Below are 144,179 nucleotides of genomic sequence, written 5' to 3' on the forward strand. Positions count from 1 at the left end.
AACTAACTAGTGTTCAATGTGACATCACTCATGAGAACATATCTATGCTATTATGCACAGTAGTTACCGGACACGAATCTAAATGATTAAACTCACCTTTTAACATTTACACACAACAACAAACGTGGTTAAACACGGGCAATCTGCAACTACTGAGTTTGCTGGCACGAACAAACTACGAGCTGTGTCGAAGGAGGAAAAAGGAAAAAAAAAGTCACTTGCTATCAACACTTAGCGCTCGAGGAGAGTTAAATGCCTGCTCACAGTGTGGGACATCTCAGTACTACATCGAAACTCAATGAATTTATCAAATGCCAACAATTACTAATAGTAAAACAACGGGAGCTTTCTAACATGAAGTATTTCTTAATAAAGCGTGTTTCACTCCGAATAACCTTTCACCACAATCCGATTCTGAAAGCCACGAAACGCGTGTAATGCCCTGCTTTCTGGCCTCCCGAAAAAGAGCATTTCACCACTGCAACTACTGCAGAATTCAGCCGCTCGGGTGCTGACGAGAACCAGAGGGCAGGAGCACATTACGCCAGTTTTGAAATTGCTGCATTGGCTCCCTGTGTGTTTCAGGATCGATTTTAAGGTACTTTAATTAGTTTATAAATGTGTCAATGGTCTTGGGCCATCTTATTTATCTGATTTGCTTTTATCATACCAACCCTCGCGGATCCTGAGGTCCTCTGGCGCCAGCCTTTTATTTATTCCAAGGGTGAGGACCAAAATGCATGGCGAGGCTGCATTCAGCCATTTTGGTCCTCACCTTTGGAATAGCCTGCCAGAGGACGTCAGGTCTGCAGAGGCTGTTGATATTTTTAAGAGGCTCAAGACACACCTTTTTAGTTTGGCTTTCAACAACTTTTAAATAATTTATCTTTTCTTTTGATTGAAGATTATTTTTTATCTTATCTTACTGATTTTAGTTCTTAGACTATACTACTGTTCTGTCTATTAGTTTTGTTGCTCTCTGCCGTTGTCAGCTTTTAGCTCCAGTGTTTCCTCATGGGGGGGGCCTCCGCTTTGAGGGAGGGGTGGCTGCCCTTCCCGCGGGGGCTGTCATCGCAGGGACTCCTTGGGTTTGGGCGGCCGGCGGCCTCTACACTTTGTGTGGGGTCCGCCTGTCTAATCCGGGCCTCTATGGTGGTGGCGCCCCCGTGGCCGTGGGCTGTCATTCCCCTCGGCGCGGAGCGCTCCCCTTGGGTACCCTTTCCTCATATGGTTTCTCTGTGCCTTGTCATGTCTTTTTAACACATTTTATCAGGTTGTGCACTTTGTGTGGGTGTGTGTGAATGATTGCTGATGTACTAATGGATATCTGTCTTGGGTTTGTTGGGAGGGAGGGCATGAACGGATTTTTTCTTTTTTTCTTTTTCTAATCTATTTATTTTTTATTATAATTTTATTTTTGTTTTTTTAAATATTTTGCTTTGAATGTTTTAAAGCACTTTGAGTTGCATTTTTATGTATGAAAAGTGCTATATAAATAAAATGTGATTGATTGATTGATTGATTGAAACAGTGACGGCTTTAGTCAGCACGTAGACAACCGAAGGGCGATCCTTACAAAAGTAGCGGTAATGTTCGTTATTTTATTTCATATTTAGCAAACACAACAGCCAGGGGGTGGCAAACATAGATGGAATGAAATATATTACAGAAATAGTGTAACGAATTGGGTTATCTGTGTTGTGGTCGAATTTGTGTTTTGCCTGGTTGTGTTTCCGAGGTTCGTGAATGCATCGCGCAGCTCGCTGGATGGGAGGGGATGGAAGCGAGAAGAGAAGGAGAAGGAGAGCCGTTGCACTTTTATGACTGAACGGTTGTCGTACTGTATTGGCGTCGGCTGCGGCCCACAGTAGTACTAATAAAAACGTGGTAATTAAACTACGTCTGTGTTGTTGGAAGACGCTACGATATATTTTAAAGCGTGACGTCATCGGACTTCGTGAAGGACCCAATCACATCTAATACCCACACCAGCTTGCTGCGGTCTGCGGGCCGGATCTAATAATAAAGCAATATCATCTCAGGGGCCGTAGAAAACCTTCTTGCGGGCCGGATGTGGCCCGCGGGCCTTGACTTGCAGCGTGGCTTAGATCAAAGGGTTTTGACTGTTACTGCCTAATATAGTTTTTTACCATTTAATTCCATTGGCAGATTTAACTTTTCGCATTTACACCATTCCAATTTCCACAAATTCAAGTCATTCAACTCATTCAGCTCCACATTCAGCTTTTCAACACCCCCAAAATTCCTACTTATGACACATTCAAATCATTCACACTTAAAAAACCCACAGAAATTCAATTATTCACCATTCATTTGCATTGGAACATTCAACTTTTCACATTTACACCTTCCCAATTTCCACAAATTCAAGTCATTCAACTCACATCCAGCTTTTCAACACCCCCACAATTCCTATTTCCCACACATTCAACTCATTCACCCTTAAAAAAACCACAAAAAAAAACAATTATTCACCATTCATTTCCATTGGCACATTTAACTTTTCACATTTACACCATTCCAATTTCCACAAATTCAAGTCATTCAACTCATTCAACTTACATTCAGCTTTTCAACACCCCCAAAATTCCTACTTCCCACACATTCAACTCATTCACACTTAAAAAAAACCACAAAAAGTCAACTATTCACCATTCATTTCCATTGTAACATTCAACTTTTCACATTTACACCTTCCCTATTCCCACAAATTCAAGTCATTCAACTCACATTCAGCTTTTCAACACCCCCCAAATTCCTACTTTCTCATTCACACTTAAAAACACACAATTTCACCATTCATTTCCAGTGGACCAGTGTTATTGCCCCTTGGTCTCCACAGTGCGGCCGACATCTTGGACAGGAACATTAGCTAGACTGGAGATACTCAGGGGAAATGAACCGGAAGTGACCCAAATGACCCGGAAATGAACCGGAAGTGACCCAAATGACCCGGAAATGAACCAGAAGTGATCCAAATGACCTGGAAATGAACCGGAAGTGACCCAAATGACCCGGAAATGAACCGGAAGTGACCCAAATGACCCGGAAATGAACCCAAGGTGACCCAAATGACCCGAAAATGAACAGGAATTGACCTAAAATGACCCGGAAATCAACCGGAAGTGACCCAAATGACCTGGAAGTGACCCGGAAGTTACGTTTTTCCATACTTCCTCTTTTCTTTCTCCCCTTCTGTTTTTTATGTCCTCAGTCCAGGCCATTGTACATCATTCGAGATCATTAAACTTCCAAAACATTCCACAATTTTTCATAGAGTTCATTAAACTTCATCCCACTTTATTCAGTATCATTCAACTTTATTACACTTTATTCAACTTCATTCCAACGCATTCTGCAGTTTCTTTTCAGCTTCCTTCGCCTTCACACGCAATTTCTCCAGAAATTGCATTCTCTAGTTGTGTGAAGGCGAAGGCCTTCACACATATGTTATTGTACACCTTCAACTTTATTATTTTTATGGATTCTATTTTATTCCTCACTTTTTTGGCGTGCTTCTACTTCCAGTTTTCACCCGATTCTCGCCATTCCAACTTTAATGGATTACAAAGATTCACGGCTTCCGGGGGTACGTTTGTTTTCCCCCTAACTTTTATGGTTCCCCCAAAATTCCCTGTTTTTCACCCCAAAAAAACATTCATTTTCAATGGCAAATCAAAGTTCTAATACTTCCACATACTTCATCCGATTCACCCCATTCGAATTTCAAATTATTCGAAAAATTCATGCCATCAGAATTTCCATTTTTTTTGCCCCTAACATTTACGGTTCCCCTAAAATTCAAAATTTTTCACCGCAAAAAAAAAAAACCATTCATTTCCAATGGGACATTTAACACTTCCCCATCTGCCGCGGTGGTTCGATTCCTGCTCATGGGGGCCATTCAACTTCATTCAGCTCATTCAACTCACATTACACATCACACACAATTCCTACTTCCCCAAAATTCAAATTATTCAACCTTAAAAAAACAATTACAAAATTCAGCATTCATTCCCAATGGCACATTTAACACTTGACATTCAAACCATTCCAATTTCAAATTCACAACATTCAGCTCATTCAACTCACATTCCACATGACCCACAATTCCTCCTTCCAAAAAATTCAAATTCTTCAACCTTTAAACAAACTTAAAAAAAAAAATCCCAATGGCACATCCCTTCAGCCCATTTAACTCACATTCTAATCATTCGATTTTATTCCACTTTATTCAACTTCATTCAGTATCATTCAACTTCATTCCAATGCATTGCAGTTTCTTTTCAGCTTCCTTCGCCTTCACACGCAATTTCTCCAGAAATTGCATTCTCTAGTTGTGTGAAGAGGAAGGCCTTGACATGTTATTCCTATAGTTTATTATTTCTATAGTTTATTATTGTGTGAAGGCGAAGGCCTTCACACATATGTTATTCCTATTCTTTATTGTGTGAAGGCGAAGACCTTAACACATATGTTATTCGTACAGTTTATTATTATTATTCCAGTCCATTTTTTTGGCGTGCGACTCCTTCCACATTTTTCACCCGATTCACTTCATTCAAATTTCAAAACATTTAGAAAATTCATGCCTTCCGGGGTAGTATTTTTTACGTTCCCCAAATTTACCGTTTCCCCAATATTTCCCATTTTTCACCCCCCAAAAAAAACATTCATTTCCAATGGCACTTTCAACATTTCCCATTTCCACCATTCCACTTTCAAATTCACAACATTCAACTCATTCAACTCACATTGGAAAAGCTATTCAACACACCCACAATTCCTACTTCCTAAAAATTCAACTTATTCACCCATAAAAAAACCACAAAATTACACCATTCATTCCCATTGCCATATTCCAACAATTCACATTTACATCATTCCAATTTGAAATTCACAACATTTATCTCATTCGACTCATATTGGTCAAGCTTTTCAACACACCTCAAATTCCTATTTCACACACATTCAACTCATTCACTTAAAAAAACACAAAAATTCACCATTCATTTCCAGTGAACCAGTGTTGTTGACCCTTGGTCTCCCCGGTGCGGCGGCCATCTTGGACAGGGACATTAGCTAGACTGGGGATACTCTCCCTGAGGTCTCCACAGTGCGGCGGCCATCTTGGGCAATGACGTTAGCTAGACTGGGGATACTCACCCCGAGGTCTCCCCAGTGCGGCGGCCATCTTGGACAGGGACATTAGCTAGACTGGGGATACTCACCCTGAGGTCTCCCCAGTGCGGCAGCCATCTTGGACAGGGACATTAGCTAGACTGGGCATACTCACCCCGAGGTCTCCCCAGTGCGGCGGCCATCTTGGGCAGGGTCATTAGCTAGACTGGGGATACTCACCCCGAGTTTTTCCCAATGCAGCGGCGATCTTGGGGAGGACCCAAAATCAACAGGAAGTGACCCAAATGACCCGGAAATGGACCAGAAGTGACCCAAATGACCCGGAAATGAACCGGAAGTGACCCAACTGACCCGGAAATGAACCCAAGGTGACCCAAATGACCCGAAAATGAACAGGAATTGACCTAAAATGACCCGGAAATCAACCGGAAGTGACCCAGAAGTGACCCAAATGACCTGGAAGTGACCCAGAATTTAAGTGTTTCCTTACTTCCTCTTTTCTTGCTCCCCTTCTGTTTTTTATGTCCTCAGTCCAAGCCATTGTACATCATTCGAGATCTTTCAACTTCATTCAACTACATTCCACTTCATTCAGTATTATTAAACTTCATTCATCTTCATTCATCTTCATTCAACTCATGTTGGTTCAGCTTTTCAACACGCCTGTTATTCATACTTTCCCAAAATTCTAATTATTCAACCTTAAAAAAAAAACATTACATTCGCCATTCAGTCCCACTTTCACATTCAACATTTCAGTTTTACAGCCTTCCAGTTAGGTCTTTGATGGTCTTGTGGTACACACGCGGAGTTGTGTGCAGGCACCGTTGGATCGATTCCCCCTCATTCCAAAACATTCCACAATTTTTCATCGAGTTCATTCCACTGTATTCAACTTCATTCAGTATCATTCAACTTTATTCCACTTTATTCAACTTCATTCCAACGCATTCCGCAGTTTCTTTTCAGCTTCCTTCGCCTTCACACGCAATTTTTCCAGAAATTGCATTCTCTAGTTTACAGAACGTGTTTTTTGAATTATGACATGTCATTTGAATATTTAATTAATCCTGTAATGTTTCTTACAAAGTTTTAAGTTCACGAATGTAAAATTTCAAAAACAAAACCCATCTTATCTACTTACGTTCTATATTTCGTTGTACAAATAAGCTGTTCAAACTTTGAAATTGTGTTCATTTCAATGTTTTCAATGTGTCTTAGTTTTTATTTAGGATGCCTGGCATTTATTTATTTAAATTTAAATAAAAAAATTTCACTCTGTTAAATTTGCTGTCTGTTGTGTAGTATTTCTCTTCCGTGTGAAGTAATGTTATGTGACGTACAATTTGTTAATTAAAAAAAATGTGTTAACATAAAAAAAAAAAAAAAAAAAAGTGGGTTTGGTAATCGGATTGGGGTTTATGGTTATTCGGAGGGAAAACAAGTTTTATTAAGAAATACTTCAAATTATCTTGTAGCCCGATTCAACCACGAAATTGTTGCCAGTTCGACAAGAGAAACGCAAACGTTCCGCTGCTGTTCCACAAGACAGGCAGCGGTTTCTTCACAAACGGCACAAACGGAAGTGACGTGTGAGCTGCCTCGCCAATGTGGCACGAAAACACCTTTTTAATTTAGTAACTCTGAATATAAAAATACAACAGCCAGGGGTAACAAACATGGTGGCAAAGAAATATATTACAGATGTATTTTATAAAGAGTGACGTCATTAGAAGGCGCGAATGCCACCGGAGGACCCAGATTACAATCTTTTACCCCCCTAAAGGTGTAGTGTGGGTATTGGGATTGGACCTGAAATAACTGCAATTATTTGCTACGTAATTAACTCAATTACGTTTTACGTCATAACCACAGAGTCCATGACTCTGCTGAACTGTGCTGACTGTACAAGGATATCGTAGATATTTAACAAATTTCACATTTACGACTTTTGGCCTCGCTTAACGTAAACGACATTCATTTAGGCTTAATTAACTTTCGTGTGACGCATGTGAGAATACTTTTACCTGTTGTTTGGTAGTCAGGACTTCTTCAGCTGCCTCCTCAACCTCTTTCAAATACTCCACTACGTGGTGAGATTCAGACTCCATGGCAGTTTCCCAATTCTGGATCGACATTCTTCGAGGTACTCAACGGCCGCGGTCTACGGAGGCCACACCATGAGGCACATTCAAAGCCTCCGCCAATCCTTGTAAAACATGCCAAATCTCGTTTCTTTATTGCAACTTCCTTGGTGATCGCCCCTCTGTTAACACGTTAGCGCCGTTTTCCACTGATGTCAAATCAGCCGACCCTAATTTCATTCATACTAGGAATTACGGTAATAAACGGCCGACTAGCGACAAAAGCCACCTTCAAAATAAAAGCATCCCACTAGGTTGACCTGGACGTCCACGCTTCGGGTTAGAAATCCATATGTTAAATGAGCGCTCTGTTATAACGCTTCTGAGAGAATGTACACAGGTTAATTTGAATGTTGATGTGCATTAAAAGAAATATGCACGTATGACTAAATGTACTTTAGTTCAAATATCCTAGCTGTCATGTGAAAAACACGTATGTCCAGTTTTTGAAAAAAACAACTAATTGTCATGTTAATGCGATGTCTGTAACACGGAAACATCATTCACGTAAAAAAATGTAAATAAAAAATGGACATAAGTGTTTTTCACATGACAGCGACGATATTCAAAATAGTCCAATTGGTATCAACACCAGACTAGTCGTGGAGGACACTAGATCACTGCAGGTCTTCACCAAAAGAGGTACCCAAATCTGATGCTACATGTCAAAATAAAATTCCCCTGAAATATACATAGTTTACTGTCAACACCGTATTGTAATACCAGACCAGACCTGGGGTCCATTTAACACACGCAGTTAACAGCTGATGATATATAAAAATATTGTTCAAACAATTAAGACCTTGGCATAATCTCATGGGGATACATTGAAAAAAATTATGGTTGAATTTACTCAATTATATTTTGTCAGGTGGTTGCACAACATAATACACATTGCACATCATAACAGCTAGAGCTGTAACAAAGCACTTTACAAACAATACAATGAATAGAACAAAAACAATAAAAGGCTGTGATACATGTATTAATAAATACAGACATAAATAATAAATAAATATAAGGAATAACTCTGGTACCTGCTGAAAGCTAAGGCCTATTACATGTCAAATGTGTTTTCTAAAATAATGTTTATATTGCTAGATTACTCTGGTGGAAATAGATACACAAGCAAAATTTTAAAATGTTATTTCCGCCTATGCAAAATTTTAAAAAATAAGGCTGCAACAGCCTCTGATTTTATCTGGGTATGTAATAATACCAATATTTCAGTTCTCTAATGTTTTCAGAATATATAATACTGATTTAGGCAGCCAGAGTAGTCAGCAAGTAGTCAACAAGCCCCATAGTACCAAACAGGCACCATACACAACTCTCGTATTTCTGCTGTAGTGGTCCAGATATAAAATGCATGATAACCAACAATATGCTGCTAGTCAACAACGCTGCCTTAGTTAATCAAAACGTAACTTTCACTGACCAAGGTAACAATATCTCCACAGGTACTGCCATCCTGCTGGGTAGGATGTGACGTATGCATTCCTCTCCACTTGTCCACCACTCTGACTTCCCATGGCAAGTTCTCCTCATTCTAAGGTATGCACTGTGTTTGATAAAGGGGGAAAAGTAGATCAACTTTAACACTGCAGTTTTATTCATAATAATTTGTACTATTTAGCATTACTCAAGGACATCTTATGATGACAAGGAAATATTAACATCAGTGCAAAGTTGCGAAGAGGGATTAAATGTAGATCAGACTGGTTATGTTAGCACCACCGCTTCACAGAATTGAAGTGGAGAATTCATATAACTACTGTATAGATACAGTACCTTAATCTTTGGGATGCCATGTTAAAATCAGTGTAGGGTTTGGTTGAGGGCATTGATGTACCAGTACTTGTAATGATGTACAAGGAATTCAAAGGTTGCACATATACCGGTACATTTTTTTTTTTTTTTAGATATCTCCAATTTCAGGCATATTTTATTTTGACATGCAACATCAGATTTGGATGTGACCTCTTTTGAAGGAGAGCTAGGGTGGTCTAGTATTACAATACGTAAAGGAATATTTGTAATGATTTTTTTTTTTTTTAATCAAGTGTGAATACAGTGAAATGTTGACGGACAAAATGCAAATCCTCCTATCTGACAGGTGTCAAATCCAGTTCCGGAATATAAACCCTGCCACAGTTTGTCTTTAGCCACAGGTGCTTCTACTAAAGACCTCTTTTACCTGACGGTTCAGTAGAATGAACACGATCATTATCAGCCTTGTGTAAAGCTTGCTGATGAGCTGATCATTTGAATCAGGTGTGTTGCAGGCTAGGAAAGATGGAAAACAGGCTGGATAGAGGCTCTTGAGGACTGGACTTGGGAACCCCTGGTTTAATTTCTGGACCTGGATTTGACATCTTTGTCAGATAGGAGGATTTGCATGTTGGCCGCCAATATGCATATTTAGAAGGACAGATTTGGATGGGACATTTTTGGTAGAGACCTGGGGCGGTCTAGTATCCTCCAGGACTGGTCTGGTGTTATGATACCTAAAGGATTTTTTTGAAATGATTTTTTTTTTAAATCAGGGATGATGAGACGGGCGAGGTGGTGGTCGACTGGTTAGCACGTCCATCTCACAGTTCAGAGGTCGTGGGTTCGATCCCGGCCCCGGCCTCCCTGTGTGGAGTTTGCATGTTCTTCCTGTGCCTGCGTGGATTTTCTCTGGGTACTCCAGTTTCCTCCCACATTCCAAACACATGCTTAGTAGGTTAATTGGACACTCTAAATTGCCCCTAGGTGTGATTGTGAGTGCGGGTGTCTGTCTCTGTGTGCCCTGCGATTGGCTGGCAACCAATTCAGGGTGTCACCCGCCTACTGCCCGAAGATAGCTGGGATAGGCTCCAGCACGCCCCGTGACCCTTGTGAGAATAAGGGGTATCGATAATGGATGGATGGATCGATGATGAGACAGTGAAATCCGCATATTTCAGGGGATGTTTATTTTGAAATGCAACATCAGATTTGGATGGGATGTCTTTTAGTGGAGACCTGGGGGTGGTCTAGTGACATCTAGTGGTCTTTGTATATTACTACAACTCTAAACCAATATAAGATAAGATAAGAAGGCCTTTATTGATCCCACAGTGGGGAAATTTTCAGTGTTACAGCAGCAAAGATATAGGCAACACAGGGACAGCGGCATAATGTAGCCATTAATGTATAACATTAACGGCAAACATTCAGGATCAAACCTATGTAAATATAAGCAGTAACATGTCTATATACACATGTATATACACACCAACATACATCTACATAAAAAGTATGAGAAACACTCATTTTAGCCTGTACATAGTACAGAGGAAAAATACTCTGAGTAAGTGACAGTGCTGCAGTGCTGCAGTGAAATGTAAGGAACAACATTGGATAAAAATAAAAATAGACTAACAGTAGTGGGGAATGTTGAGTATTGCACAGTATTACAGTAGTGGGGAATGTTGGGTATTGCACGATATAAGCTCAGGTGCAGGACTGCACAATTGCACAAATGTCCGCCAGCTTGTAGAGACTACACAATGTTCTTGTTAAAGAGTCTGACAGCAGCAGGCAAGAAAGAGCGGCGGAATCTCTCCTTTGCACAGCGAGGGTGTAACAGTCTGTCACTGAAGGAGTTTTGGAGTGCTGTTAGGGTGTCCTGGAGGGGGTGGTCCGGGTTGTCCAGCATTGATGATAGCTTGGCCAACATCCTCCTGTCCCCCACCGAGTCCACAGGGTCCAGGGAGCAGCCCAGGACAGAGCCAGCCCTCCTGACCAGTTTGTCCAGCCGCTTTTTGTCCCGGGCTGAGACGCCGCCTGCCCCGGTGACCACTCCCTGGAAATGACCAAAACCAAGTGGAAGAAGTTTAAAGGGACGGTGGGGCCCGGGATGGCCATGTATTCACTAACAAGTTCATTTTGTATTTTTTTGATCAGGAAAATGAAAAGAGTTGCCATTTTCTCTTTTATCCATTCATATTGGAGAAATTAGTAAATAAGTAACTCCATGAATAAAGCCCCTTTTAATGAGGAGAATGGCCGCGGCCCCTAGCGTTCTATCCATGTTCGGCCGGAGTCACGTGAGGAACCGATTCCAAACTCTCCATTGGAAATCATTGTACTTTTATTGCTTATAACGTCCAAAAACGGCCATCAATTGGCAGCAAAATTAATGTGGAAATCTCTACTAATGCCCACTTCAACATATCAAAAGGATTAACCTCTCCGTGGCTGATTTATATGAGGATGAGGAAATGTGGAAGTCAGCAGAGCTACATAGATTTAGGCTGGGACGAGCGCACACTGCTTCTTTGCTTAAAAAAAAACAAAAAAAAAACACTGCTTCTTTGCTGATCACGGTTAGGACGGGCGAGGCATTAAGCACCAGTCAGGTTATTTACAGAGACTGAAGTGGGAATAAGTAGACGTGCACATTTATTTGGATGAGGAATGGATGTTTTTCGACTTAGAACGCGCCGTCCAATTTGGAAGGTAACAGCCGAAATGGCACGTTCCAAAGCGGCCACACTCGTCTGTGCAGTCAGCCTCTCCGAAACTTTTTTTCGCTGTTCGATGAGGGCTTTCATCACTCTCACGCCGCTTCACACAGGCAGGTCGCGGCTGCAAGCAAGCAAGCCGCACGCGACTGCTTGCGAGGAGACATGAAGACACAGGCTCATCTTCACTTCTACACGCTGGGCGGACAATAAGGAGCTAATGTTGTTGTGCTAACGCCTTTTGTTTTAACGGCCTGAAGCTAGTTGCTGCTATTAGCCGCCCCAATCCTACCTTTAGCCGGGGAGGGAAGCGGGGGCCTCCAATCTGCCTGCTGCTGCTGCAAGCCGCCATCTCTCTCCCTCCTGAGACACGAGTTTAGCATCGCTAAATGTCAGAAATAAAACTAGTCGGGGTTTGTGTGCGCATTCATGCTCTTGTCCGCTTCAGCTTGTGAAAGTCGAGGAGCAATTGCCACGGTATTTTTGATTTTGTGGAGGTGATCATGATGAGATCACGTTTTAAGTCAATAAATCCAAACTATTGTGCAGAACACTTTTATACTTTCACAGGTTGAAGTGGACAAGAGTAGTAATGTGCATTTGCATTTTGGTGGCAATCGGTCACCGTTTTAGTCAACAGAACTGACAAAGCGAGCAATATTACCAAGCATGCCTTCCTCGCATGATGTAGACCGCTGAGACCGAAAACATAACATAAGCCAATGTTAAGCTCACCCAAGTGTCCCTTTAAAAAGCTTTAAGTAGGGGCGTTCAGTCAGGGGATGTTGCACCTCAGCTGCACCGTGGAGTATAAATTAAATGAAATTTAAAAAAATATATATTGGTTCTGGTTTTCTCCAGGCACTCCGGTTTCCTCCCACATTCCAAAAACATGCATGGTAAGTTGATTGGATACTCTAAATTGCCCCTAGGTGTGATTGTGAGTGCGGATGTTTGTCTCTGTGTGCCCTGCGATTGGCTGGCAACCAGTTCAGGGTGTCCCCCGCCTACTGCCCAAAGACAGCTGGGATAGGCTCCAGCACGCCCCGCGACCCTTGTGAGGAGAAGCGGTACAGATAATGGATGGATGGATATATTGGTTCTCTGTTCTGTGCTTTATGTTGATCTTATTTTTTAATCCAATAACCGGAGAGCGCCAAGTGTTCTGGTTTAGTTGCATTTGCCACGTGTTCCACTGTTATGGGGAAGTCGAAAATGTTCTGGGGTGCACGAGACAACATGTGCAGGAGATGAACTTTGAGTTTGCAAGTGAGTCTATAAGTACCACGGCTTGTGATTGGCTGACAAACTAAAGATGAAACCAAGGGAATTACAAATTGTGTATTTGAAACAACCAGGTAGCCTCCATCAAGAGCACAGTGGGAAACACCAGAGACGCACAGGCTAACAATTAGCAGAGCTGGGCACTTGACCCTTTTTTGCCGGACCATCCTCCGTCCGCGACCTGGGTACCCTTCCGTCCTCGTCCCCCATATTGGCCGTTGGATTAATAAAAAAGGCTGATGCGGATAATGGCCAAAATGCCAAATATCTCTAATCAATAAAAATGGTTCGTCCCCACTTCATTTATCATTTTTATGCAATTCTAGCCAATTTAAAGGGGAATCAACCCAAACATTATTTTTTTTCCAGAATATGTTCTATGCAAGGGTCGCTGATGATGTAGAGGTACACTAGCCTGAGTTGTGTGCGGGTAACATGGGATCAGTTCCCACTCAGTGACTATGTCTGTGTGTGTGTCCTGCGACTGGCTGGCAACCAGTTCAGGGCGTAGTCCACCTTTCGCCCAGAGTCAGCTGGGATAGGCTCCAGCACCTCCCCGCAACCTTGTACAGGATAAGTCGTGTGGAAGATGACATACATGACACACACATGTTCTATGCAGGCCCACTAGTCTAAACACGGCATTCAGATTAATATTACGTTTGTGGAATATGAGAAATCCATCTGTTTTTAGCTAGCTCAGGGGCGGCCATTTTGTCACTTCTGTCGACTGAAGATGACACCGAAATTGCTCAGGGCTAAGATAACGAACAATCATGGCTCAGTTTCAGAAAACAGGTGAGCCGTGATTGTTCATTATCTGAGCCCTGAGCAACTGTGACCAGTTAGCACCTGAGATGGCTAAAATTTGGTGCATTTTGCTGTTTAACTTATATTTCACAAATGCAATATTAATCAGAATGACGTATTTCAACTTGTGGGCCTGCATAGAACATATTCTGGAAAAAAATATATTTGGGTTGACTTCTTTAAAGCAGTAAAAATAGCAAATAAACCAATAGTAACAAATATACTGCCGCTCTTGAACACAACTTATGTTTACTAAGTGCATGTATGTTTGCAGACGTGTGGCAAAACTTCGTCAGTTTCTTCGGTCTGCGGAAGCTGCGTGGTGTAAATGTCGCCTCTATTTAACACCTGGGTGTTTTTTAGTTGTCTTAAGTTGTTTTGTTTAATGTGGATCGATGTGATACTTCGTTGCAGCGGGACCCGTGATCGTGTGTCACGGAGGTAAGTCTCAGTTTCATTGTAATATCCACTTAATATGCATGGTTAGTTGTTTTATTCAATGTATCACTCATAGCTATTGCAGTTTTGTGAAAGTGTTGCAGCCTAGTGCAGACGTTCGATTTTGTGCCATTTTCAAAGGCTTTTTGCACGATGGTGGCTTCACATGATTGCCGACTTTGAAGTACTCGGCTGCCGCCGACTTCGTGTTTGTACTCCACAGGTGCAGTAGAGTATCACATTAGTAACAAGGCAGTCTGATCTCTGAGGTGATAGACAGACTTCTGGAGATTTATCTAGGGTTGTAACTGGAGCCACAGACCACACTGGAAATGAGGATGCAAAAAATTCTAAGATTTATTTTGAATCATGAATGCCAAATGTTGTCAGTCTGGGCCACGCAGACATGAACTGTGAAATAATTTGTGTAAATGAAAAAAAAAATTCTCAACAAAATTTAATGGTTTATTTCATTCCATCAATGAGGGATCATTTACGGATGAAAACTATTAGCAATACCCATTATTGAGAAATTCATCAAATTCTGTACCAAATGTAAAATTGTCTTATGTACTAAACAGCATTGAGATATTGCAAGTATTTTCCTTAGTGAGAATAAGAAGGTTCAAGGCATTGTACTTCTGATACACGTTAAGATCGTTGTGACATGATGTAAGCCATATTTAAAGCAATACATGTTTTCAAACAAACACCCTCAGCAGGGTCCTCGAGGGTGCATGGGAGTTTGCCCAACCGGTCTACATGTGTTTTGTGGACTTGGAGAAGGCGTTCGACCGTGTCCCTCGGGGAGTTCTGTGGGGGGTGCTTCGGGAGTACGGGGTACCGAGCCCCCTGATAAGGGCTGTCCGGTCCCTGTACCACCGATGCCAGAGTTTGGTTCGAATTGCCGGCAGTAAGTCGGATTCGTTTCCTGTGGGGGTTGGACTCCGCCAAGGCTGCCCTTTGTCACCGATTCTGTTCATAACCTTTATGGACAGAATTTCTAGGCGCAGCCGAGGTGTCGAGGGGGTCCGGTTTGGTGGCCTCAGTATTGCATCTCTGCTTTTTGCAGATGATGTGGCACTGTTGGCTTCTTCAAGCCGCGATCTCCAACTCTCGCTGGAGCGGTTCGCAGCCGAGTGTGAAACGGTCGGAATGAAGATCAGCACCTCCAAATCTGAGACCATGGTCCTCAGTCGGAAAAGGGTGGCGTGCCCTCTCCGGGTCGGGGATGGGATTCTGCCCCAAGTGGAGGAGTTTGGTGGCCTCATATTGCATCCTTGCGTTTTGCAGACAATGTTTGGCTTCTTGAAGCTGTGATCTCCAACTCTCACTGGAGCAGTTCGCAGCCGAGTGTGAACGGTTGGGATGAGAATCAGAACCTACAAATCTGAGACCAGTGCCCTCTCCAGGTCGGGGATGAGCTCGTGCCCCAATTGGAGGAGTTCAAGTATCTTGGGGTCTTGTTCACGAGTGAGGGTAAGATGGAACGGGAGATCGACAGGCGGATCGGTGCAGCGTCTGCTGTAATGCGGACCCTGTATTGGTCTGTCGTGGTGAAGAAGGAGCTTAGCCGAAAGGCGAAGCTCTCAATTTACCGGTCGATCTACGTTCCTACTCTCACCTATGGTCATGAGCTGTGGGTCATGACCGAAAGAACAAGATCTCGGATACAAGCGGCCGAAATGGGTTTCCTTCGCAGGGTGTCCGGGCTCTCCCTTAGAGATAGGGTGAGAAGTTCGGCCATCCGGGAGGGACTCAGGGTCGAGCCGCTGCTCCTCTGCGTCGAGAGGAGCCAGTTAAGGTGGCTCGGGCATCTGATTAGGATGCCTCCTGGACGCCTCCCTGGTGAGGTGTTCCGGGCATGTCCCACCGGCAGGAGACCCCGAGGACGACCCAGAACACGCTGGAGAGACCATGTCTCCCGGCTTGCCTGGGAACGCCTTGGGATCCTTCCGGAAGAGCTGGAGGATGTTGCTGGGGAGAGGGAAGTCTGGGCTTCCCTGCTGAAGCTGCTGCCTCCGCGACCCGACTTCGGATAAGCGGGAGATAATGGATGTATGGATGGATGGATGTTTTCAAACATGTTCAATCAACTCAATCACAAAACCATTTAAGGTCATAAAACAAGGCATAATATTGAAATGACTGAAAGACAATTTGTTCAACAGACACAGCACAACATCAAAAACAGTAGAAAACTGGACACGACTGCTCAGCATCAGTACTCGATGGTCACAGCCTTAGTCTTCAGGTATTCATTGAGTGCCTCTTGGCCTGATGGAGAATCACAGACAGTAGGTAAGTGTGGATTTTATTCCAGACAATTTAGACAGGGTTAGACATAAGTAAAAAATACATGTACATGTACAGTGAGTAATTTGATGCTCACTGTAAGTGAATATGGTGACATGATTTTTGTGACATATTCCGCAACAGTATTATTGTAAGGACTCAGAATTGGCTATACAGAGGTAGTTTTTTCCCAGACTTTGTTTGAATTCCAATGTGTATGGCCATGACCAAATTCGTGTGTGTGTGTGTGTGTCTGTGTGCATGTAAATTTTATATATATATATATATATATATATATATATATATATATATATATATAGTGTCAGTTACACGCAACCCCCTTTTGACGCCGTCAATTTTTTTACCATGTGAATATTAAGGTTACCATAGCACCATGTATATAATATACATGTATATTATACAACACAATACAATACAAATTTATTTATATATAAATTTATTTATATATTTCATAACAGCTAGAGTTGTAACAAAGCACTTTACAAAAAGTAGACAATAAATAAAGACAATAAAAGGCCGTAATACACAAGTATTAATAAATATAGATATAAATAATATATAAATAAAAAATACATAAACAAATAAAGCCAATAAATTAACATAAAACACTATTGACACCTGGAGAAGAGGTGAAAATTTCAGGTCTGATCAAAAGCCAGAGAATAGAAATGTGTCTTCAACTGGGTTTTAAAAATGGACAGAGAGGGGGCTTGCCTAACATCCAATGGGAGGTCATTCCAAAGGGAAGGACAAGCAGTCGAAAAGGCTCGATCCCCTCTGAGGCTCCGCTTGGTCCTCGGCACCTCGAGCAGCGCCTGGTCCGCAGACCTGAGGCTGCGGGAAGGTGCGTAGGAGTGGAGGAGCTCAGAGAGGTAATGAGGCCATTTAATGATTTATAGACAAATAAGAGAATCTTAAATTAAACCCTGAAATGCACTGGGAGCCAGTGAAGGGAGGCCAGAATTGGTGTTATATGTCCCATCTTCCGAGCTCCAGTTAGTAGGCGGGCAGCAGCATTTTGGACCAACTGGAGACGTTTGAGGGAGGACCGGCCAAAATAAAGTGCATTACAGAAATCTAGCCGAGATGTAACAAAGGCATGGATGACTGTTTCTAAGTGCTGATGTTAAAGGAGGGGCTTTACCTTAGCCAGCTGTCTAAGGTGAAAGAAGCTCGACTTTACAACAGCGCTGATTTGCTGGTCCAATTTTAGATCACTGTCCATTTTAAAACCCAAGTTTAAGACTGTTGGCTTTAGATATGAAGTCAGGGGGCCCAGCTTTAGAGTAGAGGAGGCGTTACATCTGCTTCAAAATATTGACAATGAGGATGAATTGCTCGACTGACACGCAGTCCCCCTGCCCCGGTGTTAGTGGTGACGTACGTTGTTGGTAGTGTAACCCTTAGTTGTTCGTAGCTGAATCGTAATTAATTGGATTTCTGTTCTGTTAATTTGAAATAATGTCCTGTTTTTGAATAAAGGGATAGGAATCGAAACATGTTTGTTTTTATCTGATTCATTAATTAATATACAAAATAATTGACACATTAAATGAATATTAAAATTATCATTAGTTGTAGCCCTAATTGAAACAGTTTTCAAGAATTCTTACCCAGGTCTTTGCCGAAGCCAGACTGTTTGAAGCCTCCAAATGGTGAAGCGACATCTGTCTTATTGTAGGTGTTGACAAAGACGGTACCAGCATTGAGTTTTTCACTGACATACAGAGCTTTGTTAATGTCCCGCGTAAAAACACCTGAAGCAAGTCCATACTCTGTAGTGTTCGCTCTTCTCAGGACATCATCCATTTCACTAAAACAGGGACACAAAATGGGCGAAGCAGAAAGTATGATTAAAACACCACTTATTTCTAAGAGTGAAGTAATCTGCTCCCCATAGGCTCAGCCCCTGTGGGAGGGGTCAAATTGGTTAGGTGCACTATGAACTGGACAGCGGCCAAAGTCGGGGACCTTGGCGGTCCCATCCCTGGCTACAGCAGCTGGCTCTATAGGGACGTGGAATGTCACCTCTCTGGCAGGGAAGGCGCTTGAGCTGGTGTGCAAGGTAGAGAAGTTCAGACTAGATGTAGCCAGGCTTGTCTCCACACGCAGCTTGGGCTCTGGTACCAGTCATCTTGAGAGGAGTTGGACTCTCTTCCACTTTGGTGTTGCCCACGGTGAGAGGGACAGAGCAGGTGTGGACATACTTAGCAGAGCTAGGCATTCCGCCTAGCCAACGGACCTGTTCGTCTATCCGCCTATGACGGACGCACATTTTGCCAGGGATAAAAGGTAAACGGGAAATTTTTCAGAAAAGTCGGATTAAGCATAAGTGGAAGTGGGTTTCGAACAAATATGTAATCGTCTCTAAACTGACATTGATGATTATTATTTCGTTTGATGCAGGTAAATTTGCTGCTTGATTCGTTTAGTTTACACCAGGCATGTTTTTGGTCAGCTAATGGAGCCTACGACCATCCACATATGAAGGATGTATTCTTTATTTGTTTCCCGAAGCCAAAAACTCAGAGGGATGAATGTGAATGATGGGTCAACTTGTGCGTACGTCCAAGTTTAACGCCAAAAAATTAAAGCCTTTTACCTTCGTATGTAGTACATATTTTGTTGGGGGCCATATCTTGTTAGAGTTGACAATCCAGCCGATCCTTTGCAACGAAGAGGTAAGCCATTTTGATCATTTTATTTCTTTTTTGTTTGGCGTTTGGCCCTATTCCTGCTGCCTGACGTCAGTGAATGACGAGGAAAAATGTAAAGCCAGATTGTTTTGTACTATCGAAGTGTTCCAGTGAACTCCCCAAAATTCCCATACAGTGCTAGCTCTCCGCAACAGTGCACAATCTGTTCGACTATGACATGTTTTTTTGGCATGTGCATGTGTGGCTTTGTAAAGCTCTTTAGGCAGAATGATGTAGATACACAAAATAACTGCATAATAGTGCACTATCTGTTCAAATATGACATGTTTTTTTTTTGGGCAGGGGTATTAGACGGATAGGCGAATCTAAATTTAGCGGTAGGTTAGTTTGTTGTCGGAAACGCTAACGGAAGCCTGTTTATACAATTTTTTCGGGCCGGACAAAATGGCAGATATACGGAGGGCAGAAGGGTACCTCGGCTGTAGGCAGAAGGCGATAAACAGACCGCAATTTTTTTTGTAAAATGCCCATCTCTTATACTTGTTGCTTCACGGCTTGGTGCCTGTACGGTGGGGTTCACCCCATTGGATGAGAAGGTAGCCTTCCTCCACCTTTGGGTGGGAGGATGGGTTCAAACAGTTGTTTGTGCTCATGCACCTAACAGCAGTTCAGAGTACCCACCCTTTTTGGAGTCCGTGCAAGGAGTGCTGGCGAGCGATCCCCTAAGCACTCTCTCGACCCGCCCCAATTAGATCCCGAGCGGTGTTCTTTTATTGGACTTCTGTGCTTGTCGTGGATTGTCCATAATGAACACCATGTTCAAACGTAAGGGTGTCCATACACTTGGCAGCAGGACACCTTAGGCCGCAGATTGATGATTGACTTTGTGGCCGGGTCATCGAATTTGCGACCGCATGTCTTGAACACTTGTGTGAAGTGCCCTCACTTCACCCGAGTGTCCAAGACATGCGGACATCACCAGCTGGTGATGTGTTGGCTCCGATGGTGGGGGAAGATGCCGGTCCGACCTGGCAGACCCAAACATATTGTGAGGGTCTGCTGGGAATATCTGGCAGACTTCACCCATGTCCTCAGGGTAGACGGGTGGATCATGTTCCACACCTCCATTGTTGAGGCAACCAACCACAGCTGTGGCCATAAGGTGGTCGGTTTTTGTCATGGCGGCAATCCCCAAACCCGTTGGTGGAGAGTGCTAAGGCATGACGTCAAGCTGAAGAAGGATTCCTATCGGGCCTTTTTGGCCTTTGGGACCCTGGAAGCAGCTGACAGGTACCAGTTGGCCAATTGGAACGCAGCTTCGGCAGTCACAGGGGCAAAAACCCGGGCGTGGTAGGAGTTTGGTGAAACCATGGAAATTTACTTCCGGACGACTTCAAGGAAATTCTGGTCCTCTATCCGGCGTCTCCGGAGGGGAAACAGTGCACCATCAACTACTATATACTGTATAGTAGAGATGGGGTGCTGATGACCTCGACTCGGAACATAATTGCGAGTTGGTGGAGAGAATACTTCGAAGACCTCCTCAATTCCAGCGACATGCCTTCCCTTGTGGAAGTAGAGTCGGAAGTAGAGTCTGGGCACTCTGAATGTGGGCTCTCCTATCTCTGGGGTTGAAGTCACTAAGATGGATAAAAAAAATCCTCTGTGGCAAGTCCTAACCCAGTGGTGGATAAGATCTCCCCATAGTTTGTCATCGGGGACAGTGCCTCTGGATTGGCAGATTGGTGCTCCCCCTTTTTAAGAAGGGGGACCGGAGAGTGTGTTCCAACTACAGTTTGGATCACACTCCTCATCCTCCCTGGAACAGTCTATTCAGGGGTGCAGGAGAGGTCTGTCATCCGGTGTGCATGGGAGTTTGCCCAATGAGTCTACAGTACAGTATATTTTGTGGACTTGGAGAAAGTAAGTGTTTGACTGTCCCTCAGGGAGTTGTATGTGGGGTGCTTTGGGAGTATGTGGCACTGAACCCCCCTTACATGGGCCGTTCAGTCCCTGTACGACCGGTGTCAGAGTTTGGTCTGCATTGCCGTCAGTAAGTCAGATTTTTTTCCAGTGAGGGTTGGACTGTGCCAAAGTTGTAGTTTGATGGCCTCAGCATTTCATCTCTGCTTTTTTTGCTCCCTTAAAGATAGGGTGAGAAGCTTGGTCATCTGGAAGGGGCTCAGAGTCGAGCCGCTGCTCCTCACGAGGCGCGTGATGAGGTGGCTCGATCATCTGGTTAGGATGCCTCCTTTACGCCTCACGAGTAAGGCGTTGCCATGTCCCACCAGAAGAAGGCCTCGGGGATGACCCAGGACACGCTAAAGTGTCCCCTGGCTGACCTGGGAACACCTCGGGATCCCCCCAGAAGAGTTAGACGAAGGGAGAGGGAAGTCTGGGCTTCCCTGCTTAAGATGATGCCCCCATGACCTGACCCCAGATAAGCAGTACAAAACAGATGGTTCGATAAAGTAATCTGTGATTACAACTTACCCACTCTTAAATTTGGAAATGATCATGACAGGCCCAAACGACTCCTCTTGAGCAATATACATGTGGTCTTGCACATCAGTGAATACAGTTGGTTCAAAGAAGAAACCTGACAAATAAAGGTGTGTCACACATTTGCATTTGCAGCAATATTATATGTTTAGCTGTAAACATCCAAGGCTAAAAAGCAGTGCAGGCTGTGCCTTACCTGGCCGCTCTATCTTTTTGCCACCATAGACCAGGGTGGCTCCCTCACTGACACCAGTCTGACAAAATTTGACCAATTTCTCCAAATGGGCTTTGTGGTTTTGAGGGCCATGATCTGTGGAGCGGTCCAGTGGATCGCCAATCTTTATTTTCTTAATCTCTTCAACCTAACGGACAAGTATTTTGATGTGACTTTATTTGTATTTTGTTCCAGCTTGTGTAATGACTCCAGTAACTCATTATTTCACAACAAACGTTATCTCAAGTCGCTTTTCATATGAAGAAAGTTTAAAACCCCACTCCTCATTATATGTAGCACATTATAGAAAAATAACTCAACCTCCAAAGAGAATAAAAGACACATACCACTTTCTTCACAAACTGGTCATGAATAGTGTCTTCCACAAACAGTCTGCCAGCAGCTATACAGTTTTCTCCCTTGTTGAAGAACACTGAACTCATGCCCTGAAATACACACGAACCAGGTTTATCACTATACCGTGTGCTGCAAAAATGACAAATGAACATACCATGCGCACAGCCTTGTCCATGTCACAGTCACTGAAGATGATGAGAGGGGATTTTCCTCCGAGCTCCAATGACACTTTTTTAACATTACTGATTGCGCAGCTTTTGACGGATGGGAATCAAGAGACATAGAAAGGTTGAAAAATTACTTCTTAGCCATTTGATGAGTTTGTAAATTTGGCCTGACCTCATACCTTTTCATGATATGTTTACCAATTTCCGTGGAACCTGTGAACCCCAGTTTTCGAACATCAGGATGGTCAGACAGGCGCTGACCCACCAGAGTGCCTACAAGATAGTTATTAAAAAAAAAAAAAAGAACAAAAAAACTGTGCTTCAGTCATTGTCTAATTTTGAGATGTTGGTACAGCCAGTAACATATCCTATCAAAATAAATTATTCATTGATTTTCTTTACTCAAATCTGTAGAACTCATATGGAGGTGTCAAGATTTAAAGATTTGAGGAGGAGACAATATATTTATCAGAGCTTGGCATTTTACTAAAAATTTGCGGTCCATTTATTGCGTTCTGCCTACAGCCGGGGTACCCTTCCGCTGTCCGTTTATCCGCCATTTTGTCCGGCCGGAAAATATAGTACCGGTCCGCCTATGATTTTAAACGGGCCTGCGTTAGCCGGAAAATATAGTACTGGTCCGCCTATGATTTTAAACGGGCCTGCGTTAGCGTTTCCGACTACAAACAGCGACCAAGTGATATGTGTGTATCTTGTGGCCCGTGTGTCTCTTCTAGAGATAGAGTGCTGTTTTTTTTCACAGCCGATAATGATACTGATTATTAGTAGTCATGGAGGCTGATATTCGTCTGCAGTGAAAAGGAAAATATTTATGTCAAAATTTTGAATAATACGAACTCCAACACCTACCTTTGTTTACATGCGGTTGAGTATGTTTATTAAACAGCTTTTCAGATTTGCAACATGTTAAAGGTCTTTTTTTCTTTTTATCTTAGACACTTTTTATCTTAACAGACTGTGGGGATGTACTACTTGAATAGCGAGTCATGAGTGCATGTTACAACGGCGTTGCATTCAAATGGGAGCATTTTGCAAGCCTTTTGCCTTTTATCGGTTATGGCATTCAATCCACAAATCACATAGACGTCAAACTTAAAACAGGACACAGACTTATTTTGATAAATGTTATGCATAAAATTAAAACCGTGGAACAAATTACAAAGTAGATTATGATGGAAGAGCACTTTAAAATTTCACTGAACAAGTTCAGAACCCAAATGCACTTATTGTGTCAGCACCTGGTTCAAGGGAAGTGACTTTAAATTACCGTACTGTAACATTTTTGGGAGTTTGACACCAGTCACACCACATAACGATTCTTTGTATTGTGCTTGTTAAGGTAAATTTTCATTAAAAAAAAATAAAAAAAATTTAGAATTAGAAAGAGAATTTTATACAATCAAAATTTCTTACCTGATCCAGGTAGAATATTAATCACCCCCTTAGGCAATCCTGCTTTTGCTGCCAACTCGGCAAACTTCAGAGCTGTCAGTGGAGTCACCTGGTAATGGAAATGATTAAGATTTTCCACAGCAACCAATTCAATGTTATATGACTATATCTTATTATTTTTAGAGAATAACCTGCGCAGGTTTTAGGACAACTGTATTGCCTGCTGATAGACATGCTGCAGTCTTCCAAGCCAGCATCATCAGAGGGTAATTCCAAGGAATCACAATGGCACACACTCTAAAGAGAATGACAGGAAAGGTACAGCTTCTGAAAACACTTTCGTAAACACCTATTCTCTATACCTGGTGTGGCCTATTTATATTACAAAGGGGCCACGTGAGAAACTAGAACAAGAATCAAGGACCACACTATGTTAACGTATTATTTGTTCAATATGAATTTAATATGTAAAAGTCATAATCATCTAAATACAAAATATGTTTCTTAATAGTGCTGTGTGCAATGGACAAAATTTGCCACACCCTATAAATGTAATTTTATACCCCTCTAAATATATATACAGTATATATAGTATTCAATCCTTTTAGGACCTACAGTACGTGAATTAGAACCTAAAATTGATCAATTTGATTTTACAATCATCTTATTTTCAAGATTTATTTTTGTCTTTGTAAGTTTGGTTTGAGCGTCCACACATTTTACACACACTCATTTTAGATTTAGACACAAATGTAAGGATGTAATTGGAGTGCTGTATATCAGAGGTGGGAGTAATATATGTGCAAGTAATTCTCAAGTCTTAACATTCAAGTTTCAAAAAAGTCCCAAATTACTGTGCAAATAAAATCAGGAATTGTCTGCTCACTCCATTTTCAGTACCACACATTTGAAAAAAAATATAAATAAGTTCCTGGAATTGAATGGCTGGACTGTGAAAATGCCATGGTCTGCGTCTTGAGTTTGGTTTTTGACTGTAGTTTCATGTTTTTCCTTGTGTTCCTTGTCTCTTGTTAAATTGAGCCCACCTGTGCTTGTCATCCCGGTCCCTTGTGTTAACCAACCAGCTTCCTCCTACCCTCTGTGTCTTGTCCAGGTGTTCCTCGTTGTATCGTTAACTTGTTCGTATTTAGTTGCCAGCTTTCTTTCAGCCCTTGTTGGTTCGTCTGTTATATCCTGTCTTTGTAAATCTTGTCAAAGTCCTAGTCCTAGTGTTTGTTTTGTTCCTTGTTGTTTTTTGGAGACTTCAACATTTTGTTAGTTTATTACCCCAGCACCTTGTTTGCCTTTTATTTTAAATTAACTAGTTAATCTTGCACACAATTTTGCCTCCTGTGTTTGGGTCCGCCTCCACGAAAACCTGACAGAAAAGACATAAATATGTCTTTGGGATTCAATATGTTTGAAGCAAGTCGGGTCATAGCGTAGGAGCCCTGTCTATACAACCCTTTCTTAACTTTTGTGAAAAACAACAGGGATGGAAACAATGGAATCGAGGTCTGCCGGGAGCGCAGAACGAATTAAGGTGAGAAACATACTTAGTTATATAAAATGTGTATGTGAATAATGTGTGTTCAGCCTAGAGCCGGGCAATATGCTGATGTAATATAATCGTTAAACCTGTCTTTAAATGTGTTATTTGAAGTTTAATCATCAGACAAATTTCAAACAGTCAATTTCATAGAGTACATTTGATTCTAATACAAAACTATATTTAGTCCCAGTCCAAACAGAGTAAAATTTACACTTGGAAGAGAATATTCAGAGTAAATTTTACACAGAAAACATTTGGAGAGTTATTTACTTGAAAAAAACTATTAAAGGTTTTTCACTCAGAAATTCGAAGTCAATTTTACAAGGAGAGTTTTTGAGTCCATTTTACTTGCATTCTATTAGTGTGTTTAAAAAAAAACTGATAGAGTAAATAACTATCCAAATGTTTTTCTGTGTAAAATTTACTCTGAATATTTTTCTCTTATTCTATCAGTGTAAATTTTACTGTTTGGACTGCGACCAAATGTAGTCTTTTTAGCAGAGCTGGGCATTTTGTGTATGTGATGGATCGGTTTCATCCATCCGTCACTGATGGATGCCCGTTTTGTTGACGAATGACAAGTAAAATTTAAAAAAAGACGGACCAAGCATAGCCTGAAGCCCCTTTATTTAATCCGTCATTTCGTCTGTAGTCCGTCTACTTTTTGCGGCGGGTCTTCGATGGCTGCAACGAGCGCAGGGAGGAAAATAGTGAGTTGTTGTTGCCTCGGGCACAGATTTGAGTGATGGACCAGGGCTGTGAACAGTTTCCATGGCGCAGTGAGTCACTCTTACTGTTCAAATAATCGTCATAGACGTATAGTCTATTTTTGCGATGATGCTTCAATGGCTGCGGCGAGGCTGTTTGTGAATATGTACACACAAACAACGTGGTTTTAACAGTGGTAATCTGGTATATGTTAATACTGCTTATCCATACCACCATGAGCGCACGTCCAGCACAATAATTAATCTGGCCTGAACGTGCGCTCCCTTTTAAACAAAACTTTAATCATAAACGACCTGATTTTAGACAGAGACCAACACATGCTCTCTGTGAGGACTTTGCAGACCACTTCAGAAGTAAAATCGATGACATAAGATCCAGTCTTTTAGCCCGTCAAAACACAAGTTTTAATAAACCTGGACAATCATATTTACATGAGGAAACACTGGAAAGTTTTGCCCTGGTTGATGCAAGGACACTTGGTCGGGTTTTCTCCCAGGTAAACCCAACAACCTGCCTTTTGGATCCAATTCCCACATTTCTTTTTACGACATTTTATGGATTTTTTGAGGAACAAATTTAAAATATAGTCAATTGCTCTCTTCAGACGGGCGTCTTCCCCGCTGCCTTTAAAACGGCGGTGGTGAAGCCCCTTCGGAAGAAGAGCAATTCTGACCCCAGCGTTTTTAATAATTACAGACCTGTATCCAACTTACCGTTTTTAAATAAGATTTTAGGAAAACTGGTTTTCATCCAGTTAAACATTTTTTTTTAAATACAAATATTTGGGAGGAATATCAATCTGGTTTTAGGATGAACCACAGTACAGAGACGGCTCTTTTAAGGATTTTAAAGGATATTAGGTGCACTGCAGACGTAAGAAAACTCACAGTCTTGGTGCTACTGGATCTAAGCGCTGCTTTTGATACAGTAGATCACCAAATTTTATTAAATAGACTTAAAAATCTAGTGGGCATCATATGTTTTTAACTGGTTTTATTCCCATCTCACAGACCGATGTTTCTTTGTAAGTAAGGATACTTGTTCCTCCAAAACCCATGACATTAAATGTGGGGTTCCCCAAGGTTCGATTTTAGGCCCCCTACCTTTTAATCTTTATATGCTTCCCCTTGGGGATGTCATCAGGGGATCAGCTTTCACAGCTATGCTGACGACACACAGCTGTATATTGCCGTGTCTCCTGAAGACACAGGACCCATTGATAACCTTTTAAATTGCATTTTAGATATTAAGTCATGGATGGCAGATAATTTCCAACCGCTCAATCAGGACAAAACTGAGGTTTTAGTCATCGGTCCTGAAGGTCAGAGAGAGAAACTTTTACCAAAACTCCAAGTTTTTAATCCCTCACGTTGTGTGAAGAACCTTTGCGTCATATTTTATTCTGAGCTCAGTTTTATTCCTCATATTAAAAATGTAACCAAGATTGGTTTTTATCACCTTAAGAATATCGCCAGAGTCCGCACGTTTCTCTCTCAGGCTAACACGGAAGTGCTGATGCATGCTTTTATTTCCTGTCGTTTAGATTACTGTAATGCCCTGCACTCTGGCCTCCCGAAAAAGAGGATTTCACCATTGCAACTACTGCAGAATTCAGCCGCTCGGGTGCTGACGAGAACCAGAGGGCGGGAGCACATTACGCCAGTTTTGAAATTGCTGCATTGGCTCCGCGTGTGTTTCAGGATCGATTTTAAGGTACTTTTATTGGTTTATAAATGTGTTAATTGTCTTGGGCCATCTTATTTATCTGATTTGCTTTGATCATACCAACCCTCGCGGATCCTGAGGTCATCTGGCGCCGACCTTTTAATTATTCCAAGGGTGAGAACCAAAATACATGGCGAGGCTGCATTCAGCCATTTTGGTCCTCACCTTTGGAATAGCCTGCCAGAGGACGTCAGGTCTGCAGAGACTGTATTTTTAAGGGGAAGCTCAAGACACACCTTTTTAGTTTGGCTTTTAACAACTTTTAAATTTATCTTTTCTTTTGATTGTAGATTATTTTTATCTTATCTGATTGATTGATTGAGAGACACGAGACAGTAGTGTGCGTTCAAGCGTGCCTGTATTTCCTCATTCTGACTTCACGTCCACCACCGCTTCCTCCTGCTTCTGGGGCATATCATTACAAGAGGGGGAGGGCAATGCCACAATCCCTATAACAGAGGCTTCCCTTTCCCATTGGCCGCGGCTGTGGCTTGCAGCTTCAGGGTCCTAAAAGGAGATCCTTTTTTTAGTCCGGCCGGACATGGAACATGGAGGCTCCCATATTGCAGTGAGTGAGACTTCCATGTGGGGAGTCTTTCATTTCGTTTCAAATATTGGTCGGGGTTTAGGCGTGCTAGTGAAAGTTTGGTCGGAATAACCGACGGAAGCCTGTTTAAAATTAGAGGCGGACCGGCCAATAGACGTACTATTTTTTTCCCCCGGAAATAACCGAATAACGGACGACGGAAAGGTACCCATGTTGCTGATGAATGACAAATGATGAACACTCAATTTATAGTAAAATGCCCAGCTCTGCTTTTTAGAGCAAAATGAAATCATCGAAATTTACTGTATATGTGCAAAATTATCATCTGAACTATCACTAACTCCCTTATGTACAAAATGTTGTTTACAAAACCTTACTTTATTATAATCACACTAAAATGGTTTTAAATGTATGATACAGGTTTTCACATGTTCCTAATAACATTCACAAATTGTTCTGAACATTTCATATATTGCCCACCAGTAGTTACAGGAAGTCCTCAATTTACGAACGAGTTCCGTTCCTACACTGGCGATGTAACCTGAATTTCTGCGTATTCCGCGAAATTTGCATCAAAATGCTTGGTATATACCCCCCATGAGCCGTCACCTTATCATGGTGGAGGGGTTTGCGCGCCCCAATGATCCTAGGAGCTAAGTTGTCTGGGGCTTTATGCCCCTGGTAGGGTCACCCATGGCAAACAGGTCCTAGGTGAGGGACTAGACTAAGCACGGCTCAAAATTACCCCTTATGAAGACAAAAATTTATGGACCACATTTTCCCTCGCCCGGACGAGGGTCACCGGGGCCCCCTTCTGGAGCCAGGCCTGGAGGTGGGGCTCGATGGCGAGCGCCTGGTGGCCGGGCCTGCACCCATGGGGCCCGGCCGGGCTCAGCCCGAAAAGGACACGTGGGTCCCCCTTCCCATGGGCTCACCACTGGTGGGAGGGGCCAAAGGGGTCGGATGCCGTGTGAGCTGGGCGGCGGCAAAAGACTGAGACCTTGGCGGTCCGATCCCCGGCAAGAAAAAACTAGCTCTTGGGACATGGAATGTCACCTTTCTGGCAGAGAAGGAGCCCGAGCTGGTGTGTGAGGCTGAGAGGTTCCGATAGCCTCCACACACAGCTTGGGTTCTGGTACCAGTCCTCTCGAGAGGGGTTGGACATTCTTCCACTCTGGAGTTGCCCAGGATGAGAGGCGCTGAGCAGGTGTGGGCATACTTATTGCCCCCCGGCTTGGCGCCTGTACATTGGGGTTTACCCCGGTGGACGAGAGGGTAGCCTCCCTTCGCCTGCTTATGCACCAAACAGCAGTGCAGAGTACCCACCCTTTTTGGAGTCCTTGGGGGTGTGCTGGAGGGCGGTCCACCTGGGGATTCCATCGTTCTGCTGGGGGACTTCAATGCTCACGTGGGCAATGACAGTGAGACCTGGAGAGGTGTGATTGGGAGGAACGGCCCCCCCGATCTGAACCCGAGCGGTGTTCGGTTCCTGGACTTCTGTGCCTATCACGGATTGTCCATAACGAACACCATGTTCACACATAAGGGTGTCCATATGTGCACTTGGCAACAGGATACCCTAGGCCGCAGTTTGATGATCGACTTTGTAGTCGTATCGTCGCATGTTTTGGACACTCGGGTGAAGAGAGGGGCGGAGCTGTCAATTGATCACCATCTGGTGGTGAGTTGGCTCCGATGGTGGGGGAAGGTGCCGGTCCGACCTGGCAGACCTAAACGTATTGTGAGGGTTTGCTGGGAACGTCTGGCAGAATCCCCTGTCAGAAGGAGTTTCAACCCCCACCTCCGGCAGAACTTTTCCCACGTCCCGGGGGAGGCGGGGGACATCGAGTCTGAGTGGACCATGTTTCGTGCCTCCATTGTTGAGGCGGCCGATCGGAGCTGTGGCCGCAAGGTGGTCGGTGCCTGTCGTGGTGGCAATCCCCGAACCCGCTGGTGGACACCAGCGGAAAGGGATGCTGTCCAGCTGAAGAAGGAGTCCTATCGGGCCTTTTTGGCCTGCGGAACCCCGGAGGCAGCTGACAGGTACCGGCTGGCCAAGTGGAATGCAGCTCTGGCGGTTGCTGAGGCAAAAACTCAGGCGTGGGAGGAGTTTGGGGAGGCCATGGAAAATGACTTCCGGACGGCTTTGAGGAAATTCTGGTCCACCATCCAACGTCTCAGGAGGGGGAAGCAGTGCACCATTAACACTGTTTATAGTGGAGATGGGGTGCTGCTGACCTCAACTTGGGACGTTGTGGGTCGGTGGGGAGAGTACTTCGAAGACCTCCTCAATTCCACTGACACGCCTTCCACTGAGGAAGCAGAGCCTGGAGACTCTGAGGTGGGCTCTCCTATCTCTGGGGTTGAAGTAACCGAGGTAGTCAAAAAGCTCCTCGGTGGCAAAGCCCCGGGGGTGGATGAGATCCGCCCGGAGTTCATAAAGGCTCTGGATGTTGAGGGGCTGTCATGTTTGACACGGCTCTACAACATCGCGTGGACATCGGGGACAGTGCCTCTGGATTGGCAGACCGGGGTGGTGGTCCACCTTTTTAAGAAGGGGGACCGGAGGGTGTGCTCCAATTACAGAGGGATCACACTCCTCAGCCTCCCCGGCAAGGTCTATTCAGGGGTGCTGGAGAGGAGGGTCCATCAGAAGGTCGAATCTCGGATTCAGGAGGAGCAATGTGGTTTTTGTCCCGGCCGTGGAACAGTGGACCAGCTCTACACCCTCAGCAAGGTCCTCGAGGGTGCATGGGAGTTCGCCCAACCAGTCTACATGTGTTTTGTGGACTTGGAGAAGGCGTTCGACCGTGTCCCTCGAGGAGTTCTGTGGGGGGTGCTTCGGGAGTACGGGGTACCGAGCCCCTTGAATAAGGGCTGTCCGGTCCCTGTCAGAGTTTGGTCCGCATTAAGTCGGATTCGTTTCCAGTGAGGGTTGGACTCTGCCAAGGCTGCCCTTTGTCACAGATTCTGTTCATAGCTTTTATGGACAGAATTCCTAGGCGCAGCCGAGGTGTCGAGGGGGTCCGGTTTGGTGGCCTCAGTATTGCATCCCTGCTTTTTGCAGATGATGTGGTACTGTTGACTTCTTCAAGCCGCGATCTCCAACTCTCGCTGGAGCGGTTCGCAGCCGAGTGTGAAACGGTCGGAATGAAAATCACCACCTCCAAATCTGAGACCATGGTCCTCAGTCGGAAAAGGGTGGCGTGCCCTCTCCGGGTCGGGGATGGGATTCTGCCCCAAGTGGAGGAGTTCAAGTATCTTGGGGTCTTGTTCACGAGTGAGGGTAAAATGGAACGGGAGGTCGACAGGCAGATCGGTGCAGCGTCTGCTGTGATGTGGACCCTGTATCGGTCTGTCGTGGTGAAGAAGGAGCTCAGCCGAAAAGCGAAGCTCTCAATTTACCGGTTGATCTATGTTCCTGCTCTCACCTATGGTCATGAGCTCTGGGTCATGACCGAAAGAACAAGATCTCGGATACAAGTGGCCGAAATGGGTTTCCTTTGCAGGGTGTCCGGGCTCAGAGTCGAGCCGCTGCGCCTCCGCGTTGAGAGGAGCCAGTTGAGGTGGCTCGGGCATCTGATAAGGATGCCCACTGGACGCCTCCCTGGTGAGGTGTTCCGGGCATGTCCCACCGGCAGGAGACCCCGAGGACGACCCAGAACACGCTGGAGAGACTGTCTCCCGGCTTGCCTGGGAACGCCTTGGGATCCTTCCGGAAGAGCTGGAAGATGTTGTTGGGGAGAGGGAAGTCTGGGCTTCCCTGCTTAAGCTGCTGCCTCCGCAACCCGACTTCGGATAAGCAGGAGATAATGGATGGATGGATGGATGCTTGGTATAAAAACACAAAAATATATTACAATAAAAACATAAGATGCTGTACTTAGCATTACTGCTGAGAGGTGGATGGAGAAGGAGGGGAGGGCGAAAAAGGCAAAGATACTGCCAGCGCGCACAGACACGATCAAGACTGCGCATGCTCAACCACAAGGAATACTGATCTTTGTAGTACAGGAAGTGCTTGTATGCGGAAGTGAAGTGTTGTGTTTGCCGTGCAACCACTGCAAATACACAAGCAGAGGTTAAACAATCTCAGACGCAGCACAAAAGCACACTTTTGGAGCGAGGAGGAAACCGGCTGCTTTATTCCTGTGGTAAGTGACATGAATATCAAGTGTTTTATTGCCAGTTTAAAGTAACACACTGAAATGACGTCCATTTGAGTCTCAACGCCATGCTTTGCCGTCACAGTGGGTTATTCAAATGACGCAGCAACTGTCCGCTCATTCATGTAAACGGGATATCAGGAATGTTTCAGAAAACGGAATTTTGACCTTAACCCGAATATTGACTGCATGTAAACGTAGTCACTTTGGTGCTGGGGACAAAAGAGAAGAGTAAGAGGCACGGGCGTCATAAAGTACAGGCAGATGATGTGATATTACATTTTATCAAGGCACGCAGTTGGGGAAAAAAGTGAGTGCTTTTTTTTTTTTTTTTTTTCTTGTGAAGCTTTCCGTTACCGACCACCCAGCTATGAGAATATTCCAGAAAGAGAAAGTCACCAATGGAGGAGCTGGTTATCATAAGCTTCCAAAAATATGTAGCTGCAGTCTACCAGAAAGAAGAAGCCGTGAGGAGCCACATTGAAAGAATGACTGTAGCCGTCATATTTGAATCGACTCCAGATGCTAACAGATGTGTGCTAAATATGGTTTTTCAATAAAGATCATTCACATTTGTAAATGTGTTGCTTTTTCAAACATCTTTTGTAAAAATCCACTTAAAATGTATCTAAAAAGTTTGCGTAATTGTAAACAAATGAAGTTTTGAGGGAAAAAAATTGCAACTTTTATTTCAACCTTTAGGAAAATTGCTTGCGAAATCAGGCATTTTAGACCTCAACAATAAGAAAAATGGCAGTGAGATCCTGATGAGACTGATGATTGACAATACAAACGCAGAATGCAGAGTCTGCAAGGGAACTCTATTATATGATATTCAGGAAGGTGCCAGTGTCTCTCATGCAACTGTCGCTGTTTGGTGCTGGATGGAGACTAAAATATATAAAATGAAACAATGTCATTCCCAATGTTTAATAAAACCCTTGCTTCAGTTCCCTAGGATCAACCTTCACCCCCAAAAAATAAATTAATAAGAAATGCCCCACAAAGGTAGACAGCTGCTCCTTTCGTTGGGAAATACTGTCATACTATAATGGAAACAATAGCTCATAATGAAGGAACCATTTTGATGTGAATTTAATGGCCCCTCTATATGTATTCTTCTTACCCTATTGGTTCCTTCTTGGTGAAGGTGAGGTTGCGGTTGGGTCTTGCTTGATTGATTGGGATGGTGCTGCCCTGAAATTGTATGAAAACAATTTTAAAAACCTTAATTATAGTGTGTGTGGGTGTGTGTGCATTCGTGCGTGCTTGTCTGTGTGATGGGTGTATCAATGTTCCCTCTAATTTAGGGCTGTCCAATGACTGATCAGGATCATTCTAATGATAATAAGTTACACGATTTAGATATGTTCCAAAAAAATTCTTACCACCTATATATCAAAATAGACGATATCTTTAACACTAGACTCAAAACACACTTATTCACTTTAATGTCGCCAATATCAGTTGCCATTTTAGTGATGTTTTATGTTCAGTTATTTTATTTGACTGATTTTCAGAGCTCGGCATTCCGCCTGTGACAGACCGGTCCGTCTATCCGCCTATGACGGATGCTCATTTTGTAGGCGATAAACGGTAGATGCAAAACTTAAAAAAAATAGTCGGATTAAACATCGTTGGAAGCCCATTTTTTTCATCTATGTAACCGTCTATCGTTTATTTTCGTGGTAAAGCTTCAATGGCCGTGGCGAGGCTTCCATTTCCCGTTGGCTGCAGCTGAGGCTTTTTGACAGCTTCTGGGTCTTAAAAGGATACTCATTTAATCCGGCTGAGGTGAGGCTTCCATGCCACAGAGAGTCTTTGGTAGTTTGTCAATGTTGGTAGTCGGAAATGGTAACGGAAGCCCATTTCAAATGATAGCTGGACTGGCCTATAGGCGATTACTATTTGATCCAGCCGGGCAAATGGCAGATAAACGGACTGTAGGCGGACGCGATAAACGGACCGCAAATCTTTTGTAGTATGCCAAGCTCTGGTGATTTTTAATTATGTTGTACGGTGACCTTGAAAGGCGCCTATAAATAAATAATTATTATTTTTATTATTATTTTTACACAACCTGTTCAGGGTGTCCCCCGCCTACTGCCCAAAGACAGCTGGGATAGGCTCCAGCACGCCCCGCGACCCTTGTGAGGAGAAGCGGTACAGATAATGGGTGGATGGATTATTTTTACAGTACAAATGTTTAAAACACGTAGGTCACTGATGGTGTAGTGGTACACACGCCTGAGTTGTGTGCGGGCAGGGTGAGATCGATTCCCGCTCAGTGACGGTGTCTGTGTGTGCCCTGCGACTGGCTGGCGACCAGTTCGGGGTGTAGTCTGCCTTCGCCCGTTGACGGCTGGGATAGGCTCCAGCACCTCCCCGCGACCCTGTATAGGATAAGCGGTTTGGAACATGACATGACATGACATGTTTAAAACACGACTTAAGACTTATTTGTACGATTCTACGTTTAGTTTAACTGTTTGTTTTCGCCTCTTTACTGCCACTTCTATTCTTTTTCTGCCCCCTTTTCCCAGGCTTGGGAATTAGGTGATGATGACCGAATTGGAGGTTGCTGTTTCGATCCAACAGCCACTGACTGCTACAAGATTGGAGGCTGACCACGTCCTCGGAGGCGCTGTTATGGAGATTTCTACATTGATGACCATTGGGCCCCTGCTCACTTCATCGATGTCATCTTCCTGCAGCACTTCATTTGATTCAATTTCACATCACTTTAACAAACACTATATAGGACTATAATGTGTGTTCAATGTTGCCGACTCGGCATCCATTGCTGATCCTGATCATCCTGGAAGGGGGATTCCCCCATCTGTGGTCCCTTCTCAAGGTTTCTCACTTTTTCCCAGATGTTTTTATTTTAGTTTTTCCTTGCCCTCCTGGGGGTTAAGATCAGGGGATGTCGTGTATATGACCTGGTGCATATGTGAAGCCCTTTGAGACTTTCCTGTGATTAAGGGCTAAATAAATGAATTTGACTTGACTTGAAATTATCACTGGATAGAGATGTATCATGAATTAAATATGTTTGAAAGAATCAGTTATGGATTTTATACCACTTTTTATATCATGAATTGACCCAAATTGACTTGAATTGTTCAGAAATCAATGTAAGTACATGGGAATTTTGTAATATTCATATATATTTTTTTATGGTGTTAATAGTTGCCATTCTGTAATGCAAAATATATGAAGTGAGGAGTCACACGACTTTCACTTTTTATGAACAATAACTAATAATAAAAATTGTTGAAAAGGTAAACTACATTAAATATTGCATAATGATATTACTAATGACTATAAAAATGTTGCAAAGCTTCACTTGTTAGAAAATAATCCTCAAGAAGGATTTGAGGGAATTTACCTAGCCCAGTAAATATGAGAATTTTCTCAAATTCACACTCTTTAGATGATGCTAAACATTAATATTCAAAGTTTTTGGTGCTAAATATTAGGATGCTGACTCAAGATATCAGATCATTGTAACAGATTTAAAAATCAGGCAGCATGGTGGCCTAAACGTACAGTAATACATAACTCACATTTGGTCAAAAATGAGCAAAAGTACAGATGTGAGGCAGCTCAGAGCTGCAATAACTTGTGTAAATTGCATGACATGGCCATCCACAATTCATACATATTCTCACTCAGCATCAGGGCATTTTCCCTCAGTCGGTTATCGGTGAGGTGACGAGTGGACAGCACAAACGCTGGACAATGCCACATCTCCAATCAACGTCTTGTCAAACACAGTTCAACCAGTTTTGCTTGTATTTTGAATTCTTCAGTTCATAGTTGGGTTCATAGTTATTTCACACCCAATTTTTCAGAAGGGGTCCAACCTGAATCTTGTCACACCAGCCAGCGAAGTAGCGGAAGGTCTGGATTGACATGCCCACGTGAGTCTTGAGAGCCAGAGTGTAAACAGCTCCAGAGTCAATGGATTCAATGGTGGCCAGCTCCTCCTGATGTTGCTCCATCAGATCAGCCAGCCTTTATTGAAGGGCACACAGGAAAAGGCAAAGGTACTTTATTTGTCACATTTACAATGTACAGTCCTAGTTACAGAAAAGCAATTAGCCTGAACATGAAGCCAGAGTTACAATGAAATGATTTAGATCAGGGATGTGAAACTAATTTTTATCACGGGCCACATCGTAGTTACGGTTTCCCTTGGAGGGCTGTTATGACTGTGAACCATATAAACGTACGATCGCCTTATATTATCACATAAACACAACAAATTGATGGATAACTAGTTTTGAAATGAGAAGCCAGTAAATCATTGTTCAGCTATTTAAAAAATATTTTACAACAAAGGATTGCAATACTGGCGGCACGGTGGTCGACTGGTTAGCACGTCCGCCTCACAGTTGAGAGGTCATGGGTTCGATTCCCGGCTCCGGCCTCCCTGTGTGGGGTTTGCATGTTCTCCCCGTGCCTGCGTGGGTTTTCTCCGGGTACTCTGGTTTCCTCCCACATTCCAAAAACATGCATGGTAAGTTGATTGGTCTCTCTAAAATTGCCCCTAGGGGTGATTATGAGTGTGGATGTTTGTCTCTGTGTGCCCGCGATTGGCTGGCAACCAATTCAGGGTGTCCCCCGCCTACTGCCCGAAGACAGCTGGGATAGGCTCCAGCACGCCCTGCGACCCTTGTGAGGAGAAGCGGTATCGATAATGGATGGATGGATGGATGGATGGTTTGCAATACTGATTTGCCTTCACAGACCACATAAATGCTCTTGTGGGCCGGATCAGGCCCTTGCGCCTTGAGTTTGACACCTGTGATTTAGATCAAAGAATATTCATGTGTTAGAATAGCCCGGTCTAAGTACAGACCTAAATCCCTTTGATCATCATTACTATTAATGAAGGGAGAAAACATCCATCCATTTTCTGCACCACTTATCCTCATTAGGTTTGCAAGTAATTTGAGCCTATCCCCTCTGACTTCAGTAAAGAGGCGGGATATGCCCTGGACTGGTCACAAACAGCTTTTCTTGTCGCCAGGAAATTTTGAACATGTTTAAAATGACATTGTGACAAGAAAAACTGTTTACAACCGTTAAACCTGTTTGCGACTTTAAACGAACCTTGACAAAAAAATAACAACTTTGCACATACACTGGCCAACCTGCACTGCTCAGTGAGATACGGGCTTAACGGCTTCTGGAAAATGACATCATCAGTGGAGCAGTTCTTCCTGTAGGCGTACAGGTGAGGGTCCACAGTCACGTCGATTTTGATCTGTGCCATGATAAGCTTCGAAAAGCACTTGATCACTATCAGAGTGAGGGCTACTGGCCAATAGTAATTCAGACCTGTCACTGTGGAAGTCTTGGGTGTTAGGGCCTGCAGATTTGCACGGAGTAATCCTTTGCAGAGTTCTCCTAAAGTCTGATGGAGTCAAGCTCAGGGGTGTGTCATTGGCAGTTTGACGCATGGGGTGTTTTTGGGTTCCTCAAAGAGTTTACTCTGCCTCTCAAGACTGGGACAGGAGAAAATATTGCAGGTGGTCCAGTGAGCAGATGTATTACGAAGTTAAGGTAAATTAAGGCTACAGACTTTACCTAAATTGTTGTAAATTCCATTCTTCTACAACTTAAAACTACTTGCAACGTTGCTACGAACTCATTAACATTATATAAACACAACTGGCAGCTCTGCTCGCTCACTACCTCGCTCCATAGACATGTTTGTATTGTTAATTACTTGAATTGACAACAATTACAAGAAAACATACTGAGTTACTGTACCTTGTGTATTGAATGTGCTATATAAATAAAGCTGCCTCCCCCCGTTAGTACACAATGTAGAGCGGTTAGCAGGCTAATTATCCAACTAGCCGCTAATTTGCGATGTCAACGCATGACTCCGGAGAGAGGGTTAACCACTTGAAATAAGGTTGCTGATAATATTGATTTTATCAGGGTAGAAAAGACTACAAAGTCCTAGTTGTTAACCTTTACTATGGTTACTAATTTGTAAACTTTATATAACGTTCTTGTGTGAAAAGCGAGTTCATTTGACTTAGTCACATGTGGCTGGAGGACTGGAAACGGACTGTGCAACGCAGTAGGGAGTCTGGGGCTATCGTACATACGGTGTTGTGCGTTCGTTTAGCGGTGTACGTTGACGCACAGAATTGAATGAGCGAGAACTGGAGAAGAGCAAGGAAAGAAAAGCACTTGTCCTGTGTATTTATTGGGAATCATTTTGAGTTGGCCTCAAGTGATGTTTGGCCAACACACTTGTGTGAAGATGGCTTATTTACCTGAATCAGTGAATAAATAGCAGAACTCCCTTGCAATCATAGTTTACATTTTGAGATTAAGAAATGATAGTGTTGAGTTGTTTATTATCTCCCTCTCCGATGTGCGCGAATGAAGCGGCTGCGGCATTCAGGTTTCAAATTTCCCGCGGTCAAACGCCAGCGCTCCTTCTTATTCTTCATCTCTTTCTTCTTCTCCTGCCTTTTCTTCTCGACTCCGTGCAGACTGAACGTGTGCAGTGCTCAGCGTTCCCGCCGGGGTTCCCAAATCAAGTGTGACAAGATGATGATTTAGTTGCCACTTGATATCTCAATTTTTTGTATATTAATTTTGGGATTTCATATTTTATTTTGTATTTATTATTCTTCTAACATGCTACAATATTGTGAGTATATATCTATTTTTATCCCGCTTAAGTACTTGTTCCTTTTGGGTTTGGTTTTCTACGGCGTATTTCCGTAGCTAAGAAGAACCAGGGAGAAATGTGAATTAGAGTGAGGTTGTTCCATGAAGATACAACGAAACACTGTCCTGCTGTGTCGGTTACACACACATCATCACATCACCGATCACGAGAGAGAATGCGTGCGAACAATTTCTGACGTGTGCGTGGCATGTGTTGCAGACCTCTCGTCAACATGTCTCACAGCACAATGTGTTGATCGCATGATGCAATGCGGCAGTTGTCGGGAGTATAAAGAGGCCTTTCGCGGAGTAGGCTGAGATGAAATTTGGCCGCCTTGCGACTACGTCACATGTATGAGGGCCAATTAGTGGGCCGGACTAAAATCCACCACTGCCCTTGCTTAGTCTGCCCCTTTTTTCAAATGTGTCATTGCCCGTCCTCATCCCCCAAAAATGGACGTCCGTCCGGGACGGAGGGACAGACCGTTCTGCCCCCGGGAAGGACTGCCAAGCTCTGACCATTATGTTTGAGGTTGCTCAGCCCCGGGTTAGTACCGAATCTAGGTTGTTATAGATTACATTTTTAAGTGTTATCTTGACTTACTTTTTCTCCTAAATCCACCTCGACCACGACTCCCTTCACCGCCTATCCAAAAATTCGGTGCGTTAAACGGCAACACTCAGCTGAAGGTTTGGCCTCACTGGAAGTCTGGTACTCTGAATCTTTCCAAGTCCAACTTTGACATTTAGACAAGCCGACCTCCCGGGCTTGTATTTGTCCGAAATTGAAGCACACGGGCCGGCCCACTCGCAGCGCGACGCCGCTGTATCTCTCTCTGGACAAAATGAAAGCGTTCGACGCGATGAGACCTGCTCAGGAGCTCCGGTTCGCGCGAGGCTCCTGGCAGCCTGACCGGCGGTGGAGGACGCGGAGCTTCTTGACTGCCTAGACGGCGGATCTCCCTGAAACAGAGCGCCATGTCTTTTCAATGTTTATCCACCTAGCCATCCATTTTCTCGAACCAGACGCCGCACCGCAATTCTAAACTGAATCTCTGGCAGGACAGCTAGCTAGGCTGACTGTGCTCTTGAGTGCTCTTCGGCTGGATGGCTGACCGTTGGCAGCGTGGAACTACTCCGACACGACTGCATGAGCAGGCAGGTATCTGAGACAAAACCCCCATGTATGGATGGTAAAAAGCTGATCTCGTTCTGCAAAACTTGACTGGTTAGCAATTCTAATTCTCCATGGCTGCCCGCCTGCCTGTCTGTCTATGGGTATATAACAAAATTTTAGCATCACTAAATGTCCAAAAACTACAACCAATCGCCACTAAAATTCATATGCCCATTCCTGCTATTGTCCACTCTAGCCTGTAAAAGTATATTTTTTTAATGATCAGCGTAATATTTTTGATTTTGTGGAGGTGATAGTGGTTTAGCCTCACATTTGATGTTAATAAATACCAACTATTGTGGAGCCTGTTTTTATATTTTCCCAGGTTAAAATGGACAAACGTAGGAATGTGCATATGAATTTTGCTGGCAATCAAACACTGCTTTAGACACTAGGTGACAACCGAACGTGACAAACTAAACCAGGAAACAACACATATTAGTGTGCTTGCCTCCCCGCTATGACATGGAAAGAAAAAAAACACACACCAAAAGGGGACGTGCCAATCTGCAGTTTTCATCATCACAAAAAAGTCCATAAATCACTACAGATTCTTTTCGGGGGTGAGTTAGAGTGCTGACATCATTTTTGCATACAGACCTATAAGTGCAGATGTTCCGCCCAATCAAGTGTCCCTTTTACGCCAGGGGAGTCTGGAGGGGCCTGAAGACCATCTCAGGCCACGGACAACCCAAGACCCGGACTGGGGGGGACCTAGAGTGGGCAAATGAGCTAAACCTCTTTTTCAATAGGTTCGATCAGATGCCTGCCTCCACTCAGACTCTCCTGCTGCAGCCTCCATCTACTCCTCCTGCTGGGCGTGTCACCCCCTCCCCTCTTTTCTCCACAGTCTCCAGCTCCCAGCTACACCAGATAGCCACCACTCCCTCCTGCCCAGCCTTGGCCTTCACAATATCTCAGGTGAGGAACCAGCTGAAGAAGATGAAGGCGAGGAAGTCAGCGGGTCCAGATGGCATCAGCCCCCAGCTCCTCAAATCCTGCGCAGACCAGCTGTGTGGAATTGTCCAGCACATGTTCAACCTGAGCCTGAAGCTGGGCAGGGTCCCCCAGCTATGGAAAACATCCTGCCTGGTCCCGGTGCCAAAGACCCCCCACCCGAAGGAGCTCAACAGCTTCAGACCAGTGGCGCTGACGTCTCACCTGATGAAGACCTTGGAAGGACTAGTCCTTGTCCACCTGCGCCCCCTGGTGAGCTCCTCAATGGACCCACTCCAGTTCGCATATCAGCCTGGCATCAGTGTGGATGATGCCATCATCTACCTCCTCCACACTTCACTCTCCCACCTGGAGAAGGCGGGGAGCACTGTGAGGATCATGTTCTTGGATTTCTCCAGTGCTTTCAACACCATCCAGCCCACCCTACTGGGAGACAAGCTGGAGCGGGCGGGGGTGGCCCACCACCTCACCACATGGATCCAGGACTACCTCACAAACCGGCCACAGTATGTGAGGACACAGAACTGTGTGTCTGACGTGCTCCTCTGTAGCATGGGGGCCCCTCAGGGAACTGTCTTGGCTCCCTTCCTGTTCACCCTCTACACCTCGGACTTCAACTACAACACCCCTACCTGTCACCTGCAGAAGTTCTCTGACGACTCTGCGATTGTCGGCCTCATCACAGGCGGAGATGATCGGGAGGACAGAGAACTTACTCAGGGTTTTGTGGACTGGTGCCAGCAGAACCGCCTCCTGATCAATGCGGGGAAATCCAAAGAAATGGTGGTGGATTTCGGTAGGCCCCAGCACTCTTCACCTGCACCAGTGAATATCCGGGGAACAGATGTTGAGTTTGAGAGTTGAGATGTTGACTCTGTGGACTCGGTGGGGGACAGGAGGATGTTGGCCAAGCTGTCATCAATGCTGGACAACCTGGACCACACCTCCAGGGCACCCTAACAGCACTCCACAGCTCCTTCAGTGACAGACTGTTACACCCTCGCTGTGCAAAGGAGAGATTCCGTCGTTCCTTCTTGCCTGCTGCTGTCAGACACTTTAACAGGAACATTGTGTAGTCTCTACAAACTGGCGGACATTACTGCAATTGTGCAGTCCTGCACCTGAGCTCATATTGTGCAATACCCAATATTCCCCACTACTGTAATACCGTGAAATACTCAACATTCCCCACTACTGTTAGTCTAGTTTTATTTTTATCCAATGCTGTTCCTCATATTTCACTGCAGCACTGTCACTTACGTATTTTTCCTCTGTACTATGTACAGGCCAAAATGAGTGTTCCTCATACTTTTTATGTAGATGTATGTTGGTGTGTATATACACGTGTAGATACACATGTTACTGCGTATATTTACATAGGTTTGATCCTGAATGTTTGCCGTCAATGTAATACATTAATGGCTACATTATGCCGCCGTCCCTGTGTAACCTCTATCTTTGCTGCTGTAACAATGAAAATTTCCCCACTGTGGGATCAATAAAGGCATTCTTATCTTATCTTTAGTCACATATGATAAGTACATTATCTGCGTGAGTCACCAAGTCATCCACAAATTCAGAAAATTCAACTAAAAAGCCAGAGTACAGACAAGGGGGACGGTAAATAACTGCAAGATAAATGGCAACAAGGTGGATTGCAGAACAAGAATTTCAAATATTTAAAAGGCGTTGTTAGAACAAGGGCTAAATTTAAGAGCAGATTCGGAAATAAGGGCTACACTCCAACCCTTCTTACGAGGACATGCAACATGTGAACTCTCAAATTTTGGAGGCGAGGCCTCGTTTAGTGTGAAAAACTCATTAGGTTTTAACATAGTCTTGCAAAGACCAATCATGTTAAGATATGTTCTCTAAGGAGGTCATTAACTAGCAAGGCTTTCGAGGAGAGTGATCTAATCTTCATAAGACCGGGTTTCAATAAAGTAGGAAGATCTGGACTATTCCCTATCACAGCATAATCGTAATATGAATAAGATTGCATTGCCTGGGTCCCATATAATACTTTCAGCGACTATAAGTTAGGTGGGAGGTTCCGAACGTAAGAATCTGAGTTATTTGTCGGTATTATTATTGAGAGCAAGCACCATTTCATCAATAAGACCGACCAAGGAAGAATGCTACCTGTCCTGTCGCACCACCACAGTAGAAAACATGTAATTAAGTAATGCAGCAGTGGTAATGAGATGCCTCCTCATCTGGCTCCTCTCAACGTGGAGGAACAGCGGCTCGACACTGAGTGCCTCGCGGATGACTAAGCTTCTCACCCTATCTCTAAGGGAGAGACCAGACACCCTGTGAAGGAAACCCATTTCGGCCGCTTGTATCCGGGATCTTGTTCTTTCGGTCACAACCCACAGCTCGTGGCCATAGGTGAGGGTAGGAACGTAGATCAACCGGTAAATCGAAGCTCTTCACCTTTTGGCTCAGCTCCTTCTTCACCAGGACAGACTTATACAGAGTCCGCATCACAGGTGATGCTGCACCGATCTGCCTGTCGATCTCCCGTTCCATCTTGCTCTCACTCGTGAACAAGACCCCAAGATAATTGAACTCCTCCAATTGGGGCACGATCTCATCCCCGACCTGGAGAGGGCACTGGTCTCAGATTTGTAGGTTCTGATTCTCATCCCAACCGTTCACACTCGGCTGCGAACTGCTCCAGTGAGAGTTGGAGATCACAGCTTCAAGAAGCCAAACATTGTCTGCAAAACGCAAGGATGCAATATGAGGCCACCAAACCGGACCAGCTAAACACCTCGGCTGTGCCTAGAAATTCGGTCCATAAAAGTTATGAACAGAATCCGTGACAAAGAACAGCCTTGGCGGAGTCCAACTCTCATTGGAAACGAATCTGACTTACTGCCAGCAATGCGGACCAAACTCCGACATCGGTGGTACAGGGACCGAACAGCCTGTATCAGGGGGCTATGTACCCCATACTCCAGAAGCACCCTCCACAGAACTCACAGAGGGGCACAGTCAAACGCCTTCTCCAAGTCCACAAAACACATGTAGACAGGTTGGGCGAACTCCCATGCACCCTCGAGGACCGTGCTGAGGGTGTAGAGCTGGTCCACTGTTCCACAGCCGGGACAAAAAGAATATTGCTTCTCCTGAATCCAAGATTTGACCTCCCAACAGACCCTCCTTGCCAGCACCTCTGAATAGACCTTACTAGGGAGGCTGAGGAGTGTGATTCCTCTGTAATTGGAACACACTCTCCAGTCCCCCTTCTTAAAAAGGGGGACCACCACCCCAGTCTGCCAATCCAAGGCACTGTCCTTGATGTCCATGCAATGTTGTAGAGTTGTGTCAACAATGACAGCCCCACAACATCCAAAGCCTTTAGGAACTCCTGGCGGATCTCATCCGGGCCTTGCCACCAAGGAGCTTTAAAACCACCTTGGTTACTTCAAACCCAGATATAAGAGAGGATAGGAGGCTACCCTCTCATCCACCAGGGTAAACCCCAATGCACAGGTGCCAAGTCGGGGGGCAATAAGTAGGCCCACACGTGCTCGGCACCTCTCACCTTGGGCAACTCCAGAGTGGAAGAGAGTATAAGGAACGTCTCGACTATACCGAGTCGGTACTCCTCAGCCTCACACACCAGCTCAGGCTCCTTCCCTGCCAGAGAGGTGACATTTCATGTCCCAAGAGCTAGTTTGTTTCTGCAGCTGGGGTTCGGACCAAGGTGCCTCCCTTTTGCTGCCGCCCAGCTCACAGGGCACCCGACCCCTTTGGCCCACCCACAGGTGGTGAGCCCACGGGAAGGGGGACCCACGTTACCTTTTTGGGCTGAGCCCAGCTGGGCCCCATGGGTGCAGGCCAGGCCACCAGGCACTCGCCAACGAGCCCAGAGGGGGCCCCGATGACCCATGTCCGGGCAAGGGAAAACGGAGGCCATACATTTTTCTCATCATAAGGGGGCTCGAAGCAGCTGTAGTTCATCGATCTGGAAGGCTGAGGGAATGTCGTTTAGCCACATTTCCGTCAAACAAAGAACGGAACAATTCCTCATCTGACTGGAACCATCCAACCTCAAGCGAGGTAAGTCCATTTTATTGTCCAGTGAGAGAACTTTGGCAAGCAAGAGTGACGTATCGGTGGGTTGCTGCTTAGTTGAGCTAGTCATCCAGCTCATTTGCCCTGATTTTATTCCTGTCACCAACGCTTCCTCTTGCCACCATTTCCCCGTGCAGTTTATTATTCCGTTTGTAGCAGATGCTATCTGCCCACAATACTTTCAGTGTTGATGAAACAGTTGTCATTGAACTCTCGCACAATGCGAAACGGGTGCTTTGCCACATTGTGGGTGTGAACACAGCTGACTGCTTCATGGCCAATGGAAGCGGCTCCTCTCATTCCCTTTAGACGTGGACAGTCGTTAACATGACAGAAGCAGAAGCTGACTCGCTGCAGATCATGCAGGAGATCTCGAAGCGCACAAGGTGCGTTTATAAGGAACTGCAAGCAGACCTCCATGTAGGATGATGTAAAGTTTGCCACTGCTATCACAGAACACCGCTATCCGTGTTCGTGAGTAACACCCCAGGCCTCCCCACCAAATGAATTGATTCATACAATGATTCAGAGGGTTCGAATGAAATAGGATGGCATCCACCACACAAATACGCAGAGCTTAGAATGTGTCTGCATGCACCTCTATCTAATCCACCAAAATTGTGTTACAACTAGGGCTGTCAATAGAATTAAAAAATTGAGAGATTAATTAATTATGATGGCGGCACGGTGGTCGACTGGTTAGCACGTCCGCCTCACAGTTCAGAGGTCGTGGGTTCGATCCCGGCTCCGGCCTCCCTGTGTGGAGTTTGCATGTTCTCCCCGTGCCTGCGTGGGTTTTCTCCGGGCACTCCGGTTTCCTCCCACATTCCAAAAACATGCATGGTGAGTTGATTGGACACTCTAAATTGCCCCTAGGTGTGATTGTGAGTGCGGATGTTTGTCTCTGTGTGCCCTGCGATTGGCTGGCAACCAGTTCAGGGTGTCCCCCGCCTACTGCCCAAAGACAGCTGGGATAGGCTCCAGCATGCCCCGCGACCCTTGTGAGGAGAAGCGGTACAGATAATGGATGGATGGATTAATTATGATCTGTAATTAATTGATCTAATTAATCAATTTTTTTAATCTCACTTAAAAATTGCTGAGAAAATCCCCAATGGTAGTGAGTTGAGGTCCAGTGATCTGCAGTTATAGCAAATTTATCATAAGTGGGGGTGGGTATAAGAAAACATCCTTGGTCTGCCAGAACGCCCAGTATGGCGCAGTGAGAGCTGCCGAATTCCCAAAAATGCAAAATAAGGCTTGCATTAGCACGAAATTCAGGATGTTCCAGATATTACGCCCGAGCGCCGCGCTGCCCAGTGCTGTCTACAAAAATAGAGCCCTCAATCCCTGGACTATGAGGCAGTTGTGCTAATCACTGTTCCGCTAATGCCACCATTACTGTTGATAAATGTAATCATAAAAAATGTTCTAACTTGTAGATGAGTCTCCCTCTGTCTCTTGGGTTAATTTTGCCCCACTCTCCCTCTTCAAATGCTTTCTTTGCAGCAGCAACAGCCTTGTCCACATCGCCTATCTGCGCCAGGGACAAATCACAGATGACCTGCAGGACAGACATACACACCTTTTACATGTGCAATCAAACATTGAAATTATCTCACATCTGATCTCTGGATAGATCATAATAATTTTTAGGTATAGTATTTTACAAAGTCTATCAAAGAAAAGAACAATGCATACAAACTTGTACTGTACTACAAGATTAAGTATATATTGTTTACATGGCAAAATAATAATTACAGCTGTGATTACTACAAGAAGATAAGTATACATTTTCATATGCAAAAATAAGAAACAACAGCTATAGTTGTTATTAACATATATATATATATATATATATATATATATATATATATATATATATATATATATATATATATATATATATATATATATAAATTAGAGAGATTCTGTATTTACTTACAGAACCATCTGTTGGGTTTATGGTCTTGTAAGTTTGTCCTCCCTCTGCATCAACAAACTCTCCATTGATGAATAGCTGATGAGGCATTTTAACAGTCATGTTGTTGATTTTTTTCTCCACCTGAGAAAGAGAATTAAATTTAATGAAAAAAAAAACACTTTAATGGCATTGTACACAGAAAGCAGAGCTACTGTTTCTCTGCCTGTTGCAAAAACACATACAAAATGTTCAATTAATAACTATCTTACATAGTCAATGATCAATTCTTCTTCATTGTCCTCCCCTCGCAGCTTTCTGACACACATCTGGATAAAATCCTGGAAGGTGGTGTTCATGTAGACGTCCTCATTTTGTACTTGGCACGTACTTGCACACAGTTTCACTTCCTCTACAAGCCTTAAAATGACAAAGGAAATGTGAAGCTAGTACAAAATAGGTGCTTTTCCATTACAGGTTCCGGAACAGCCTGACACGGCACTACACCGACCTCGCTTGGCCCTGCCGGCCTCCGATGCTTTTCCATTAAAACAGGCACCAAACAATCAGGGTAGCATTGGGGTGCGATCAACTGAACTGAGAAAGCCTCCACTGCACAGTGCACACTCACAGCATGCGGGGATTCTGCCTTAAAGATCAAGTGTGAAGTAAGCTTGACCAACCATCTTTTGAGTAAGACTAACGGCTAAAACAATTTTAAGCATACTTTTGTTTTTTTAACACAACCCATTCAGGTTCATAATTAGACCCATAGCAATGCGCTTAACAACGAAAAAGAATATTGTCACTGTCCTGTGAAAAACACTGATCTCCAATTTTGGAAACTATTTTAATTTTCACTTTAATGCGAGGGGCGGCACGGTGGTCGACTGGTTAGCACGTCCGCCTCACAGTTCAGAGGTCGTGGGTTCGATCCCAGCTCCGGCCTCCCTGTGTGGAGTTTGCATGTTCTCCCCGTGCCTGCGTGGGTTTTCTCCGGGTACTCCGGTTTCCTCCCACATTCCAAAAACATGCATGGTGAGTTGATTGGACACTCTAAATTGCCCCTAGGTGTGATTGCGAGTGCGGATGTTTGTCTCTGTGTGCCCTGCGATTGGCTGGCAACCAATTCAGGGTGTCCCCTGCCTACTGCCCAAAGACAGCTGGGATAGGCTCCAGCACGCCCCGCGACCCTTGTGAGGATAAGCGGTACAGATAATGGATGGATGGATGGACTTTAATGCGATGTCTGTAACACGGAAACATGATTCATGTAAAAATAAGAAAATGAAAAAAATCGAGATAAGTGTTTTTCACATGAAAGCGACGATATGTTTGTCAATCTCCGGTGATCTTTGGCGCATGATGTCATTTACAGAAGGCTGAGTCTGCGGGCAGCCATTGTACTGCATTGGTGATTGTCCTGTTAACTACCCTTTGCCGTTGTTATCACATTATTGGGTGGAATGCCACTATGCTGTGTGGCAATGCATTGTTCACAGTCAGGCCAACAGTTGTTTGAGTGGCCAAAAGATAAGAATGGGGCACGTAAATTGACCAGTTTCGTTCTTGCTGTCACTCCGGTGTCGACAAGTGTTCTTTGTTACAAGCACTTCGAAGGGCTCTGTTTTCTCATCCGTTTACTTGATGATAAAGGGTTTGCAAAAAGGTAGCTGTGATTACAATACATTTTGAAAAACCAATGATAATGTGGGACACCAACCCACTATGACGTGTGCTCTCAGCGCTAGCAGAATAAATGGACAAGGTAGGTAATCTCATTGTGCGTAATTTACAGCACGGCACAGCATCTACTCAGGAGACTGAGGTCTTTTGGGTTTCAGGGGACACTCCTCAGGAACATTTATGACTCGGTGGTTGCATCTGTCATTTTCCAGGTAGTGGTCTCCTGGGCAGGCGGCGTCTCGGCCTGGGACAAGAAGCGGCTGGGCAAACTGGTTAGGAGGGCCGGCTCTGTCCTGGGCTGCTGCCTGGACTCTGTGGACTCAGTAGGGGACAGGAGGATGATGGCCAAGCTGTCATCAATGCTGGACAACCCGGCTCACCCCCTCCAGGGCACCCAAACAGCACTCCACAGCTCCTTCAGTGACAGACTGTTACACCCTCGCTGTGCAAAGGAGAGATTCTGCCGCTCCTTCTTGCCTGCTGCTATCAGACTCTTTAACAAGAACATTGTGTAGTCTCTATAAACTGGCGGACATTAGTGCAATTGTACAGTCCTGCACCTGAGCTTATATCATGCAATACTCAACATTCACCACTACTGTTAGTCTAGTTTTATTTTTATCCAATGCTGTTCCTTATATTTCACTGCAGCACTGTCACTTACGTATTTTCCCTCTGTACTATGTACAGGCTAAAATGAGTGTTACTTCATACTTTGTATGTAGATGTATGTTGGTGTGTATATACATGTGTATATACACATAGTTACTGCATATATTTACATAGGTTTGATTCAGAATGTTTGCCGTTAATGTTATACATTAATGGCTACATTATGCCGCCGTCTCTGTGTGACCTATATCTTTGCTCACTGAAAATTTCCCCACTGTGGGATCAATAAAGACTTTCTTATCTTATCTTATCTTAGCATCGAATTTCAAACAATGATGCTAGGCTAATAACCGTAGCCTATATAGCTTACCATTCTTACAATCTCGATAGGTCTCGTTTCCACTCCGTCTCCGGTCATTTGGGCACAACATTTTTTGCATCCTGAGCATCTGGCTCATACGTGTATGGTCCAACATACATCATGCCAACAAACCTTCTTCCAACTCTTCAAACACCTGGATCTCCTCAGATAAGTTTGAAATATCGATTCCTGAGCCGATTTCCAACTGGCTTTGTACACTTTCAATATGCAATGCTCTGCCATTGCTATTCTGTAAACGACGTCACAGTTCCGGGTTTGTCGCACGGCACTATCTCACTTTGGGAAAACGATTACTTTGTCGAATATATGAAATAGAAATAATTATTTCATCCTCATAAATGTTTTGTATAATGTTTAATTACTTTACTTGTGACATAAAAATATTTGATTTGGCATTTTGTAAAAATACGCTTCTCTGAGATTTCACGAGTGGTCTTGGCCATTTACTTTGCATGATGTGGCAACGTTGCAAATTACAGCCCATCGAATGCACAGAAGCTTTCACACACACGAAAAATCAATTTGCAGCTTCAAGCGAGAGAAAGCCACCTACCAACGAGTCTTAAAAATATAGTAAATACAGTACACACATTGTGTTTTACAACGATACTGAATCATATATACCATGTCACTATTTCATCCATTGGGTCATATGAAATTGTAAGGATGGTTAAGTATTGTCATACAACACAATATACGTGTTCAGTTTATACTGTACAGTGTTCCCTCGCTACATCTTGATTTGGTTATTATGGCTTCACGCTATCGTGGGTTTTCATTTGTGGCATGTCATGTATTACAGTTTTACCTCGCTACTTGGCGGGTTTTCTTGTTTTTCTTTTCTACCTTCTAAGTCAGAAAAGTCAAGAAATACCGATTTTTTTTGGAGGGCAAATTTGTTTTACAAAAACCAAGATCATGAACATTAGGGGCATGTTCACAAATTCACTCGCCCGTGCACTACTGTCAGTGTGTGTGTTTGGAGAGGCAGAGCGCGCTTCCCTCTCATTAATTTCCAATGCAGCCAATGTTCTAAACCAATCAGAAGCTCGTGCTTAAAGTGTGTCCATCTGGCATGATGCACTGGTGCACCGTGTCTCCAGTTAGAGCGGCAAACGTTTTTGGTGCACTGTGAATAACCGAGCAGTACATTTCAATTACGCTCTGAGTTTCCGAACAGTGAAGTAGTGCGCACTCTGACAATATTTCCGAACGTACCCTAGAACTTGTTGCACCTCATCGTGGGTGCGTTTGGAAATACACTCCAAGTGCGTTGCTTCACTCAGACCATTCAGAAACTCAGAATGTTGTTCAAATGTGCTGTTCCTCCGTTATGTTCCATAGTCCTTATCCGTTCCCGGGTCCGCGCATATTAATTTATGAATGCAGCCTGTAATCACCAGCTCGGTATTTATTTTTCATTTCGCATTTTAAAAGTTAAATGTATTACTAGGGCTGCTTAATTAAGCAAATTTGAACCAAAACCGAATTTTCTGGATGAAACTTTGTTAAAAATGTTCAAATCTGCACGTTCGATTTTTTTATTTTTGGTGTATCTAGGAAAACAATAGTTTCCTCCGCATTTCCGCTTCCTCCCACGAGCGCGCATATTCGAAAAACTACAACACCACCCATGGCTACCGGCGATTCTGCTATTTGCCCAGGCAAGTGAGCGTTTAGTTAATAAATCGGGCAAATATAGATCTGTAGTGTAGTGTGTGCCCCGCATGTACAATACAACCAGCGAGCAAGTAACTCAACGATCGAAAGGCGTCCATTTTTTTGTCCTCTACAATGGACCTCTGCCCAGCCGGTGCATCCGTACTTATAAGTATAGCTTGACAGTACATTGTATTATTGAGTGACAGTTTTGCACTAATCATTGATTTATGTTTAAGTAAGACCAGGGAGAAAGGTGAAAGGCTAGTCACTAGCCGGTTGGCAAAATTACTTGCTGACAGACTGTTTGGTTTACAGAATTGACTGTCTACCTTCCTTCTCTCATGTTGATGATTTCGTTTCAGATGGTATATGCACTTTCTTCTTTCATTATTGGTTTAATTAATCAAATTAAATGTGGGGTTCCCCAAGGTTCAATTTTAGGCCCAATTTTTTAATCTTTATATGCTTCCCCTTGGGGGTGTCATCAGGAGACACGGCGTCAGCTTCCACAGCTATGCTGATGACACACAGCTGTATGTTGCCGTGTCTCCTAATGACACAGGACCCATTGATACCCTTTTAAATTGCATTTTAGATATTAAGTCATGGATGGCAGAGAATATTCAACAGCTCAATCAGGACAAAACTGAGGATTTAGTTATCGGCCCTGAAGATCAGAGAGAGAAACTTTTACCAAAACTACAAGATTTTAAACCCTCAGAATGTGTGAAGAACCAGGGCGTCATCTTTGACTCTGAGCTCAGTTTTATTCCTCATATTAAAAATGTCACCAAGATAGGTTTCTATCACCTTAAGAACATCGCCAGAGTCCGCCCATTTCTCTCTCAGGCTAACACGGAAGTGATGCATGCTTTTATTTCCTGTCGTTTAGATTATTGTAACGTCCTGCTCTCTGGCCTCCCCAAAAAGAGTATCTTTTCTTTACAACTACTCCAGAATTCAGCAGCTCGGGTGGTGGCGAGAACCAGAGGGTGGGAGCACATTACCCCAGTTTTAAAATTGCTGCATTGGCTAACCGTGTGTTTCAGGATCGATTTTAAGGTACTTTTATTAGTTTATAAATGTCTTAATGGTCTTGGGCCATCTTGTTTATCCGATTTGCTTTTATCATACCAGCCGTCGCGGATCCTGAGGTCCTCTGGCGCCGGCCTTTTAATTATTCCAAGGGTGAGGACCAAAATACATGGCGAGGCAGCATTCAACCATTTTGGTCCTCAACTTTGGAATAGCCTGCCAGAGGACGTCAGGTCCGCAGAGACTGTTGATATTTTTAAGAGGAAGCTCAAGACACACCTTTTTAGTTTGACTTTTAACTAATTTTAAGTAATTTATCTTTTCTTTTGACTGAGGATTCTTCTTCTCTTATTTTACTGATTTTAGTTCTTAAATTATATTACAGTTTTGTTTGTTTTTTTAGTTTTGTTGTTCTCTGTTGTTGTTAGCTTTTAGCTCCAGTTTTTCTTCATGGGGGACTCTCCACGTTGGGGGGGTGGCTGCCCTTCCCGCAGGGGCCGTCATCGCATGGGATCCTTGGGTCCAGGTGGCCGGGGGCCTCGACACTTTGTGTGGGGTCCACCCGGCTGATCCGGGCCGGGGGTCTCTGTGATGGCGGCACTCCCTGTGGCCCGTGGGCTGTCATTCCCCTCAACGTGAACGAGCCCCCCTTGGGTACCCTTTCCTCATATGGTTCCTCTGTGCCTTGTCATGTCTTTTTTAACAAAGTTTATCAGGTTGTGTGCTTTGTGTGTATATGTGGGGCGTATGTGTTTGTGTTTATAGGTGCGAGTGCTGATGTACTGGCGGATATATATCTTTGGGTTTGTTGGGGGGTAGGGCGGGAGCGGGTCTTCCTTTTTATGTTGTGTTTTGGACATTTTTACTGGACAGCACTTTGAGTTGCATTCTTTTTGTATGAAAAGTGCTATATAAATAAATTTGATTTGATTTGATAATTAAGAACAGATCTGAAATCTATTGTGTAAGTAAAATGCTGTTAATCCCAATGGATTGTTCTGTGTGTGCATCCATCCATTATCTATACCGCTTGTCCTCACAAGGGTCGCGGGGAGTGCGGGAGCCTATCCCAGCAGTCTTCGGTTGCCAGCCAATCGCAGGGCACATGGAGACAAACAAACATCCGCACTCACAATCACACCTAGGGGCAATTTAGAGTGTCGAATTAACCTACCAAGCATGTTTTTGGAATGTGGGAGGAAACCGGAGTACCCGGAGGAAACTCACGCAAGCACGGGGAGAACATGCAAACTGCACACAGGGAGGCCGGAACCGGGATCGAACCCACGACCTCTGAACTGTGAGGCGGACGTGCTAACCAGTCGACCACCGTGCCGCCCCTGTTCTGTGTGTATTAAGTTAAATTGACTGGCATTTTGAGTTCAAAGAAAGAATTAAGTTTAAATAAAAGACATTCAAAATACTTCATTTTTCATAACTTTTATTTTACAAAGAAATCGTAATCGTTAAATCAGGTTTGAGAGAAAATAATCAAGATTTTCTTGTTAGGCAAAATTGAACAGCCTTATGTATTATGTTTAGAAGGGTGGGAACCATGTGGGGGTGTTCGTAATGGCTTGTAGATTTTCGTCATTGGTTTGGCTCATTTCTTGAAACAGATTGTTTGGTCAAACAGTCTTACAGTTCTGCACAATACAGCTCAGTAGCAAAGGCTCATATCGCTCCCAAAACGGTTCATACATGCTTCAGAACTCCCATATATCATCCTTCTAAATTCCTTTGGATCATTTACTTTCACTTAGTGCTTTTACCCAAACAACCTGGCCGGATCAGCCCAATACCATGGATCACCTGCAAAAGCTCATATCTCTCCCAAACAGTTTGCCTATGTGTCAAAACTAAACTCCTTTCTCATATAAATAGTTAGTGCCCCCAAAATACATTGTGCCTTTCTCATTGTGTAAGGACTGCAAGTCAAAATGCCAGATGGGTCGTTACTGTGGCAGAGACTCTAGCTAACAGAACACAATGTTGTATAAAACTGAAAAAAAAAAAAGGATTACACAGTAAGTGCAGCCTCCAAAGACACACACAGTGCACTCATACTGCCCCCAAAAATTGTACCAGTTTTTGACAGCTTCTGGGTCCTAAAAGCAGACGCATTTTGTCCAGCCTCGGTGAGATGCCATGGTGAGTCTTTCGTTTCAAATAACGCTCAGCGGTGGGTTGTGATGCTAACGGAAGCCCGTTTAAAATGATAGGTCAGACCGGCCTATAGGCGATTATTACTATTTGGTCCGGCCGGACAAAAGGGCGCATAGATGGACAGCGGAAGGGTACCCTGGCTGCAAGCAGAAGGCAATAAACGGACTGCGAGTTTTTAGTAAAATGCCCAGCTCTAGTAACTTCCATACATTACTGTAGAGTACATAAAAAGAAAATGTATACAATGCTCTTTACATGTAACAAACAACCCTCCCAAAAAGACAAAATTATATTTACCGGTACCCTCCAGTGCTGTAAATAAAGTTTCACAACTACAGTAAAACTTTCACTGGTTGCTGTTGTCACCCTCCCTCTCCTGGCCACCATCCTCATTCTCCTGACCATAGATGCTCTTCTTTGTTTGGCCATAGATTTTCATCCACATTGTACACACCCTGCTTCAGTAATCAAGTTCTGATTTCACCGGACTGTCAATCACTGTCATGAATTCATCAAATGTTTCAAAGATTTAATATTTCGTGCTCATGGTATTACTTGACTAATTTTGACAACTGAACAGACTATTGCGCTAGTGATGACTTACACAACGAAATCATGCTGACATGTTTTGGAGAGAGCATCCGTTAGACTGAGAATCAACTAATACGTTTAGATCAGCAAGATTTATTTATTTGGAAAATGTGCTAAATGCGGGCGCCCTGTACATAACCTTTTGCAAAGATTCACTGAGACACTTGAGACGTGCTAAGATCTTTGCAATTTGATGAAATCAATGAGAAATGCCATTCTGTTGTGAACGATTGCAAGGTGGTTTGGGGATTTGTTTGTTATTTTGAGAACGCCATTTCTGTTGGAAGAAATTAGCCAAACCTATAGAGAAAAACTAAGAGGCATAAATCACCCCCCCCCCCCCCCCAAGAAAAAAAACTCAACTTCACAGACTACACCTATTGCAGGTCATTTTTACAAAGTGACTCCCACGATAAACGAGTACTGTATTTTTATGAATTGGCAATGGCAGTGTAACAGAGTTCCCCGGCACAAGCCTACATTTGTCGGCTAATCAGATTACGGTGACATCATGGCCTGATCGGCCTGCATTTTAGAACCATCTTGAAGGAGGTTCTGAAAAGCAGTTCCATAGTAACTGCATGGCCTCAAAAAAGTGTAACCACTCAGGGTGGAGCAAGGTCATTTCGGTGTAAAACCAGTACAATGGAAAAGCGTCTTATGTATGTTACTGTTGAACTGTATAAAATACAGGCACAATGCAGTAATTCTATTGTATGCTTTTTTTTTTTTTTACCTGACTACATCCATGGAGGCAGCACCTGACTTGAAGAAATCAGTGGAGTCTTCAATCTGACTGACGTTGGTCAGAATGCTCCGCCACACTGACTGTAAGGAGTAAAAACAATTAACTGTTTTTGCTATAAGTCACGAAACAGTATTGATATATCTTCCCTACAATGCATGAACTCATTAATTCAATAAGACAGATGCTACCTTGATCTGATCAGCAATGCTTTTTTCCTCCTCAGTTAGCTCCACAGCTGCTCTGCTTCGTGAGCAAAAGTACTGTGAGGCAGGTATCATCTTCCCGTCCTCAAACTGTAAATTCTTTACCAACAGCTATAAGTGGAAAGAGTTTAAAAAGACACAATTTAAAAGTTTACCCAGTAACATTTTTATTTAGTTTTTCAGTAATCCAGAGGATTGTGGACAGAGACGACCCTCCCTACACGCAGATCACGCAATGTGCGTAGGGCCTCATCTTCCGTGGAGGGGCCCTATTTGCACAAGGGGACACATTGCACCAATGACGAGAATCAGCATCTGACCAATCTGACGGAACACTCCATGTACCTGACACATCCAAAATCAACATCTGCTTCCCATACCTTCTAATAGCTTGCTAGTGTTACAGGCATAGCCTGAGGCAGCACGTGTGACGTGTGCTGGTGGTGGGAGAAAACCCGGAAGAAAAGTGCTGGTGTAGGAGAGAAAAGGAGATAATAAATAAAATAGAAAAATAAATAGAACCCCGATTGCTAAGATACTTGACGCCTCGTTGTCTTTGTCCACCACGCTGACTGCAGACCGCCGCGGACCGGGTGAACACCACCGACGACGGTCGCTTTGGCGCTAGCAGCGCGAACAAGCATCTTGCCTGTAGTTCGCCATTCAGAGCAGCACTTGGTGGCGCCGCAACCGGATGGGAATGGCTACTTACTCCGCCACATTTGGTGTCAACCAACCCATTCGTAACACCTACAAACGAGTGGCGGGCGCCAAGAGGTGAGCTAGCAGAGGCAGTGGAAGAAACTTATAATCGTTGTATGAGCCTTCCCACCTCACCTGTCCTGTGTTCATGTGGGAGGAACAATAATGCTGGTGACCACATGAAGCCATCGTTTCAAATAGACTGTGACTGTCATAAAAGTGAACCAGGCCATGCCTTCTCCAACTGCTGCAACACTTCTCTGCATAGCAGCAATCCGCTGCCTTCTTACTGTCAACCTGACCTCTCCAAGGTGAGGAGTGCTAACCTTTCACTACACTGCTCAACGAATATATATGATGGAGGCTGTCAGGTTGGTAGTGATGATTAATATTTTGACCAAAGAGAGCAAATACCTACGCTACGACCAGGCCATTTTGACGGCATGGGATCCTGGAGAGACTTCCTTCACCAGTTTGAAAGCTGTGCCCAAGCAAATCATTGGTCTGAGAAAATTATGGCTGTCCAACTGAGGTTCAGCCTGACAGGTGCAGCCGGTGCCATAGTCCACAAAAACCCACGATCTTCCAGATGGAACTACCAACAAATAGTTGATGAAATTGAAACCGCCTATGTTCCACGTTCAGAGCATGCTGCCGCCATTGCTGTTGAATTGAGGCGGAGACGCAGATATCCAGGCGAGACTCTTCAAAGCCCCCGAGATGACATTGACGAAAAAGTGTCCATCGCATATGCTGCCCGTGTGGAGCTGGAGCAGGAGGCAATAAATGTGGAGATCTTCAGCAACGCCCTCGCGGATGCTGACTTGGTGCAGAAACTTCTGGAGCAGCAGCCGCGCACACCGATATGAGACAACCAGAAGAGCTGCCCGAGCTGTCACCCAGCAAATGCAACCAAGTTCCCAAGCATCAGCAGAGCGGCACATCAGAGCAGCAATGGTACAGGAGGCGGCCTGACCTTCCTTGGCGGTAGGTCAGGGCTCAGTGGGGGTGGCGGACCATTCTTTTGTCCAGCTAGCACCTCCCCGTAACCTGCAGCCCGGTAAGGGGGAGAGTGTAAAAGGGAACCGTGGGAGGGTTGTGTGTCACAACTGTGGTGGCGTATGACATATACAGAAAAACTGCTCTTCGCCTCGCCAGCCCAAAAGCACTTCCCCAAGTTTTGGTGTGACCCCATCACCTGACTCTGTTACAATAGTTAGCCGCGTAAAAGACACAGAGGACGAGATGAATGTTTCAATAGAAATTCACGGGATACAAATGCGTGCTGTCCTAGACTCAGGCGCTCGGAGAAATGTGTTACCGCTTTGCCTTTACAACACTATCCCTCCCGAATGCAAACCGCAGATGCGTCCCTCTAGTGCTCAGGTTTTGCAGGGCATCGGCCCTGGTGGTGTAGCTGTCTTGGGCGAGGCAGATGCTTGTGAATGTTGGTACAAAAACGGTAAATGTAAATTTTGTTGTGGCTAATACCACAAATAGTACTGAAGCTATCCTCGGGCATCCTTTCCTTCAGCAAGCAGAGACGCAGCAGAACTATGGCCGTCAAGAGGCTATTCTTTTTGGTGGGAGTGTGCCACGCTGCAACCCGAGCCACAAAGTCCAGACCTACATTGTTCGAGTAGCCCGCACCACGATGTTAGCATCCGACTGCGAGTATGTGGTCCCGGGAGTAATTAGTCATCGTCATGTAGGAGTGGGTGATATGATGATGACCCCAACCAAAGGCTTTGTCGAAAAGCATCAGGTTCTAGTGGCTCGGGCAGTGGTACAGCCGAGGAACTCAGCAACCATGACCATTCGAGTTTTCAACCCGGGCGCTGAGCCACTCACTCTAAAAAGGGGTGGTGGTTGGAGTCCTGCAGCCAGCCGAGGTATTGGAGAAGGTTGGACCACAGCCGTCAGTGGCACAAACAGAGTTATCTAAAATTAGGTTTTCGACAGTACCCGTCCACTTACAAGCGTTGTACTCTGAGAGCTGTGTCAACCTCTGTGTGTCTGATCGTCTTAGGCTGGCACATTTGTTACAGTCTCACGGATACGTTTTCTCCACGGGTCCGAATGATTTAGGTCGTACCAACCTAGTTCAGCATGACATTTTAACCACGCCGGGTCCCTCCCTCCGCGTAGGATGTCAAGTGAGAAACAGGCTGCTGCTGATGGGCAATTACAGCAGAGTTTGGCTGTTGGTGTGGCTCAACCCAGCAATTAGCGGAATATGATTTTCAGATGCGCTCTCTAGAAGACCCTGCCGTTCTTGCCCGTGCGCGATGCAGGAGCCTGCGTTGGGTGATCGTTCTCAGGGTAATGCGATGCAGTGCACTCTGGCAGGTACCACAGGTGGTGGGGTACATACACTGCATTCCCAAGTCGGAGTAGTTGAGGATAATAGAAATGTGTTGACCCCCGAAGCAAGCATGATACCGATGTCGAGTCCCCCGCATGCAAACGATCACATTCAATCTTGCCTAAGTGTCCACCGTGTGAGCGAGTAATCACCTGCCAACCTGTTCAGTGGTTGGACCCCAGAACAATTAGTCGATGGGCAAAACGCAGACACAGACATTGCCCCATTAAAGATGTGGTTAGAGGAGGGGAACGGTCGGCCACCTTGGACTGCTCAACATGGCCCAGTCACCAAGGTGTACTGGGCGCAATGGAAGAGACTCTATCTGAAAGATGGGGTTGTGATGAGGAAGTATTAATCTCCCGATGGGAAAGAGTTCCACTCTCAGACTTTGCTGCCCCGCACATTTAGAAATGGCCTCATGGAGCAGATGTGTGGGTGGTCATTTTGGGGTGGAGAGGACCCTGGCCAGACTCCAGACCAGGTTCTATTGGTATAACATGAAAGATGATGTTACCTTATGGTCCCGCACTTGCACAAGCTGCGCTGCTAAGGCTCGGCCAAAGAAAACACCTCAAGCTGCTATGGGAACCGTGCGGGTGGGTTCACCCATGGAGAGAGTGGCAATTGACTTGTTGGGACCACTGAACAAGACAGGGGGACATAACCGCTACATACTGGTCATACAGGACTACTTCAGCAAGTGGGTGGAGGCCTACCCGGTCCCCGACGAACAAGCATCAACTGTCGCTGAAAAGATTGCATCTGAGTGGGTGTGTAGGTACGGTGCTCCCAATAGCCTACACAGTGCCCAAGGCACCAATTTTGAGTCAGCAGTTTTTCAAAGAATGTGTGAACTGTTGGGAATTGAGAAGACCCGCACTACTTCATTCCACCCCCAGTCAGATGGCCAGGAGGAGCGTTTCAATGCCACCTTGTAGAAGATCCTGGCCACCACTGCAGAGCGCTGCCACTGGGACTGGGACTTGATGATTCCGTATGCGGTGATGGCGTACTGATCCACCAGACACAGCTCCACTGGACTAACCCCGAATATGATGCTCTTTGGGTGTGAAATAACTGAACCAATTGACTTGGTAGTCGGTCCACCACCAGACGACGTTGATAACACACCACCCGTATGTCATGCAGCTCAGAGAGCGATTGGAGCTTTCCCACCAACTAGCGCATGACGTGCTAGGAAGGTCAAGTGAACGAGCTAAGAGGCAATATGATAAGTACATTTGCAGAGCCCAATATAAAATTGGGGATGCAGTGTGGCACCTGGTCAAAGGGAACAAAAGAGTGAAGAATAGTCAGAAAGTTCTTATCTGCTTACGAAGGCCCCTACTTTGTGGTGGGCGTGTTCGAGGACCTGGTTTACAGGATAAAAAAAAGTCTGCGGTCCGGCGCCAAGGTGGTTCACCATGACAAGTTGAAGCCTTACCATTCCCGAACAACGCTTGACAGCAGTTGGGCCCATCAGGATGCCAACTCCTGGGCTCTGGTTGAGGTGCAGTCCCCTCCACTTGACCCTGACTCAACTGTTCCTGATGCCGGTCCCCTCGACCTATGGGACACACCATTGGATCCAGAGGATGTTGTCCCAGTAGGGGCTACTTCAAGCCACATCGACTCATCACTGCCTGCAGCAGGGGACAGCAGTCCTTCTTCTGGACGTGGTGCCCCCCCTCAACTGGATGAGATGGGAACCGGACTCTCCCCAGCAATCAGGCTGTGACTCATCTTTCATCTTCTGCACGTTTGCAGGTGCCACGGAGGGTCCGCAGACCCCCAACATACTTTGGCGTAGGGTGCAGGCGGATCGCTGCCCTACTCAGATATATATAAATAAATAAATAAATAAAATGTTGCTTATGGATCTTATGCATGATACATTGTGTTGGGGTATGTTGCTGTGTGGATGGGAAGTAATGCAAGTAGTGTAGTATTGTCCTGGAGTGATGTTAAGGGTTTTATCATCATCCAGAGTGGGGGTAGTGTTTCAGGCATAGCCTGAGGCAGCTACATATGGCGTGTGACGTGTGCTGGTGGCGGGAGAAAACCCGGAAGAAAAGTGCTGGTGTAGGAGAGAAAAGAAGGAGATAATAAATAAAATAGAAAAATAAACAGAACCCCGATTGCTAAGATACTTGACACCTCGTTGTCTTTGTCCACCACGCTGACTGCAGTCAGTTCGCCCCTTACCACGGTTTGGGGCTGATACGACTGACTCAAGCCTGATCACGGAAGGTAACACTGAGCTGGGGCGGTTAGTGCTCTGCGCTCCTAAACTGGAGGCTACTGGGCGATCCCCAAGTTGGGTGGATGCCGCAAGAGTAAAAAGTAAAAATGGCGTCCGTGTAATATGAAGCAACAATTTTTTGTCAGAACACAACATATAATTTTTGCTAGTAATATTCCTATTAACGTTCATTTGATTTATATGTATATATATATACACATATACACACAATATATCTATACACATATACACACACACACACACACAGTGAAAATGGCAGGAGAAACAGATATAAAAATTTTCCCCTGGGTTGAGGGTTGTTAGGGGGTGCCCAGAGAGTGACAGGGAGTGGCCATGGCTGCGACGTAGCTCCGCCCCTGGTCAGCACATACAGTATTATACAGTGATATGATTGGATAACTTACTGCCTTACTGTCATTGCCAAAGAGCATGAGGCCTTCTTTAGTGACAATGCCAGGCCGACTTGCTCCAAGGATCTCCAGGGGCTTTCCATTCACAATGATACCATTATCTACCAGTGTGGAGCCATAGAAAGTCACTTTCTACACAAAAAGAGACACACAACACAGCAGCTGATGAGGACAATGCAGGGATTTACATTGTATGGGGTATACCTCCAACGGAGTCGCCAATCATCAAACGACCACTGGTACTTACTTAAGAAAAAAAAACAAAAGGTTTAGCAGTGGTTGCATTATATTCTCAGGATATTCAATAACATACATTTTGGCAGTGGTTATTAAAAATATAATATTAATTATGATTAGTTAATAGATACCTGTCCATCAACTTCTGACCAGGCACCAGGAATTTTGTCATTTCCTCTGATCCAGTTATGGAGAGCTTCAGCAGATTGGTTCCAGTTGATCTTCAAGAGACATTGATCATAAGACAACAATCTTGTACACATAATTTATTGTAACTGCTATTATCGAATGGTAAAGTGCCTCAACTGTTTTTATACAGCATGTTTTTTCATAAAACACTTAATATGACTCTTGAATCCATGCCGATCTCTCTTCTTTGTCCAAATTTCAGTCAAATCTGTCTTATTTAATAGTTAATAGTTAGCAGGTAGGGATGAGGATGTCAATATGTTGCTCAAGCGCCCCATCCACTGTAAACTGCTCCACCCATCTCAATTTCGAAGAGTGCCTTCGTTTCTGCATACTCCTTCCATGGCGTTACTTTTCTTGGTATGTGTGATTTTTGCATCAGTAAGCAAAAAGTGTCCCAATCCTTAGCCTCTCACTCCTCACTTGGTCACTCACTGCTGCAAATCTGCCATCAATCACTATTTAAGGCATCTTCCACATTTTCCCAGTTTGTTGTTTCAGCTCCTGCTCCATGAAAGTGTGCTCTTGTACTCTCAACAACTATGCCTTTTGAGATTAGCGTTTTTTAATCTTGTTTTATTTTTCTTCTTGCATTTAGTTTTCCTGGCTTTGCCCAGCGCCTTTTGGAAATGGAAAATGGAAATTGAATTTTACTGTCATTGCACGTCACAAGTACAGAGCAACAAGATTTGTTTAACAGTTTCAACCAGTCCAAGAAAACTAAAAAAACAATGACACCAACAAAGGGAGACAGAACGAGAGGGCTGACAGGTCACCAGGCAGCCCTCTGATTTTCTTTGATGAAGGAGAAAACAAAAGAAAGGATGATGGAAAAAGAGCACGTCCCAAACTATGCTCCTTTCTGAGAGGTGCACAGAGTGGGATTTGGAAAAACCTCAGCAAATAGCCACATGAATAAAAGACACAACAACAAAAACTCAAATACTTGCACGTGTGTACGGGGTTAGGGTGTATGGGGTGGGGGGGAGACAATACAGCCCTGACACACTGAGCCGGCACTCACAGTAACCTCCATGTCCTCCCCAGCACACCTACACTGACATGAAGGTATGGAGGAGGGTTGGGCGGAAGGTGTAGGTCTGTGTCTCTCATTCCTGTCCCGCTCCCAAAACACAGTGGGACTTATTTACTAATAAATGCGTAGGTATGTTCGGACTCAGCACACAAGTTGAATCGGTAGAGAGAATACTTTGAAGCCCTCAATTCCACCAACATGCCTTCCCATGAAAGCAGAGTCTGGGGTCTCAGAGGTCGACTTTCCTATCTCTAGGGTTGAGGTCACCGAGGTGGTTAAACAGCTGCTTGGTGGCAAGGCCACGGGGGTGGATAAGATCCGCCCAAAGTTCCTAAAGCAGTGGTGTCAAAGTCAAATGGACGGAGGGCCAAATAAAAAAATTCGCAACAAGCCGAGGGCCAGACTGATAGAATATTCATTGAATTTTTTTAAAATGTCCAGATTGGATCGGGTCCTTCGTGCCTGCTGATGATGTCACGCTTCATATATCTGTAATATATTTCTTTGCGTCTATGTATGTCACCCCCCTGGCTGTTGTGTTTTTATCTTCGGAGTTACTAAATAAAAAATAAAATAAAGTACATTACTGCTACTTTTGCGAGGCAGCTCGTACGTCACTTCCGTTTGTGTTTCTCCTGCCAAACTGGAAACAATTTTCTGGTTGACTCGGGCTGCAAGATTGTATGAACTGTACATAATGTGAAGTAAAACGGAGAGGATCATATGATTGGTATGATGTCTCTACCTGATCCTATTTTAGCGTGGCAAGGTATGAATGTGGGTGATCCTGTCAGAAAACACAGGCCCGTATTCCACTTGACATGTCTATTTATTGTGGTCCGCAACAACACAGACAAAGAATAACCTAGCAGCATCATCCAATGCATAGCCATTTGTTAACAATTTGCCTAGACATTGCAATTCACCGTATTAAGAAATTAATCAGCCAAACAATACATACAATACACATTCACACGTTTCATCACTAGAATAGATAGCATATGAGCCAAAATAACTAACTAGTGTTTATCAACGTGACATCACTCACGAGAACATATCTAGGCTATTATGCACAGCAGTTACCTGACACGAACTTAAATTATTAAACTCACCTTTTAACATTTACACACAACAACAAACGTGGTTAAACACGGGCAATCTGCAACTACTGAGTTTGCTGGCACGAACAAACTACAAGCTGTGTCGAAGGAGGAAAGACAAAAAAAAAGTCACTCACTATCAACACTTAGCGCTCGAATAGCGTTCAATGTCTGCTCACAGTGTAGGACATCTCAGCACTACGTCGAAACTCAATGAATTTATCAAATGCCAACAATTACTAATAATAAAACAACGTCAGATTTCTAACATGAAGTATTTCTTAATAAAGTGTGTTTTACTCCAAATAACTTTTCACCGCAATCCAATTCTGAAAGCCACGAAAAGTGACGTTAAGTCTTCAGTCAGCACGTAAAGCAGCCAAGGGGTGGCAAACATAGATGCAAAGAAATATATTACAAATATAGTGTAACGAATTGGGTTTTCTGTGTTGTGGTCGAATTTGTGTCTTGCCAAGTTGTGGCGTTTCCGAGGTTAATGAACGCATCGCGCGGCTCGCTGGATGGGAGGGCATGCGTCATACGAGCAAGAGGAGCGGAGGACGAAGAGGAGAGCCGTTGCTCTTTTTTGACTGAACGGTTGTACTGTATTGGCTTGTTAGCCGGTTGGACTAATAAAAACATGATAATTAAAACTACGTCCGGTGGCGTGTTCTTTGAAGTCGCTACAATATATTTTAAAGCATGACGTCTTCGGCAGGCGCAAAGAACCCGATCAGATCTGCTACTCACCCCGGCTTGCTGTGGGCCGGATTTAATAATAAAGCAATATCAGCCCATGGGCCGTAGAAAACCTTCTCGTGGGCCAGATGCCCACATATGTGTCCTAAAGAGTCTGGATGTTGTGGGGTTGTCCTGGTTAACCCACCTCTGCAACATCACATTGACATAGTTCTCCGGGAGCAGCAATGTGGTTCCAGCCACTGTAGATACAATACAATACAATACAATTTTATTTATATAGCGCTTTTCATGGCGGCACGGTGGTCGACTGGTTAGCACGTCCGCCTCACAGTTCAGAGGTCGCTGGTTCGATCCCGGCTCCGGCCTCCCTGTGGGGAGTTTGCATGTTCTCCCCGTGCCTGCGTGGGTTTTCTCCGGGCACTCCGGTTTCCTCCCACATTCCAAAAACATGCATGGTAAGTTGATTGGATACTCTAAATTGGCCCTAGGTGTGATTGTGAGTGCGGATGTTTGTCTCTGTGTGCCCTGCGATTGGCTGGCAACCAGTTCAGGGTGTCCCCCGCCTACTGCCCAAAGACAGCTGGGATAGGCTCCAGCACGCCCCGCGACCCTTGTGAGGAGAAGCGGTACAGATAATGGATGGATGGATGGATAGCGCTTTTCATAACAGCTAGAGCTGTAACAAAGCACTTTACAAACAATACAATAAATGGAACAAAAGCAATAAAAGGCTGTGATACATGTATTAATAAATATAGATATAAATAATATATAAAATATAAATAAAAATATAGATAAATAAAGCCAATAAGTTGACATAAAACACTATACACAATTGACACCGGAAAAGACCCGAAAATTTCAGGTCTGATCAAAAGCCAGAGAAAAGAAATGTGTCTTCTGAGGCTCCGCTTGGTCCTCGGCACCTCGAGTAGCGCCTGGTCCACAGATCTGAGGCTGCGGGAAGGTGCGTAGGAGTGGAGGAGCTTGGAGAGGTACACCAGGGCGAGGCCATTTAAGGATTTAAAGACAAATAGGAGAATCTTAAATTGGACCCTGAAATGCACTTGGAGCCAGTGAAGGGAGGCCAGAATTGGTGTTTTGTGCTCGGTCTTCCGAGCTCCAGTTAGTAGGCGGGCAGCAGCATTTTGGACCAACTGGAGACGTTTGGGGGAGGACTGGCTGACTCCAAAATAAAGTGCATTGCAGTAATCTAGCCGAGATGTGACAAAGGCATGGATGACTGTTTCAAGTGCTGATGGGAAAGGAGGGGCTTTACCTTAGCCAGCTGTCTAAGGTGAAGGAAGCTGGACTTTACAACAGCGCTGATTTGCTGGTCCAATTTAAGATCACTATCTATTTTGAAACCCAAGTTTAAGATTGTTGGCTTTAGATATGAAGTCAGGGGGCCCAGGTCAACAGGGTGGGATGGAGACGAGCCACTGGGACCGAACACCATAACTTCTGTTTTCTTTTTGTTGAAATTTAGGAAATTTAGTGACATCCAGTCTTTGATGTCCTCTAGGCAGGACAAAAGTGGTCTTAAGGAGAAAGCCTCTTTTTTGCTTAGCGGGATATAGATTTGACAGTCATCGGCGTAGCAGTGGAAGGAAATACTATATTTTCTAAGGATGGAACCCAGGGGCATCAAATACAATGAGAACAGCAATGGCCCCAAAATAGAACCCTAGCATACGATAGAGGGGCAGACCGGAACTCAGAGGAACCTAGGCTAAGAGAAAAAGTCCTGCCAGCCAAATAGGATCTAAACCACAGTAGAGCGCATCCACTAATGCCCACTTGGTGTTGTCAGACCTGAATCAGACATGACAAATGGTCTCTCTTGGACTCCTTCACCTTTCTCTGGTAACGACGCCAGCAGTCCTTGAGTCCTTGAGACCTGCAGCGTGTCTTTTTTCCACCTGCATTCAGATCTGCGGCATTCTTGTTTAGCTGTGCGAGTGCTCTCCTTAAACCATGGCTCCGGTCTAATTTTTTGCCGCATAATTTTTAATGGAGCCACGGAGTCCAAAATATTAAGGCAAGATGAATGGAACCAAGTGCTGAGTTCCTCTGTGTTTGAAGAGGGAACACATAGCTGATCAAAGGCATCAGATAACTGACTAGCAGTGAGGTGGTTAAGATTAAGATTCTGAGGGGTTGACTCATGTTGATGAGTACTTCCCACATCTTACTGAAGTACGTGAGGATAATTTAAAGTTAATAAAGTCTCATCTTTGTCTGTTTGCAGATGTGCCCACAAAGACCCAAGTATTGCATCACAACATTGATAAAACAGCACACCTAGCGAGTTAACCACGACAATCGCCGTCGGTTACAAAAGCAGGTCGATCACATGCTGGAGAATGGCATTACAGAGCCCAGGTCCAATTTGTGCAGCTCAACATATCTCCTCTGCTGTAAATCTTATGGTTCAGAATGCTTTTGTACAGACTTTCGCAAAGTAAATAGCAGAGCTGGGCACTTTACCCTTTTTTGCCCGCCCGTCCTCCGTCCACGACCTGTGTACCCTTCCGTCCTCATCCCTCCGTCCTTATTCATAAAAATGATCGTCCTCCGACGCCGTCTGTCCATAAAGGACATAAAGGACTAGTCCTTTTAAAGCGCTTCAATCCTTACATTCCGTCGGTTTGTTGTGATGCGAGGCTTACCAGAATGACATTGTGGTCTATTCCCAGCCATGGGATGATCATGTCCAGTAGTGGTACACTGTTTTCTAGGCTACGTGATGCAAACCTCACACTAAACTTGGCAAAACCTTAATTTGGCCAAGCTTCTGCGAGCAAAGTGGCTAGTCATGGCCAGGTTAAACCATTGCATGCTAAAAATTAAAGCAATTCTGTCTTTCCCAGCTCCTCTTCTCCTGCGTGTGACCTCCACTGTTTTTTTGTGAGTGGCAGGATATTACAGATGCTTCCGTAAAAAAATTCTCTGCTGTTGCTGTTCCACTCACTGATCTGTTGAGTCCAAAAGCTGAACAGATTTTATTGTTTGGCCCGTGATGGCTTACTGGTGGAGGCCTGGGGTCAGCTTTTTACCTCTGAATTAAAATTATCTCGGGAAATAACTTCATCAAAACAACAATCATACAAAAAAAATATATATATATTATATTATGTTTATTATGTATTATATTTTTAAATAGATTTATACTTTAAAAAAATAAAAGCAGTCAGAAATAAGAGGAATTTGCCTCAGGTTACATTACCTTTGCATTGTCTTTTTTCTGGATGCACTCGTATGTGGCACCTTCTTGTGGCTGTGTGATTCGTGGAGCGTTCCCCTCTGCAATCAACCTGACAGCTTCTACCTTGAAACAGAAAAATACATTTCAAATATACAACGGTTGTCAGAAAACTTCCAGGACTGGTGTTACAATACAATGGTACCTCAACGTACGAGTGACCAGACCAACAGGTTTTGCGAGATACAAGCCGTTGCTCTGGGTTTTTTTTGTCTTGAACTGCTGACAAAAATGTTAGTTATGACGGCCAGATGGCACCAGTAGTCTTTACAAGCAGCAGTTTGGCAGACTATGGACAAAAGACCTTTACTGCTACTCCTGTTTGAAGTTTGCTGGAAAATTAAACAAAAAACAAAGAGCCAAACGCCACGAAACTAGTGATGGCATGACATTTCTTTTGAGTGAATTGAATCATTGTGATCAGTTCATCAAAAATAATCATGCAAAAGATTCATTCACCGAATCGTTCGACCCCCTCCTACCCCAACCTCTGATGTTTATCCACTACTATGTCAGGCTGGTTGCCTATCACCAGTTTGTCAGTCTGGATCTGGAAGTCCCACAGGTTATTGGCTTGGTTGTTCTCAACCGCCTTTGGAGGTGCCTGACATCTTCATTCTGGGACCTCTAATCCATATTTGGTACAGATGTTCCGGTACACTATACCTGGTTATGCCGCTCCATGTATGCCTTGCCAGCCAGCATCTCTCGCCCTGCTATGATATGCTCCACTGTCTCTGGGGCCATTTTGCAGAGCTGGGGTAGACCCTGTGTTGTGCTTAGAGCCTATTCTTGTGCTACCATGATTAGCGCCCCTGTCTTTCAGTCCAGCCTTTTCCAGTCACTGGTATGTTTTCTTGATGTCTTTCAGTAACAGTCCAGCTTTTCCTGACACTAGTATGTTTTCTCAATGTCAGCCACTTCTTCAATTTGGCAGTGGTACATGCCACTTAGCAGCTTGTCTTTCCATAACAGTCCATCTGGCTATTCTCCTCTCCTTTCTGCACTTCTGTTGCCTGAGGCATTCACTACGCAGGCCGTCCTTGGGGGCCATCATCTTGATGTATTCTTGGAGGCTTGTTGTTCACTCCTGGATAGTGCCCTGGATGCTCAATAGTCCGCGGCCCCCTCTTTCCGCTCTCTGTACTGCCTCAGAATGCTGGACTTGGGGTGGAACCCTCCATGCATTCTAAGGAGCTTTCTTGTCTTGTTATCAGTGGCTTGCATCTCTTCTAGTGGCCAGGGAATTATATCAGCAGGGTTTATGATTACTGGCAAGGCATAGGTGTTGATGGCCCGGATCTTATTCTTGCCGTTCAGCTGACTATTCAGGATCTGCCTCACCCTCCTTAGGTATTTGGTCGTGGCCGCCCTCCGAGCTACCTCGTCATGATTGCTATTTGCCTGTGGAATTCCAAGGTATTTGTAGCTGTCCTGCACATCTGCTATGCTGCCTTTAGGTAGTCCAATCCACTCGGTTGTGATCATCTTCACTCGCCTAGATATCATTCGCCCACATATGTAGTCCGAATGACATTTCGATGTCAACCAGTAGTTGGTGTTTGGTACCCCTGGTGTTATTATCCATCCAACCATCCATTATTGATCCCGCTTATCCTCACAAGGGTCGCGGGGCGTGCTGGAGCCTATCCCAGCTGTCTTCGGGCTGTCAACTGATCACCATCTGGTGGTGAGTTGGCTCCGATGGTGGGGGAAGATGCCGGTCCGACCTGGCAGACCCAAACATATTGTGAGGGTTTGCTGGGAACGTCTGGCAGAATCCCCTGTCAGAAGGAGTTTCAAGTCCCACCTCCGGCAGAACTTTTCCCACGTCCCGGGGGAGGCGGGGGACATCGAGTCTGAGTGGACCATGTTTCGTGCCTCCATTGTTGAGGCGGCCGATCGGAGCTGTGGCCGCAAGGTGGTCGGTGCCTGTCGTGGTGGCAATCCCCGAACCCGCTGGTGGACACCAGCGGAAAGGGATGCTGTCCAGCTGAAGAAGGAGTCCTATTGGGCCTTTTTGGCCTGCGGAACCCCGGAGGCAGCTGACAGGTACCGGCTGGCCAAGCGGAATGCAGCTCTGGCGGTTGCTGAGGCAAAAACCCGGGTGTGGGAGGAGTTCGGGGAGGCCATGGAAAATGACTTCCGGACGGCTTTGAGGAAATTCTGGTCCACCATCCGACGTCTCAGGAGGGGGAAGCAGTGCACCATTAACACTGTTTGTAGTGGAGATGGGGTGCTGCTGACCTCAACTCGGGACGTTGTGGGTCGGTGGGGAGAGTACTTCGAAGACCTCCTCAATTCCACCGACACGCCTTCCACTGAGGAAGCAGAGCCTGGAGACTCTGAGGTGGGCTCTCCTATCTCTGGGGTTGAAGTAACCGAGGTAGTCAAAAAGCTCCTCGGTGGCAAAGCCCCGGGGGTGGATGAGATCCGCCCGGAGTTCATAAAGGCTCTGGATGTTGAGGGGCTGTCATGGTTGACACGTCTCTACAACATCGCGTGGACATCGGGGACAGTGCCTCTGGATTGGCAGACCGGGGTGGTGGTCCCCCGTTTTAAGAAGGGGGACCGGAGGGTGTGCTCCAATTACAGAGGGATCACACTCCTCAGCCTCCCCGGCAAGGTCTATTCAGGGGTGCTGGAGAGGAGGGTCCGTCGGAAGGTCGAATCCCGGATTCAGGAGGAGCAATGTGGTTTTCGTCCTGGCCGTGGAACAGTGGACCAGCTCTACACCCTCAGCAGGGTCCTCGAGGGTGCATGGGAGTTTGCCCAACCGGTCTACATGTGTTTTGTGGACTTGGAGAAGGCGTTCGACCGTGTCCCTCGGGGAGTTCTGTGGGGGTGCTTCGGGAGTACGGGGTACCGAGCCCCCTGATAAGGGCTGTCCGGTCCCTGTACCACCGATGCCAGAGTTTGGAGCCAAAGAAAAGAGGAGCCAAAGAGAGAGACAAAAAGAGAGAGAGAGAGAGAGAGACAAAAAGAGCAAGACCTTTTTATTCCCTCCAGCAAGTAGAGGTGTGAGCCTCAATTTGTGACATTAAAGTTAGATTTGAGTCTATTGAATTGTCTTTTTTAAAACCTTTGTGCATTTCACAATTTATAACTTGCATCAATTTTCATGCTTCAGCTGGAAACACCTCATTTTGAATCCATCCGAAGTTTAGGAGACAAAGATATGAGTTTAAACCTATATCTACACTGTTAGGTCATAAACCCGACCAGGAAAATTATTATTACCTTAGAGAAGCAGATTCATCAAAGCAAAGTTATCAGGATAAGCACAGTAAACAATACACAAACACACATTCTAATATGTTTAATTTCAAAGTAATTTTGATTGACCGAAAGGCATAGGAAGTTTAAAGCTGCAGTTCACATGTCGACCTCTTGGGGTCAGTCTTTGTCCAGCACTGCCAATGTTCATCAGGGTCTGGCCCCCTCCTGAGTGAATGCGGATCCCTCCACCTTCACGCTTGGGAGGCTCCAGAAAGTCTGTTTCAAAGGCAGTCCGAATCCGCAGCCCATTGTCTGTAGAAGCGGTCCAGGTGACAAAAAGTCTCTCCTTATCATGAGTTTGTCTATTTCTGAGTCCTAGCATGTTTTGGCAAATCAAATGACAGGGATTCCTTGGGGAACTCAATTGTTTTAAAGTGAGGCTGGAGCAGACTTGGTGGCAGTCCTGGCTGAATCTTGTGTCCAGCCCTGGAGACGTGGTCCACATGAAGGCATATTCATTACATTACCAATTAGGCCTGCACGATGTGTCTTTTGAACATCGCGATTGCGATGTGTGCATGCGCGATAGTCACATCGTAGGACGTGCGATGTTTTAACTTTTTTTTTTTTTCTTAGAACACGCAAACTTTTGTTTTGCTTCAAAGAAGCACCAAGCTACTCCGTGCTCTTAGACAGCCTGTCTCGCTCACCCCCTCCTTCCTGCCAATCAGTCACCGGCCCCTCCCCCTCCACTCTGTCACGCTGGAGGAATACACCCGCAACGACAGACAGACCATTAAAGTACCTTCTGCGCATACATAAGATGTAATACCCTTCCATACCTTTGGCGGCGGTAGTCACCATTTCTCATGGTTTGAACACTCCAACCGGAAAGCTGTTGGCTGGGGGCGGATTATAAAAATGTAAACGATGCATTCAGCTCTATTCTTTGCTCACGATGAACTCCCACGCGAAGCAAACCATCATGTTCTTGACACGGTATTGTGAAATACTTACAGTGTCAACCCTCGCTCTTGAATTTGTAAGATTAAGCCAGCGGGGTGTGCTCACTGTTTTTCCGCAGCCAATTATAGTGACCAAATGTCACGACTGGCGACGCCGATTCAACATGGGTAAACGCCCCCAAGACGCTTACAGATGGGTTACGACACTACGACGGTGGACTGGGTTGTTGGACAACATTTTGTTTATTCTCTTGGCCTCTACCTCTCTCGGGTACCTCTTCAGGTGAGTAGTCGAGGCTGTGAGTCTTTGCTTGGCAGTCTCAGGGGTCTCATCTGTATGCACAGATGCACAGAACTGCCTAAGAAATACAGCAAGTATCCACTTGCTGTATTTCTTAGGCAATTCTTTCTTAAGCATCATACTTTTGTTTTGCTCTGTTAGGAGGCTAACTTCTCTCAAGGTCGCTCTTACTTTCGCCTCTAGCCTTCTCTTCCATGGAGGTGGCCCATGATCCTTCCAGTTGTTCGTCTTATAGCCAAGCATCTCTAGGATAACATATACTGTAGCGTAGATCAGCCGGTAGGTTTCAGTGATATTCTCAGTAGGGATACTTATCAGTGCTGTGTTGACATCATTCAGTAGTGATTCTAATGGCAATTCTTTAGCTTTGGCAAGCAGGAGGTAGTTGAGTTCTTCCAGGACTTAATGATCTTCATTGGAGACTCGCCGGGGCCACCTAATGTTCTCAATGGTTCTAAAACTGCTATCAAAGCCATAGATTCTTGCGGCCAGAGTGTCGTTCAGGGGCCATGCTTCTGAGCCATAAAGCAGGATGGAGAGTACGGCTAAATTGATAATCCTGAGCTTCGTCCTGCGTGAGATGGACTGGTGCCGTCAGAGTGGTTTCGAGAGAGACTGCATAGTGGATGCTGCAAGGGCTCGTCTGCAATCTATCTCTGGCTTTAGGTCCCCGTTGTCTGTCACCATGGACCCCAGGAACACAAAGTTCTTGACGGGCTCGACGATGTCGCGTACAATTTGCATGGGAGGTGGATGTGGTCCATCCCTGACATACATGAACTTGGTTTTAGTCCAGCTCTCTTGGAGGCCAAGCTGTACTGCCCCCTCACTTTAAATGCCCAGAATGTCTCTCAGCTGATTGTAGGTTGTGCTGAGCAGAATGGTGTCGTCAGCATATTTCAGGCCAGTCAGGTGGTAGTCGCCAAAAGACACTCCGGGTACACGCTCCCAGACCCTGGACATTAGATGGTCGATGATGCGGTTAAAAAGGTCAGGAGCAGTCATGCAGCCCTGGCGGACGCCACTAGAGATGGTAAACCAGTCAGAGTCAATGCCGTTAATATGGACACAGCTCTCTGTGTTAATGTAGAGCAAATTAAACAGGGTGACGGTATATATATATACAGTATAGACAGTATATATATATATATATATATATATATATATATATATATATATATATATATATATATATATATACAGTATAGACAGTATATATATATATATATATATATATATATATATATATATATATATACACACACACACACACCCATAGGGGGTAAGCGTCAGTCACGGTTGGCCAATGTCGGATTGGTCTATCTGGGCCTTTAGACATCGAGTGAGTAGCTTGGCCATCGAAGTACACAGCCAGCTCCACAGCCAGCAGGTTCAGACATCTATCTAAACCTCCCTGAGGAGGTACTCCCAGCATGTCCAACTGGAAGGAGGCCTCGGGGCAGACCTACTTCCAGCTTCAGGTGGAACTCAACAAGGTGTTCAGAGAACATGGAACTCTTGGCCTTCCGGTTCAGACTGGAGTAATTTACATCTTCAGAAACAGTAATGCAAAAAAATCCATATCAGACCAATTGTAACTGAACTCTATTGCTCAGTAGAAAAATTGGTCATATTTGAGTTTTCTGTCCCTGCTCGGCATAAGTCTTTCTGTTCTGACAATTTCATCACTTACAGTGCCTCTGACTCCCTCTGGGAATAGAAATCTTTTGTAGATTGTGTTGACAGTATCATTAGCTTCAACAGCACACTCCCTCTGCAGCAGGATTGGCCCTGTGTCAAGTCCATCATCAGCCCAGAACACAGTGAACCCACCCTTTTTGTCACCGTGAATCAAGGTCCTGTGGGGTGAAAGATAAGTAAAAAATTGGATGAAGGAAATACGTGTGAACATGTATATCACTCACCAGTTTATAGCTGAGGCTCCCCTATGGCGAGGCAGCAATGAGGGGTGGTAGATGATGGATCCATGTTTGGGATGGTCAATAACCTCTGTGGGAATGAACTGGGAGCAGAAGGGCATGACGTTGAGTTCAGCAGCTGTGGCTTTGTACTGGGCCACAACCTCAGGTATGGCCTCGCCCCTTACACGCCAGCGAGGAAACCTGAACACGGGGACGCCATCCTTTTCTGCCTCTGTAGCTGTGGTAAAAAATATGATTTAAGGTTTAAACTGCATCAAAGGCTTATTGTACTGATTGGGCATGACCACACAATCCTCTTTCCATTGCACATGGGTTTCTCCCAGAGCTGGGCAGTCCGCCTTGGGGCCGGACCAGTCGGACCCTCCGGCCCGGCCGGATGCCCATTTTTGGGGCGGCTGGTGGCGGATGACAAATTTTAAAAAAAGGGCTCGACTAAGCAAGGCCGTAAGTGGATTTTAGTCCAGCCCACTAATCGGCCCTCATGCGTGTGACGTGGTCGCGAGGCATGCAAATGTGTGTGGAAAGTGTGGAAAATACATAAGTAACTTGTTGAATATGACTCCTTGTTGTCTGTTGGACCCAAATAATTATACAATACGACAAACCAACCCCAGGGCTCGCAATGGAAGTAAGCACACGCAGCTTTGTAAGTACTGGTGGCGCATTTGAACCGTGTTTGAAGCGTGTCCACAGCGGGTTTGAATAGTAAATTATCCAGCTAATGATCATTAAATAAACCTCTGCCATTAGTATCCCTCCTCTGGCGGCGTCATGACGCTTTTCTTTTTTTTTTAACAGGGCGGGGCGGGAAGGGAACACAGGTAAAGGGTGGAGGGTTGCGGCCGGGCCGGCAAAAAAGGGTTAAGTGCCCAGCTCTGGTTTCTCCCCTTGCCACCATCATGCTCATTTGTCAATGGATTTAATTCATTCATTTTAATCAGAAGGCTTCACTCTCTCTTGTGTGCTTGTTTGAAGCCGATACGACAAACGCCCTTGGAGGAGATAATGTTTGAAAACAGGCAACTTTTTTGCATGCATCCAACTTTAGAAGCAGTATTATGCTCTGCACTTACTGTAATTCAAAGTCTGTGGACTGTTAAACTGTATCCTGTATTATCAAAATGTTTTAAAATATTTTGTTTTTGTTTGGTTTGTTTGTTTTTATTTACAAGATATGATGCATGTTTTTGAGACAAATAACATGCAATTCAATCAGACACTTATAATTAATTTTCCCAAGCCTCGCAGAGCCGCAACATAAGGATGAAAGAGGCGCATGCGGCTCCTGAGCAGTGGGTTGCCAACCCCTGTGCTAAACCAAACAGGACGTCTGCAGTTTTGACATTTTTTAAAAATTTTGCACCATTTTTAGCCTTTTATAGATGTCATATTTTAACGAACTCCTCCTAGAGATTTGATACGTTCCAACGTTAGATGTTTCATCTAATCATGTTTAAGATGAAAAGTTAAGGAAAGCTTTTTATTTCGTTGCACGTGGTTGCCGTTGCGATGGGCTGTTTAGAAAGAAAAATCATGCCGTTTTTGAGAGTCTAAATCAGGTTTGGTCTGCGGGCCGAATACAGCTTAATTTGAGATCAAGCGGGCCGGACCAGTAAACTCATTGCAAAATTACATAGAACTAACAATAAGCCCACTTTTTTCCTTTGTATTAGTCACTAATACTAATAATTAGTGCAAAGAATGAGTAAATTATCAAAATGTTTATTAACAGAATTTTCCTTTTACATTATGAACAATATATTATGAACAAGAGAATAACATAAGAACATAAATAAAGTATGTGCAATTTTAACAACACTTTTACACAGTTAAACATATATTTAAGTGTGTTGTACATAAAACTGATCACAGAAATAGTAACAATGTTCCAAAAACATTTAGTACCAGCCTTGTGGAACTTAAAAACACTGTTTTTCAACATCTGGAAAGCAATTTGAACAAATGAATAACTTTCACAGCAATTATTCGTCTTGCTTGGAATTTGCACTTGAAACTTGACATCGTTTATCCTGCACAAGTGCATCAATATGAGGCATCATGTCCTGAGAAGCAGCCAATTTCAGAATCTCATTCAAATGCTTATGTGTGAGCTTTGAGCGCAGCTTTGTTTTATTAATGTTCATTAGTGAGAAAACTTGCTCACAAAGGTAGGTTGTCCCAAACATGGACAAAGTTTTAGCAGCTAGTGCTGTCAATGCGGGATAGCCTGGTAGGAGGTACTTGTAAAATGTGTCCAAGCTTACAGAGGCAAATCTGTCCTTCAGTTCTACATCACACTGCAGATCAATGATTTCAAGTTGCATGGCAACGGGCAAATCAGAAGTTTTGACTGTGAATGGTGAGCGAAAAACTGCAAACCTGAAATCTTTTCTCAAACTCCATCAACAGCCCTGAAATCTTCTCTTTGTACCGTTTCACGTCAGAATTAACGCTTGCTGCGCACATATCTTTTAAACAGGGAAAATGAGCAGGGTCACCGCTTGCCACCTGCGTCTCCCATAACCCGAGCTTTAACTTGAATGCACGTATGCTGTCATAATACTGTGTTACGATTTTTTTTGCGTCCCTGCAACATTTTGTTAAGAATATTCAAGTGCTCAGTGATGTCAACCATAAACGCAAGGTCCTGCAGCCACAGATGGCACTGTAATTCCTTAACAGGTTTACCTTTTTTCTCCATGAATTGTCCGATTTCATCACGTAAATCAAAGAAGCGCTTTAGCACAGCACCTCTGCTTAACCATCGTACGTTCGTGTGATAAGGCACACCATGGATAATGTTACAGTCACTGAGAAAGCTGTCAAATTGACGATGATTGAGACCTCTGGCTCGGATGAAATTAACAGTTCGGACAACCACCTCCATGACGTGATCCATTCTTAGCGATTTGCTGCATAATGCCTCCTGATGCAAAATGCAATGAAATGTCCAAAAATTACCTCCCCCATTTGCGGCTTGTACTTTATCTCTGAACTTTGTCACAACACCTGCCTTTTTACCGATCATTGACGGCGCACCATCAGTAGCCAGGCTTACGGCGCGTGACCAGTCCGCTCCGACTCTGTCCAGCGCTCCAACGACGGAGCTGAAAATGTCCTCAGCTGTTGTGGTGTCGATCATCGGCACCGGCTCGAGAAACTCCTCTGTGACATTCAAAGTCTTGTCAACTCCACGAATTAATATGGCCAGTTGAGCGACGTCCGTGATATCAGTACTCTCATCAATCGCAACAGAAAATGCCACAAATGACCCCACTTTGCGTTTTAGTTGGTGGTCCAAATCTGCAGAGAGTTCCGAAATCCTGTCTGCCACAGTATTTCTTGTCAAGCTTATATTGGCGAAAGCATGTCGCTTCTCAGGACACACAATTTCAGCAGCCGTCAGCAAGCAGTTTTTGATGAACTCTCCTTCACTGTACGGCTTTGATGCCATTGCTATTTGGCTCGCAATTAGGTAGCTGGCTTTCACCGCAGCATCACTGGCTTCTCGGCTCCGGGTGAAAACAGATTGCTGTTTCTTCAGACGCGCCATCATTTCATTTACCTTCTGTTTTCTCAATTCTCCATGCAAACTGTTGTATTTTTCACCATGCTGAGTTTCGTAATGGCGCCGAATATTGTATTCTTTAAGCACCGAAACTTGCTGCTGGCACACCAGGCACACGGGTTTCACCTCCGTGAACATATAAGAACATGTCCATTTTTCTTGAAAAGTCCGACACTCTGTGTCTACTTTTCTCCTTTTTGACAAAGACATTTTGCTGATGAGGGTGCGAGGCAAACGGAAAAGTAGATAATGCAATTGTCGCCAATAGACGCTGTACAGACGTTCAATTTTACCAGGTCAAGGTGGTCCTAGTTCCGCCGCAGTGTTGCTTTCATGTTGTCTGCACATACTAAAACACTGCGCCCCCTAGCGGATAATACAAGAACTACAAATTTTAAAGAAAATTCATATTTTTTTTATACAATGCAGCTTTCTTCCCCGGGCCGTACCAAACCACCAGACGGGCCGGATCCGGCCCGCGGGCCGTATGTTTGACACCCCTGGTCTAAATAAACCTAGGAAAACTTCTGAAAACTAATGAAACTTTACACACACATCAGGCCTGGCATCAAAATCTATATTTTAGAGTGTTGATGTTTTTGGGCCAGTACCTCAACATGCAATTACCCCAATGTTGCCAGGGTTGAGGGCCCTTTATAGCTGCTCGCAGTGCTACTTTTTATTTCATTTTTTTAATGCATTCCAATGGCCGTCAATTACAAGCGGATTTTCGTTAATCACAAGGCGGCCCAGTCCCTATCCCCCCACGAATAGTGGGAGTCGACTGTACTTATGCTATCGAAAAATTGCGATAGGCTTATTCTGTCAACCAATTCTGCTGACATACAACCTAGGAATTTTGTTTTAACTCATTGAAGAACTTACTTCATGTGTAATTTCAATCAATACTGTACTTCAGAATATTTGAATCATTGGCAAGTCCTTGTGTGTTGAAGTGTGTTTGAGTGAATGTGTTTTTTTATATGTGTGTGTGGGGGGGGGGGGTCTGTGTAATGTGCACATTGAAGTTTTGTATTGTCAATAAGCAACAATTATAGTTTGAATCAGGGTCAAAAAATTTTTGAAAGTCATGTGCATGCAGTTCAGACTGAAGCCCTCTCGGGGTCCCAAAGACCAGGGAATAATTCTTTGGTGGATGAGGGCCAAATGTCTTTGGTCTGGATAAAAGGTTGTTGCCACAAATTTTGTGGTCTTTGATCTGATCATAACAGAGTAGTGTATAGACTTGGTGAGGCCTCCCTACTGGGAGTTGTGCTGCCTTGTGTACGAGCAGCCATAGTTCCCGGAGCTGTAATGTTTTATTTTTGACAATTCAGCTGGGGAAACAGAAGAGGAGCCGGGTGACAAGATGGATGGAGGGGGTTAGGGATGGTATGTCAGTGGGAAAGGTGGTTAAATAACTGTATGTGGTGTTTATTTTGGATTAAAAGAGCATAAGCAGGGCTGGCAACCTATCAAAATTCACTTCCATAACAATTTGTCTGAATTTCCATAATTTTAACCTTTTGTCAAGATCACTACCAAAGGACCGCGTTACTGCAGTATATTATGTAAAAATATTTTTTTAAACCAGCAACCTGTTCAATTACACAACACAATCAGTACTCTATAATCGTAATTTTTATTATAATGTATTTATTGCATCAATCATGTTGTTGTTGTTGTTGTTCTTGGATCCGCATTAGCTCTCACAATATACAAGAGCTAATCTTACTTGGGGTCCATGGAAAAATGAGAATATAGTCATATAAAATTATATACAGTATAAAATTATTTTTCCTTCACGTGGAATGTATTGTGCTTCAACAGCAATACATCCTCCATCCATCCATCCATCCATTATCTGTACCGCTTCTCCTCACAAGGGTCGCGGGGCGTGCTGGAGCCTATCCCAGCTGTCTTTGGGCAGTAGGCGGGGGACACCCTGAACTGGTTGCCAGCCAATCGCAGGGCACACAGAGACAAACATCCGCACTCACAATCACACCTAGGGGCAATTTAGAGAGTCCAATCAACTTACCATGCATGTTTTTGGAATGTGGGAGGAAACCGGAGTGCCCGGAGAAAACCCACGCAGGCACGGGGAGAACATGCAAACTCCACACAGGGAGGCCGGAGCCGGGATCGAACCCACGACCTCTGAACTGTGAGGCGGACGTGCTAACCAGTCGACCACCGTGCCGCCACATCCTCCATCCATTTCCTGAACTGCTTTTCCTCACTAGGGTCGTAATACAGAAAATTTTCTTTTGAATTGTTATTCCATTTTTAAGGCCTAGATACACCAATCCAACATCGGACGTCGTAAGCGTCGAGGCGTCTGTTTGCGCCGTCTGATTGATGTAGCGAACACCATCGTAACATCGGACCTTCTTAGGAATCGTCTGGTGGCGTTTCAGCATGTTGAATCAGCGTCGTGAGTCGTGACATTTGGTCACTCTGATTTGCTGTTAGCTAATGAATCAGCACACGGGGCATGAACGGGAAGGGACAAATGCGGATAAACAGTGAAGCACGCCTTTGCTGCCTTAATCTTACAAGTACAAGAGCAAGAGTTGACAATGTAAGTATTTCACGATACTGTGTCAAAAGCTTGAGGGTTTGCTTCGCATGGGAGTTCATCGTGAGCGAAAAATATAGCTGAATGCACTGTTTATGTTTTTATAATCCGCCCCCGCCCTATAGCTTTCCGGTTGGCTTTTTCTAACCATGAGGAATAGAGACTACCGCCGCCGATGGTATCAATCAATCAATGACATTTATTTATTCAGCACTTTTCATACACGAAAAAGCAACTCAAAATGCTGTGGAATAAAAACATCCAAAACACAATATAAAAAGAAGACCCGCTAACTCCCTCCCTCCCAACATACACAAAGACATATATCCACCAGTACCACACACACATACAAAACACACAACCTGATAAACTGTGTTAAAAAGACATGGCAAGGCACAGAGAAACCATATGAGGAAAGGGTACCCAAGAGCTCATCCACGCTGAGGGGAATGACAGCCCACAGCCACAGGGAGCGCCACCATCACAGAGACCCCTGGCCCAGATTAACCTGGTAGACCCCACATTTAGTGTAGAGGCCCCCGGTCACCCGGACCTAAGGAGCCCCTGGTCAGATAAGTAAGATGGCCCAAGACTGTTAAGACATTTAAAAACTAATAAAAGCACCATAAAATCAATCCAATGCAGTGATTTTAAAACTGGGGTAATGTGCTCCTGCCCTCTGGTCCTTGTCAGCACCAGTGCGGCCAAGTTCTAGAGTAACTGTAAAGTGGAAACACTCTTTTTGGGGAGGCTAGATAGCAGGGCATTACAATAATCAAAAGAAAGAAAGAATCAGGACCTCCGTGTTAGCCTGAGAGAGAAATGGGCGGACTCTGGCAATATTCTTAAGGTTATAAAAACCTTAATAAATAAAACTGAGCTCAGAGTAAAAAGTTACGCCCAGGTTTTTCACAAATTGTGAGGGTTTAAAATCTTGTAGTTTTGGTAAAAGTTTCTCTCTCTGACCTTCAGGGCCAATAACTAAAACCTCAGTTTGGCCTGATTGAACTGTAGGAAATTCTCTGCCATCCGTGACTTAATATCTAAAATGCAATTTAAAAGGGTATCAATGGGTCCTGTGTCATCAGGAACACAATATATAGCTGTGTGCCATCAGTGTACAGTAGCTGTCTGTGGAAGCTGATGCCGTGTCTCCTGATGGGCCTAAAATTTAACCTTGGGGAACCCCACATTTAATTTCATGGGTTTTGGAGGAACAAGTATCCATACTTATAATTTTGTGGAATAATAGAAGGTCACGGCTACGTCTATGACTTTTGTACTTACCGTATGATAGAGGGGGCCTCAAATGCCCCAATCCATTATGGTACTACTGGGCAGCACAATTACGGACCATGTTGTATTATTTTACAGATAAACGTCTCCCACTTTGAATGGATATTGAAAGCTGCTCTGTCCCCCTCCCTCTCTCTCAGAACTTACACTCAGGAAATGTTGGAATGATAAAAAATAAGACAAAGAATCCTATACTTAGACACAATTACAATTTGGTATCAGGTCAAAAAATATATGGGTGAATTGTCCTCTTTATCTCACTTTAGCCCAATATGGGGTAATTATTCTTTCACTCCAGGCTTCAGGATTTGTGCTGAAAAAGGCCTAAAGACAGTAGGGGATCTCATGGGATCGACAGGTGGAACACTGATGTCATTTGATGAGCTTGTTGTCAAGTATGATATTCCACGCGAACACTTATTTAAATACCTTCAGGTGAGAAACTTTATTAGATCAGCTCAAAATCTATGTATTTTAATTCCCATATTGTCCACACTGGAAATTGAAATGAAAAAGGATTGCTATGGGAAGGGAATTGTCTCCATAACATGTCTATAACATGTTAGAAGCAAGGTCTTCCAAGTCGTCTGTTCAGAAACGGAATGGCTGGAGGGAAAATCTAAAGGAGGACTTTTTCTCAGAGGATTGGGAAAAGCCATATGATAAAGCACAAACAAAAACTACCAACACTAGACTTAAATTACTTCAATATAATTGGCTAATGAGGACATATGTGACACCAGAAAAAAGAAAAAAAAAAAGGATAATAATGACATTCCAGACTGGTGTTTCAGATGTGGAGAGGAAAAGGGGACCTTCTTCCACTGTGTGTGAGAATGTAATAAAGTTCAACAAATTTGGCAAGAGGTCAAACAAGCCTTAGAATCTATATTGGGTGTAAAGATGGCTCTTGAACCTCGGGATCAATCAGAATGCCGTGTTTCAACTCGTGGGCCTGCTGGGAAAATATTCTTGAAAAAAATCTGTTTGGGTTTCCTCTTTTAACGAACGTGCAAATATATAGCTGTTATATTATATATATATATAATTTTTATATATATATATATAAAACTATGAACACTTTGACTCCAACAAAAACATCGCAAAGCTGTTTTCGTTTCATTTTAGCAGACCTCAAACTGCATTGTGCGCTCAGTGTTCCACACCCCAGGGAAAGATGTGTTTGGGGGTATAGTGGCATACAAGCTTGATGGCACCTTTTATGTGTACAAACTTAATAAAGTCCTACATTGATATGATGAGGGTTGATGCTGTTGTTTTCCCAAAAACTTGATAGCACCTGAAGGGTTTTATTATCAGTTTGTGAAGATATATAAATGTATGTTATCCATTTATTAATGATTCAAAGTTGTATTACAAATGAGTAGAAGTAGAGCTGTTTCAAGGTTGCAGTATCAGGGGAGCGGATGTATCAGAGGAACACAATGTGTGGGAGGTTTGATGGTACCAGGTGCCGCCAGTTAAAAACAGGGAGACAAAGGTGGGGGCCACAGTTTCTCTGAAGGCCCCGGCCCCTTGGAATGCAGATAACTTGGTGTTTTCAGGAGCTACAACCCAGCGAGTCATGTGCACAAGACAAGGCGTCATCTGAGACGGCGGGGAAAAGAGAACCAATCAGCATCTGAAGAAATATATTGCAGATACCATGTAACTAATGAAATGATAGTGGCTAGTGTTTTTGGTGTGTTTAATTTGCATATTGTTTTCTATAACTGTTCGGGGCAACTCGGGTGTGGTGTCGCTCTCTGATGGCCACAGGAGCGCACAGATCTGTATTGAGAGGGAACCGAGCCCCCGATACTGTATTAGCTTTTGCTGTTAGGAATAAAATCTCGGTGATTCGGCTGATTGGCTTTCTGGTCTTCTCTCTTACGGAACGAGCATGCATAATTGTTAGGTAAGGTGAAGCTAAGGTTAATGTCGGTTCAAATAATAAATATATGGTAAATAACTTGGAGTCAGATAATTAGGGTAAGTATCGTGATTTAGAGCTTAAACCTAACACACCTTAAAAAAACGAGAAAAGAGCATTCTATATTTTGTCAGCTTGCTAATACAGTATGTTCATCCAAGTGAACAACTGTGTTTGCCAATTCAAATACTGATATCTGTATGGAATAATGAACAGCCATTTGCAGTAACACATCAAATATTTCATGTTAACATTTTGTTTTATGCAACATTTAGCCTTTACCAGAAAACGCCTCGAGATATCTAAAATATCTATCCCAAACACAAATTAGTACCAGTTTGGACAGACCAAGCTGACAGAAAAATTGGGTTTGATATAGTGATGTCAAATTTACCACGTTAACGGGCGGTAATTACATTTTGTAATTGATCGCGTCAAAATATTTGACGCACTTAACGCATGTGCAGAATGACCGCTGATGCATAATGCCACTCAGAAGTGCACAGTGAGCATAGAGCGGACACCTATCGCCCGCGAGAGTGTAAAGAAGCATTTCGAAAGAACAGGGCAGCTTTAAATCTCAGAAATGTGAATAAATTGGTTTTCCTCAGTGACTGAGGATGAGTACAGAAGAGGGCTGTCTTGTTTTGTGTTCATAAAGTCAATTTAAAGAAGGAACATACGACGTGGTGATACCACTTATAGCACATATGTCAAAGTCAAGGCCCGCGGGATGATATTGCTTTATTATTAGATCCGGCCCGCAGCCCGCAGCAAGCCGGTGTGGGTAGCAGAAGTGATCGGGTCCGTCGCGCCGGCCGATGACGTCACGCTTTAAATATATTGTAGCGTCTTCCAAGAACACGGACGTAGTTTAATTATCACATTTTTATTAGTCCAACCGGCTACTGTGGGCCGCAGCCGACGAAAATACAGTACAACAACCGTTCAGTCAAGCTCTCCTGTTCGTCCTCCGCTACTCTCGCTCACATGCCCTCTAATCAAGCGAGCCGCACGATGCATTCATTAACCTCGGAAACAACATAACTTGGCAAGACACAAATTCGACTAGAATACAGATAACCCAATTCCTTACACTATTTCTGTAATATATTAAATTGCATCTATGTTTGCCACCCCCTGGCTGTTGTTATAACGAACATTACCGCTACTTCGGTCGTCTACGTGTCGACTGAAGACTTCACGTCACTTTTCGTGGCTTTCAGAATGGGATTGTGGTGAAAAGTTATTTGGAGTAAAACACACTTTATTAAGAAATACTTCATGTTAGAAATCTGACGTTGTTTTATTATTAGTAATTGTTGGCATTTGATAAATTCATTGAGTTTCGATGTAATGATGAAATGTCCCACACTGTGAGCAGGCATTGGACGCTCCTCGAGCGCTAAGTGTTGATAGCGAGAGACGTGGTTTCTTTTCTTTTTTCCTCCTTCGACAAAGCTAGCTAGTAGTTTGTTCGTGCCAGCAAACTCAGTAGTTGCAGATTGCCCGTGTTTAACCACGTTTGTTGTTGTGTGTAAATGTTAAAAGGTGAGTTTAATCATTTAAGTTCGTGTCAGGTAACTGCTGTGCATAATAGCCTAGATATGTTCTCGTGAGTGATGTCACGTTGATAAACACTAGTTAGTTATTTTGGCTCATATGCTATCTATTCTAGTGATGAAACGTGTGAATGTGTATTGTATGTATTGTTTGGCTGATTAATTTCTTAATACGGTGAATTGCAATGTCTAGGCATATTGTTAACTAATGGATATGCATTGGATGATGTTGCTAGGTTATTCTTTGTCTGTGTTGCTGCAGACCACAATAAATAGACGTGTCAAGTGTAATACGGGCCTGTGTTTTCTGACAGGCGCACCCACATTCATACATTGCCACTCTAAAATAGAGTCAGCTGGAGACATCATACTAATCATATTATCCTCTCCGTTTTACTTCACATTATGTACAGTTCATACAATCTTGCTGCCTGAGTCAACCAGAAAATTGTTTCCAGTTTAGCAGGAGAAACGCAAACGGAAGTGACTAACGACCTGCCTCGCAAAAGTAGCAGTAATGTACTTTATTTTATTTTTTATTTAGTAACTCCGACGATAAAAACACAACAGCCAGGGTGGGTGACAAACAGAGGCAATGAAATATATCACAGAAATATAAAGCGTGACATCAGCAGCAGGCAATCCAATCTGGACATTTTTAAAAATTTCAATGAACATTCTATCAGTCCGGCCCTCGGCTTGTCGCAAAATTTTTTATTTGGCCCTCCGTCCATTTGACTTTGACACCCCTGACTTACAGCATAGCACAGTATAACGTCAAATGAGCCAATCAAATTTGTGTGCGCTTCAGTGACCACTCGGAAAACAAACTCTAAGAATATAAAGAAGCATTTCGAAAAGAGAGCAGCTTTAAATCTCAGAAATGTGAATAAATTGGTTTGACTCAGTGACTGAGGATGAGTAAAGAAGAGGGCTGTCTTGTTTTGTGTTCATAAAGTCAGTTTAAAGGAGGAACACACAACATGCTGATACCACCAACAACATAACATATGAGCCAATCAAATTCGTGTGCACTTCAGTGACCACTCAGAAAAAATAAACTTAAGAATATTACAAGGGCCACATATAAATGTGTACATTAGACACACACACACGTACACACACACGGTTTGTTTGCATACATTTGAAATATTTCTGTCACTGTTCTGAGGCTATATCCACACATCACATGTGCGAGGGGCGGCATGGCTCAGTGGTAGAGTGGTCGTTTCTAACCTGAAGGTTGTGGGTTCGATCCCCGGCCATTGTGACCATGTGGAAGTATCCTTGAGCAAGATACTGAACCCCCAGTTGCTCCTGATCTTGCATCATCAGTAGGTAGATGAGGTACAGTGTCAAGTGCTTTGAGTACCAAAGGCAGAAAAGTGACAGCCCATTTACCATTTACCACCAGTTCACCGAGTCCCGTCTGAGGCAGACAGGTGTGGGTGGTGGTGCTTCTGACAAGAGCCTGCCGTTGTTCCCTTTATCACATCTAACAGCCAATATTTTACTCTCAGCAAATAATACCTTGACCTGTGTTGCTGTACGGCTCATGATCTTCACTGGAGGGAGGCTGCTCTTGCTTGGACTCTCGGACTTGTAAACATTTTGAAACAGATGTACAGTAATGCTTCCTCTACTGTATAGAAGTATTTTTATTGACCATGGTGACTTATGGTCAATAAATTCATCGCACAGAAGGTATCCTGGCTTAAGTCAGCACATGACCAGCCCAATCTGAAGTTTGACAAAGACCATCTGGATGTTCGAGAGGAGTCATGGGATGAAGTCACGTGGTCATATGAGACCAAAACAGAACTTTTTGGCCCGACTCCACTCGCCGTGTTTGGAGGTGGAAGAAGGATGAGTACCATCCCAAGAACACCATTCCTACCGTGAAGCATGGGGGTGGAAACATCATGCTTTAAAGCTGTTTTTCTGGACAGGGGACAGGATGACTGCACGTAATTAAGGGGAGGATGAACGGGGCTATGTATAGTGAGATTTTGGCCAACAACCTCCTTCCCTCAGTCAGAGCATTGGACAGAGCTGGGCAGTCCGTCCCTGGGCCGGACCGGTCGGACCCTCCGGCCCGGCTGGATGGCCATTTTTGGGGCGGAAGGGGTGGGGGGTGACACATTTTTAAAAAAGGCTGGACTAAGCATGGCCGGAAGTTGATTTTAGTCCGGCCCACTACTCGTCCCTCATGCGTGTGACGTGCTCTCGAGGCGGCCAAAAATCATCTCAGCCTGCTCGGTGAAAGGCTTCTTTTTAGGCTTCTTTCTACTCCCGCGTCGGCGCGAGCGACAACTGCTGTTATATGGATTGTGGTATTGCCCCCGCCCCCCTTGTAATGGTATGCCCCTGTTGCAGGTGGGAGGCGCGGGTTACGTGATGTGACAATGAGGAAATACAAACACGCTTGAGCGCACGTTGCTGTCTCGCACGTTGCTGTCTCACATGTTGCGATGACATACAGTTTCCCACACAGAGACGGATGAGCCACGCAGCTTGTTGCTGCTGCTGCAAAGTCCCATCACTCAAAGTAAACAAGCTACTCGCCCACGTTCCCCCTTATCCGCCACCTTCCAGATTGTTTTTGCAATAAAATTAAATGCATCGTCTAGTCATCCCTTTATGGTTGTAGCAGGCACGATATGCATTGTTGTCGCTGTCTTTTTGAAGCGACGCCCCCCGAATTGTTTCAAAACAATTTGTGTCCACGAGTATATTCAGACGCTAGCACATCAAGGTGGAGTTCATGTACTTTTTCTGGCGTTCACTACTTCCGGAAATACGCCATAGCAAACCTGCAGTGTATAGTGGTTTGCTGGAATGCTTTTATTTTGAAGGCCTGGAAGGAGGGGAAGTGTGCAAAATAAATAAGTACCATGACTACTACTTCTGCAACTTCTTCTTCTACGACTCTTCTCTATAATTATTGGGCCCAAATAATTATACAATAGGACAAATCCAACCCCAGGGCTCGCAATGCGGGGAAGCATGCAGTTGGGTAAATACTACTGCCGCATTTGAAGCGTGTCCACAGCGGATTCGAATAGTAAATTAGCCAGCGAATGATCCTTAAAAAGCCTCTGCCGTTAGCGTCTCTCCCGCATAGACGTCAATCATGGACGCTTTTTTTTTTTTTTTTGGGTCGAGGGACGGAATGGGGCGGGGGCAGACAATGTTTATGAATATGGCCGGAGGGTCGCGGCCCGAAGGGTACCCAAGTCAAGGGTGGAGGGTCGCGGCCGGACCGGCAAAAAAGGGTCAAATGCCCAGCTCTGGCATTGGATATGTCGTGGCTAGGTTTACCAACATGTAAGAAGCATATCAATGTTCTGGAGTGGCCTAGCCAGTTTCTAGACCTAAATCCAGACAATTTTTAGGAGGAAGCTGAAACTCAATGTTGCTCAGCGACAACACTGAAACCTGACAGAAAACATGTCATGTGTGTCGCCTGCAGCGTCTTGTCAGTGGTGAGTGTGCTGTCTCCAAATTCACAGGTTGCGTCCTCCGAAGGCCGCATTTTTTAGTCGCATGGCGTCACTTCTGGTGCAAGTAGTTTCTAAATTCTAGAAAGACAATTAGCATGCTGGCTCCTCCTCATGTAGCCTCCGTGGAGCATATAAACCGTGGCGGATTTGAGAGGCTTAATGTGAATTTGGACTGCCGGAAGTGACTTCATGTAACCGAAAATTTGGCCTTCGCAGGACCCACATTGTGAATTTGGATACACAGTATGTGTGTTAATGTATGCTTCAAACTGTAGTAGAACAACTGAGAGTGTGCCCCCTCAGATGCGCTACTGAGACTGAAAGGGAAGTGGGAATGGTGTGATGTGCTGTTTGTTGATTCAACTGGGGTGGAAATGAAGGAATGAGTGTCGAAATGTAATTAGCAGAGGTGGGCATTTTACGAAATTTTACTGGTCTGTCATTCGTCATCCATCAGTGGACAGGTTACCCATCCATCATTCGTCAGTCTGCCATTTTTTTGTGACGAACTGAATTGTAATCGTCAGTCCCTCACTCATCAGTGCATCAGTTCTGTCTGTCAGTTAGTCCATCAGAAGTCCGTTGGTCCGTCAGTCAGTTCCCCCGAAAAAACGTCAGAAACACGAACTGACGGTTAGTGACGGTTACTTAGGCGGTTAGTGACGATTACACTGACGGATGAAAACCCACTTCCCCCAAGCCCCAACTCAAAAGGTGTCCCATCATTCATCAATCATCAGCAAAACTCGTCAGTGATGGGCTGACGGACCAGTCGCGTTAAATTGTTTTTTTTGCCATTTCAGTTTTCCTGATTTTGCACATCTGGTTACAGCATGGAAAGTTCCGCGAGAACACGGTGGGATATATTCCAGTCATGGAATATTATATATATATATATATATATATATATATATATATATATATATATATATATATAAAAAACCCTAACCCTAACTAGGGTTGGGCACTGACATCCCGGAATCGAGTGGAACCGGGACCATCATTCCGGTTCACCCAGAACCGTTCATATTTTAGAACGTTGGTGTTTTACTAAGTTTTGATTCCTAGTTAGCTGCGCGGAAGAAGCACAAGCACAAGAAGTAAGACTGACTTTTAAAAAAAAGTGTGCGCACGGTACGGCGCACAGCCCCTCCTCCCGCCAAAGCTGCGTCGCAATAGCACGGTAGCTCGCCCCCACTCGAGCTGCCGTGATCGTCTCGGTCAGCCCCTCCGCTTGCTTCGTGCCGGCCGGTAAGCGTGGGCCGGGCCGTTCCCACGGTCTTCACAGCTGCAGCGGCCGCTGAGACACCGCGGTGGCAGAAGTAACCCTTCGCAAGGTCGGTGATCCTGCCTGTGCCAGCCTGGCTGGCTCATTCGGCCGACGCTTAGCCATAGAACTGACGCGATGCGGCTCATAACCCAAAGTCAGAATCGGCTAAGTACGTCTAATGCCAACATTGAGCCAACAAGTTCAACACACAAATGCACATATCCAGCTAATATTTAGCTTATAGCATACACAGCTGCAGCAAATATACATACATACTGTACATAGACACATACAGCTTATGGTTACATAGACTGCTTGGATTAGACTTTCCTTGGTTGCCCTTAAAATGCAGCGTTGTGTTTGTCATTTATATTTTCTTTCTAAAGAAAGACAAGGATAGCCAATCAACTGGTGTTCAGTTGCATGCTTTCAGTAACAGCTGCATGATTGTATTGTCTTGAACTTCTAAAAAATAAAGCTCTTGTGAAAAATAATACTAAATAATAATTAAAAACTAAATTTATTAAAAATAAATATACTGGAACTGAAACAACCCTTGGAGTAATTCATGGTAAAGTTCACAAACAGTACAATGTTCATGAAATTAAAGAACAGAGAAGTGCATGTGATTTCTCCAAAAATAACTCCTTTTTTTTTTTTTTTAAGAATCAGAATCGAGAATCGTTACTAACCGGAATCGAATCAAAGAACAGGAATCAAAACCAGAATCGTCCAAATTCAAATGATGCCCAACCCTAACCCTAACCCTCGCACATAGTGATGTATAATCTTAAAATGTTAGACATACATACAAACGTGTTTGACTGACAGAGACTGTGGTTTCAGCGCATTCAGCAGACACGCCTGCAGCCTTTGAGAGCTGAGAGAAAGGCTTGATGTTTTAAAATTTGAAGCAGCATTTTATATATCATTCATGATTTTTTTTATACATTCAAATTTGGCAGACACTCTTCTCTGTGTTTTTCCAAATTGATTAAACATTTTTAGTTTTATTTTACAGGGACTTTTAAACAGTGCCTGTTTCAATGAAGTATACAATATCAGGCACATAAATACAATTTAAATTGCTGTAGTTTGACTTCAGTCATCTTGACCATCTTGTGTCACACATCCTTCAAATTCAATATATTTCTAGAGCTCACAGATGACAAACAAAAAATCAATATGACTACACTAAAATAAAAGGTCACGCCAATACCCTTGTCCCAGCATGTGATGTTCTTACCCAGTGGGTCAGCCTTGCCATCCTTGTCGGGGATTGTGAATATTCCAACAATGGTATGGCCCTCTCTTCTCAGCTCCTTATAAACCTCCTGACCAAACTGACTCTGACCAATCACAGCAATCTTCATCCTCGGGCTTGGAGTGGTCTAGAGTGGGTTGAGGTATAAGGGGGTTAAATGTAAAACAACTAAATGCATGTAATAATTGAGATCTTTTTTTTAACTTGTAGCTGTGCACAAGTGAAACATAGTGCATTTGTTATAGCGTTCTTTGGTTGATTTAGAAAGACAGTGGATATAAAAAGTCTAGGCGGCACGGTGGTCGACTGGTTAGCAGGTCCACCTCACAGTACAGAGGTTGTGGGTTCGATCCTGGCTCCGGCCTCCCTGTGTGGAGTTTGCATGTTCTCCCCGTGGCTGTGTGGGTTTTCTCCGGGTACTCCGGTTTCCTCCCACATTCCAAAAACATGCATGTTAAATTGATTGGACTCTCTAAATTGCCCCTTAGTGTGATTCTGAGTGCGGATGTTTGTCTCTGTGTGCCCTGCGATTGACTGGCTACCAATTCAGGGTGTCCCCTGCCTACCGCCCGAAGACAGCTGGGATAGGCTCCAGCACGCCCCACGACCCCTGTGAGGATAAGCGGTATCGATAATGGATGGATGGATAAAAAGTCTACACACCCCTGTTCTAATGCCAGGTTATCCTGATTTAAAAAATGAGAAAAAAGTGAATCACTTCACAATGTTTTACACCATTAATGTCACCTATAACCTGTGCAACTCAATTGAAAATAAATTTGAAATCTTTGAGAGAAGGGAGAAACTTAGTAAAACTGAGATAATGTAGTTGCAAGAGTATGCACACCCTCTTATAGCAGAGGATGTGGCTGTGTTCAGAATGAACCAATCACATTCAAACTCATGTTAAATTGGACCTGCCACCAGTGTCTCCGATTAACCCCAAATAAGGTTCAGCTGCTTTCCTAAGATTTTCCTGACATATATTTTGCTTTCCAGCAGAAGCCTAAAGGTTTTGTGCTAAGACCCTGACTAATATTTGGAACTGTTCATAATTTCCGCCGGGGGCGGTGTTCTTTTGATGATGTTGCCGTTTCTCAAACATACCTTTTTGAATTGTGGCCAAAATGTTCAACCTTGGGTTCATCCGATCATAACTCAATTTCCCACACACCCAGTACTTGCCAGAGATTCCTGCAGCTCCTTCACTGTTGTTGTCGGTAGGGTTGCACAAGATATAGAAAAAATATCGATAGCACGATATTGGGTCATGCAATATGCATATCGCAAAGACATTCACTAATTTTCTGATGGAATTGTATGCTTTTGTCTGAATTTGACCAGTCAGATGCAAACTTAAATGTGCATCGCCACCAAATAGTTGAATATTATCTAGGGCAAGTGTGTCAAACTCATTTTTTTCACAGGCCATATTGTAGTTACAGTTTCCTTTGGACGGCTGTTATAACTATGAAACCATATAAATGTTTCATTGCTTTCTCATATTATCAAATATACAGCACTCAACAAATTGATGGATAACTAGTTTTGAAATCAGAAGTCAAGAATAATAGTTTGTTCAACTATAGCTCAAGTTACTGTAATAAGGGGTTTGGTAACAAGGAAATGCTTGCAATTTCTCAGTTTGAAATTTTGGTAATGATTTTAGCAGGCGTCATGGAAGTTGACATGCTTAATTTCAATTTGCTTTCGCGGGCCACATAAAATGATGTGGCGGGCCAGATTTGGCCCCCGGACCTTGAGTTTGTTACCTGCAATATAGGGTAATTACAATTAATTAGCTAAGAATACATTGAGCTTGATTAATTTGCTGCATGAAAAACTGTATTTCTTTCATTAGATAAAACAAATTTGAGTTCTTTGAGAACATGTTAAATATCGTAATAATATCGATATCACTATATTCAACAACCATAACACATATGGCATGTTTTTCCAAAATCGTGCAGCCCTAGTTGTTGGCCAATGGCCTCCCCAACCAGTTGTCTATTTTGTAGTTCTGGAGCGACGTCCAGTTCTTGATTTTGTACCCTTTTCCTGATTGATACCTTTTGAACAATGAGATCCCTTTGATGCTGTGGAGGTTTTGGGGGGACCATGGCTAATATTGTAAGTGATGACAAAAATGTCAAGAAAAGTCTACAAGAAAAGTTCAACTTAATTTGGGGTTGATCAGAGGCACTTTAAATGGTAGCTGGTTTGACTGTGATAGTTTAATTCTGACCACAGCGGCATCCCCAGTTATAAGAGGGTGTGTGCACTTGTGCAACCACATGATCTCACTTATATATATGTATGTATGTATATTTTTAGTTACTCTCTAAAACATTTGATTCCCCCTATTATAGGTCACATTCATGGTGGAAAAGGTTTTGAATGATTTATCTTGGTCTTGTTTTTTATACCGTAAAAACCTGGCTTATCATCAAAGATTCTTTATCCTCTGTTATCACAATGAAATGAGGAGCCTGAGTGGTGTGTGGGTGGTTCACAATACAGCAAATGTCACATGCATTATTAACATGTTATTGGAAATTTAAACTAGTGATATCAGGTACGGACATTGCTTTCTTTATGCAAACATGCATGGTCATTGTTGTCCAACTGGGTCCAAAGAACAAACTGAGTAACAGTAAAGTTTTCAACATAATGTGAGTGGTCTTTAGAATGTGTATGTGTACATATTACAATGTGTGTTACAAGAAGAGTAAAAGCAAAGATATTTTCAGGAATGTTTCACAAATCTGACTCAAATGGTTTGGATTAAAAAAAAAACATACAAGAATAGCTCAATATTGTGAGAGAGATTGAAGGCTGGGGCAGAAGTATATCTTTAGTTTCCATAAAATTCATTCATACAAATGCTGAAAATAATTCCCCCTAAAGTGTACTTAAGTTATCCAATTGAAAAGGGGTGCACTGTCTGGGTAGAGTCAATCTGTCCAGTCTCCAACCAATTACATCACCAATCTTAGCTCAATCTTTAATAGCCCAGCCCTCTTGCAGGGAACAAGGTACATTTGAGTTTGTATCACTAACTTCACCCACAGTTAACTCGACGTAGTGTTCGTGTCACTCTGTGTGCATGTGTTGTGTGTGTACATAGATAGATAGATAGATAGATAGATAGATAGATAGATAGATAGATAGATAGATAGATAGATAGATAGATAGATAGATAGATTCATTCATGTATGTATGTGTGTGTGTGTTTCTTTCTTACCTCTGCTTGCACACCCAGCACTCCTGTGGTTGTCTAAAAGGAGTGTTTAGTTTGAGACAGGAGTTTTTATTCTCTCAGCTCCACGTTCAGGCGATCCATTACATAACACATCAGTTAGCAGTGATTGGACAGACCAAGCATGAGACTGCAAGGGGCAACCTATCAGCTGTTAGTGTCTTTGAATGAGCTGTGAATCACATAGTACTGGTAGCAGCAATGATAAATTACTCAAACATTTCTCAAAAGCTGATTTTTTTAAAAAAATTTTTTACCACTTAAGCTTACTTTTTTCCAAGTACCCCTCAGAGACATGGCCTAATTCAATACACTTACTATGAATTATGATGCAAGCATACTTTCTCATATTAGTATTAGGGACTTATGATGGGTATTTGCAAACTCAGTTCTACAAATCATCTAGTACAGGGGTGGCCAAACACTCAAAGGTAAAGAGTCACAATTTTGAACGCGTTACTGCAAAGAGCCACAGCATAAAGCATACACTGCTCCCTCACGTCCCCTCACTACCTAACACTCGTTTGCATGTTTTGACAAACTCCCGTTCATTGTATACCTTTTTAGCCCATGAAATGTTCCAAGCAAGTTGATACAAGTGCTTCATAAATTTTGGAAACAACGATGAGTACTTTTCTGCCTGAGCTTTAAGTGAATGACCTGTTTGAGAAGGTCATTCCTGGTTAATGTTTGAAATGGCGGCGAACTCAAGCGCCGCTGAAGATTTGAAGCCTTGAACAGTTCTAATGATGCCCCGGCGGAGTGTCTTGCCATGACGTATTTGGTAGGCCAACACTACTCGTTTATTTTTCGCTCCAAGTTATTTATGTCAAAGTGCATGTGCGCGCGTGGCATGCAGGCACACTTGATACCTTAATTGACAAATGTACTCTGTTCCATCACCGCATTCAAGCGAGCCCTCACACACATACTGTATTGGGACAAATGTGGCAGTCGCTTGGTCTCAGGCGTTGACTTTTTTTTTTTTCTCCATCAGATGTATTCGTCGTATGACTGCGCGCACCAAACCGTGAAGCCCGTAACGCCTCGGTACGGGACGAATATAAAAAACGTTCCACCCCTAATATATATGTATATATATATATATATATATATATATATATATATATATATATATATATATATATATATATATATATATATATATATATATATGTATAGTCACGGATATAGGAGTCACGGATCGGATTGAAAAAAAAAAAGCTAAATAGAACTTTGTCTTAATTTATTTCATAAAACGGTTTTGCACATAAAAAAACCAAAATCAGCTCGTAATGTCTAATATGGCCGTTTAGGATTTAAGAACACAATTTAACACAATTTAAGTGGTACAGTGTATACATTTCAAGGTTTCCTGCCAGACATTTTGAGCTGAATGTTTTCTTACAATTATTAGGCAAAAATATTGTTTTTTTAAATCAAGACAAACTTTTATTTTAATTGTATTTTTTTTCCATAATGAAAAAGACGAAGTGCAATAAAAGGCACCTTTCTTAAAACAGCACATTACAAAGTAATCTAGGTCCACAATATAGAAAAAGTAGTTTAAAAAAAAGAAGTAATTAAGCCAAGGAGCAGCTGTTGAACTACCAGCTAATGATAAGAGCTGCTAGCCACTACCGCCGGAGACTTGTGCCGTATCATACAATGACAGCGTAATTAACCAGCGGTTTGTTCGTGTCCTAAATTAGCGACTGAATATGATTTCGAGACAGCGTTGCATTAGTGTTGCTAGCAAGCGTTAAAACTGCCGACACGTCGAAAAAAGTCAAGTTAGCCATTACGCCATTAATGACTCAATGTATTATTTGATAAGCTTTATTTTGAAGTTAGCCTTTGTGAAGGCGGTGTGTTTGTTGAGTATGTTTGCAAAACGCTCATGTACATGCAACTTACATGATCTTGAAGGTATTCAATTTCCTCTGCTGGAATGCAGACTAATTAATATAAATTTCATAACGCACTAAAAAAGTTAACTCAGTTAACTCAGTTTTATTTACTTGCTGTAGCAGCTGACCTCTGCTCACTGTGCAGCCAAACTTAGAAGAGAGTCACTGTCGCAAAGACGGACTTTTACGTATTTTTACTTTTAAAAAGTTGCTTGACGTCATATCCGTCTTAAATCCCGCCCCTTTTGATGACGTCACTTCGTAGTCCATAATTCCCGCCAAGACACGCCCCTTTGTAGTCCATAAGACCCAGACCTAACCACGCCCCTTTGTAGTCCATACGCCCCACCCCTAACCACACCCCTTTGTGGTCCGGAAACGTAATTTTACACCTAACCCCGCCCCATTTTACGTTGCCATGCACCGTTTCCGGTCCGCCATTTTGGCGTGACCTCACTTCCCTGCCCCTTTGAACACATAATTTATGGTTAACGCCCCCTGTATGACCAAATATGGGTGTGGATGAGATCATGCTTCCACCTCAGCGGAGTTCACGAAGAACATGCCCGGGCATGTTTTGAACGGTGATGTCACCCTGGGTATGTATAGACATGTTTTTAGGCTGCCGCCATCTTTTCCGGTCTTTACGGTATGACCAAATATGGGCATTATGCTTCCGCCTCGTTCAAAGTAACAGAGGGATATGTTCAGACATGTTTTGGACGGTGATGTTACCCCCGGGCAAGTACAGACATGTTTTTAAGCTGCCGCCATCTTTTCCGGCATGCCCAAATAAGGGTATGGATGAGATCATGCTTCCGCCTCGTTCAAAGTAACAGAGGGACATGTTTAGACCTGTTCTTAGGCAAGTCCAGGCATGTCCTGGCTGCCGCCATCTTTTTAGGTATGACCAAATATGGTTATGGATGACACCATGCTTCCGCCTCGTCCTCGCAGCCATCTTTTTCCGGTCTTTCCTGTATGACCAAATATGGGCATTATGCTTCAGCCTTGTTCAAAGTAACAGAGGGATATGTTCAGACATGTTTTGGACGGTGATGTCACCCCGGGTAAGTCCAGGCCTGTCCAGCCGGCCTCCATCTTTTCAGGTATTGCCCACTATGGGCATCATACTTCCGCCTGGAACATGAAACTCATTGTATAGCCTGGGGTATAAGTCCAAGACATGTTTAGACATGTTCTTCGACCCTCCCCTCACCTAAGGGGGGTGCTACCATACACTTGGGTCTAAACAGAAAGTAAAACAGATCTTCCTGACTGCATCATGATTGAGGGGACATGTATTTCTATTCATAAAGGCTGTGGATCAAACGCTCATCAAAAATCAAGGATTTATTTGGAAAGAAGACAACACCCACCCATCGAATCATTGACTCAAACCTGGTCTTTGTCCGCCCCATGCCGCTGGAATATAGGGTTACACATTTGCCTATGAAACACCTGAACTACACCTGTGCACCATTGTGCATGCTTGGTTATGTTTTTTAATGACTGAGAATAGAAACCCTTATTGTTCTAATACAGCTTGTTAGGGCATCTTTCATACAATCATCAGGTTACTGTATAATTAAGGTAACACAGGTTGGAAAGTTTAGCAGGATTCATAAAAGGCCTATTTTTTACTTTCTCATTTCTGGTATCAGCACAAAAATGTAGCCCCCACCCTCATTTGATGGAGCCTCCATGTATGTGTGTGCCACCCTAAAATACAGACAGACAATGTTCTCTTAGGTGTGCGTAAGCGATCTACAATATGTAAATGTGTGCCTATGATAAGTCTTACAAAGAGGTCCTTTGTCGATCAGTGGCTATACATTTGCATCCAGGTTGGTAATTATGAAGTTAGCCTTGAAAAAATGTGGGAGCATAGACCAAGTGATAAAGAAATAAAAAAACGCACGGAGGTATGAACGATATGAACGAAGTGGCACTAGAAGATTTTGAGCAGAAGAAGAAGAATCTCATTGGAGTGCCAACGCAAAGAAACTCCGAGACAAACAGACCACTGAAAAAAAATGGACAGTAAGTACATACTTTGAAATACTTAGGTACTATACCTACCTAGCTTCATGAATAACACGAGTTAATGTCATCAATACATGTTCCCTCTTGACTTAACGTGTGTGAATAACACTAGTATATGTTGTCATTATCTATTGTTTTAGGATTTTAGCTATCCATGCATTCATGAATAACATTAGTTTATGTCATCGATACGTGATCTTGTTTTAGGATTTTAGCCGTCCATGCGTTCCTGAATAACAATCTATGAAATCAATATATCTGTTTCAGATGTAACTATGTCTTCATGAATAACATTAAGTTATGTCATCTGTATATCTCTATATTTATTATATACAATACTTTGGTATGATGTTCTTATTAACATCCAAGTTCTCCAAGTTAGATCATTTGCACATAGCACGTATTGTAACTATATGATGTGTAAATATTTGACCAAGGTTCTTCAATGGGGGTGATTTCAATCCATGTAGAGTTAGTAAATGCAGTACAGCTCAACCTCTGGCTAACAGCACAGCTAGCAATAAGCTTTTTGAAGGCATGTGTGTGTGTGTGTTTATGCAGCCCTCCCTTCAGGGGCTGTGTGCCTGCGTGTGTGTGTAGGTGTGCGTGCGTGCGGGGGTGTGCGTGTGTATGTGCGTGAGCACTTGTGAGCAAGGCAGTCGGGGGCGGGGGGTGCGTAGGGTGAAGTAAACCGAAATGTAGATAAACGGTTGCTTACCGGCTATTTTCTTGAGAGGCTTTGTGTATCAAAATGTGTGTACATTTAGGATGGGTGAGGGGCAACTAGTATAGAAAAATAAACTCATTGTAAAAAAAATCGGAATAATTAATATCCATCCATCCATTATCGATACCGCTTATCCTCACAAGGGTCGCGGGAGTGCTGGAGCCTATCCCAGCTGTCTTCGGGCAGTATGCGGGGGACACCCTGAATTGGTTGCCAGCCAATCGCAGGGCACACAGAGACAAACATCCGCACTCACAATCACACCTATTTAGAGAGTCCAATCAACTTACCATGCATGTTTTTGGAATGTGGGAGGAAACCGGAGTACCCGGAGAAAACCCACGCAGGCACGGGGAGAACATGCAAACTCCACACAGGCAGGCCGGGGCCGGGATCGAACCCACCACCTCTGAACTATGAGGCGGACGTGCTAACCAGTTGATCACTGTGCCGCTTGATTAATATGTTTTTTTTTTTTTTTTTTTAGAATACTAAAGAGTTGCAACAAGTTCCCAACATATTAGGTAAGTGACAAACGGACTCTAATCATTAGTTTGTCTATAAACACCGTGCAATGTAACTTGGTGTGTTTTTATTTATTTTTCTAACTTTAAAAAAGTCTCCCTCCTCTGATGCGCGCCTAAGAAGAACGTACCCAAATGGCCTGCTGATCAGGTGCCTTCAGACCTACGAGGGAGAGTTTAAACCATTATTGTGGAAACTAACTCATATTTAATCACCTAGATAAGGTTTTTTTCAAATTAGTCAGACTCAATGATTAAAACATTTATATATATATATATATATATATATATATATATATATATATATATATATATATATATATATATATATATATATATATATATATATTTATATATATATATATATATATATTAACATTTACTTGATGAACCCCTATCTTTATTAATCATGTAATTATTGTGTAGACTCATATTTAATCACCTACATACGTTTTTTTTTACAAATTGGTCAGTCTCAACGTTTAAAAACTTTTTTTTATATATCATTATTAACATTTACTTGAGGAATCCCTATCTTTATTAATAATGCAATTAATGTGGAGACTAAATATAGAGACTCTGTATTTGATCATTATCTGCTATTGTTGACCTTCTTTATTAATGCAATTATTGTGTAGACTCATATTTAATCTCATAACGTTTTTTCAAATCGGTCATTCTCAACTTTTAAAAACGTTTTTATATATAATTAACATTTACTTGATGAACCTTTTCTTTATTAATAACCTAATTAATGTGTAGACTAATTCTACTCTGTATTTGATCATCTGCTATTGTTGACCTTCATGTTTTCTTACATCTCCAGCATTTAAACACCGACCTGTTACTTCTGCGGTTACTTTTCCGAGCATAAATGTTTGTTTAGAATCCTTGTATTTTAAAAATCATTGCGAGAGATTGATGTAAACTCACTTATCAAATCAGGAAGTAAAACCTATACAATATACTGTTTCTTGTTTCAGCCTAAAACTCTGTCATATTTGTACAGTCATGTGTACAGACATGGGCAGCACGGTGATCGACTGGTTAGCACGTCCGCCTCACATTTCAGAGGTCGTGGGTTCGATCCCTGCCCCGGCCTCCCTGTGTGGTGTTTGCATGCTCTCCCCATGCCTGCGTGGGTTTTCTCCGGGTACTACGGTTTCCTCCCACATTCCAAAAACACGCATGGTAAGTTGATTGGACTCTCTAAATTGCCCCAAGGTGTGATTGTGAGTGCGGATGTTTGTCTCTGTGTGCCCTGCGATTGGCTGGCAACCAATTCAGGGTGTCCCCCGCAGACTGCCCGAAGACAGCTGGGATAGGCTCCAGTACTCCCGCGACCCTTGTGAGGATAAGCGGTATCGATAATGGATGGATGGATGTACAGACATCATGAAATACAAGTTCTTCACCAGTGAATCAGTACGTGAGTAGACCCCCACATACTGGAGTGTTCAAGCTGCCTTTTTTATGACCTCCTCACATCCACCTTAGCAGGAAGGATGAGAAAATAGACTACATGGTGTGAAGTTACATGCAAAATCAGAGACACCCTGAGCTAGCATCCTCTCACCAATCTTCGTCCAACCAGCTCCTTGAACGATGAATATCAAGTCTAACAAGGGATTGACTTTGTCAATTTGTTGAGATATTTAAAATTGGTTGAAATTGTAAGTTATACATTGTTGTGAGGCGGTAAAATATGATCTGAAATGTAAGGAAGAGCATCTTTAAGTTCATTTGAACCTAGCATGTATTTAACATGCGAGTAATTGTTTGTCAAATTGTATACAGTTCTTACAAGCAAACCGATTTGAAAGCTTTATTTATTTGTTGGTTTGTTTTTAAATCAGGACCCGTCTCACTCAATTGTTTGGGTAAGAGCAGGGCCCTTAAAAAGGAAACCACAAGTTGAGAAAAATGAAGGTATTAAGCTAAGTTTATGAAGTAATGTCAACTTGAATGTTGTTTTTAAACTTACCAACAATAAAATGTGAGTATACAGGCTAAATGAAGTCAATGTCACGATCAACATTATTTGAAGTCAATTCATAAAAGTTAAGTTTGGAATGAAGTGAATGTCATTATCAACGTAATTTGAACTAAATTCATAAATGTTGAAAGCTTTGAAAGCTAATGTCAATGATTCACATGTTTAACATGCTTTGATGTATTAAATCAAGTATTTTTAAGTTAGTTACGTTTGAGAGTGTAGAACTGTTCCTCTCAGGGTCTCAGGTTTTTTTACATGCTTTTTATAACTACCACAATTTTAAGCAGACAAATGCATACTTTTATGAGCACAAATGTTTGAATACAGAATACTGGTATTTTAAAAATCGTTATGAGAGTTCATCTAATTTATCAGATTAGGAAGTAGAACCTACACAATATATTGTTTCAGTGAAAGGGGCTAAAGTTCTGTCATATTGGGTTATTTCTGAACTTTTCATCTCGAGGCTCTTACTAATTCATAAGGAGGTCACATCAGTGTCCTTCAAACACGCCCCCGTCCATCTCTCGCTCTCTCTCTAACGAGAAAACCACAACTATGGTGAGGAGGTGTATCAACTTTTCGGTAGGTATAAGACAGCAGATCTCTAAACCAACCCATAGCAACGTGTTACTTGAGAAAAAGAAAAAACAGCATCCACAATGCCAGTAACCCGACAGATATCCAGACGCATAGAAACGGTATGGACACCATTGGGACCCCAAAGAGGTCAGAGAGTGGACCCGGGGTTAAAAGGTCGAGACAAACGATGACCACCTACAAACCTCTGATACTGACAACCGCCAAACCGAGACCACAATGATTGTGAAGAAACGGAAGTGATTGTGGATGGCATAAACATCAAGGTGAAACCAAGGTGAACGCTGACCACGTTTTTACAGTGGAGTGCCCTCAGCAGAAGCTACCTGGGTTCGATGAGGCTGAGAAGGAGAACATACCCCCAATGGACATCCCTCAAACATCCTTGACCAGAGCTGTCAAGACTTTACCAAAAGAGAAGTTGACTGAGGAAGGGGAGCAAAAGGGGGAGGAGAATGATGACAATGAGTTGAAGGAAGAGGAGGATGAAACAGACGCAGAGGAAGAGGAGGAGCTTAAGTCAGAAGAGGAGTAGGAGGAGGATCTTGACTCAGAAAAGGAGGGGGAGGAGGAGCCGGAGTCAGAAAAGGAGGAGGAGGAGTCCCAGAAGAAAGAGGAGGAGTCGGAGTCAGAGGAGGAAGATTTCACGTGGATGAGCCCTACATATGGCTGGATGAATGCTTTGAGATATAACTGTATCAAACAGTCAATCATTCACTTGTTACAGGATGTGTTAGTGAAATATAGTCAAGAAGAATGTGGAGGTTGTATCCTGTGACAAGGTTACTCTGTAACAAGAAATTTCTCCCTAGCCTTGATTACATGTTGAACCTGTATCAAGAGCCCACCAAGTATCAACAAGCTAAAGACACGGCCCAGATAGTTCTGAGAGAGTTATCATATGAAAAGAAGATTTTTGACAAGCTCAGAGGGAGTTCATGGGCCCCTACCGGCGTCAACATCTCTGACAAAGATAGAAAGGTGTTGGAAGATTACTATTACAACGAGAAGTCACAAGCCATAGACTTCAACATTGATGACTGATCAGAGAAAGTGATTTTCTTGAGAGAAAGTGTCGCGACCTGTGCTTTTTGATGTTTGGAATAAGTGCTTACCTTGTTTCGTTTGTCAGGTATTCACCTGTTCTCATCAACCCTGTCCCTTAGGTTAAACAGTAACACTTTCTCAACCATTCAACAGTCTACTTGTATAGAGTTGCTGGGTTTGCTATAAGCATCGTTAGTGTTCATGGCATCATCAGTCAGGTTTCACAGAGAATTGTTTGGTTTCCAAGTAGGGTGAGTTTATTCCCAGGCGGGTCTGTGAACTGGTGTTTATTTTGCATTCGTCCAAAGTGCCTTGATTTGTCATTTTTTAGATGTTTTTTTGTACATTTGACGATGTCACAACGCCATATCAACTGCTATTTTGGCAGGGAATGGCCAATTCCCAAACAAATTAAAGTAATCTACTTGTAGCCAGGAGAGTTGTTTGTCAAATATCGCCCAGATTTGTCATTCAATCGTTGTTACAAACAAAGTTGGAAAACCCCCTGGGCTTTCTAGTTTAAACTTCAGCTGCGAGAAAGAGTTGTTTTCGGGTGCACGCGCACACACACACACGAACAAGCACGCGCGCACACACACACACGCACCCACACACACACACACACACACACAGTTCATGGGCTACCTTGTTGTTCTGCTTGCAGAGCCTGTTAAAAAAAAAGTACAGGCCAGGGACTGACATTTTGTGCTACTTGGGCTTAATTTATTTCTTTTATTTATACTATTATTATTTTATTGTTTATTAAAGTACTTGAATTTACTTTAAGATTATTTTAAACGATTCTTTTATTAAATGTACTGTAATTCATTTTATTGATTGGATGGATTTTAATTTGCCTGAAGATGATTATTTTGTATTTTCGTCTGATTGAATGGTTGTTTTAAAAAAAAATAAATGAGTTGCTACAGTTACTCAGTCAAAATGTAGTTTTTTCACCAAGTACTTTTTTACTTTTACTCAAGTAGTTATTTGGATGACTACTTTTTACTTCTACTTGAGTCATATTGTTGTGAAGTAACAGTACTTTTACTTGAGTACAATTTTTGGCTACTCTACCCACCTCTGCTTATATATTCACTGTGTGATTGATAAACAGCACAGTGACTGAGGAATAATGGATCAAGATGACAGCACCTGCACTCCAAATGGATGTTGTAAGTAAAGTACTGTAGTGTTTGCAGTAGCACAGTTGAGTCAGTTTTGTGTCAAGTGTTAGCTTCAACTTCTCATAACAATAAAAGCTACAAGAATAATACTAAAAAGTTGTTTCCAACGTATGCAAGTAAGGCTTTGTGGTACAGTAAGGCTCAGTAAGCAATAAAAATGAAAGATCATCAAATACGTACAGGTCATATGACCTACAGTAAATCAAAGGCAGATTACACATTCAGAAAACAGATTTCACAATAATAACTTAACTTTTGCATTCTGGTGTTGCTTTGATATATTCCTCCTTCTGTGAGTCAGCAGTCTTAAAATGGTGCTGTCAAATTGCCAGACAGGTCGCTTATTGAGTAAGAAGAATAAGAGTAGCTGTAGTACAGTGTACAATACAGTAATAGCATGAGGCTGGCTGCATGTTATTCTTCAATGGTGCAAATGGTTTGGGCTATAAATGTAGTGCAAGGCAAATCTATACAGAGCTGGGCATGGCCTGATCGCCACCATCGCCACCGCGTTCCGTCCTCTTTATTGAATCGACCATGTGGTCCCGGTCCATCCCTCCCCAGCGGCAGCCAATCGGCGTCGAGAACGTAATCTTCACGTCACAAACAGGCACCGCCAAACAAAGAAAAAATAAACAAAAACAACAGACACACACACGCACAAGCGTGGTTATCGGTGAAATAAAAATATGGAGTACATGTCACTGCGCCTGTGGGACTGCAAGGTTCACAACACTGTTTTATTTTTTCCTTACTCTGCGTGTCAGGAGTGCGGCACCTGCGTGTGACGTGGTACAGGTTCAGTCCGTTCTCGACGTTGTTTGGCTGACTCGGACCGACTGAGACCACGTGGGTCGATTAAATATGCAGACGGGAAATAGGCGATGCCCAATTCTGAGTCTATATGTGAACTCTTTGGAGCCCCAATGTCTATGGCTCCTTGTACTAGTAGCGCCGGTACTACTTTGGCTTTTCCTAATATATTAAATTGAACCTCAGTCCTTCTTAACCCTCTCAGGATCAAATTAAGTTTTAGTAATAGTTTAGTAGTACTTCTGAGTAAAAAAGGCTCATATAATATGAATGTGTATTAATTAGGGGATCAGCAATTAGTTGTTGCAAATCTGCAACACGTGCCTGGAGAGGGTTAACTCTGCAGAGCATGGGAAATGTCCATAACATTTCAAGGTGATAAAGGAAGGATGTTCTCAAAGAGAATTTCAACACAATTTAAAGCAATCAGAACAAAACTACCATATTTCATTCCCCGTGCTGAGGCAGGAGATAAACAAGGAGCATTCTGACCAATGCTCGATGATTACAGATAGGGTGTGTTGTTTTTCCTTCATACAATGAATTTGTAAAAAAATGTCAATCAATTGTGCTTGTTTATTCCACCCCAAAATCATTATATGTCGTTTGTCCATTCAATGCTGACATTCATTGCACATTGCCATATTAACCTTGATCAAAGAGTTAAAAAACAAATAATTCTTTACAAACCATATCTATCTCTGGCGTTGCCTGTTGGACAACAAATTTGTCATGCTACTCTGTTGACGTTTGCTATCTACTTTGGCAAGCGACATTACCTCGACCAATAAGATAAGCGGATTGTGTATCGTCATACTGGTGTATGAATGTGCTGTCCAGCTCATTGGTCAGAGATCAGGGGAGGGCCTAGGACCATTACTGTGAATTGTCATATAAAGGGAAGAGTTGTTCATCAATTCCATCAACATTTTACCAATTGTTTTTTAATACTCTGCCGATATTACGGGACAAAGTGCGTCACTTTACAACTCAATACGGGACTCGTATTTATGTTCCTAAATACGGGACGATTCCGTTTTCCAAGGGACGGTTGGCAACTCTAGCCGTGTCATATGTAGCCCAGTAAATATTTAGTTTTATATTTTGCTATTTGAATGTGAACATTCTCAAAACTCGACATATTCTGTTTAAACAATTCAAGGGTTATTTCTGTGCATTATTAATGTACTTTGACCATTTTGTAAATATGCTTGTTGGTTCTGCATTATCTGTTGTAGCAAGGAGGGTATTTATTAAAGAGACACACAGGGGCACTTGTGTGGCGTAGCGGCGCTTTCCCGGCAAAGCAGAGACAGCTTCTGTACAGGGGGAGATTGCTCCGTTACTTGTGTGAATGTGACATGCTTTCTCCATCACAGAATAAAAAGGTGTTTGTCCTGACTCCTGGGCTGACCAATGGAAGCACTCCCTGGACCGGGCGTCTCTGCCGATCCGTTCAGAGACTGACTGCTCGAAGATTTTATTTTATGCCCTTCGAAAAGGCTCATCAGAAGCACGCGTTAACTCGTGTTTGTCTTTATTTGTTTATTGAACAAAGGCCCACAGGTCATAAACCTGACACAAACAGATAAAAATGATTTCACAATGATTCAGTTATATTTTAAGTTATATTTCCCTAAGTACTTTTTAAATCTGAGTATTTTAGATGTTACCCAACATGTCATGCAGCCAACACACAACAGGGGACACATTCTCAATTTAGTAATTACTCATGGGCTGTCCGTTGTTGTTGACTTGACTGTCTCTGACCACCACTGTCTTTGTGAATATTGCCGGTTTCATCCAGCAAGAGGCCTCTGTGCTATCTGTGACAAAACGCTAGCTCACCTCTGAAGTGGCTACAAAATGTAAAAATGCTTTTTTCAGTTAAGTCTGAAACTGGTTCCACCAGCGAAAACGAATAAGATATCAACAAAACCAAAAATAAGCCACTGATGGATAACGGAAGAAGTAAAGAAACTAAAAAGAAGTTGTAGATCAGCAGAGGGAAGATAGAGGAAACAGAAAATCAAAATAAATGACCAAATATTATGCAACCAACTAAAAGTCTACAACAATGCTGTGAAAACATCAAGAAATGCACATTTTTCCAAAGTAATCACGGACAATAAGAAGCGTATAGTTTTATTTCCCGCTATTAATCACCTTTTTAACAATGATTTTAATAGCTCTCCCTTAATTCCAACAGTCTCACTGTGAGGGTTTTTATTAACACTATCAGATGAAATATTTTATCCAGTCAGGACATGGTCCTAAACACATCTGAGTGTTTGTCTTTAACCGAAGAAACACTTGACAGTTTTGTCTTGGTTAAAGGGATGGTAGGCCCAGGGTGGCCATGTTTTCACTAACAAGTTCATTTTATATATTTTTTGATCAGGAAAATGAAGAGTGGCCATTTTCTATTTTATCCATTCATTTGGGAGAAATTAGGAAATAAGTAACTCCATTAATGAAGCCCCTTGTTAAAGGACAATTTCCGCGCCCCCTACCATTCTATCCTTGTTCGGTCGGAGACACTGGAGGGACTGATTACAAACTCTCCATTGGAAATCATTGTACTTTCATTGCTTATAACGTCCAAAAAAGGCGATCAATTGGCACCAAAATGTATGTGGACATCCCTACTAATGACCACTTCAACGTATCAAAAGGATTAACCTCTCCATGGCCTATTTATATGAGAATGAAGAAATGTGGAAGTCAGCAGAGCTACATAGATTTAGGCTGGGACGAGCGCACACTGCTTCTTTGCTTAAAAAAAAAAAAACACAAAAAAAAAAACACTGCTGCTTTGCTGATCACAGTTAGGACGGGGCGAGGCGTTAAACACCACTCAGGATATTTACAGGATATTTACAGAGACTGGGGGAATGAGTAGACATGCACATTTATTTGGATGAGGAATGGCCCCAGTTTTTCGACTTACAACGCGCCGTCCAATTTGAAAGGTAACAGCCTAAATGGCACATTCCAATGCGGCCACACTGTGCAGTCAGCCTCGCTGGAACTTTTTGTACACTGTTTGATGAGGGCTTTCGTCACTTTCACGCCGCTTCACTCAGGCAGAAGGTGGCGGCTGCAAACAAGCAAGCAGGGACACCGCACGCGACTGCTTGCGAGGCAACATGAAGACACAGGCTCATCTTCACCTCCACATGCTGGGGTTCTACTCACGTACTGATTCACTGGTGAAGAACTTGTATTTCATGATGTCTATACATCCATCCATCCATTATCGATACCGCTTATCCTCACAAGGGTCGCGGGAGTGCTGGAGCCTATCCCAGCTGTCTTAGGGCAGTAGGCGGGGGACACCCTGAATTGGTTGCCAGCCAATCTATTTATATATTGAAGAAATAAATACGTCGGAATTCTGACTTTAAAGTGAGGATTCTGACTTCATTCTCAGAATTTTGAGAATAAAGTCAGAATTCACACTTTAAAGTCAGAATTGTGAGATAAAAGTGAGAATCTTGCCTACCTTTTTTTCCCTCCACTGGCCCTAATCATCTTCCGTACACTCCTTCTCCTTTTACATGTATGTATGCATACAATATATGTGATTGGGTAATTGTGGTGGGGGTCGGGGGGGGGGGGATTTTTGTGAAGCACTGAGTTGCATGTTGATGTATAAAAAAACGCTATACAAATAAAGTTTGTTTGATTGATTGATTGACTGATTGATTGATTGATAAAAAGAAAACATTCGTGGAATTAAAAAATACATAAACATTAATTGTTAAATTGACACCGAAGCCATGTCAGCCAATCAGCGCATGTGGACGGAATTTTTATTTTTTCCAGGCTGTTGACAGATACTTTGGCCTGGTCTGCTCGCACTTGCAGAGTACTGTATAGAAGGTAAGGGAAGATTACCGGTACTGTTTTACATGTTGCTTTATCTAATGCATGAGTACAACATTGTATTTGGTGTGCATCTTTGCCATGTGTCCTTCCCGAAAGTTTGAATTTGCGACGTGTGTTAGTGTTCGAACGAAATCAGCGATGTAGCAAGTTAATAATAGGAACAGGTAAACACATTTGAGTTTATAGAAAAGCATTGTTCTTTCCTCGCATCTCGCTAACATCACTTTGTCAAATTAAGAGCTAAATCACTCATTATCGGGTTTCACACGCCGTGTTAATACTTGGGCGCTGCGCCCAAGTAAACAGACGGCCGCTCAAGCCTGGTTTATACGCGTAGCAAAAATGTGATGAGTTGGCCAATTCATCGCTCTCGCGGAGCGCTCCACACCTAGCCGAGCAAAATGGCGAGCGCGCGGTTGAGTTGACAAATGAGACATTTTTTTTCCTTCCATTGTAGTATGTTCGAGAAGCCGAGCAGTTGAGTGAGTCGACGAAGAAGTGTGACGGTCGGCGAGGTTCCAAGCTAGCGAGCACCTCCCTCCACCTTGGCGAACGACGCGAGGAGTTGCCGTCTGCCAAAGCAGAGTGAACACGCTTTGAACGGTGAATGCGCGTTCTCAGCCCGGCGGCCTGCTGAGAGACGATCGCGAGTTAGCAAGCTAAGATCACTCACACCACGGAGACGAGAGGACACCCGTAGCCATTCGCGGTGTGTCGCAGTCTGTAGGGGCAGGCTGTGAGCATCAGTTGGACTGGGCAGCGTCTTCCGAATCCTCCATGATCGCAGCACTCAGCCAGCCTCTACAACAGAGCTCCTGCCTGACGTTCAACAAGCAGGCGCACTCGCTCACTGCTGGCGGAGGAAAAGTTTCTCGCCTCTTCTACAGTAACTGCGGCAACGTTCGCCAGAACATTACTAATCTGGGCGCCCAACTAAATTTTGGTTTAGAATAATTATTTATAAGATATTGTTTATTATTAATATTAACACATTGTTTCAAGTGTAATAAAATTCTAATTAAGTGTTAATTTGGTCGGTCTCGCGGAGCGCTCCACACCTACGCAGTCACTTTGCCGGTAGTTTTAATTCGCAGCTTTGGGGCACTACCGTTTGCTGCCAAATAATATTCAGCTATTCAACTGAACAAGACACCCTCTCATCACCCCACCCGGTGCAAGGCTTTTTTTTTTTTCGCTGCACGGATTTAAACCCTTTGCAAAATTATCATCCGCCCCCCCCCCCCCCCTTGTTAGCTCAGGCGGCTACGCGCCGCAAACCAGGCAAGAGGAAACGAAGCCATTCAATCAGACGAAAATACAAAATAATCATCTTCAGGCAAATTAAAATCCATCCAATCAATAAAATGAATTACATTTAATTAAAGAATATCTTAAAATAATCTTAAGGTAAATTCAAATACTTTAATAAACAATAGAATAATAATAGTATAAATAAAAGAAATAAATTAAGCACAAGTAGCACAAAATGTCAGCCCCTGGCCTGTACTTCTTTTTTAACAGGCTGCGCAAGCAGAACAACAATGTAGCCCATGAACTATGTGTGCGTGTGCATGTGTGTGGGGGGGTGTGCGTGTGCGTGCATCCGAAAACAACTCTTTCTCGCAGCTGAAGTTTAATATGATCAAGTGACGAGACTGCAGGGTTACACGGCCATACAGCTACGTTTGATTGGTGAAACACAGTCACATGGTATTGTCACATGGTGCAGGTCTCTGACAAAGTAAATGCGCCTACTCGCTTCCGTACGGGGAGGGGATATAAGTAACGGGTTCAATGTAGCCTAATGTAGCGGAGTAAGAGTACAGTTTCTTATTCACAAATCTACTCAAGTAAAAGTAAAAAGTATAGTGATTTAAAACTACTACTAGAAGTACAAAATTTCCCAAAACTTACTCAAGTAAATGTAATGGAGTAAATGTAGCTCGTTACTACCCATCTGGTACTGAATGGGTTTGCAACACGAACCAAGGCATATGTTCTGTTGATGGGGTTATTCCATTCTGGTGAGACGCAGGAGGAGCCCGGCTAGGACTCACCCCACAGAGCCCAGTCCCTCCAAGCAGTAGGGCCTTCTCATCCCTGCAAAATCATCCAACAAAAGCGGATCAAATGGCCTCCAGCTAAGAGCCAGACAGTGTGGTCACATTTTGACACTGATGTGTGCAAAATCCTGGAAACCACTAGCAAGGGTGGAGTAGACCAGTGGCTTGAGATCATGACTGCAATCATTGTCATCTACGCATCTGAGAGGTTTGGCAACATCGAGAGGAGCAACATGAAGACCAACTACACCATGAACCGCAGAGCCACCCAGATACACAAACTGCATCAGGAGCTTCAAAGCCTCAAACAACAGCATAAGGTGGCTAGCGAGGACGAGAAGCTACCACTTATGGAGTTTTGCAACATCTTGAGGAACAAGCTCCTGACGCTGCTCAGAGCAGAGTGGCACAGAAGGCGAGGGAAGGAAAGAGCAAGAAAGTGAGCCGCTTTCATTGCCAATCCTTTCACTTTCTCCAAGAAGCTCCTGTGGGACAAGCGCAGCGGCATCTTAGTCTGCTCATCTGAAGAAGTTAAGTTCTTTCTGCACAACACCTTGAGTGACCCAGAGAGAGAACTGGAGCTATACCCACAGAAAGCCCTCATAAACCCACAACCACCATCAGTGGATTTTGCGCTGAGGGAGCCCACCTGGAAAGAGGTGCAGAAAGAAGAGAAAGGAGCCAGAGGAGCTTCAGCCCCAGGCCCTAGTGAAGTCCCATACACTGTGTACAAGTGCTGCCCGAAACTCCTTCGTCACCTGTGGAAGATCCTGAGGATGACCTGGTACAGGGGAAAAGTTGCTAACCAATGAAGGTGCACAGAGGGTGTATGGATCCCAAAGGAGGATGACTCCAAGGACATCAGTCAGTTCCGATCAATCTCGCTGCTAAGCGTCGAAGGCAAGATTTTCTTCAGAATCTTGTCACGACGTCTAACGGAGTTCCTTCTGAAGAACAGCTACATTGACAGCTCTGTTCAGAAGGGTGGAATCCCTGGAGTGCCTGGCTGCATGCAACACACTGGTGTAGTAACACAACTCCTCAGGGAGGCACATGAGGGGAAAGGGGCTGTGCTATGTCTTGACCTCGCCAACGCATATGGCTCCATCCCACAAAAGCTTGTTGAGCTTGCCCCCCATCGACATCATGGTCCCAGCAAAATTTCTGATCTTATTCTGGATTTCTATGGTAACTTCAAGATAAGATTCACCGCTGGATCTGGGACATCAGATTGGCATCGGCTTGAGAAAGGCATTACCTGCACCATCTCATGATAGTCAAGTCCGCTGAGGTACAGTGCAGGGGCCCCTTGACAACATTAGGAGTATCTGAGCCTTCATGGATGACCTGACAGTCACCACGACATCCGTACCACGCAGTAGGTGGATTCTCCAAGGCCTAGAGAAGCTCATCACCTGGGCTCGGATGAGCTTTAAGCCAGTAAAATCAAGGTCTCTAGTGCTCGAGAGAGGGAAAGTAGTGGACAGGTTCCGCTTCTCACTGACTGGAGCCACCATTCCATCCATCACAGAAAAAACAGTTAAGAGCCTCGGAAAGTACTTTGACTGCAGCCTCGAAGACTCTGCTTCCAACCAGAGAACTAGCAAAGAATTTGAGGACTGGCTCAGCCAGGTTGACAAGTCGGGTCTTCCAGGGAGATTCAAGGCCTGGATTTACCAGCATTCCATCCTGCCATGGATCCTGTCGCATCTGCTAGTGTACACAGTACCTATAACAACAGTTAACGGCATGGAGAGAAAGATCAGCAGCTACCTGCGGAGATGGCTCAGTCCACCACGCAGCCTAAGCAGCTCTGCTCAGTATGGCACCAGTAACATACTGCAGCTCCCAATCAGTGGCCTCACTGAAGAGTTCATGGTGTCCAGAACACGGGAAGCATTACAACACAGGGAATCCAAGTGCAAGCTGGTATCCAAGTGCAAACAGGCAGGAAATGGAACGCAGGCAAAGCCGTAGATGTGGCTGAGTCACGGCTGAGGCAGAAGGCACTGGTGGGGTCCAAAGCAACAGGGCGTGCAGACACTGGCTACTTTCCGTCAACCAGAGTTGACAAGGCCCACGGCAAGGAGCATCGCCATCTGATCCAGGAGGAAGTGCGGGCAGGTGTGCAGGAAGCACGAGCCAGCAAGATGGTAGGAATGGGGCAGCAAGGAGCATAGACTAAATGGGAGAATGTTCTGCAACGGAAAATCACCTGGTCCAACATCTGGAAAGCAGACTTCCATCAAATCAGGTTCTTAGTCCAGGCTGTGTACTAGGACCCCTATTGTTTAGCATCTACATGCTTCCGCTTGGTTATATTATACGTAAATATAACATTAGTTTTCATTGTTATGCTGACGATACCCAATTATATATGCCGCTGGAGATAACAGACCCGGTTAATTGCTGTAATTTAGAGGCGTGCCTTGCCGAGATTAAACAATGGATGCCTCTCAATTTTTTGCTTTTTAACTACGATAAAACCGAGATGTTGATTATTGGCCCTGCTCGTCATCGGCACCTATTTAAGAACACCACTCTGAGGCTCGATAAATGTACTATTACCCAAAGTGATTCAACAAAAAATCTTGGTGTTATATTTGACCCAACTCTGTCTTTTCAAATGCACATTAAGAATATTACTACAACCGCATTTTCCCATTTCCATAATATTGCTAAAACTCGTCAAATTCTGTTGAACAGTGATGCAGAAATTTTAATTCCCACGTTTATTACATCTCGCCTCGATTATTGTAATGTTTTGCTCTCTGGTCTTCCTATGTCTAGTATTATAGGTCTGCAGTTAGTACAAAATGCCGCAGCAAGACTCTTGACAAGGACGAGAAAGTTCGATAATATTACTCTGATATTAGCTAATTTGCATTGGCTCCCAGTCCACTTGAGATGCAATTTCAAGGTTTTGCTACTTTTCTATAAAATACTGCACGGTTTAGCACCTTCCAATCTTGTCGAGTTAGTGATAACATATGTTCCGATCCGAAACCTTCTGTCACAAAATGCCCGCCTTTTAGTGATCCGAGAGCTAAAAAGACGTTTGCAGGCTCTAGAGCGTTTTCTATTCGGGCACCGATGCTTTTGAATGTCCGACCCGCGGATATTAGAGGCACTACCTAAGTAGAAATGTTTAAAACACAACTTAAGACTTATTTGTACAATTGTGCATTTAGTTGAACTGTTTGTTTTGGCCTCTTTACTGCCACTTCTGTTCTTTTTCTGTCCCCTTTTCCCAGGTTTGGGAATTAGGTGATGACGACCAAATTGGAGGTTGCTGTTTCGATCCAACAGCAACTGACTGCTGAAGATCGGAGGCTGACCACATCCTCGGATGTGCTGCTATGGAGATTTCTACATTGACCATTGTGCACACCCAGGCCCACCCATGGCTCCGCCCCTGGCCAGTAGCACTTAAAAAGATTCTGACAGTTGAGGAGAAAAATTCAAAGTGTTATCTTCAAATAGAGACAAAAACTATGCCGATACTCTAAATGGTTCAAGTACAGCATCAAATTTACTTTGGTGCAAATTCCGTTTGAGTAAAACTGCCAGGTGGAATCGCAAAGGGCTACGGGATAAGGGTGACCATTCGGACACAGCCTTAGACACCAGAAACAAACAGAGGTGTACTTTGTTTACATTGATATTTTTCTTTTAGATTTTTTATTTTCAACTTGTTTGGTGTCCTGTTGTGGTTGGTTGGGCTTGTTTTCCAATAATTCCTTCACTATTACCTGCTGTGAACACCCTCATTTTGGGTAAGGTCACAGAGAGCTGAAGCTTTGAAGCTTAAAGTGAATATGAGACCACTGTTGTTCAACCATCACATCCATAAACCAAAATCAGTGTGTATGTTTTCTGTCATGATCAATTCAAAACATTTTGTCACTGGTGATTTTCTTTGTTTTTATTCTTTTTTTTTAATTATTCTGCAGTGCCATCTGTTGGAAAATATGTTCAAAGAGGAAGTCAACCCCCCAAAAATCTTGATAATACGTTCTATACTGCCCAAACAATCTAACCACGGTATTCGGACTGATGTTGCGTTTGTGAAATATGAATGAAACAGCAAAATCCACCATCTATCTCAGGGGGTGGCTATTTCGCCACTTGCTGTCAACTGATAATAACATCACAGTTGTTCAAAGGCTTACATCATGACCAATCACAGCTCAGCGGTTTTCTGAAGCTGAGCTGTGATCCGTTGTTACCTGAGCCTTGAGCAACTGTGATATCATTTTTAGTCGACAGCGAGTGGCAAAATGGCCGCCCCCTGAGATGGAAAAGTACGGGTCAATTCTGCTGCTTAACTTATATTCCACAAACGCAGTATTAATCAGAATGCAGTGCTTGGCCTAGTGGAGGCACATACAACAATTATTGTAAAAAAAATAAAATAAATCAAGTCACTTGATTCATGTTTGTAACTATAAAAACTATTTATACACTGAAAATGTTATTTTGTGTTGCGCTTTTAAATTTCATAGGTTGGCACATACTACAGTATATAAAAAAAAAAATTGTATGCGGTGGTACATTTCCCATGTGTGTTTTGGGTAAGATTAATCACATGACGTAAAGAATTTATGCCAAACATATAAAGCTAGCATAAATTCCCTTCAAATTATATGTATTTTATATGCAAAAACCTATATATCATGGTATGCACTCATATATGCAAAGGATATGTCTTGAAAACGGACATACAATAGGTAATATTGTGTTTGTGGAATAAGAGTTAATCCACTCATTTTTAGCCATCTCTGGGGGCGGCCATTTTGTCGTTTCTTTCGACTGAAAATGACATCACAACTACTCAGGGCTCAGGGAATGACCAATCACGGCTGACCTGTTTTCTGAAGCTGAGCCGTGATTGGTCGTTACCTGACCCCTTGAGTACCGTATTTTCCGGACTATAAGTCCCTTTTTTTTTTTTTTTCATAGTTTGGGCGGGGGTGTGGCTTATACTCTGTGTGAAATTATTAACACATTATTACTGTCATGGATTGCTAGTGCTGACTTGTATGTATGTTTTGCCTCCCTCTGCAGGCGCTTTAGCGCTAAAGCGTCTGCAGAGGGAGACAAAACATCATAAATACAAGTCAGCACTAACAAGCCATGACAATTACTATATAATTTCACATGTTATTGTAACCCACATAAAGAAACATAAAATACATCCTAAAAGCCATTAAAATGCATGAATAATTTAAACGGAAAAAAGTCTAATGTTTTGTTGAACTAACAGGCCTTGCTAGTCGAGGAAGCCAGCTTATCCAAACAGCTAAACATTCACAAACAAACTCCACAGACCCTAGGTGTGCAGCGAAGTTGCCTGTTCATCTTGTGAAGCTGCACAAGAAACAGAAAATACTTTCAAGCTATGCATTACATACAGAAGTGAAGACAGAAGTGATAAAATGGCTAAAAACGGGTAGATTAACTCTTATTCCACAAACGCAATTTTTATCAGAATGCCTTGTTTCAACTCGTGGGCTTGCATATAACATATTCTGGAAAAAATTAGGTTTGGGTTGACTTCCACTTTAAGTGTCATATTTGTTTGATTATATGTTGCACTGTAAACAAACAGGTCTGGAAGCATTACTATAAACCTTATAATGGGCATATGAGAGGTTTGACAAAGAGGTTTTGCCTTAATTTCTTTGAGAGCGGTCGGATGGACGCCCATTTTATGGACGGTTGGACGGAGGAAAAGAACTCTTAAAAAGGACAGACTAAGCAACGACGGAGGTAGGTTTTTGTCCGTCCCTCTAATGGTCCCTAACCGGGTCAAGTCCCGGCTGACGTGTTGTGTTGGGTTCTTTTAAAAAAGCAAGACTGCCTTGCTAAGCCTGCACAATACTAGAGACCTCTTTTTCATGTGCGTTCCCTGCCTACAGTATTGTTCTCACAGGCATAGTCTGAAAGCTAAAAACACTGAAATTTATGACCCGGAAGTGGAAGATGTTTGTTCTCCTCCTAAACTAACATTGCCGTTTTGCAATAATTATTTTTATTCAATCAATCACAATTTATTTATATAGCACTTTTCATACATAAAAATGCAACTCAAAGTGCTTTAAAACATTCAAAGCAAAACATAGAATTATCTTCAATCAAAAGAAAAGATAAATTATTTAAAAGTTGTTGAAAGCCAAACTAAAAAGGTGTGTCTTGAGCTTCCTCTTAAAAATATCAACAGTCTCTGCAGACCTGACATCCTCTGGCAGGCTATTCCAAAGGTGAGGACCAAAACGGCTGAATGCAGCCTCGCCATGCAGTTTGGTCCTCAGCCTTGGAATAAATAAAAGGCCCGCGCCAGAGGACCTCAGGATCCGCGAGGGCTGGTATGATAAAAGCAAATCAGATAAATAAGATGGCCCAAGACCATTAACACATTTATAAACTAATAAAAGTACTTTAAAATCGATCCTGAAACACACAGGGAGCCAATGCAGCAATTTCAAAACTGGCGTAATGTGCTCCCGCCCTCTGGTTCTCGTCAGCACCCGAGCGGCTGAATTCTGCAGTAGTTGCAGTGGTGAAATGCTCTTTTTCGGGAGGCCAGAGAGCAGGGCATTACAGTAATCTAAACGACAGGAAATAAAGGCATGCATCAGCACTTCCGTGTTAGCCTGAGAGAGAAACGGGCGGACTCTGGCGATATTCTTAAGGTGATAAAAACCAATCTTGGTTACATTTTTAATATGAGGAATAAAACTGAGCTCAGAGTCAAAAATGACGCCAAGGTTCTTCACACAGTGTGAGGGATTAAAAATGTGTAGTTTTGGTAAAAGCTTCTCTCTCTGACCTTCGGGACCGATAACTAAAACCTCAGTCTTGTCCTGATTGAGCTGTAGGAAATTATCTGCCATCCATGACTTGATATCTAAAATGCAATTTAAAAGGGTATCAATGGGTCCTGTGTCATCAGGAGACACGGCAATATACAGCTGCGTGTCATCAGCATAGCTGTGAAAGCTGATGCCGTGTCCCCTGATGACATCCCCGAGGGGAAGCATATAAAGATTAAAAAGTAGGGGGCCTAAAATCGAACCTTGAGGAACCCCACATTTAATTTCATGAGTTTTAGAGGAACAAGTATCCATACTTACAAAGAAATATCGGTCTGTGAGATAGGAATAAAACCAGTCAAAAACAGTACCAGAGATGCCCACTAGATTTTTAAGTCTATTTAATAAAATTTGGTGATCTACTGTATCAAAAGCAGCGCTTAGATCCAGTAGCACCAAGACTGTGAGTTTTCTCACGTCTGCAGTGCACCTAATATCATTTAAAATCCTTAAAAGAGCAGTCTCCGTACTGTGGTTCATCCTAAAACCAGATTGATATTTCTCCAAAATATTATTTGTATTTAAAAAATGATTCAACTGGATGAAAACCAGTTTTTCTAAAATCTTACTTAAAAACGGTAAGTTGGATACGGGTCTGTAATTATTAAAAACGCTCGGGTCAGAACCGCTCTTCTTCAGAAGGGGCTTCACCACCGCCGTTTTAAAGGCAGCGGGGAAGACGCCTGTCTGAAGAGAGCAATTGACTATATTTAAAATTTGTTCTTCAAAAAATTCATAAAATGTCTTAAAAAGAAATGTGGGAATTGGATCCAAAAGGCAGGTTGTTGGGTTTACCTGGGAGAAAACTCGAACAAGTGTCTTGCATCAACCAGGGCAAAATTTTCCAGTGTTTCCTCATGTAAATATGATTGTCCGGGTTTATTAAAACTTGTGTTTTGACGGGCTAAAAGACTGGATCTTATGTCATCGATTTTACTTCTGAAGTGGTCTGCAAAGTCCTCACAGAGAGCATCTGTTGGTCTCTGTGGGGACTTATTAAAATCAGAACTAGTTAAAAGTTCAAAGGTGGAGAAGAGAACCCTGGGGTTGTTTTTATTGACTGTAATGAGGTTTGAGAAATAGGAAGATCTTGCCAGTTTTACTGTATTATTGTAGGATTTCAGTTGTTCGCATAAAATTTCATAGTGTACTGTAAGTTTACTTTTTCTCCACCTCCTCTCTGCTCTCCTGCATTTTCTCTTTGATATTTTGATAGCATTGTTTCTCCACGGGGGTACTGTCTTTGTTTTTGTTGTTTTAATTAAAAGTGGAGCTACTGAATCTAATGATGATTTAAGATGTAGGTTAAAATTGTCAACAATAAGATCACAGGGTGCAGGTAAAATGTCAGCAGGAGTGCTTTTTAAGATCTCGATAAAATTTGCAGCCACCTCAGAAGATAGGTAGCGTTTCTTCACTGTTCTGACCGGGACTGCTAGATGGTTAAAACTGGCGATGTTAAAATAGACACAGTAGTGGTCTGACACTGCCAAGTCAACAACAGAGGACACACCAGCAGACAAGCCATAGGTTATAACCAAATCCAGGGTGTGTCCTCTGTTGTGAGTTGGCTGCAAGACGTGCTGTTTAAAATCCAAGCAGTTTAAAAGGTTTGAAAAATCTCTGGATAGTGGGTCCGAGATGTTGTCCATGTGTATATTAAAATCGCCAGTTATTAATATTCTGTTATAACTGGAATATAAAATGGATAAGAATTCTGAAAATTCTGTAATAAAAGAAGTGGAATGATGGGGAGGTCTATAGACGGTAATGCAGAGAATAGGGGGACTGCTAAAAACAAAGGCATGGTGTTCAAACGATAAATAGCTGCTAAAAATGATCTCCTTTGATAAAAGAGTATTAATAAAAATTGATGCAGTCCCGCCTCCTCTTTTGCCATCCCTTGTAGAAAATAAAAAGTTAAAATTCGGTGGGCAAGCCTCGTTGAGAGCAACTGGAGCATCTGTACCAAGCCATGTCTCAGACAAAAGTATACCATGTAAATTATTGTCTAAAATCAGGTCGTTTATGATAAAAGTTTTGTTTAAAAGGGAGCGAACGTTCAGCACGGCCAGATTAATTATTGTGCTGGACGTGCGCTCATGGTGGTACGAATGAGCAGTATTAACATATACTAGATTACCACTGTTAAAACCACGTTGTTTGTGTGTGCAAGGGAAGCGTCTGCCGGTGATGGTTTCAATGGGAAAGTTGTCCGATAGTGGTAATGATAATGAGGGCCTGCAGGGGGAGCTAGTGAGGGTGGTGGTACTGTGAGCAGCTGGTATTGGCCTGTAAGTGATGGTAGTGACATTGTCATTGCAGCGTTTATGAGTAGAAGAAGAAATATGATTGGTAAACAAGAGTCAGCTGGGAGTGGAATTGGTTACGACATGGTGGATGTTAGCGGCTAAAATCTTGCTACCAAGAGAGTTCGGATGAACACCATCCGGCTGGTAAAAAGACGGGCGATTCCAGAATAGGTTAAAATTGTCAATAAAAGCAAAGTCAAGGTGGCCACAAGTGCGTAGGAGCCACGTGTTCAAGCTTAAAAGGCGGCTGAAGCGCTCGGCTCCGCGAGACAATGCCGGCAAAATGCCACTCACCCAGACCGACAGACCGCAGGTTCTTAACAAGGCAAAGAGGGCGTGAAAGTCTCTCTTCGTCTGCTCAGACTGTCGGCGTATTGTCTCGTTTGTCCCAACGTGAACGATGAGCCGGGTAATGGATGATGGCAGAGAGTCAAGAACACCCGGCAGGATGTTAACTATGTCCATGACTTTCGCTCCGGGAAAACAGCGGGTGACGCAGCCGGGATAGTGAGTACGTCTAATGGTGCTGTCGCCAATTATAACGGTGGTCGGTGGGTGACGTGAGGAGGGAACGCCAAGGGAACGCTAATTTTATTGTGAAATAACGCAATAAAAAGTGAAAATGTACAAAACAAAACCCAACAGTAACTTTTTGTTACGCAATCTTAAATATTCTCCTGATGTCCGCTGGCTTGCTCCAGTCCGCGTCATCATCATCAACATCATCTTCATCATCACATCACGACGGTGGTTGCTAGCAGCTAAAAGCTATCTTAGTTAGACAGTTGTCAACAATCAATCCACTCACGATACTCCCAGCCGGTAAGTGGAAGTGCATAGCAAATTAGCCAGCTAATGAGTGAAATAATGTCATGCACGGATGCTTTATTTCCTTTTTTTTTGGTGGGGTGGTGGCGGCATGGCGGCGGACCGACGGAATGCAAGGACGGAAGCGCTTTAAAAGGACGAGGATGGACGGGGTCTGTAGACAATTTTCATGAATAAGGACAGAGGGACGAGGTGGAAGAGTACCCAAGTTGCGGATGGAGGACGGACCGGCAAAAAAGGGTCAAGTGCTCAGCTCTGAGTAAAACGGCTGAAAGAAAGCGGTATGGATGGTATCGGCTGCTGAGCCCAGTATTGACAGTATCGGCCGCCTATCCCGATATCGGCCATCGTCGCAAGTACCCGAAATCTTGGGTTAGTCCACTAGAAAATGTTAGCTTTTTCATTACCGGTACTTACCCAAATGTATGAAAAACCTATGACAGAAAACATTTAATATTGAAAAAAATGTATTAGAAGAGATCAAGATACTTTCAGTAAACCCCAGCCTCTCTATTTGGCCATACATTAAATTATAGTCAGTGTTTCAAATAATCATTTAGTTTTAATCAAATTATAGTAATCTGAAATGTTTGTCAACCACGTACCATAAGATTTGAATCGACTAAATCTAAAGTGATTGACTGTAAGAACAACAGTCCATATTGCTGTAAAAAATGTATGTTTTGAACAACACATAACATAACACCATCCAATAAAGAACAATACCACAGTAAACTAAGCTTGACTTGGGTCCGAGGCAGTAGCATGCGTTGGGATGCCCCCTTTATGCTCATGAGCGAAATGCCAATGCCTCCCAGCTGTACAAAAATCTTTCTGGGTCAGCGCGCAGTCAAACTGTTGAGCAGCAGCTGAAAGACAAGATTAAAATAAATAAATAACCAGCAGTCAGCAAATTAAAACACTTGACTGGAAGGTGCAAACGACAAGCCTGGCTCCATCCAAGCACCTCTAAAAATACTTATATCTTATAGATTGCAATTTTACCATCACCTGATTCTAGTCTCATCTTTTTGGTAAGATTTGCAAGATTTGAAATATGCATTTCAACTCATCGCCCTCTAAACGCCTCCTACTCCATCCAGTGATTCGACTAATCCCACACGCCACAAACATGAATGCGCTTGCCTGTCACACGTCACAGCGCAGAAAACGAGACTAGCTCATTAACTTCTGAAGTACATTTATATATTGAGGTAATAAAAAAAATGGCGAATGTGTTATTTTTGTTACAGTATTTTAAAAAAAGTTTCATATTCATCTAAAATGTACGTGTAAATTCCACTTGAGATGATAGTTAAATCCAGGGGCGGAGCTACGGGTGGGCCTGGGTGGGCACATGCCCACCCAGATTGACAGACTGCCCACTCAGTGAGATTCATGAAAAAAATCTATACTTTAAAATGTTTAATTATTATCAAATTATTTTTGAATTTCTGTTTCCTTGTGTGTTTTTTAAATTTTTTTTTATTGAATATTAAGAATGGCAAAATTGTGGTTGTCCAAGGAAGATCTGAACTTCGTATTATTTGGTTTGGCATTTTATTTTAATATACGATGTGTCGGTACAGGAGGATTGTGCTCAGTGAGAGAAATAGTCAGGCCCACCCTGATTTTTCCAGGCCCACCCATTAGCCACGTTCTGGCTCCGCCCCTGGTTGAATTAATATATTTCCTTAACATTGATTCAATTAAAAATAAACTACAATGTGCATGTAGATTCTGATTTAGATGATGGTTGAATCAACATTGATATTGTGTGATTTATGGTTGAAAAGCAAATATCAATATTTGATCAACCTTGCGCTTTCAGTATAATTTCTACGTTAGGTCTCAATGTAGATTGAATATTTCAACATGGATTCATCCATATTTTGCTATCTGGCCACATTTCATTTCTTTCCTGACTCAATCACTCCCTGTCCAGGGCCCCTGCTTGGTCTGAGTGACCGAGAGTAAATCGTATCAGAAAAAAACATCAACGTATTGTTGAAAACACCACATGGAGCAGCCAGGAGCGGAGTGTATAAATCTTTTGGACAGTTAGCGAGCCATATCGGTTCCATCACATTTCAGGTTCAGGTTCATGAAAACATTTGTGTTGGTTTTTACGAAGAGAAGGCTACGATCATTAATGTGCGACCATACGATTATCAGCTGTTTATTTGCGTATCATCAATGGGCTGTGGGAGTAATCATCAGTCATCTTCAGCAGAAGTCAGTCGACTTTTAAAGACTGCCACGTGCAAGTCTGGCTATTCATTTGCGTTCTATCCACGCTAAGAGCCTAGTGACAACATCAAAGAATTGCGCCTGGTGTTTTCCTGCCAGACCTCAACACGGTACACGAACGCATGGACAGGCGCGCGTCTGCCCTCCGACGTAAACATGTTTTCATGCTGCTTCATGCAGCATATGGGACCAAGTGCTCACACTGCACCACAAAACGCGACGAAAAAGAAATCACCTGTCCAACCCATAAACTCTTACCAAATGTGGTCCCGGTACAAGCTTCAGTATTTGTGTGTAGTATCCGAAGGTGTATTGTAGTCTATCAGTATTTGCCCTTGAGGATACTCCACAAACTGCAATAGCATCAGCAACGTGACTCCACACGGGATCAAGCAATGTCTGACTTGTAGGCTACGGAATGACAGTCACGTGATTACAGTGTTCAACGGGGTTGCTGTGGAGAGAAAAAAAATAGGACTGCCGCGGAAGGCTCGTCCCCACTCTGCTTCCCGATTAGTCGGCTGCGATGGGATTTCAATTGACGTGTAGAACGGCTTGGTCAATGCGCAAAGCATGGGGGGTGATCTTTACGCCCCGCCCCGGGCCCCCTCCCACCGCAAAGACGCGGAACGGGGCGAGTTTTCACAGAGAGCGGAGCGTGGTGTCCCCGGACAGAGCATTTGGCATGTTGCGGTGCAGAGATTATTCGCACCATTTGTACCCATGACCTTTCGTTTCAGTGGCAGCTCTGCTCCATTCCTACGCAACTTTGCGTAGTCCCACAGCGTAGAAAATTCGATTCACGGCTGCATAGAAAAACAGATTCAGCCATAACATTTGTCATTAGTTTGGCAGTAAATAGTTTATAGAATACACATTAGGCTTGCGGTAGTAACTGTACATCCCCATCTTCATAATTTAAACACTCCTAATATAAATGCCAATTTTAGAATGAGAGATCACTGTTTATTACTATAAATTTATCATAACAAAAGCAGGGACAGCAGCAGGGCAACTAGCGACAGCTGTGGAGTTTGTCCTTTTCCAATCTGCTGGACAGTCACTATGGTTAGAACAATTAATATAAATTATGTATGATTAGTAGTAAGGCAACATGATGATGAAAGTCTAGAATTATGGAAGGAGGCAGTGAAAATCATCCTTTTTCACCCAAGCATCATTAGGTGAAATGGAAAGGGAGATGGAATCAGCCAGGCATGGAGCAAAGCAGCCCAACCACACACTATGAGTGCTATTAACTATAGTCCAGCGTGGGCAGGGGATGTGTGAAAAATAGGAGAAATTAGCTGAGCCTGTGGTTACGATCAAATCAAATAAATACAATTATGTACACCTTTAACCCTTTGGAGAAGTACACTCAAAAGTGAATGCAGAGGCACTTCTCACAAGTGTCATTTTTCTGTATCGTAAAATAAAACATTTTAAGACATTAAAAAAATATTTTATCATTAACTTGTTTGCAATACTTTGGGATTACATAACAGGAGCAAGTTGTTCCTCAGTTTGTGAGGCCACAGTTAACATCTCCTGTTCATATTCCACCTCAAAGAAATCCCCAGAGCAAGTTCTTCCTCCGCTTGTGAAGCCACAGTCGCCATCTCCTGGTCTTCTTTCAACTAAAAAAAACCAACAACAACAAAAAAACAATAGCACTTGTTTACTTGTTTTTATGGTTTTGCATTGTTTAATAATATAAATAAGTACAACAATCTAGCTTTTACGGCTAACAGGTACGTGTATAAATACCATGATATCTCCATCCATCCATCCATTATCTGTACCGCTTCTCCTCACAAGGGTCGCGGGGCGTGCTGGAGCCTATCCCAGCTGTCTTTGGGCAGTAGGCGGGGGACACCCTGAACTGGTTGCCAGCCAATCGCAGGGCACACAGAGACAAACATCCGCACTCACAATCACACCTAGGGGCAATTTAGAGTGTCCAATCAACTTACCATGCATGTTTTTGGAATGTGGGAGGAAACCGGAGTGCCCGGAGAAAACCCACGCAGGCACGGGGAGAACATGCAAACTTCACACAGGGAGGCCGGAGCCGGGATCGAACCCACGACCTCTGAACTGTGAGGCGGACGTGCTAACCAGTCGATCACCGTGCCGCCACCATGATATCTCATTTAATAAAAAACAATAGCACTTGTTTTCATGGTTTAATAATATATACAAGTACAACAATCTAGCGTTTACGGCGAACAGGTACGTGTATAAATATCATGATATCTAATTTCATAAAAACTGTTTAATAATATAAACAAGTTACAACGAGATGCGCGGTCAATATCTAACACAGGACAATATGCATAAACTACTTACCGCCTGTTTAAAGTAGTCCAGAAAGTTGTCGGTCGATGACTATCTTGTATCTTTGTATCTTGTTCGCAGTGAATTGTCGTGTGGAGCGCGCTCCTTTTCTCTGGGGTTTGTGGCCAAAGTAAACACGGAGCACGTGATAGCATGGGGACGCGTGATTGGTCAAAAGTAAGGACAAAAGTAGGAACAGGCTCGCGACGCGATTGGCCCAAAGTAAGACCAAAGTCGAGCGCCGATTGGTCAAAAGTAAGCACAAGTTAGCTCCACAGGCAGAGTCCTTGAGGCGCAATAGCCTTGTGACGTGATAAATGAGAACCAGAAAAGGCTTAAGACAGAGCAAAGTGACAATTAAAATGACACTTGGGTGAGCTTAACATTGGCACTTATATAATAGGTTTGCATGTAAAAATGACATTAGTACCAAAATGCCCACCTCAAAAACCTCTGGAGTGGTTTAAGGTATTCTTTTGTGATTAGGTTTACAACAAATTTCCACGCCCCAAAAAGGCGTGGCTTATGTTGTTTTCGGTCTCAGCGGCTACTTCACGCGAGGAAGGCATGCGTGGTAATATGGCTCGCTTTGTCAGTTCTGTTGTCTAAAACGGTGACCGATCGCCACCAAAATGCAGATACACATTACTACTCTTGTCCACTTCAACCTGTGAAAGTATAAAGGTGTTCTGCACAATAGTTTGGATTTATTGACATAAAACATCTCATCGTGATAACCTCCACAAAATCAACCCCACACGAACCCCGACTAGTTATGTGTTGCCTTTAAGGCTTTTTCTATATAAATATGTTCATGGTTGTAATTAATACTGTTAAAACAATATTGTTGTTTAAAGTGATTACCAGTCGTTTCGGATGGTTAATTAACCATTCATTTATGTTTAAGAAAAAGTATTACCGCTAGACGTACATCCGGTGTCTGATGTCATTTCCGGTCTTCGGCGCCTACTTCCGGTTTGCTTGCTTTCTCGAAGAAAAGAAAATGTCCGCGCTCACGGAACAGTATGGGATTGTTATCAAATGCCATCCACTTTGAATTATCAGGCAGGAATGTCGTAAGTTTTATTTCATAATACTTTACACATATGAGTATGAATATGAATGCATATTTTCGTTGAATTGTTATAAAAAAGAAGTCTATGTACTTTATGTTTGCAATGGCTCTACAATAGGTGTAGAGGGTGACTTTATTTTTTGTAATTACAGTTTTCACCGCATTCTTATGAAGACAATTAAATGCTCAGCAGCTGAACCCCAAGGTCTTCATTTGTGGTTTATCTCGGTGTCACCAACTTCTCAGTTGAAAACACTACAGTGAAAAGGCATCATTCGATGATTCATCGCGGTCAAAATGGCATCCAGTAACAAGTCCATTCGCAGTGCCAGGACCTGCCACTCATCTGTATCAGCGGTAAGCGCTGCCCATGCTCGAGCTAAAGCGGAGGCTGCTAAGGTGAGAGCATCGTATGCAGCCAAAGAAGCACAGTTGAAGGTGGAAAAAGCACAAAGTGAGTTGGAAAAAGTGAAAATCGACGCAGAATTGGAAGTGGTAACATTACATGATGAAGCTGATGCTGCAGTAGCTGAAGCACAAGTGCTTGAGGACGCTGAAGCAATCCAAGAGGAGACTGGAAGGAGGAAATCACTATCAAAACAGGAAAAATTAAAACGCACACGTGAATACGTACAATTCCAAATAGACAATGAACAATCACCATACCCTCAGGAGTTACCAACCGCCTCTTGCCCACGAGTAAGCTCACCCAACACATTCGTAGCATGGCATCCCCCTGACAAAGACAATGCAGAGCTTCCACCAACCAACTCTGAACCAAGGTTTACAAAGGACAGTGTTGCTGCTCTAAATAACCACAACATATCCAAGCATACTAGAGGTGAAACAATACCCAAAGTAGAGAAATCAAATTACCATCTCGACCCATTCAGCCCATTCACACCTCACTGTACCACCCCAGCCAGCATCTCACATCCAGCAGAGCCATTTGCTCAATATATGGCACGCCGAGACCTTATTACTTCAGGCCTTTATCATTTTGACGATAGACCAGAGAATTACAGAGCATGGTACTCTTCATTCACTGGGGCAATAGCTGAAGTCCAATTTAGTCCCACTCAGCAGCTAGATCTCATGATAAAATGGTTAGGGAAGGAGTCAAGCGAGCAGGTTAAACGCATACGTTCAGTATACGTCAACGACCCCATATTAGCTTTGCGTAAAGCATGGGTGAGACTAAATGAATGTAATGCAGCACCCGAGATAATTGAAAATTCACTGTTTAAACGATTGGACAGTTTTCCAAAAATAACAGTCAAAGACCACGTCATGTTGCGCGAACTAGAAGACCTGCTACAAGAGATTCAAGGTGCCATGGAAGATGGATATCTCCCTGGCCTGCTATTTCTCGACACTTCTCGCGGAATTTGCCCAATCGTAGACAAACTCCCATATGGACTTCAAGAGAGGTGGATGTCACATGGCTCGCAGTATAAAGAGGAAAAAAAAGGCTGTTTCCCACCTTTTGAATATTTTTGCAAATTCATATGCACAGAGGCAAAGAAGCGCAACGATCCAGGTTTCAACCAACAGAACTTTAAATCAAGTAAACTGATCAGTGTGAACAAAACGAGGACTTCGACAGGAATTGCCCACTGCATAATAAGCCACACCGACTTGAGAATTGCAATTTAGGAACAAACCACTCGACGAAAGAAAGGCCTTCTTCATGGAGAAAGGAATATGCTTTAAATGCTGCGCTTCAGACAGTCATCTTGCAAAGGACTTTACATCTACAGTAAAGTGCGATGAATGTAACAGCATCAATCATGTCACAGATATGCATAATGGTCCTTCCCCACAGGCCAACAAGGCTCCTTCACTGATGCAAGAGAATGCGGGGAGGGAGAAACCGTAGTCGACGTCACAACAAGCTGTACAGACGTATGCAGCCCATGTCAGTGGAGTCGTTCATGTTCCAAAATATGCCTCACAAGGGTGTAGCCTAAAGGTCACAAGGACAATGCTATCAAAGTCGTGTGTTGTGATGTTAGATGATCAGAGCAACCGTTCCTTAGCTCGGCCTGAGCTTTTTGAACTCTTCAACATTAAAAGTGAACCAGTTTCCTACAACCTTAAAATATGCTCTAGTACAGTTGAAACGTGGGGCAAAATGGCGGAAGGTTTTCAGATCGAATCACTTGATGGGTCCCTAGTCATCCCTCTACCCCCACTTATTGAGTGTCAAGATATTCCCAACAATAGGAGTGAAATCCCAACTCCTAGCACAGTGCTACACCAGCCACACCTCCAGTTGATAGCAAAGTACATCCCAGAACTGGACCCAAACGCCGAAATACTCCTGCTTTTAGGCCGCAATGTTTTACAGGCACACAAGGTCAGGCAGAGGATCAATGGCCCTCACAATGCGCCGTTCGCCCAGCGCTTTGATCTAGGCTGGGTCGTAGTTGGGGAAGGTAAGGTACATAAGCCAACAGTTAGTTCCCTCAAAACAATTGTTCTGGAAAATGGCCGTCCTACTGTTTTTGGACCTTGCGATAGTCTTCTACATCTCAAAGAAATATGCACAAATAGGTCAGGAAAATCACCTGAACAGACACTGGGACAAACAGTTTTCGAACGGACGGAAAACGACAATAAGCAAGCTCTCTCAATTGAGGACATGCTGTTCCTAAAAATCATGGACAATGCTATGTACAGAGATGAAGATAACAACTGGGTCGCCCCACTTCCATTAAAAAATCCTCGCCAGCAACTGCCAAACAATAGGGAACAGGCCATCAATAGATTATCATCCCTAAAACGCAATTCAAACAGGAAATCAGAAAAGCAGGAACAATTCGTGACATTCATGGAAAGGATATTTTCCAATGGCCATGCTGAAATAGCACCTCCACTAAAACATGGACAAGAGTGCTGGTACCTTCCAACATTCTGAGTTTACCACCCACTAAAACCCAATCAGATTAGGGTTGTTTTCTACTCTAGTGCCCAGTTTTATTTATTCCTTCCTTATTACTGGGCCCGATTTGAACAACACACTCATTGGAGTCCTGCTTCGCTTCCGGACAGAGAGCATTGCTGTCATGGCAGATATACAGCAAATGTTTCACTGTTTTAAGGTACAAGTGGACCACCGCAATTTCCTTCGCTTTCTGTGGCATAAGGACAATGATATAAACAAGGAAGTTATCGATTATCGCATTGAAAGTCCATGTATTTGGCAACTCACCTTCGCCTGCCGTAGCAGTTTACGGACTACGCAAGGTCATCAACGCAGGTCCAAAGGACTACGGTGCTGATAGTCAAATTTGTGGAGAGGTACTTTTATGTGGATGATGGCTTGATCTCTGTGCCCTCTCCAGCTGAAGCTATAGACTTGATTCAAAGAACACAAGCCGCTCTTGCTGAATCCAAACTACATCTGCATAAGTTTGCTTCAAATTCGCAAGCAGTCATGCAGGCCTTTCGCCCTGAAGATTGCGCACCGTTCGCTAAATAATTGGATTTAGGTGGTGAAGAAATGCAATCACAACGAAACCTTAGCCTTATTTGGGAAGTTAAGGCAGACACATTCACATACTCAATGGTTACTACAAATAAGCAATTCACTCGGAGTGGTGTACTGTCTGCTGTTAACAGTATATTTGATCCCCTGGGCCTATTAGCACCAGTGACAATTCAAGGAAGAGCGCTCCTCAGAGAGCTCACTACAGAATATTCGGATTGGGACACACCCCTTCCGGAGGACGAACGAATCAAATGGGAAACCTGGAGAAACTCCCTTCAGGACTTGAAAAAACTGCATGTTCCTAGAACCTACACATCCACTTCAATCAGTAAAGCAACTTACAGAGAGCTTTGTTTGTTTTCTGATGCGTCAACTAAGGCGATCGGTGCTGTAGCCTACTTAAAAGCAGTACAAACAGGTGGCAAAGTTGGATTCGTGATGGGAAAGGAAAAGCTAGCTCCCCTGTCAGAACCTACAATAACCAGGCTTGAACTAGGTACAGCAGTTTTGGCAGTAGAAATGGCTGATCTCATTCGGGATGAGTTGGACTTGCATTTTGATGCAGTGCACTTCTATACAGACAGTAAGGTGGTGCTGGGCTATATTTGTAATGTGTCAAAAAGGTTCTACACATATGCCCACAACAGAGTACAACGTATTCACCAGTCGTCACAGCCCGGACAATGGCACTTTGTGCACACTGAGGAGAACCCAGCAGACCATACGTCAAGGTCCTTGTCGGCAGCTCAACTCATAAAATCTAAGTGGTTCACCGGACCAAGCTTCATCCACCGTTCTCTTGCACCGGCAACACAAGTGAGTGGAATGTTCGACTTTATTGAACCAGACCACCACTCTGAAAATCGGCTGCAGGTCAAAACTTATGCCACAAACGTCCAAGTCCTCAACAGTAAACGTTTTGAGCGTTTTTCCACTTTTGAGTCTTTGGTTAGAGCAATAGCAAATCTTATCCACGTCGCAAAATTCTTCAACGGCACTAACCTAAACAGTGAATGTAAAGGATGGCACGAATGCCACCTGCCACGGACAACCGATGAGATGGCTCATGCAAAAAACGTCATCCTCAAAGAGACACAGAAGGCCCCCCAATTTTACAGGATGGTCTTGTTTCTGTGGGAGGCCGACTCAAACATTCAGAGAAAGAGAAAAAGAGGTTCAGCTCATTTGCCCACTGCAGGTTCCCCCCAGTCCGGATCTTGTGTTGTCCGTGACCTGAGATGGTCTTCAGGCCCCTCCAGACTCCCCTGGCATTATTCTGCAGCAGCTGCTCCTCCATTCTCTTCCTTTAGGACCTTTTCCCCTCTTTGATCCTCCTCCTCAGCTGGCGCTGCACAGTATTCCGCTCCTCTTTGTTGCCTGACGCAAAAGCCCTGTTCTTCTCCTTCAGGAGAGCTTTTATGTCTGGTGTGATCCAGGGTTTGTTGTTGGAGGGTATGGTGTTCTCCATGCAGACATTTATATAGTGTGTAACAGTGTCCGTTACTACTAATGTCTTCCCCATGAGCATCGCTGAACCCACACAGTTCTGCTGAAGCAGTCCTTTAAGGCCTCCTCAACCTCTCCAGACCATCTCTGAACCGTACGGGTCACAGCTGGCTGCCAGAGGTTTGTACACAGACTGGAGAGCCACGAGGTTGTGATCAGCTTTGCCCAGCGGGGGGAGGGGCAGTGTTGCGTATGCCTCCTTGGTGTTGGCATAGAAAAGGTCCAGTGTTTTATTGTCTCTGGTGTGGCAGGTGACATACTGTGTGAATGAAGGCAGAGAGGAGGAAGGGGAGGCATGACTGAAGTCCCCAGAGATGAGTAGCAGGGCATTTGGGTGCTGTGTTTGTAGCCTGCTCACGGCTGCAGTCAAGACATCACAGGCTGTGTCACCGCGATCACATGACTAAACTTTCGCGGGATGTAGAATGGCCTCATGCCAACAGCTAGCAGCTCAATATCCCTGCTGCAAAGCTGCTTCTTAATCGTGATGTGCCCAGGTTTACACCATCTATCATTCACAAACACTGCCAGCCCTCCTCCTTTCCTCTTACCACTCTCCAGCGTCTTGTCCGCGCGTATGATTTGGAAGCCGTCCAATTCTACGACCACGTTTGGCGTTAGCTCTGTTAGCCACGACTCCGTGAATAGCATCAGACTAGCCTCCCAGAAGTCCCTCTCATGCCGGGTAAGCGCCGCTAGCTCGTCCATCTTGTTGGGGAGGGATCTAACATTCCCCATGATAACAGACGGGAGGACGGGATGGTATCGTCTCCTCCTTTCCCGGCGTTTTAACCCCCGCACAAGATCCCCGTCTCTTCCTCCTCAGCTCACGGGGGATATTGGGTCTCGCCCCGGGAGCAGGGTTAGCACGGAGTGCTAACAGCTGATTCCGGCAGTAAACAATGGGGGCGCGGCTCCGAGCCAAGTCGCCGGACACGATCACGCAAAAAATAGCCACCAGCAGCAGCATGAATACCGCAGTTTGGGTGTCCATTGCTACGCAAGTTTACGACTATCAACTATGTGAAAAAGGTATGAGGTAGAGTAACAGTAAGGTACAAAAACACACGAAAAGGCTCACCGGTGAGCTGGAGCTGCTGTAGCGGGCTGTCACTCGCGCCAACCGGAGGGGGGGCGCGGCCATTGTGCTCATTATCAAGGGGCGTTATTCATGGAGTCACTTATTTCCTAATTTCGCCAAAATAAATGGGTAAAATAGAAAATGGCAACTCTTTTCATTTTCCTGGTCAAAAAATATATAAAATTAACTTGTTAGTGAAAACATGGCCATCGCGGCCTCACCGTCCCTTTAAAGTGTGACAACTGGGTTTGAAGTGAAAGTCAACCAAAAAAAAACTTGTTATAATAATATGTTTTATGCGCCTCCACTAGTCTAAACACTGCATTCTGATTAATGTTGCATTTGTGGAATATGAGTTAAGCAGCAAAATCCACCTGTTTAGCCATCTCAGAGGGCAACCATTTTGTCAACTGAAAATGACATAACGGTTGCTCAGGGCCCAATTAACAACAAGGTGAGCAACCAATTGTTATCTGAGCCCTGAGCAACTGTGATGTAATTTACAGTCAACAACAAGATGGACAAAGTATTAATCTGTATTAATATCAGAATACCGTGTTTAGACTAGCGGGGCTGCATAGAACATATTGTGAAGAAAATTTGGGGGTTGACTTCCCCATGAAGTTTTTTTGTTTTTTAAAAAATGTTTGAATATTTTAGTCATGTTTTCCATGATTCTGATTTGATCCAACAGCAATATTTGGCTCATCTCACAGGAGTCACAAAGTTATGGACAGGGGGTGCTCAGCCCACAGGAAATGCAACAGTCGCACACAAGCACATATTTCACAAACAGCTAACAAAGAATGAGAAATTCCTTTTCAATGTTTTTGGACCAGATGAAACAAAAACACAAAACTGTATAAAGTTTTACATTTGCAGAGTCATTCAGTCTGTTTTTTAATACAGTGCACAAACAGAGGAAGTATGTTTACATTATTATCAGAGGTGTCAATTCCAGGCCCAGAAAGTAAAAACCCTGCTACAGTTTGGCTGTAGCCACAGGTGCTTCTACTCAACCGGCAGGTAAACCACGTCCCTGAGTAGAAGCACCTGTGGCTTAAGCCAAACTATGGCAGGTTTTTTACTTTCCGGACCTGGATTTGACACCTTTGATTATTATCCATCCACTATCTGAACCATTTTATCTTCACGAGGGTGGCAGGTGTGTTGGAGACCTGCTGTCTTCGGGCAGTTGGCGGAATACACCTTGGACTGGTAGATGAGCAAAGATATATTTCTGTCTATGCCTGCAACATGGATTGACGCATAGGCCCAACCGATTAATCAGCCTATTGATTAAACTGGCAGATCTGCCCATCTAACATTGGTAAAAAATCAGCAAATGTGCCAATAGTTTGTCACATCATGTAGCTAACCATTTACATTGTTATGGAGGACCAAAACTGAACTGCCAAAATAAAAAAATTAAGTGAACACAAAACTAAATATAATAAAAAATATAATTGAAATGAATAAAATAAAATAAATTGATATTTAATTGTATTTATATATTTTTGTATTTATTTTGCTATTTGTTTTTTAATTTTAAATCTTTTTTATTTGTGTAGTTTTTACTTTTATTTTATATTATATATTTTTTGTTGTTCTTATTTCACTTTTTTTTTTAAAATATTCTACATAATTTAATTTCTACATTTTTTGTTTTACATTGTTTCAAACCATTCCAACTGAACTGTACAGCTTATCCCTGACATGCACCAAAATCACAGGGGAAGTGCCCCAAACTGAAGTGACCAGGAGGTTCCCCAAAATGAACAGGAAGTGACCCTAAAGTGGCCTAAAATGAACAGGAAGTGCCCCAAATTCAACAGGAAGTGACCCGGAAGTGCCCCAAATGTAACAGGAAGTGTCCCAATAGTGCCCAAAATGAATAGGAAGTGCCCCAAATTCAACAGGTGACAGGTGTTGTCATTAATATTTGCCAACTACCGGCATACAAAGCCATTTGACACTTTTCTGTGACAAAGGGCGACACAAATAAATTGGATTTGACTTGACTTAGGCCATGAGCAATGCAATAAATTTTTTTTTTTTAAAAAGAGCCAACTAAGCCACTGTATTAAGCAGATATTATCTGCCCAGAGGCATTAAAAAAAAAACAAATCCAACTTAAATCAATTTTACTATTCTCAATCGTTACTGTCTAATAAAAATACAGACTTTGAAAATAGGTGACAATGTATGCTATTCGCGAGCCAGCCTGGTCCCTATCTCCCACTAATAGAAGGGGTCCAAGTTAGGTGCACAAGGTTTGTTTTTTTTGTTTGCCCTGAGCCTCTGTGTCGCAAATTTACCATAAAAGTAGCGTTTCTCAATTTGGTAATTTTGATCTTTGGGGTATTTCTTTGGTGGGTATGTGTTCTGATGGAATATGGCACTGAAAAATACAACCTCAAAAAAACAGACAGTGCTTTTAATTGTTTTATTAGCCTGTGTTTGGTTCTTTGATTTATAATATACATATACAACAAATCCATAATCATAACATGAAATAATTTTCACATATCTTGCTGTTGCCTTACAAAAGTTCACATATGAGAAATGGAAATTGTGGAAAATTATTCAAATGGTGACGCGCATGATGTATGAATTCAGTTGTAAGGCAAATACAGAGTGTAAACAGGATACTGTGACATACAAAGCAAAGTAGGACTAAGGCAAACATGCCATTGATGTAAACACAGAAAACATCTTAATCCGTATTTGCAGAGCTCTACTTCAATGCACATGGGTTAAAAAAAATAAGGATTTAACAGTGATTTAAGTATCAAAGCTCATTTTTAATTGCCACTTTTTCCTGATGGCATGATGCCTCAGGCATTGTGTGCTGCTATGCTTTACTTTGGTGGTCTCTGGCTTGATTTGGGTTCAATATCTAAAATTTGGGGGAACCAGGGTTCATAGCACCTCTCACCTTGGGGTGCATTATTAATGGTATTGGGTGAACCCTGCTTCTTAGACAAAGATGATTGGGATAAAGCTTGAGCTTTTCTTTGACAGCAACAACAGTAGGAAATGAATGGCTGGATCATGATATTTCCAGTCAACACTCTACTCAAGTCAGATAAACTGCATATAAAGGATGAGTCAAACTGGACATTTTTCTGATGTAAACAGTGTTATAGTGGCATGGAAGGAAAAGTGTGGTCAGTCACTCTAGGTCTTGAAGGTTGATTGTGCTTCCTGTGAATTGAGAGTCATCAGAGCCACTGTTTTCCTCTGTGCTTACCGCGGTTTCCTGTGAGAAAATAGGAAAAGGTTTACTGGTTTGTATCAAAGTTAACCCAAGAAAAAAAGATAAAATGTGTTCATCCTTCAAATCCTTCATTTTGCACCACATGGTTGTCAATTTATGGACATACGTTTTCAAATTCCATTCCTGTTTAATATTTCATTTTTTAGAAAATTACTTACAATGAGAAATTGTGTCATTCAATATGCAGGCTTTGAATATTAATGAAAAGCATTTTGAAACAACAACAACAATATACCTGTAATATGTTGACAGGAAGGTCAACGGTGAGCTGAGAGTGAGAAGCGGATGGCTGGGAGCTGAGCTGAAAAGCTAGTTCACCATCACTGCCTGGGTCATCCTGAACAAATCAATAGACAGACCACAGTAACTAACAGTAGCAATGTTTTTTTGCAGCTCAAAGTTTAAAATCACCCAAAAATTGTACATCGATGTTCAAAAAATATGCCTCAACATTTTTTTTTAATTTAAATGAGCATTTAAATCAACCAACCAAGCAAGAAATCTGTCAACAAAGCTGTTTATGCACCTCAGCAGACTTGGTTGTGTACGTTGTGAGCCGATGTCTGCTACACCACCACATTCAATAATGACTACTAAAAAGAACCTCAGTCAATTGTAGTCATTATAGATGAACTCTGCGTGTGTATTTGACAACCTCCTTTGGGTTTATGTGGATTTTCAGTTTTTTTTTTAAAAAGACAACGATGCTTAGCAAAAAAAGAAGTAAAAAGAATATCTACCTGAAGTGAAGTAGACTGAGTCACATTATCAGCAGAAAAGACTATTGTGCTTTTGTCCTGCATAATCAAGTGTATCGGGGGTTATACAGTAGAGTGGGTGGTAGTGGACGATGAGATTCATGTGAATGATAGGGATGGGTCCTTTCACATTTGAACTGGTTCGGTTTCGATTCTTGGTACCTGGGAATCGATACTGGTACTTAATGGTACCAATTTTCTGTACTTTTGTTCTGTTGTTTGCAGTAATAAATAATTAATAAATCCACCGCATTGCTCCACTGCAAGGTAATGTGTTTTTTTCATACCATCACTGGTTAGAACGTAGTTACCCCGGCATCACTAGTTGGGAAGTACTGCATGGTGTTTGTAGACTAGATATCATGTTAAGATGTGGGTTAGGTGGCGTTTACTCAAATAATCGATGGAATAATCTATAGGATAATTCTGAAAGACTCATTTGTGACAACCCTAATATAACAATAAAAACAACCAAGAGGATGTAGCAAAATAAAGGCATTACATTATACAATTTATAAAGTATAAATAATACAATGAATATATTAATATTATAATTAGCTCTAGCTCAGCTAAGACCGAAAAAAAGTGTTCCTTCACTACTCCACAGTTTGGTTATTGCGGATTCACTTTATTGCGGATGTTTATTTGTGACCATACCAAAATAGAATTCCAGCCCGTTTGACCAAGCCTACGAAAATTGGCAGGCACATGTAGCACTCCCGAGACGTACAAAAAAGTCCATTGCAGCCACAGTCTTAAGTGTACAGGAAGTGAGCTATGAATTTTTAAATGTCCAATTTTGGACCATTTTTGCACGTTTACAGGGTGCATACTTTTGCACCCATGTCCCAGAAGATTTATCCGATTGATTTCAAACTTCGGATATATCATCTTAAGACCTGGGGCAACACTTGGGACAATTTTTTTGAGTTTTCGATAAACTATATGATGGGGGCGGGGCATCAAATTTGGCATATATTTTTTCCTTCGCCATATAGGGGAAAAACCTTAATAACTCCCCTGTACATGCTCCAAAAAATCCCAAACTTCACCTGTACGTAAAAAGTCGCAACCTGAAGACAGCTACATGATAATATTTCATTATAGATATAGCGCCACCTAGTGGCGACAAAAATTTGTCAGAAAAGCCTCAAGACGTTGGTCTTGCTCTACGCCAAATATTGTGACTTTTCGGCGAAGGACGTGGCCATGACAATGCCGCAAAGTCTGATTAGTCAACGTGACAATAAATACAGTTTTAACTTGACTCAGATCATCAAATCTTGAAATTTTTCATATTTGATGATAGCCAAGGGCTGAAGACATCTACGAACTTATTTTTCATCATAGTGGTAGCGCCACCTAGTGGCTGATGGAAATACGTTTTTTTTTTGATATTTTTATCCTAGCAGGTTAACCGGGTCCACCTCATCTTTGCTCAGAAGAGTGGTTAGGCTTTCCTATTATTAACGTACGAAATTTGTGATTTTTTGTGAAAAGCTGTTGCCAAAACAACGCTCATTTTGAGGGTCTGAACGTGCACGAAATCTCACTAAACTTTGTACATACATCAGGCCTGGCAAAATCATGAATATGTTTTTATTTTTTTGTGCAATTAGTAAAGCCCTGGTTGTACGTTTCTTCGAGACCTACAAAAAATTGGTGGTACATGTAACAGTTCAAGGCCTACAAAAAAAGTCTCTTGGAGCCATATGTTAAACCAAGTCGGCCATTTTGAATTAAGTTTAAAGTATGAATTTGCTCTTATTATAATAGCTGATGGAACTTGACCCACATGATAATTTCTTCTAAAAACATACTGACATTTGATCAAAGTTGAGCCTGAAGACATCTCCGCTCGGCTGCTGTAACTTGATCCACGTGATAATTTCGATTATTCAATTTCGATGTGCGAGAATCCCAACTTGCCGGTACCCCAACATTGCCAGGGCTGCGAGGGCAGCCTAGTTTTCAACATAATTTAAAGGAGGGAGTGGTAACAAATGCTTGCAATATCTCATATCGTTGCTGTCCTGTGAAAAACACGTCCAATTTTGGAAATTTCACGTTAACGCGATGTCTGTAACGCAGAAATCCATCCATCCATCCATCCATTATCTGTACCGCTTCTCCTCACAAGGGTCGCGGGGCGTGCTGGAGCCTATCCCAGCTGTCTTTGGGCAGTAGGCGGGGGACACCCTGAACTGGTTGCCAGCCAATCGCAGCGCACACAGAGACAAACATCCGCACTCACAATCACACCTAGGGGCAATTTAGAGTATCCAATCAACTTACCATGCATGTTTTTGGAATGTGGGAGGAAACCGGAGTGCCCGGAGAAAAGGCACGGGGAGAACATGCAAACTCCACACAGGGAGGCCGGAGCCGGGATCGAACCCTCGACCTCTGAACTGTGAGGCGGACGTGCTAACCAGTCGACCACCGTGCCGCCGCAGAAAACCATTCACATAAAAATAAGAAAATTAAAAAAAATAGGGGTAAGTGTTTTTCACATGACAGTAACGATATATTGTTTTAACAGTGATGACAATTTCATAGAAACATGTCAAGTCAACGCACATGATTTGACTTCGCGGGCCAGACACATGGTAGCCAGAGGCAGCCACTAGCTCCAACCTAACACAACCCACGGTAACACAGTCATTTAACAAGGGCATTTCATATGAAAAAACAACCAAGCAGTGTAAGGAAGTAACTAAGGCAGTGACTTAGTGGTAACCACGATATTGTCTCATTAAATTATGCAAAAGTGTAGGTAGCTATTTCTCTTGCTCAAGACATGATTCCCATTAAAACAGTGGAAAACGAGGGGTTTAAAAGATTCTTCAAAGTACTAGACCCGCGTTACGAGCTGTGTTTTTAGGTTTACATTATGTTACCTTTTATGTTTGCATTCCCTGCACATTTTGATCAAAAATGTCACTATTCAAATTCAAACCTGTTCAGAAAGCTTAAAAGGATTTTGTTTTTCTTTTCGGGTTTTATATTGTAAGAATAATAATGTATTTCATTATTCATGTGTTAGATTTTTCATGATTAGGCTTGTTAGCTTTGTAGGTTTAGCTTTATATTATATAAAAACAGGGGGGAATGTAAGAATAATAATGTATTTTATTATTCATGTGTTGGATTCTTGTGGACAAGGCCTGTTAGCTTTATTAGCTTGTGGGTTTAGCTTTAGCTTTTTCCAAATCTACGCCCAACTTGCTTGATGTGCTTTGCTTCCACATATGTATGCTAATGGCTCACACACACACAAACACGCACACACACACACGCACGCGCACACACACATGCATACATAGACATAGACAAAACAAGTTCATAGTGTTCCAGCTGCTTTCGCTCCCCTTTCCCTTAGAGCTGGAACACCTTTGTAATCAGGGACTCCGAAGAAAATAAAAAGAGAGGAGGCGCGGGAGCCGGGCAGAGTGTTTTAGGAACTGTAATTGTACACTTCCCTGCGCTCTCCTTGCAAGTAAAAAGACAATATTGTTGTCGAGTGTCTTCTCTCCTCATTGTGTGCATTGTTAACTAATGTCTCACTTGGTGTGAACCTGACATTTCATTGGTCCTTCGAGCCGGATCCCTATATGCCGGAAGGTTTCCAGCTGTCGAGTCAACCTCCAGGTAAAGTCCGTGGCCACGGCTCTAAGACCCTTTTCTGGGACTGGTCTTTGGCTCCACTTCTGGGAACTGAAGGCTGACGGGAAGCCGGAGGAGTGAAGACATCTCTGGGTGAGTAGGAAACTCCCGACACTCGTGGATGAGTGAATTGCGCGCTGGTAAAAAAAAAACCTTGACAATACTAGTCCCTGGTCAAGTGGTAAGACAGAGTGAGACTATAAAACTGTAAGACAGAGTTAGTCTATAAAACTGTAAGACTGAGTGAGTCTATAAAACTGTAAGACAGAGTTAGTCTATAAAACTGAGACAGTAAGTCTTTAAAACTGTGTAAGCCTTGAGAATACTAGTCAATGTCAAGGTAAAAGTAAGTAAAGCAAGTCTATAAAACTGTAAGGGCGACGGTGTCCTGTACGTACTTAAACTGCGTAAAAAAAATGCTGCTAAAAGTGTGACTGTGTAAACTGTGTGAGTGGATATAAACAGGATTGGAAGTGACAACTTTGTGTGGGCGCAATAGGCAAGAATCCTCTGCCACTTGTGGTAGAAGCTTGAGGATTGCCATCCTGTTTTAAGATAAAAATCAGTGTAGGACACCCTAAGTGTCATAAAACTGACTCTTCATCAAAAGAATGGGGGAAAACTAACAGTAAAATCGGTGATGATAGTGATCCTAAACAAAACCTCACATTCAAAGATTGGACATCCAGGAATCATTGGTGAAAAAATGTAAAAGTGAAGACCTCAAATTACATCACCATTAAGGTAAACCAATGAAGCAGGAAAGTTTTTTTGTGAAATAAAGAAAATTTTAGTGTTAATCACAGCATTATCTTAAATTATGGCGACCCCTTATTCAGTTGATACATTGTAAAGGTCATTTTTCGACCTCAGTTTTGGTGCCGCAAGATAGAGACAAAACGAAAATAATGGCATAATTTGTCTTTCGAATTGGACAGTGCATTGCCGCACTGTGGAAGAGCAGTTATTGCAGCATCCATTGCTGTACAAACAAGTGTTCAACTTTATTCAGTATCATTCAACTTTATTTAGTATCATTCAACTTTATTCCACTTTATTCAAATTCGTTCCAATGCATTCCGCAGTTTCTTTTCAGCTTCCTTCGCCTTCACATGCAATTTCTCCAGAAATTGCATTCTCTAGTTGTGTGAAGGCGAAGGCCCCCCTAACTTTTATGGTTCCCCCAAAATTTCCTGTTTTTCACCCCAAAAAACCCATTCATTTTCAATGGCAAATTCAAAGTTCTAATACTTCCACATATTTCATCCGATTCACCCCGTTCGAATTTCAAATTATTAAAAAAATTCATGCCATCAGAATTTCCTTTTTTCTGCCCCTAACATTTATGGTTCCCCCCAAATTCACAATTTTTCACCCCAAAAAAACTCATTCATTTCCAATGGGAGATTCAACACTTCCCCATCTGCCGCATTGGCTCGATTCCCGCTCATGGAGGTCATTCAACTTCATTCAGCTCATTGAACTTCATTCAGCCCATTCAACTCACATTACACATCACACACAATTCCTACTTCCCCAAAATTCTAATTATTCAACCATAAAAAAACAATTTCAAAATTCACCATTCATTCCCAATGGCAAATTCAACACTTGACATTCAAACCATTCCAATTTCAAATTCACAACATTTAGCTCATTCAACTCACATTCCACATGACCGACAATTCCTACTTCCAAAATGTTCAAATTATGTCACCTTTAAACGCATTTTAAAAAAAAATTCCCAATGGCACATTTACATCCTTCAGCTCATTCAACGCATGATCCAATATCAGTTGCTGCATAGCTCAGTGGTAGTGTGGTGGTTTCCTAACCAGGAGGTGGTGAGTTCAATCCCTGGCCATTCCATCCTTGTTTCAATGTTTTTTCCTGACTTCCTTCTTTCAATGTTAACTCACATTCGACATCACCCACAATTCCTACTTCCCAAAAATTCTAATTATTCAACCTTAAAAAAAAAAAAACATTAAAAAAATTCACCATTCACATTTAAAAAGCCACAACAATTCACCACACCTGAATACTCATCCCCAGGTGGCCCTAATTAAGCACCAAAGGCACGTTCACACCCTTCAGCTGATTAAACTTACATTCCAATATTGGCAGCTGCATGGCTCAGTAGTAGAGTGGTCGTTAACCAAACAGGAGGTTGTGGGTTCAATCCCTGGCCATTCCATCCTTGTTTCATTTTTTTTCCCTGACTTCCTTCTTTCATTGTTTCCTTGCTTCCCTTCAGGATTTTTTTATATCGTTTCGAGGTTGTTTAACTTCATTCAGTATCATTCCAACGCATTCCGCTTTTATTCAGCGTCTTCGCCTTCCCACACAATTTCTCTAGAAATTGCATTC

The 144,179-nt window shown here is 43.2% G+C and overlaps 3 protein-coding genes across 7 annotated transcripts in view; all 3 read right to left on the reverse strand.

Moving 5' to 3' along the window:
• The window catches only part of pdrg1 (p53 and DNA-damage regulated 1), a 21,308-nt gene extending 13,788 nt beyond the window's left edge, over nucleotides 1-7,520 (reverse strand). Inside the window, exon 1 of one of the 4 annotated variants that reach the window (XM_086041441.1) lies at nucleotides 7,191-7,520. Coding sequence is in view for 2 of the 4 variants with exons in the window: in XM_086041439.1 (XP_085897565.1) it covers nucleotides 7,191-7,301 (111 nt within the window). In the remaining 2 variants the exon portion in view is untranslated. The remainder of the gene's footprint in view (nucleotides 1-7,190) is intronic. The other 3 variants (XM_086041440.1, XM_086041439.1, XM_086041438.1) reach the window with 3 other exon arrangements.
• A 7,145-nt stretch (nucleotides 7,521-14,665) lies between these two features.
• aldh1l1 (aldehyde dehydrogenase 1 family, member L1) lies at nucleotides 14,666-95,621 on the reverse strand. Of its 2 annotated transcripts, XM_086040195.1 has the most exons (24): nucleotides 95,530-95,621; nucleotides 92,268-92,412; nucleotides 75,291-75,525; nucleotides 75,059-75,224; nucleotides 68,845-68,946; nucleotides 62,720-62,809; nucleotides 62,346-62,483; nucleotides 56,594-56,719; nucleotides 56,394-56,485; nucleotides 47,796-47,943; nucleotides 47,548-47,667; nucleotides 47,039-47,166; nucleotides 40,253-40,345; nucleotides 36,547-36,697; nucleotides 33,804-33,874; nucleotides 24,150-24,255; nucleotides 23,980-24,067; nucleotides 22,725-22,818; nucleotides 22,533-22,632; nucleotides 22,369-22,467; nucleotides 22,004-22,169; nucleotides 21,799-21,904; nucleotides 18,262-18,461; nucleotides 14,666-16,609 (listed from the first exon to the last, which is right to left on the reverse strand). In XM_086040195.1, exons 2-24 carry the CDS (start codon nucleotides 92,392-92,394, stop codon nucleotides 16,554-16,556), a joined length of 2,802 nt encoding a protein of 933 aa, XP_085896321.1. In that variant the 5' UTR covers nucleotides 92,395-92,412; nucleotides 95,530-95,621; the 3' UTR covers nucleotides 14,666-16,553. The 2 variants fall into 2 exon arrangements, with proteins under 2 accessions (XP_085896321.1, XP_085896322.1); XM_086040196.1 differs by lacking the exon at nucleotides 40,253-40,345.
• A 40,916-nt stretch (nucleotides 95,622-136,537) lies between these two features.
• The window catches only part of LOC147141614 (zinc finger protein ZXDC), a 38,922-nt gene continuing 31,280 nt past the window's right edge, over nucleotides 136,538-144,179 (reverse strand). Inside the window, exons 9-10 of the mRNA XM_086039841.1 lie at nucleotides 137,621-137,722; nucleotides 136,538-137,367 (exon numbers count right to left, since the gene is read on the reverse strand). Coding sequence (XP_085895967.1) covers nucleotides 137,281-137,367; nucleotides 137,621-137,722 — 189 coding nt within the window. The 3' untranslated portion in view covers nucleotides 136,538-137,280. The remainder of the gene's footprint in view (nucleotides 137,368-137,620; nucleotides 137,723-144,179) is intronic.

Source organism: Filicampus tigris, chromosome 9, assembly GCF_054856515.1.
Source record: "Filicampus tigris isolate MCC_2025a chromosome 9, RoL_Ftig_1.0, whole genome shotgun sequence".
NCBI classification, from domain to species: domain Eukaryota; kingdom Metazoa; phylum Chordata; class Actinopteri; order Syngnathiformes; family Syngnathidae; genus Filicampus; species Filicampus tigris.

What these genes read in the sequence shown, in the direction of transcription:
- aldh1l1 (XM_086040195.1), bottom strand. Translation starts at nt 92,394, where the DNA reads ATGAAGATTGCTGTGATTGGTCAGAGTCAGTTTGGTCAGGAGGTTTAT. An exon ending in GGAGCCTCAGCTATAAACTG is followed by an intron (nt 75,225 to 75,290) that starts GTGAGTGATATA and finishes TTCACCCCACAG; the next exon opens with GACCTTGATTCACGGTGACA. An exon ending in TGGCTTCGGCAAAGACCTGG is followed by an intron (nt 16,610 to 18,261) that starts GTAAGAATTCTT and finishes ATTCTCCATCAG; the next exon opens with GCCAAGAGGCACTCAATGAA.